This window comes from Delphinus delphis, chromosome 1 (assembly GCF_949987515.2).
Source record: "Delphinus delphis chromosome 1, mDelDel1.2, whole genome shotgun sequence".
NCBI classification, from domain to species: Eukaryota; Metazoa; Chordata; class Mammalia; order Artiodactyla; family Delphinidae; genus Delphinus; species Delphinus delphis.
Window position 1 is genome coordinate 24705564 of NC_082683.1, and position 112923 is coordinate 24818486.

At 54.9% G+C, this 112923-nt stretch overlaps 3 protein-coding genes and 1 long non-coding RNA gene across 5 annotated transcripts; 2 read left to right on the top strand and 2 right to left on the bottom strand.

Moving 5' to 3' along the window:
• Positions 1-7502: 7502 nt before the first annotated feature.
• Positions 7503-15641, top strand: HCRTR1 (hypocretin receptor 1). The gene is made up of 7 exons (XM_060003361.1): positions 7503-7701; positions 7891-8069; positions 9247-9490; positions 9864-9979; positions 11846-12072; positions 13225-13346; positions 15042-15641. Exons 1-7 carry the CDS (start codon positions 7503-7505, stop codon positions 15230-15232), a joined length of 1278 nt encoding a protein of 425 aa, XP_059859344.1. The 3' UTR covers positions 15233-15641.
• A 2450-nt stretch (positions 15642-18091) lies between these two features.
• On the bottom strand, positions 18092-35042 carry PEF1 (penta-EF-hand domain containing 1). Its single transcript, XM_060017994.1, has 5 exons — positions 34974-35042; positions 26065-26383; positions 21474-21629; positions 20850-20993; positions 18092-19137 (listed from the first exon to the last, which is right to left on the bottom strand). The coding sequence occupies exons 1-5, from the start codon at positions 34995-34997 to the stop codon at positions 18908-18910; spliced, it is 873 nt and encodes a 290-aa protein (XP_059873977.1). The 5' UTR covers positions 34998-35042; the 3' UTR covers positions 18092-18907.
• A 6777-nt stretch (positions 35043-41819) lies between these two features.
• Positions 41820-92670, bottom strand: COL16A1 (collagen type XVI alpha 1 chain). 2 transcript variants are annotated; one of them, XM_060018015.1, is made up of 72 exons: positions 92539-92670; positions 90856-90962; positions 88847-88921; positions 88622-88739; positions 87611-87734; positions 87034-87300; positions 86335-86415; positions 86029-86154; positions 85167-85220; positions 84840-84866; positions 84258-84293; positions 83238-83264; positions 82088-82150; positions 81777-81818; positions 81631-81675; positions 81499-81534; positions 81061-81123; positions 80642-80686; positions 80462-80557; positions 80245-80283; positions 79579-79623; positions 79398-79433; positions 78790-78900; positions 78348-78383; positions 78084-78119; positions 77894-78004; positions 77492-77536; positions 75639-75674; positions 75472-75516; positions 75041-75172; positions 74226-74261; positions 73893-74000; positions 73448-73570; positions 73287-73340; positions 73028-73069; positions 72686-72721; positions 72547-72600; positions 71932-72000; positions 69785-69838; positions 69667-69693; positions 68907-68966; positions 68677-68724; positions 68491-68544; positions 64818-64871; positions 64562-64594; positions 62332-62448; positions 62205-62246; positions 62037-62123; positions 61218-61262; positions 60318-60362; positions 58536-58589; positions 57853-57906; positions 57267-57320; positions 55701-55745; positions 55537-55590; positions 55209-55244; positions 54792-54854; positions 52337-52408; positions 52076-52129; positions 51369-51413; positions 51118-51162; positions 50747-50800; positions 50266-50319; positions 48176-48226; positions 47729-47818; positions 46190-46225; positions 45569-45613; positions 44502-44690; positions 44072-44138; positions 43144-43320; positions 42886-42963; positions 41820-42154 (listed from the first exon to the last, which is right to left on the bottom strand). In XM_060018015.1, exons 2-72 carry the CDS (start codon positions 90926-90928, stop codon positions 41952-41954), a joined length of 4878 nt encoding a protein of 1625 aa, XP_059873998.1. In that variant the 5' UTR covers positions 90929-90962; positions 92539-92670; the 3' UTR covers positions 41820-41951. The 2 variants fall into 2 exon arrangements, with proteins under 2 accessions (XP_059873998.1, XP_059873991.1); XM_060018008.1 differs by lacking the exon at positions 92539-92670 and adding an exon at positions 91824-91842 and having other exon boundaries at positions 78348-78380.
• Positions 92671-92882: 212 nt separating this feature from the next.
• LOC132429565 (uncharacterized) lies at positions 92883-110867 on the top strand. The gene is made up of 3 exons (XR_009520357.1): positions 92883-92954; positions 93650-93774; positions 110620-110867. It is a non-coding gene; the product is annotated as an uncharacterized lncRNA (long non-coding RNA).
• Positions 110868-112923: the final 2056 nt, after the last annotated feature.

Consider the following 112923-nt stretch of genomic DNA (forward strand, 5'->3'; position numbering starts at 1 on the left):
GACCCATGATTTAAACCCAGACAGTCTGGCACCAGAACCTGTGCTCAAAACTGGGATACTGGGCTTCCCTGGTGGCGCAGTGGTTGAGAGTCCGCCTGCCGATGCAGGGAACACGGGTTCGTGCCCCGGTCCGGGAGGATCACACATGCCGCGGAGCAGCTGGGCCCGTGAGCCATGGCCGCTGAGCCTGCGCGTCCGGAGCCTGTGCTCTGCAATGGGAGAGGCCACAACAGTGAGAGGCCCGCGTACCGCAAAAACAAACAAACAAAAAAACTGGGATACTTTTCTGTCCTGGCAGAATTCTGGGTTTCTGATGATTGTAGGGTCACCTTGCCGGCCCTGGAGAGCCTGCAGAGAAAAGTCAATGTCCATCTTTCTAAGGACTGTCATTTGGGGAATCTTTGTTATAGTAGCTATTTTCTTATACAGGAATCGATAGCTACTCTACATAATTAAAAATAATGATTTTATGTTATTCTGAGTGGTTTGAATCTTTTACAAGGAAAACGTACTCTTTATTCATTTCAATTGTGTTCCAGTTGGAGGGTATGGCTGCCAATCAGCCCACATCATACCCTCACTCACACCTTTCAGGGACTCCACTGCCTCTGGGATGGAGTCCGAGCTCCTCAGCCTAGACTGAAAGCGAGCCCTTCACCCATCTTTCTGTTTCTCGTTGGTTCTCTTCCTGGGATCACCCTCAGGCCAAACCAGCGTTTACTGTGACCCCAGAACAGACCTTTGGCCATGCCCACCCCTCATGCTGCCCCCTCTGCCTGGAATCCTGCCCTTTTTTCCTCTCTCACTCCTGCCCAGCATGTCTCACTCAAAACCCACCTGTGAACTCCTATTCATCCTTCAAGACCTAGCCCCTAGTTGCCTCTGAAACGTTTTTGCTTATCTTGGTTTTTCTGTGTCATGTTTAAGATTTTCCTCAAATGTCTGGTGATCCAGGTCATAGTTAATTTGCTCCCCACCCCCAGTCTGCACACACACACACACACACACACACACACACACTCACTCACTCACTCACACCCCTCCCAGGAAGATCAGGCATCTCCTTCTTTTGCTTCTCCTTGTATGTTCCTGTGTTGAAATAACCACACCAGCACACATTTCCTATGATCATTGTTTATTACTAATATTACTTATTATTTTAGGAATTGGATCTTTTAACAGCCTCCAGCAGCAATACATGACTCAAAATAAAAACAATACCAAATAATGGGATAAGCGTAAGGATATCTGGCGAAGTCCTGATTCTTCCCATGAAGACCCCTCTGATTTTTAAAAATACTAAATTATTTTAAAAATATCATATGAATGAACGTGTGGTTGTCTGTCTTGCTGGTGCCCAGCACTTGCTGCTCTGCCCACCTGCCTGTTTGCAGTGAATCCTTACACAACTCTATATGGTAAAGGTTCCTGTTGGTCTCATAACCAGTGAAATGAGGCACAGAGAGGTTGTATTATTTCCTATTGCTGCTGTAACAGATTACCACAAACTTAGTGGCCTAAAACAACACAAATTTTTTTCTCTTATGCTTCTGGAGCTCAGAAGTCCAAAATGAGTCTTACGAGGCTAACGTCAAGGAATTGGAAGGGCTACGTTCCTTCTGGAGGCTCTAGGAAAGACTCTGTTCCTTGCCTATTCCAGCTTCTAGAGGCTTGTGGACCCTTCCAGCATTGGCACCACTCTAACCTCTGCTTCTGTCATCACATCTTCTCTTCCTCGCCCTCTTGCCTCCTTCTTATAAGGACCTTGTGATTATATTGGGCCCACCTGCGTAACTCAGGATACTCTCTAACCAAAGATCTTTAACTTAGTCCCATCTGCAAAGCCTCTTTTGCCTTGTAACTTATCTATAGATTCTGGGGATTAGGACATGGATATCTTTGAGGGTCATGACCCAGCCCACCAGAGAAGTGAAGTGACTAGTCCAAGATGACACAGTAATAAGCGACAGAACCAGGACTCTAGCCCACGCTAACTCTTTCTGGCTCCAGAGCCCGTGCTCCAAACCTTCTTTCAACACTAGGCTTAACAGGCTGAGGGGTCTGTTTGTTTTTCCTTTGGGTCCACATGCACTATCTGTTTTTGGTCCCAGCCCCATCCTACCCCTGGCCCTGACTCTACAGGCTCCCACTCTAATGCATTTGATACCCACCCCTACCCAGGTTTACATGGGGTCTCCCCAGCCTAACCAGGAGGGACCCCAGCTCTGCAACCTACCTGCCACCAGTGCTTGTTGAGTGGGTGTATGAGTGAGTGAGCAGACAGAAGACTGCTGTCTCCAGCACCTTCCCTCCAGCTCCTGCCTCTGGCTTGAAGATGCTCCCTAGCTTGTGAAGCCACCGAGGATGCCTGACCTCGGGACCTGGGCCCCTCATTCTCCTGGTGGATGTTGATTCCCTTCCAGCCACTCAAACCCTGAAGGAGGGCCAGCCCTCCCCAAGACAAGGGGCACAAAAACTGAGTGCCTGGCCTGGAGATGGAGGACATGAGGTCCCTCAGTCCATCCCGTGGGCACGGCACTTTGTCAGGAACTTCCAGAGGCCAGTACTGTTGGGCCCAAGGACCAAAACATCCCAGTTGCCTCAGTGGCTTGCCTGGACTCAGCCCTCAGAATCCCCCTTTCTGGGCTCACAGCCCAGTCACTGCTGGCCCACACCTCGCCCCACCCCACACTTCTGCTTGTTTTCTGATCTCTGTTCTTCTAAGAAGCACCTCTCTCCTGCCTGGGGTGTTCCCATCCCCATCCTGGGCCTGTAGCAGCCGTTAGCAAGTTGAAAACGCAATTACATTTTGATTATTCTAGTGCTGGCCAGACAGAGGTTACTGTAAGTCACGATGGAATTGGGAGGGAGGGGGAGGCAGCACCTGGGGCCAGTGCCTGGGCTGACACTTGAAGATGGATGTGACAGGGACCTGTAGCTCAGAGGCTCAGGATTAGATCAACAAGGCTGGAGCTGGCTGGTTCCAGGAAAGAGGTCGTGTGGTCTCGGTTGACCCTCAGCTCAGGCAAAGCAAGGGCTTCAGGCTGGCCCTCCCTGGGAGAAGGAGATGCCAGGCTGAGGGCCCAGCCTGGAGATGGAGGATATGAGGTCACTGGGGTCCCTCTCCTGGGCACAGATGCTTTGCCAGAAGCTCCCAGAGTCCAGTGCTGTTGAGCTCCCAAACCAAACAACTGCAGCTTCTTGTGGATCTCCAGGAGTATCACTGGCCCCCTTGGGACCCCAGGATTTTCTCTGAGCAGGCATACCAGGGTCTCTACCCCATGCCCGCAGAGGACAAACAACTGGCTTCTCCTACTCTCAGGCCGTGGCTAAGAGAGCCAGACTCAGGACCTGGGGACCCAGAGCCTCCTCCCTGGCCAGGGTCTGATAGGGGAGGAAAAAATATCTGCTGCTTCAGGGTACAAGGAATCACTCAGGATCCTTTGTCCTGGGGAGCAGCCATCTCTGGGGTACCGAGGGATGAAAAGAGGGTTTGGTGAGTGGGAATCCTCTTAAGGAGAGACGGGACTGGCTCTGTGACATTGGGCTTTGCGGTGGTGGGGGCGGATTCTCCGCCTGACTCCGTCCCCACACAGACAGGTGCACCCCCATTATAATGACTTGGGGGCACCTGGGAAGCCGCTTGATCACTCCAACTCAGGGTGTCTGGGAGGCCTTGAATCATGGCACTCTGAGCTCTGGGCTGGGTTCTAAGCCTGGTCTGTGCTGAGCTCAGCTGGTGCCCACCACCCACACAGGCACAGAGGGGTCTGTACCTTTCACACCACTGGCTGCAGCTGTCATTTGACTGTCCGGCGCTATGTGCCTCCCCTCCCCGCGTGTGCCGCGGCCCCCTCCCAGCCCCTAGCAGACAGTCACAGCTCTAGATGGGGGGTGGTTCACGTGGGGGATTAGATGAGTCATCCCCGTGGGGGCAGACATACTGCGTTCCACGCACGCACGCTCGGTCGCAGAGCCATGGACGCAAAGGCACACCACACTCACATTCCCACACTCACAAGAGAACACACTGGGAGGCCAATGCTAGTCAAAGCCACAATCACACACCCAGACACACCGAGAGACAGACACCCCCCAACACACACACACACACACACACACACACACACATCCCTCATAGACACAAACACCAGTACACACAGAGACAAATCAAGACCCATACAGACATATCCCACCCAGGATGCCCCCCAGTCATCAGCCCAGAGCCTGTCCCTACCCACATGCAGGCTCAGGGACACAAACACACACACAGCAACACACTGGATTCCCCAGACACACAGTCACAGCCCTTACTTCTAAATACAGACACTAACTCCATCTCTCTCTCTCTCTCTCTCTCTCTCTCTCTCTCTCTCTCTCTCTTTCTCTCTCTCTCTCTCACACACACACACACACACACACACACACACACACACACGTCCCCTGATCCTTTCCCTTACCTCTGCCAGCACCTAGGGCAGGCAGGACAGAGTGTTGTTACTGCAAGGATGCTCTGACCCATCACTCACTGCGCGGATGCCACCCAGGGACAGGGTTCTGCCCTAGGGCCAGCCTCAGTCCTTCCTCCTGCCCTGGACAGGTGAAGGAGGTCCCTGACCCATCCCCTGGGCTGCCCCAACTTCCCTCCCACACACTCTGTGCCTAATGGTGCATCTCTAGCTCCTTTGAAAAAAGGCTTTTGCTGCAACAGGGAAGATGGAAGTTCCATCTCAGGAGTCACCTCCCAGGAGGGAAGGGGTGTGACTCTCCGAGGGTCAAAGGGGAGGGTGAATTTGATGTTTTAGGAAGGTCCCATCCTGAGACAGATAATAGCCAAGGTGATGGCTTGATGCTCAGAAGGTCACCCTTCACCGACTTGTGACTCCTGGAAGGGCCAACCTCCTCACCTTTGCCCCTGTTGTTTTCTTTGCCTTGAATCACTGGCTGCAGGCCTTCCTTCTCATTCTTTAGGTCTCTGGTGTGTTCCTGCTGTAGGAGGCCTGTCCTGACACCCTGGTTGGATCAATCTGTCCTGTGCCCCCCAGCTCCTGGGCCCCCTGGCAGCTCTCCTCGCTCTATAGAGGACTTGCCTGTTTGTGAGCCCACCTGGCTCCAGCCAGCCTCCGTCTGGCGTGGGAGGAAGGTGGACCTGGAGAAGAGTGCAGCTTTGAGTCCCATCTCGGCCTCTGCTGTGTGACCTTGGGCAAGTCACTGAACCATGTGAGTCCAGGGTCCTTATCTGTGAAATGGGGATGGTAACAGCTGCCTCACTGGGTTGATGTGAAGATTAAATGAGATCATGCTCATGGTGGGGACTGTACAAATGGCAGCTGTATTATTCTAGCTCACTGCCTGGCACACAGCTTGGAAAATGTTAGTTGAATTCATCAGCCCTTCTGGTGCCCCCCCTTCCTGCCCCCACCTACCGTCCCTGTCTTGGGAGGGGGGAAAGTAGGTATGAACAAAAAGGATTGGAGGGCAGATGGAATAGGAGGCTGGGAGAAGGGCGATCAGGGCCTTCTGGCATCGCTGGGAGCTAGCTGCTCCAGCAACAGCCGGAGCCTGGCTGGAGGCGGTGCAGTGACCCACCTGTGCCCTCATCCTCATCAGCTAGGTGAGGCAGCAGGAAGAGGTGGAGCTGGGATCCACCTCTACACTGTGGCTCTTCAAAGCTACCTGGGGCCCACCGGCACACAGTAGGTGCGTTCTGAAAGCAGAGTAGCCGGAGGCAGAAATGTTGAATGAATGCGAAAGGTATGAATGAACGGATGGAAACATGAATGGAGGTGGGATGGACGCTTGAAGTCTGGGGCGAGGAGGAACGAGCATCTCCCTCCCGATCTCTGGGTTGGGAGACCTGCAGCCAAGACCGGCCCGGGGCTCCCTCCCCTCCCTGCCCCTCCCGCCCCGGCCTCCCCCCTCTCCGCGGCGCGCAGCCTGGCGGAGCCCGCGCCCAGCCACAGCCCGCGTCGGAGCCAGCGCTCGCGCCCAGCCGAGAGAGCCCAGGCAGCGCATCCTTGGGAGGGGGTTGCCCCGGCCCCCTCCCCTCCAACCCCAGTCCCCGGAGATCGGCCTTCGGGGCGGGGAGGCAAAGTCCCGGTGCAAGATCGGGGGACCAGCAGCGAGGACGCCGGGGAACCGCAGCCAACAGGTGCGGGGCTTAGGGGACCCCCGGGCTCGGGGTGGGGGACTTCAGAGGACCCTCGGCGGGAGCCAAGAGTCTCGGGAGATAACCTGGGTGCTTGGAGGCTGGGTCCCCGGCATGCTCTGCCCTCCTCCCGGCAGGCAGGCTCCTAAAGAATGCTTCGCGCCCTCGCTCCCCGCACCGCAGCCCGCACAGCCCCAGAGATGCAGGGAGGTCCCGCTGAGGAAGCGGGTCCGCCGGCGCCCGCTGGGGGTGTGAAGGAGACCCCTCATGCTCCCCGGGGGGTCTCCAAGGATCGGCAACCCTCTTACATACGTCCGGGGTCCTCCCTTCTCAGCCGGGGAAAGGACGGGTCTGAGCGAGCGAGGAGGGGCGGGGTGCGAGGCCGGATTTATGAATGAAGAGGGCGGCCAGCACGCCGGTCCAGCGACCCCTGGCGGCCACCGGGGCGCATCGCGGCCACGGGATTCAAGGGGGGACTAGCGGGGGCTGGGGGCTGACGGGCCCAGCCCCTGTGCCTGGGGCTCTCCCTTCGCTTTCGGAGAGGTTGTCAGTTCCTCCCTGCACCTCTACCCACACTGTGTGTGTGTGTGTGTGTGTGCGCGCGCGCGCGTGCGTGCGTGTGTGCGTGCGTGTGTGCCCCACCAGGGAGGGTCTGGCAGGTCTTGTGGGCAGGGCGTGGGTCTTCAAAAGCCTCCCTTGACCAGTTTTTCAACCAAAAATTCAGGCCTGTGAACTGACTCAGGAGAGAACATTTAAATCAGGATGGCTTCCCCTCTCCAATCTGTGGTGTTTGGTGGACTCAGACAGACCTGGAATAACAGCTTTGTGACCTTGAGCAAGGGGCTCAACCTCTCTGAGCTTCTATCTCCCCCTCTGCAAAGCAGGGCTCTTAATAGTGGTAACCGGCAATGACCGTGAAGCCGGCTTCCGGTGCCAGTTTCTGGGTAAAGCACTCGGCATTCATTAGAGCTCATTATTCCTCAGCGAGGCCCTGTGAGGCCGGCTCAGTTATTACTCCACGGGGTAGATGGGGAAACCAAGGCTGAGAGGGGTGAGGTAAGTTACCCAACTGGTATGAAATTGGGAGGCAAGGCAGATCTGTCTTTCTCCATCGATTTCGGGCTCTCCATAACCCACGTGACTGTGAGAATTAAGAGGAAGCTCATCTGCAAGTTGCCTGGCACTCTCCCTAATGTTCCCTTTTCCTTCCTTCAGAAGGTTTCGGGCTGGGACCACAAACACCTGAGTGCAAGACTCTGGGTCCCCTGAGGGAAGTGGGCTAAGGCCTGGCCCAGGGGCGCCCCTCCCTTGGGGGAGCCTGGGATGTCCATCAGCTGTAGTGGCTCCTGAGCTCATGGAGCCCTCGGCCACCCCAGGGCCCCAGATGGGGGTCCCCACTGACAGCGGGGAACCGTCCCCGGTGCCTCCAGACTACGAAGACGAGTTTCTCCGCTATCTGTGGCGTGACTATCTGTACCCGAAGCAGTACGAGTGGGTCCTCATTGCCGCCTACGTGGCTGTGTTCCTCGTGGCCCTGGTGGGCAACACGCTGGGTAGGTCTCTAGGTCCCTGTGGTGCTTCAGGCTTCCCCTGGGGACTGGGAGGGGTCCTGGGCCTTGCTTCTCTCCCCCTCCCCCAAGTCCCTACTGGGTACTGTGGGGGAAGGGTCTCACTGATGGGACCCAGCTAGACTGGGCGTGGCTCTTCCACCGGCCTCATCTCATCCTGCTCCCACCCCGCAGTCTGCCTGGCCGTGTGGCGGAACCACCACATGAGGACGGTCACCAACTACTTCATCGTCAACCTGTCCCTGGCCGACGTTCTGGTGACGGCCATCTGCCTGCCGGCTAGCTTGCTGGTAGACATTACTGAATCCTGGCTCTTCGGCCATGCCCTCTGCAAGGTCATCCCCTATCTACAGGTGAGCTTTGCCTGGGTGCCCCTCATGACCCCCCTGTCATACCAAGTACAAAAACCATGGCCTTGTGTAGGTCTCAGTGACCCTCAAACTTGCCTTTTAGACAGGACATGGCTCAGTACCTCGGCAGTGTCATGCTCTATTGTTAGCAAGGGCAGGCCGTCAGGCACGACACTCAAGGACACAGACACAGACACAGCCCCATATACTCACACAGAGATACCCTCCAGGTCACACTCATAGACATTCACAGAGGCATGTTCGGACACATGTACAGTCACTTCCAGGTACACGGGCACACAGTGCAGGAGAGAGGCGCAAGCCCACCGTGACAGAGAATGGGCCTGTTCCCTGACCCCAAGGGGGCAGCTTTGAGGTGGCAGGCTGGCAAGAGTCTCCTCCCCGGCCCTTCCGCTCCTGGCTGGGGCCTTCCCTCTCCCAGCGGTGGGTGTCAGGCTGTCCTGTACGGTTGTTGGGCCAGAAGGAGAGCTGGCCAGAGGGTTGCATCCCTCGACCCTCTCCCTGTACCCCAGAGGGCAGGGGGCACTCCTGGAGCCAGTGCCCCTGCGTCTCTGGCCTAGGTTCATCTCTGCCTCCCAGAATGAGGACTCTTTCCTCACAGCCTGGGGAAGGGATGGGATCCCAGGGCAGAGAGAAATGCCTCTTGGATTTCCCATTATTTGGAGGTTTCCCACTCAACCCATTAACTTTGGCAACCCTGAGAATAAAGACAGGCAGGTGAGGAAATCCACCTTAGGCAAGTTATTTAATCTTTCTTGCTTCAGTTTCCTTACCTGTACCTTGGGGGTAAGAGGACACACCTCAAGGGTTGTTCTGAGGATAACGAGAACAGTGTCCGGCATGTAGTTATTTCCTAAAGTGTAAATTATTATCCATAGTAGGGGAGCACCTACTATGTGCCCGGTCTCAAGCTGGACATTCTCCATCCATAATTTCATTTATTCTCACAAGAATCCTGCCAGGTGGATGATACATTCCCATTCTGCATACGAGGCTCAGAGGGGGTGAGTGATTTGCCCAAATCTACACAGGCAGTAAGTGGTGGAGTCAGGATTTGCACTGCACCTGGCTGCCTGGTATTTCTGGGCTGTGAGCTCCATCACTCACCCCATGTCTCTGGGTGGCCCCCAAAAGGACTGACACTGTCCCCATGGGGCAGGCCGTGTCTGTGTCAGTGGCAGTGCTGACTCTCAGCTTCATCGCCCTGGACCGCTGGTATGCTATCTGCCACCCCCTGCTGTTCAAGAGCACTGCCCGGCGTGCCCGTGGCTCCATCCTGGGCATCTGGGCTGTGTCGCTGGCTGTCATGGTGCCCCAGGCTGCTGTCATGGAATGCAGCAGTGTGCTGCCCGAGCTAGCCAACCGCACCCGGCTCTTCTCTGTCTGCGATGAACGCTGGGCAGGTAACGGCGGGAGCCTTGGGCAGGTGTCCCTGAAGTGGGCACCTCCGGGGCACACACCCCCAGAGCAGACATCTATCAGGGCACTTTTGGGGTGGGCACCCAGGGGTGGGTATCTCTTGGGAGGATACCCTAGAGCAGGCATCTAGCAGGGATACCTCTGGTGTGGGTACCTTCTCTAGTGTAGACATCGGCCAGGGGTCCCTCCAGGATGGAGACCACTGGGCTGGGCAACTCCAGGGTCTCTCTGCCATGGCACCTGTATGGGGCCCAACTGCTTACTTTGGCCCTAGTCAGGGCAGGGTGGTATTGTTAAGCAGGGCAGGCTGGGGCTTCCCAGACTGAGCCCAACCCGTGCATCTCTTGGCCCCTGCAGATGACCTCTATCCCAAGATCTACCACAGTTGCTTCTTCATTGTCACCTACCTGGCCCCACTAGGCCTCATGGCAATGGCCTATTTCCAGATCTTCCGCAAGCTCTGGGGCCGCCAGGTGAGGCCCACTCTGGTGTCACTGTGTGGGCTGGGAGGGGACAGGGGTACTGGTCTGAGGGAGTAGACAGCCCTCTGCCTTCAGAACATGCCATCCTGGCTGCAACCAGAGAGGCAAGGCCTAGGCATGCGTCAAACTCAAGGCCGAAAGTGCTAGTGCCGGCCCTGGAACCGAATAGTAACTGGCATCCTCCTAATATCAGTAGCTGCCAGTTACTGCACCAGGCACTCCCAGCTAGTCTTGCATCCTCTTCACCACCATCCGTTATCCCCTTTTTTTTCTTTTTAATAAATTTATTTACTTTATTTTTTTTGGCTGCGTTGGGTCTTTGTTGGTGCACGCGGGCTTTCTCTAGTTGCGGCGAGAGGGGGCTAGTCTTTGTTGCGGTGCGCGGGCTTCTCATTGCGGTGGCTTCTCTTGCTGCAGAGCACGGGCTCTAGGCGCGCGGGCTTCAGTAGTTGCAGCACGGGGGCTCAGTAGTTGTGGCTTGAGGGCTCTAGAGCGCAGGCTCAGTAGTTGTGGCACACGGGCTTAGTTGCTCCGTGGCACGTGCGGTCTTCCCGGACCAGGGCTCGAACCCGTGTCTCCTGCATTGGCAGGCGGATTCTAAACCACTGCGCCACCAGGGAAGTCCCTATCCCCACCTTAATATATGGGAAAACTGAGACCCAGAGAGGCAAAGCAACTTCTCCCAAATCCCTCACCAGCGAGTGGACGATCAGGGACTAAAACCCAGGTCTGTGGGGTTCCAATGCTCGGTTCAGTGCCACAACAAGAATAACACCTCCGTGTTGCTGTCCAAATTAGGCACTTTGCTTGCAATGTCTTCACAACTATCTAATCAAAGAAGCAATATTACCCACTTTACAAATGCTGAGTAAGGGCAACCAATCTGCCACGGCTGATGAGTGGCAGAGCCTTTCTGGTTCCAGGGCCTTCCTTCTTTCCTCTATTACACACTGACCAACAGCAGGGGTTTTTTTTGGAGGGGGGCGGTTTGCCATGGGAGGGCATGCTCAGAGGCCCTTGGCACTAGCGGGGTGAGTCCTGGATCAGCGCCCGGGCCGGGAGAGGAGGCTGGCCGGAACACGAGCAGCCTCGCGCTCCACCAGCGCTCGCCATCTGCTCCTCACAATGCCCCGGTCCACAAGGCAGGAGTCGTTATCCTTATCCAACAGGAAAAGCAGGGCTCAGGAAAGAAAAGTGAGTTTACCAAGGTCACATAGCTCTTGAATGGCTGAGCTGGCCCTAGATCCCAAGTTTCCTGAACTCTAGCCCCATGCCCTTCTGTTGTGGGGTGATTCAGGTGTCCAGTGTGAGAGAGGCTTTGAGAATATCTGTGGCTGCTCCAGGTGCCTAGAACCACCATAGGCCTATCGGCACTGACCTAGGCTGGGACCTATGCTCTGAGGCCCAGGCCATTCCACGCTGTCCACCTGCACGCCCCTTGCTCAGGCCTCCCAGGGTCAGGCAAGGACCGGGGGAGGCACGAGTCATCCAACCACCCCCGTCGCCACAGATGCAGGTGGTGATTTAAGGAAGATGGGTGGGTAGCTGGAAGGATGTTCAGGCCCCAGGCTGTGACCTGGGGGCTTGTCAAGGGTCCCCTACTTCATCTACAACTAAGGGTGAATAATACCGTCCCAAGAGACATATTGTGGGTGGTCTCACGATGAGCTAATGGAACACGGAAGTCCACTCAAGTCCAGAGTGTTGGTCTTTATCATGAATATTAGGCTCCTTCCTGCTGCAAGGGTTTGTTCCCTTGCCCACCTCCCCCTGCCCCAGGGTCCAGCAGGCCCAGCGAAGCAGAACGACCCTCCCAAGGAGCTGTACCCACCGCTGCTGTCTGTGTGTGCTGGACAGATCCCCGGCACCACGTCGGCCCTGGTGAGGAACTGGAAGAGGCCCTCAGACCAGCTGGAGGACCAGGGGCAGGGCGTGGGCGCAGAGCCCCCGCCTCGGGCCCGTGCCTTCCTGGCCGAGGTAAAGCAAATGCGAGCTCGGAGGAAGACGGCCAAGATGCTGATGGTGGTGCTGCTGGTCTTTGCCCTCTGCTACCTGCCCATCAGTGTCCTCAATGTCCTCAAGAGGTGAGAGCGCGTGGGGAGTGGTTGGGGGTGGGGAGAGGTGGTGGGGTCAGAGGAAGGAGCTCTCTCTGCTTCAGAGAAAGATCTGGCTCCACCGCTCACCCACTGTGTGACCTTGTGGGAGTAATTCTCTTCTTTGAGCCTCAATCTCCTCATCTGTAGAATGGGAATAACCGGCCTGCCTCCTGGGGCTCTCGTGAAAATTCTCTCGTCTGGCCACTCAATCATCAGGTTGTTAGGGCTGGGAACGGAGTGAACGAGTGCACGGGACAATGTCCTGCATTCGTGGAGGCGACATCTGACGGGAGAGAGAATGGACATGTACTACAATGTCAGCCAGTGATAACTGCTTTGAAGAAAAAATAGGGAAAGGGGATAGAGAATGACAGTGACAGAGGTTGGTGGGGTTAAAAATAAATGTTTTTTAGATGTAATGGTTAAAAACAAAAAAGCCTCTCTGAGGAAGTGACATCTGGCAGAGACTTGAAGGAAGGGAGCAACCACACCCACAGGGGTCTGGAAGAATAGCAAGTGAGAGGCCATGGGGTGGGGGTGGGGAGGGGGGCAGGGCAAGACCCTGGGCTCTTTGCCATGAGACAATCTCAGTGTGTTTGCGCTTGGTCACTTCCTGGCTGTATGATCTTGGACATATCACTTTGCTTCTCTGAACCTCAGTTTCCCTATTTAAAAAATGGATGAGTCTATGACTCATCATGCTGCTACGGGGATGGATGATAAAGTGGAGGGGGAGCCCCAGGGGGTCACACGGCTGGTGACTGAGCAGAGGTACCCTGGTCCCTGTTCCTAGGCCCACTCTGGTCATACATTCTGCACCCAAGAACCCCAAACTGTGGTCAGGACCCCAGACTCAGAGGCCCAGGAAAGGGCTAGCTGGTGCACAGAAGGGGCAGTGGGACTCTTGTACTTTACAGCCATTCATGAGCTATGTGACCTTGGTCAACTCGCCTTCCTTTTCTGAGTTTTCCTGTCTGGGAGATGAGGACAGCAACTCCTGCCCAACACACACACACACACACACACACACACCCCCACACACACACACCCTCTCCCATTTCTGAGTGTACACACACACACACCCACACACACACACACACACCCTCTCCCATTTCTGAGTGTCCTGCCCCCTGGTCCTAGGGTGTTTGGGATGTTCCGCCAAGCCAGCGACCGAGAAGCCGTCTATGCCTGCTTCACCTTCTCCCACTGGCTGGTGTACGCCAACAGCGCCGCCAACCCCATCATCTACAACTTCCTCAGTGGTGAGTGGGCTGGGGACGCAGAGTAACTGAGGGTGGCAACAGTCCCCAGGACAATGGTCTCCCCATCTTCAACCCAGGCTGAATAAAGCATGCGGGGAAGAATACACCTGCTGCCTCCTGGGGATCAGGACCCTGCTCTGGGAACTCCCACTCAGGGGGAAGACTTGTCCCCGCCCAAGAGCCCTGGTCTGAGTGGGAGACAGGCCACACTCCCAATAGTGGCCAAAGAAGGTGACCAGCTCCAGGATCCAGTTTTGCAGATTATGCAGACCACTGAGTGGGGGGGAGCGCAGGGGCTGGGCCAGCTCACCTCCACCCCTGCGTGATACATGCACAGCAGGACTGCCAATCAGCCAGTCTGGTCAACACAGGCTCCAGATGGAGCCCCTGCCTGAGAAGATGACTGCATAATCGAGGCATCAGGGGGAAGGGCGGGCCACCAGCGAGGCAGCCCAGGGCCGGGAAGCAGCTTCCCCGTGCCCAGCTAGACACGTGCTGGCAGAGGGGCCCGAATTTGGGGGGGCTACCCCTGAATCCACCTGCCTCCAGCACCAGCCCTCCCACCTCCCCTCTGCAAGTCCAGGCATCCCTGGTCCCCTGCCCCCCCGCCCAGGCCTCCTCTGTCCACTGTCCCATAGCCCCCACCCCCTTCCACTACCTCCCGATCTCAGGGTGGAAAGGCCCCACCCCGGGCCCCCGCCTGGGCTCAGCAGAGTGTGACTCACCAGACCTGACTCAGACCAGGCCTAGAGAACTGACCAGATGACTGCTCAAGCCTGGACAATCTTTGAGAAAAGGCTGAAAGGTTAAAGAAGGGCCTGGGATCAATGCTGTAACCCTCACTGAAACTAAAGAATTACTCAACAGAGGCTAGCCGGGTGGTTTCCAGCTCAGAGGGGAGAACAGAAGAGACGAGCAACGGCAGAGGACACGTCAGGCAGACTTCCTGACGTGCATTTCTTCGTTTGGTCTACATTTACTGAGCGCCTGCTGTGTGCTCGGCCCTCTGCTGGGCACCGGCCAGGCTTGTGGGGCGATTGAAACATGGTTGTTCAGTTCCAGCACAATCTGTTGCCTGGTGTCCTCTGACTGTACAGATGGCTGTGGTGATCCCTCCTTCCCCACTGTTCCCTACCCTTTAAGCGAAGGCTTTGGAATTAGAACGCTGGTGACCTTGGGCAAGCCACTGCACCTCTGCGTGCCTCTGTGGAGTGAGGCTAGAGGACTCCAGGCCTTCAGGGTGCTGGGGTGAGCTGGGCGACAAACTCAGGTGCCCAGCACAGTGCCTTTGCAAGGGCTGCTGCCGCTGTATTTTCATCACCATGGGGCAGAGATGGGGAAAGCCTAGCCACAGATGGTGAGCCGTGAGCCCCTCCACCTACCCGCCAACGAGGGCAGAGGTGACCTAAGCTCCCTGAGCCAGACAAAACGTTTTCAGCCAGGCTCAGAGCCAGAGCGCAGTCAAGGAATCAGATGAAAATTGCATTTCTCCTTGGGAACCTGCTCCAGGGCCTCTGTCCTCACTCTCCCTGGCAGTGACGAGGTCGCCTTGGGGCTCTCTCCTGCCCAGCTCTACCCTTCCCTCCCACCCCCTCACAGGCAGCTTGGCTGGAGCTGCGTGGGTGTCCCTGGGCCCAAGGCCCCTTCCTGCTGCTTCTGTCTCCTTATGGCTGTGTCTTCTGTCTCTCAACCAAGGCAAATTCCGGGAGCAGTTTAAGGCCGCCTTCTCCTGCTGCCTGCCTGGCCTGGGTCCCTGCGGCTCTCTGAAGGCCCCCAGCCCTCGCTCCTCTGCCAGCCACAAGTCCTTGTCCTTGCAGAGCCGGTGCTCTGTCTCCAAAGTCTCGGAGCACGTGGTGCTCACCAGTGTCACCACGGTGCTGCCCTGAGCGAGGGCCATCCTGGTGGCAAAAGGGGGTGCAACCTATCCCCTGCCTGGGCTGCTCCTCTGGCTACTGGGGGAGCTGCCCCCACTCCTCATGGAAAGACTGCTGGTTGCAGTGCGAGGCCGGGGCTCCTCGCCTCGTTTTCTGCCTGTTTAACTCTGGGCAGTGTCACTTCCCTTCTCTGAGCTGCGTCCCCTAAGCGGATTCATGTGAGGATTAAGCACGCTCAAGAAAGTGGAAAGCTCTCTGTAAACTGTAAAGTGTTAAGGACAAGATTAACGTTGTGTTCCTCTCACTTGGCTATACCGCACAGTACCATCCATCACTATCATCCTTCCAGAGCTTGGCCCTCCTCCCAAAGACCCCTCTCCTACCCAATCATAGGTCTTCCCTGGAGGCTGCTATAAGGGTCCCAGCAGGCATTTCCATCTGGTCCAGGGGCTCTAAAGCCCAGGCTGCACTTGGCAGCGCTCCTTGAGGCCCATGTGAACTAATCTGAGCCCAGCCCCTCCCCAGTGGGAACAGAGCCCCACCCTCACCAGGTGCCAAGTGCACACACCACAGACTGGACCCCGTTGGTTGTGCAGTGGTAGAACACTCTCCACGAGGCCATTTGGTATGGAGGCCAGCAGCCTGAAGCAACTGTAATTAAAAGTCTGGCACTGAATGTTCCCTCTCCTTGTCATTGCACAAAATCTGTGCTTCTTAGGTTAGGAGTGAGAAGGTGGGGAGGCTGGGGGAGGAGAGAAGACAGTGCTGGAATGCAGCTATCTGCTGACCCCTCCCACCTCTCATCCCCTAACACACGGGATCCCAGATGGCTCCTGGGCAGGTCTCAGAGCACACGTGCTCCTGCCCCCTCACGTGGCTCCGATCCTCTGATGCCAGGACCTCGATCCTGGCCACATCTGTCTGCTCACGAGCCCAGCAGTCTATGGAAGGTAAGGGGGGTAGGGTGGGCAGACAGCAGGGTTAACAGACCAATTTACTGTTATCTTCACCTTCTTGGAAATCAGGGCTTGCATTTATTTTCTATGAACTCACAGATTAAAAAGAGAAAGCCAGAGACTGGGCTAGACGTGTTCCATCTGCCACCAAGATGATTAGAGGGCTGCCAGAGGCCCTGATCCTTGCTGCCAGAGCAGGAGGTGGGAAGCAGTCTGAAGGACTGTCTGCTGAGACGAGCGGGAGACATCTGGCAGAGGCCAGCTCGGCCATGCGCACCGCTGGGTCTGCTTAACCTGATTAATGACCTCACCCGTCAAGAAGTGGGGCAAACCGCAATCCGCGGCTCCTGCCAGGGGCCCAGCCCAGGAATGCTTTAGCTCCCCTCCTCGTAGGCAGAGCAGGTGGAGGGAGTGGTCTGAGCATGTCATCCTGCTCTCCAGATGACTCGCCAGCCCAGCTCACGTGAACACTGCCACAGATGTGCAGCTGTTGCCAGAGGGTACAGGGTGTCCCGCCCATTCTCCACTCCCTTCCCGCTAGCCTTAGGATCCAAAGCTGTTTGTCAAGTTTGTAGCCAGGCTTGGAGGGGCAGTGTGTGGAATGAGGTGTGAGGGCTGACGCCCAAGCCCAGAACCAACCATGTCCACAAGGAAGAACCCAGGTCCTGGGTTCCTCAGCCCCAGCTGATCACAAAGGTGACAGAGTATGATTGACACTGTTCCAGACACAGGTTTCAGTAAACACTTGGCTCAGTGGGAAGAAACCACAAAAGCTTCCCCTAATGGCTGCAGTTCTACTCTGTTCTCTGTGGGTTGAACCCAGCACCATGGTGGGCCTCAGGCCTCTATTTTGGGGGACTCAGATGAACTCACAGGTGACCAGGATGCCATGGAATGAAGCTCAGTGAACAGCTTCTGGAGAGCCTGGGACTATCTGGCCTAGGGAAGGGAGGACCTGGGGGAATGTGGTGGCAGGTTCCAGATATCTAGAGGACTGGCATGCAGGAAGGGGTGGAGTATGTTCTCGGTGGCCCAAGAGAGAAAACCATAGCCAATGGGTAGTGTTTTCAAGGTGGTGGGATTTGGAATCCACATCAGGAAGAAGTCCCTACTAGTCCAGGAGGAAATGGGCTGCCTGGAAAGGCACTGAGTTGTCATTGGAGGTTGGCAAGCAGAGGCCAGATTCAAAGTGGGGTAATGGAAGGGGTTCTAGCTCTGCATGGGGGCTGGCCTCTGGGAACTGGATTCCACCTAACTCTAGGATTCTAGCACGACAGCAGCCCAGAGGAGAACCGGGGCTGAACTGCCTAAGCCTGACATAACCTGCCAGGCCTCACTGAGCTGCTTCCCCAACCAAGCAGGGAGGAGAGCCTGTTTTCTTATCTTCATCCCCCAAAACAAAAGGATTAGCTCACCATTACCCATCATAAGGTCCCCCAATCAAACCAAAACGTCTGGTGTCTTGGCTTCGGATTGAAATTTTGTCACATCACTGTCGACGTTTGGTATAGGCTGATTATCAAGCTGATGTGAAGATCCAGCTGGCAGATGTCTGCACTTAATAAAAATGGGGAGAAAGTTATGACTGCGTAAATGCAGTTTGTCTGGAAGATTAAAACTAGGGTTTGAGATAATAAAAAGGCCAGGCTGTGGAAAGTCTGGGGTGGCTGCTTCTAGCCCAGAATGCCAGCCCTAAAGCTGTTATAAAACACACGGTCAGCTTCTTGGACTGAACCTGGCAAGGTTAGACTTAACCTGAAGTTAAGTTACACTTAACTTCAACCCAGTAAGTGAGAGCAGCCCTGTGGAGGCATGTCCCCCTGAGCTGTTTCTTTCTGCATGGCATGGTATATACTATGTACTTAAATATTCGTTGAACGAAAGAATAAATGAGTGACTGAATGGATAAGCATATGAACCTGTAACTGGGACGGTGTGGTGGAAATGTGGAACTCCAGAGTTTTATTCTTGTATTGAAGCTTACAGTTGCACCAAACTTTTGGCCCCAAATGAAAACAACCACAAATAAAAAAAAAAAGCATTGGCAGTGGGAGGTAGCAACTTGTCCCCTGGGGACTGAAGCCAAGCAGAGGATGGCAGGCAAGTATGAGGGGTCCAAGCTGCAGAGGGGTAGCCTGGCCAAAGATGCCCAGAGAGCAGACTGCCCAAGCTCCCTGAACAGGCAGCTAGAAGTCAACACACACGGACTTGTGGGGGGTGGAATCCAAGCCACTGGACCCATGGGCAAATCTCTCACCCTGGTCAGATTCCATTTTGGAGAAACTGGGTTCATCTGACAAGACAGCATGGGTGAGGGAACACAGGTGCTAATGGTTAAGAGGCTGATGAACACTTACCGCTGGCGTCAGGGCACAGAAGGAAAAGCTAGAGTCTGGAGTCAGCTGACTGGACACTAACTCCATTGCAATGACCAGCATCTCTGGCACCTGGCGCAAGGCTGTGCCATTTAAATACTCAGGGATGTAAAAGGACATTCAATTTCCGGTCCTCTCCTAGGTCAGGCCCCTACCTGTGTGGCCTCAGCCCAGGTCCCCACTACCTGGTGGCTATGACGCAGACTCCCAGCCCTCTCTGTGAACAATGCTGAATCAGGCAGGGGAGAATTCTTTTTCTAGGAAGGGCAGGAAATGAAGAGAGGCCCACATGCTTCTCCCACCCTAGGAGCCAGGAAAAGTCCCTTGGTGCACTCCCCACTTTACAGATGGGCTGGTCATAGCATCCGAGAAGCTGTCATGGTGACGAAGTCCTCGAAGCTGAGCCGAATGTTGCCCTGCACAGCTGTGTCCTTCTCCCGGAAGGCCTCGGTCAGCACCTGCAGCTGGGTGCACACCTGGATGAAGCGATCTAGCTGCATGGCAGGACTGGCAGAGCGCGGGCAGTAGCGGGAGATCAGGAGCTGGGTGAACTGGGGGCTCAGATTGTAGCCCATCTGGGACAGAGCTGGAGAGGAGGGGCACACAGAGCAGACACAAAAACCTGCCGTGAGCACCGCCATCAACCAGCTCCACGGAGTACAGGAGTTCAGGAACTTCAAGGGGACTGGCACCAAAGCAGAAACAGGACAGATGTCCCGAGGGGCTGTCCAAAACGGCAGGAGCACAACAGGGGCTCTGGATGCTCCCCTGGGCTGGAAGGCCCCCATCCCTCTTTCTCAAAGTCTCTGTTGTCTGTTCAATTAGGGGCCCGCAGGGTCCCAGAATGACACCAGTCTGTCCATGCTCATCTCTGACTCGTCTCTATTACAGACAGGAGCCTGAGCCCCCTCGGGTCACCCTGCCCCGAGCAGACACACATGAGAGGTGGCTCAGCGTGAGGCTATGAGGGCCTGCTCTGGAGTCGAGACTGCCCCTCTGCAAGTTGCTCATTAACCCTTGCTAATCCTCTGTCTTATCATCTCTAAAATTGGGATAATACTTACCTTGTAGGTTCTAGTAAGGATTACAGGAGGTGATCGTGCAATGGATTTGGTGTAGTGCCTGGCACATAATAAGCACCCAGTAAGTGTTATTTGCTAAAAGTTATAAAATCATCACCATCTCCCCAGGCGAGGCTGCTGGGCAGTTCCAAGCCCACAGCCTCCACGCTGCTCCTCCTGTCCCTCCACCTGGGATGCTTCCTTCTTCCTCTCTGTATAATCTACCAGCTCAGGCTAAAGTCTCAGCTCCCCTTTTGCTATGTGGCCCTTGGGCAAGTCACCTAGACTAAGCCTCAGTTTTCTCACCTGTAAAAGGGTAATAATAAGAGATCCTTCATCTAAGCGTGGGGAATAAGAAGCAGTACCAATCACATGCAGAGAAAGAATGATGTAATATATGAAAAAAGCTTATTACAGTACCTGGCCCATAGCAAGCATTCAATAAATATTAGCTTTCCTGTGATAATATCACCCTTACAAATATCCATCACCGGACCATTACCTGACAACAGAGTAGGTGCTCAGAACAGGTCACCTCCTTTCCCTTCCACCAGGGAGCTCCCCTTCCCCCTGCTCCCGCCCCCAGGCTCCTTAGTCGAATTGAAATCCATGGCCAGGGCGAGGGGCTGGGTTCTGTGGGGAGCCCTTTCTCCCTCTCAGGTGGGAAAGCTCCCCGTCCAGTTCTCATCCCCACACTAACCAACCATCCTCTGGAGTCAGAATTGGAACCAGACCTGGAGCTGTGGCCTCAGGTCATCTTACCCAACTGCAACTTTTAGAGTGGTCTGGGTCCCAAAGCTGGGAATGAAATTGCCTTCTAGTAGGGCTAGCAACAGAAGCCACCTTTCTGAGCCCCTCTACAGGGCTCTTTCCATTCTGCATGCTAGAAACTAGAGAGGAAAGAGCCACACGAGCCACATGGACCAGTCTCAAAGTGCCCTCGGCTGCTGAATTTCCATCCCCAAGCCTCCCTGACAGCTATGCCTGTCTCACCTAGTGCTGCCAGGAATCCCATCGCCAGAGAGTCCAGCCCCGATCGTTTCCCTGCCCTGGACTGGGCTCACGGCCCAGCCAGGTCACAGAAGGGGTGGGGAGAGGGCCTGTGCTGAGGGCAGCGTTTTGCAGTGCAGTTGGACACGTGGTAGCCAGAGGCTAGAGAGAACCCCTTGCTCTGTCTTAGGGGGTAAAGAGAAACATCCGGCTGTGCCTGTGCGCTGAGTCCCTGCCGGGCCCTCACCTTGCTGCAGCTCTGTGTAGCTAATGGAGCCCGAGCAGTCCCGGTCATACTGCTGGAAGAGGTTCTTCCACTGCTGGATGCACTTCCACAGGGCTGAGAAACCGTAGACATCAATGTGGCCTGACTTGGTCTTGTCAAACATGTCTTGGGTGGGGGAGGGAAAGAAGGCTTCAAGACTAAGGGCCAAGGGTCCTCAGATACCACTGAGGCTCCCTTCTCCCCAGGCTGGAGTAGGACACTCCACAGAACCACAGGCCTGAGGCCCAGATGCCGGTACCCAAGATGCACCCTCATCAAGTACGATACCAGCCTCCACCCCTGCCAGAACTGCATCTTCTCCGCAGGCTTGGCAGCCGACCCCCAACCTGCCATCTCCCACCAGGACAGGGAGTCCCATTCTGCAGAATGAGACACTGAGCTGGCCTATGATTCAGCAAGGTCTAGAACTTGAGCAAAGAGCTAAGGAAAAGAGCTCTCTAAGGGATCTCACCTTGAACCCAGTTTCCTGTGAGAAATCCTCCCTGGCCAAAAGATTTCTCCTCAGAATGGCCTCCCACCCACCTACCGTCAGACAGGAGGTGGCTCTGCCCCAGCCGGAGCCCATGAGGAAGGGCTAGGACTCACTTATCATCATGAGGCATGTCTCGTCATTGAACGAGGACCAGTTGGAGTTGACCAGGGCCTGCTTCAGCTCCTTGATGGAGATATAGCCACTGTGATCGGAGTCCACTGACTGGAACCAGGAGTAAGCCTCAGGATCCACATTGGGAGGGGTGCCACCTGCAGGAAGGGGTGCCAACCAGGGGAGTCAGACGCAGGCCTCAAGACCAATCCACAGAAATGCTGGGAAGGGTCAGCCTCAGTGCCCCCCAGCTACCTCAAAAGTCTCACAAATCTGCCTACCCACTCCCTGTCTTCCATCAAGACAACACCCTTACTCTAATGGAAGAGGACCTTTTGTGTAAACTCACGAGTATTTGTGGTTGATTTCTACTCCACAAATCCTTCAGGTTTTTCCTACAGTGCTCCAGCCACTTCTCTAGTTGATTTTAAGTTTCTAAGGAACAAGGACTTGTCCGGCAGATTAAGAATTCTCTGAAAAGGGGGATCATCTCTTCCCCAAAAATGTTTGCTGAGCACCTAACATGCACAGCCCAGAGACAAGCATTTTGAGAGTCAGGCAGCAGGGAGCTCTCTGGGGTGGGAACCGGGTCTGGTCCATCTCTGGCACCAGGAGAGCTGGTATATTCTATCAAGAGCTACCAGAATGTGGGTGGCCACAGAGCTCCACGTCTCTTCCCTCCCCATCACCTCCGATGCCTGTCCCCATCTCCAAACCTCCCTGCAGACATCTGTGACACGTCCTCACCCCACACACCCAAAGAGCTGCCTAGAGCTGCCAGTTCCATACACAGGTATCAACTCCTCCCTGTTCCTACTGCACCTGCCCTGATTCAGACACCTCTCACCTGACTGCGGAACAAACCCAAAATCCTAACCAAATCCTCATGACAGCGACTCTCCACCACTTAGCACTTGTTGCCGAGTAATCTTTGTAAAATTCCACTGTTCTCACCAATTTCCCCCCACCTCAACTCAAAACTCTTCAAAGGCTCCCCACTGTCTACAAAATAAAGTCCAGCATCCCTAAAACAGCATTCCAGTTTCCCCACAATGTGGTCTACCCCCATCTACCTGTCACTCTATCCCCACTCTGTCCCCCTCCGCCTCTGTTCCAGCCTAGGTGCAGTAAGTAAGACACTTGGTCCTACCCAGACCTTCACAGCTCCCTATGAAGTCTTTACTCACCTCACCAGGTTCTCTCTGTCTCATACCCTCTTCTCCCTCATCTCTTTGCATCCATTTCCCACCCACCCTTCAAAACCCAAATAAAATGCTGCTCCTTCTATAAAGCCTTTCCTCTTCTTCCATCCCTGGACAGGCCTCCTTCCTCTCTCCTTTGTACTCCTCTCTATGGCCCTGATCACTCCACTGTGTACATGTTTTTTCCTACTCTTTCCAGGTTACACTTGGAGCAACTTGAGGGCAAGATCCCAGCCTAACTCATCTCTGAATCCCCAGGGGCTAGCACAGAGCCGGACACAGAAAGGGGAGGTGCTCAATTCATGCTAGAATTGGCCTCCTGGTTCAAGTCGCAACTCTCCCATGTGCGGCCTTGGTTAAGTTATTGAAGTTCTCTGTGTTTCAGTTTTTTTTACCTGTGAAATGACAAGCACAACAGCATCTACTTCATAAGGTTATTATAAAGATATAATTAATAAATGAAAACCCTTAGATCAACACCTGGCACTGTCCAAGCACTTTATACCTGCTGATTATTAGCGTTGCTGTTGTGGTTCAAACGGCTTTGTGTGTCTGGGAGCTTTGTGTGTACGTCAGATGGAAGAAAGGATCATTCATTTGGAAAGACATGCAGGGTGGGCTGGGGGTGAGGGGAGAAGGTGAGAGATGAAAGCAGAGAAGCACAGAAGACCGTCTTGGGAAAAAGCCAGAGTTACACAGTATTGGTAAACCTGCTGGGTTGACTGAGGGCTCCTTCACACATGTAAGTATCAGAGACAGCACAGAAACCACTGTCCAGTCCCCAAAGTAAGGCCAGAAGGATAAAGGTTTGCCTGACTGAGGGACTAGTCTGACCTCCTCGGATGGGAAATCCAGACAGGCCCCACCCTCCCTCCTAAAACAGCTGCTGTGCCATGGCGGAGAGGAGGTCACAGCCACAGGCAGGAGAGTCTCTGTAATATGTGGTCTGCGCAGTCAGCATAGAACAGCTCAGGCTCTGGAAGCAAAGAGAGCAAAGATCCTTACTAGCCTGTGTGGTTTAGAGGAATTGTTTCATTCTCTGAGTACTGATTCCCCCATTTCTAAAATAGACCTACTTCCCAGGGTTGCTGTGATGATTAAATGAGATAACAGCAAAATAAAGTTTTCACAGAGGGCCTGGAATGTGTGCAGTCATTTTCGCGGAGGAAGGCCTATTTAAACTGGGTCTGAAAGGATGATTAAGAGTTACGATGGGGAAAAGAAAAAGCATGTGGCAAAGGCACAGAGTGTGTTCAGACTACTCCAAGGGGTCTGGGGTTGATGGGAGAGAGGGTCTGGAAAGGCCCGTTGGGAATCGAGTGCCCTTAGGATCTTCCCTGTGGGCAATGAGGCACCTTTAAGGGTCAAACCTCTCTTGCAGAGCATGGTGTTCAACATTTAGACCCTGTATTCAGCGGGGTTAAGTTAGTGGGGCCTCCAGGTGACTCCACTGCAGGCGATATACGGATCATACTTTAAGAAGCACTGCTCCAGGGACTTCCCTGGTGGCCCAGTGGCTAAGACTCCGCGCTCCCAACACAAGGGGCCCGGGTTTGATCCCTGGTCAGGGAACTAGATCCCGCACGCATGTCACAATTGAAAAAAAAGATCCTGCACGCTGCGACGAAGATACCCTGTGCCGCGACTTAAGACCTAGCACAGCCAAATAAATAAATATTTTTTAAAAAAAAGAAAAAAGAAGCACTGCTCCAGGGGCTCACGGGCGGCACTGGAGAGGAGAGAGGAAGCTGCAGAGGGTGAGCAGTTAAGAGACTGAAGCACATTTCTCCTCTCCACTGCAGCCCCATTATCTCTGGCCTCAGGCCCTGGAGGGATAAGCCTCACAGCCAGGGGTTTCTTTCCCTGCAGTGACCTCATGTAGGCTCCGAAACAAAATTTTAAGAGGAGGAGGAAATCCACCAGGAAGCTTCTGAGCTGAAAGCAAACAGCCAGCAGCCCCAGCTCTGATAAGATAAATGCCACTGGCTCACAGTGTTTAGAACTCCCAAGGTCTGAGCCTCTTCCTCGGCCACCTGCTGGGTATGTATGCTAAGATGCTACAGCTTCCCAGCAGTACCATTCCCTGGAGGCCCTTCAGGTGCACCAGAATGGTTCCAGGCTGCCTCGCTGCTGGTGTGGTCTCCTGGGAACAAGCATTGCGAAGAGGCTGATTGAATGAGCCTGGGAGGACACAGGGGTCTGGGATCTCACCTTCCCCAACCCCCTGTCTGAAATCATTCAGAAATCTTCACTGAGCTTGAAGCCCCACCTAAGACTCTCTGCCTCCACTGAGCTGCCAAGCCCCCTCCCCAGCCCCCATTTGTCCAGTACCTCAGCTTTACAGTCTCTGCTCTTCATCCTTCCCCTATCTCATCCCATCACTCTCCTGCCTGCCTCGGCATCTTTCAGTGGTACAGCCCTTGCCATATCTGCTATCACATTAAATGCCACATACCTCGTTGCTGAGAATGCTCCAGAATGAGTCCTCTCACAGAACTGTTTACTAAGCCCCTCCCATTTGCCATACCCTGTGCCCAGTGTTTACCTGCAACTTCTCATTTAATCTTTATTAACAAACTTGTGAGGTAGTGACATTTACACATTTTACAGATGTGGACACTGAGGCTTAACGAGATGATGTCACTTGGTCAGGTCAGTAAGTGATCTGATCTCAAGAGCCCAAGCTTTCAACAACTATGCTATCTTACCTTTCTACATATAGCAGTCAGTCTCTCTTACACAGAAATGGGGTTTCTCCCCACGGTAGACTGTAGTATTATCTCCAATCATTTGCTAATCCACTCCCTCCCCTGCTTCCCTGCAAGAGCATGGTACATCCTCTCCACTGCCTGGCGGCCTGCAGAGCCCCTCCAGTGAGAGGAGTATCCATTCCCATCCTATTGATGTCAGGCTTGACCAGAGGATGTGGTTTGGCCAATAAACGTGAGTGGAAGAGGTATAAACTACTTCAAAGCAGAAGCTTTAGGGGACATCGTGCATTCCTGCTAGCTCTCTTACTCTTTTTGTCTGCCACAAAAACAGTATATCCCAAATAGGGGCTGCTCCTCCAGCCTGGATCCTGGAAAGAAAAGACACGTGGAGCAGAACTTCAGCAGCCAAGCCTGCAGCTGCCGACATGTAACCAAGAGTAAATAAGTGTGAGTAAGGAACAGAAATAAACATTTGCCACTGTAAGCCAGAGATTTAGGAGTTGTTACCACAGCAAAGCTAACTAACAGACTTCTCATTCTACTAATGCAAGCTAAGCTAGAGACAAGATGCTATGGTGCCGGAGACCAGGCTGCCTACACATCCACAAGGAGGGCAAGGAAGGGCCCTGGATAACTCAGAACAAAGTCAGAGGCACTTGAAGTCCAAGGTCCCTACTTACCTGGAGGAGGTGTTCCCTGTCCATAAGGCCCGGGATGCTGGGCACCATAGGAATTTGGAGGTGGTGGTCCATAGGGGCCCCCTGGGGCCGCGCCACCATACGCTCCTCCTGGAGTTCCAGAAGGGAGCCCCCCAGGGTTGGGGTGTGCATAGGGCCCTCCACCAGCTGGTGGTCCGTAAGGCCCTCCAGGGGCAGGACCTCCTCCATATCCGCCACCAGGGGGTACCCCGCTAGCATACTGCCCTCCAGCATGGGGGAGTCCGGGGTAGTAGCTACCCGGAGGGGCTCCGGGTGCTTGTCCTCCAGCTCCTGGGCAGCCCTGCAAGAAGAGCAAGATATCAGTCAGAATGACAGGGCCAGAAACTAGCCACAGTATGGAACTTTACAGTTATAAGGCACTGCCACTGCCTTTCTTTCAACTGATCCTATGGGCTGAACTGGACTGGAATCATGACCCCATTGCTCAGATGGGGAACCTGAGGCTTCTGGAGGAGATACAACTTACCCAAGGTCACACTGCCACTGACCTGCAGAGGTAGGGCTGTAACCCTGCCCTCCTGGCTGCCCTTCCCTGCACACCAAGGGGCTCCACAAGGGCTGGTAGCATGTCTGGTTTGCCACTTTATCCCTTTATCCCCAGCCCCCAGTGAAGAACAGATGCTCAATAAATATTTATTGTATGAATGAGTGGGCAAATTAATCAAACTGAATTCCAAATCCACCCCTGTGGTACCCCCATCTCTATCCGCAGAATTCACAGTGCAAATGTGATCTCCAGCCCATGCCCCTGACCCTCTTCAGTCACAAATGATGTATCTAGAGCACGGATTCATCCACAGCATGTCTTCCTTACCCTACTCTAGCTCATGATGCAAAACCATTTCCCCAGCCTCATTCATGGCTCTGTGAGACAGGCAGGCAAGACCCTATTCCTAAGGCAATATAGCCCATGGTTAAGAGTGAAAAAGACCAGTTCAAGCTTGCGGTCTGCCACTTACTAACTGGTCTAATGACTTACCCTCTCTAAGCCTAAATATCCTTGGCTCTAAGAGTGCCTGCCTACCTCCAGGTTAGTATGTGAATGAAATGAGGCCGGTCACGTAAAGGGCTCTGACACAGGCCCTCGCACAAAGTAAGCACTCAATACCCAGTAACTATTAACAGTAGGACTCTTCTATGGAGGAGGAAACTCAAGTCCAGAAAAATCACACAACAACCGTGTGGAGGGGCTGGGGCCAGAATCCAGGTCTCCTGGCTGCTAAGCCCAGGCCATGTAAACAGTAGAGCATACATGGGAGCACTCCTCCCTCTCTTGTCCCTGTCCCCACGCCACTAGCCAGGGATCCCTGAGGCTCAGTGTTCGGCTCCATCTCCCTAAATGGCCTAGTGGACCACAGCCTCAACACATCTGCAGTGAGCTCAAGGGCAGAGAGAGCAACTGCGCCCGGCTCCGAGCATTGTGAGGATGGTACCATCTGGACACGTTTTAGATCAACCTGTAAGGCACACCAGTGGCCTAGCCAGTACGAGCCTGGATTTCCTCTTTTAATTGCGTTTGATAGCTTCCAGGACAGTTACCCTCAAGGCTAAGGCCAAAGTCACACTTCATCTCAAGACAGTCTGCTTGCTCGGGGAGGAGAGGCTTCTTGAGGGAGGGCAGGAAGCACGCCCTTCCACCTTCCCCACTCAGCATCCTGGACGCTCTTCTGCCCTGGAAGCTGCCACAGCTCGTAGCAAGACTCCTTCACAGATAATGAACTCACAGGCAAATCTCAATTCAAAACTCTGCTCTCATCAGCTGAGCTCATGACCATGGGTCAGTGGCCTGTTTCCTCACAAGTAAAATATAATAATCCCTTCCTCACTGAATTGTTCTGCAGACTACAAGAAATGTATACAGCAGAATTTTGTTAGTTAAATTTTTAGCTAAAGAACCCCATCCGCCCCCCTTTTTTTTTGGCCATGCGGCTTGCAGGATGTTAGTTCCCCAACCAGGGACTGAACCCGGGCTATGGCAGTGAAGGCGCCGAATCCTAACCACTGGATCACCAGGGAATTCCCTAAAGAACCTTTTGATGAATAAAAATATTTAAAAACTGGCAAGAGAAAGTTGCTCTGGTTGGAGGTGGGAGTCCCAGAGCCCTGACCACATAGGCCCCTCCCCTGCTAGGCTGTGAGTGAGCCCTGCAGAAACCCCCAGTGATTCAAAAGGCAGTTTGAAAACCATTAATACAAGAAACAGTTCTTACAACAGCGTCCAGCATAAATCGTAGCTCTACTGTTATATTAATTATTATTATTGCTATCAGCAAAGCCCTGGGCCAGGTAAACTCTTGGGGCGGGGGGTGTGTATAAAGGAGAGTGAAATGTTCAAAGGAGCTCAGTTAATAGGAGAGGCACTGAAACACACTCTGTAACATTTAACAAAACAGCATAAGGAAATAGGTGTTTAAAATGGACATATAAGCCATGTGGCATGGGACCACAAAGGAGAGTGAAACCGGGGAGGGTTTCCAGGAGAAAGCAGCATTTGGATTAGGACTTAAAGAATAAAGACTCCCAAGGGAGCTGGAGAGGTGTAATGGGAGAGGTGCCCAGAAGACCTCTTCAACCTAACCCCTTCAGTTTACAGACGGGAAACTAAGGCCAGGTGAGGGGAAGAGACTGGCTTAAGAAACACTGTGAGCTGAAGGCAGAGGCAGATCACTCCCTGTCCATATCCCAGTCCACTGACTCCCACCATCTCCTGCCAGGGTGCTCTTTCCTTAAGCGACAGGGCACAGGATTCCAGTGTAGGCTAGAAAAGGGGATGGGGACTCTGCAGAGTCTGGGCACACCCGAAGAACAGGCTGGACACCAAGCCAGGAAGTTGCTGCTCCACAAGAAGTCGTGTGAGCAAAGCCATCAACTGTTCCTGGCTTACGACACCTGAGCCACAGCCCTTCCCCCAGGAAACAACCCCATGACAACCAAGCTAGTGCTGCCGGCCGGTCTTCTGACCTTGGTCCTATCACAATCCAGGGGTCTGGTGCAGCCTGGCCGCAACTAAACCCTTTCCTTTCTGCCCTGCATTAAAGCCCTTACGTGTACAGTTTACAAAGCACTTTCACATACATACAAATGCTACTGGCAAAATTCTGCCAACAATCCTCCAACAGAAAAAAGGAAGGTATTAGTAGGCCTATTTTCAGATGAAGAAACTGAGGTGCACAACTGTAAAAAGACTTCATTCATTCAGCAAGCATTTACAGAGCAACAATGTTGTGTTAGGCTCTGTGCTAGGCCAGGGGACACGAAACTAAACAGGGCCTGGCCTTGAGGAGCCCCAGATAATTATGATACAATCTGATCAGTGTCATCAGAAAAATCTACTTAAATGCTATTAAGAAGGCATGGGCAGAGGAATTGTTTCTGTTTGTCAAATGATAAATGAGCAATCAAATTAACACATGTAGGCAGTGGGTCAAGGAAGGCTTCCTGGAAGAGGCAGGAGTAATACTGGAACTGGCACTGAAGGATACACAGGCATTCTCCAAAAGGAAGGCAGTAAAGGACATTCCAGATGGAAGAAGAAAGACAAACGCACAGACCTATGAGTGAGCATGGAGTAGTCAGGGAGTGGGCTAAAAAGCAGGGGGCTGGGGCAAGAACACAGAGTGAACTCAGAAAGGCAAGCTCTTTACATGCTCCTTGTCTTATCACCTGTCCTGCTGCATTTCAGTTAGCTGGTGCATCTTAGAGCAGTTTCTCTCTGTCACACAGCAGTGAGCTCCCCAGGGGCAGACAGTGGGCCTCATTCATCACGGTAGCCCAGGGTCCAGCACAGAGCCTGGCACCGGCAAGCCGCCATAAAAATGTGAACAAATGAATACCACTCAAAAGATTTGGAGCTTTATGCCGGAGGAAACAGAGCGCTACAGAAGGGTTTCCAACAGGGAAGAAACGTGATCGGGCGTTGTTTAGAGAACTAAGCAGCGTTGGGTGTGAAGGATGAACTAGTGGGGGAGACGGCAGCCCAGGTGCTGGACAGGCAGGGCTTGAACCAGACAGCAGACTCAGAGAGAATGGGATGGATTCTGAAGCTATTTCAGAGATAGACTAGACATGACTTGGCAACTAATTAGGTTAGAGAAGCGATGGAGGGGGCAGTGAAGAAAGGGAAGTGTTTAGAATGACTCAGGTTTCTAGCTTGCACCAGAGGGGGAAGAGAGTAAAACCACAAGAATCCAGGCTGGGGAAGAGGGTTCCCAGGGACACTGAGTTATTAGTAAATGTCTGAACCAGAAATGAAAACCAGAGTCCCTGATTCCATGTTCTTTTATACTACTCCATGCCATTTGCCAACCCTCTGAGGAGTTTTTCCAAGAGCATTTCATGCTGATAAACACAAGATTGTCAAAAAAAAAAAAAAAAAAAAAAAGACAGGAAGAGTTCAGCAATCATGGTTTCCAAAACATTACAGAAAACTAACCCTAGGTCTTTACTGATTGCAAATTACATTTGATAAATTTGGATGGGGGGAAGGGGCAATTAACATTTTATTAAGGCTCTCACTGATCCTCAGTCCTATGAGGTAAGTGCTATGATCCCCATTTTACAGATGAGAAAATTAAGGTGCAGAGTTTAATCATGTGCCTGTGATGACGCAGCTAGAACTGGTAAGCTTCAAAACAGGGTCTGCGTGACTCCACCACTCTACCCTCTTCTGGGTGTTCACCAATAAATGAGTGAGTGTCTACCACATGCTAGTGCCAGAGACTGTCCTAAATATATGTGTCAGATATGATGGATTTCTACAGTGGAAGGGGTTGAAGGGGAAAGGGGTGGATTAGGTAATCTTTCAGAGGCTTCAAGCCCAGAAATTAGGGAGACTCAGAAGAATCTTATTCTGTTTTCACCCCCGCACCTAGACCCAATTCGAGAGCCACAGTATTGTAAGAGACCCCAAAGACCTCCCAGTCCAACCTCTCAGTCGATGATGGAATCTCTGCAGCACCATCTGGAATCTCTGTTTACCTTCCCGCAAGTGGTGGGGAGTTCACCCCCTCCCAAATAACCCACTCAGAAAGTCTTACATTTTCTTTTGGCTCTGAGGGCTCATTCTTCTACCCCAAGACCCTTGTGAAGCCCAGAGGTGTCAAAGTTTGGTCCATGCTGAGTACTGAGGGGAAACACAAGCCTGTGTTTCAAACACAAGCCTGTGCTCTGGAGCTAGCCCCCAGCCCGCTGGAGGAGGTTAGAGCCCATTCTAAGGGGTTAAACAATCACAAGACTACAGAAGGAGTGGTCTGGGCATTCACCAGCAGAACCTCTTAAAATATTTCAAGGCCAGAAATCTGCAGCCAATAAACAGCGAGCCAAGAACTGTCCCAAGACTTCAATTACCACCTCTGTGCTGACACTCCAAAACCTTTCTCTCCAGCTTCATCTCTCATGAGCTGCAGACCTCATATCCAACAACCTCCTGGACCTTCCAAATCTATTCCTCCTTCTGTGTTCCCACTGCAGTGAAGGGAAACCCTGATGCCCTCCTGGACACCTCCTCTTTCCTTTCCTCCGTCACCTCAATTAGGCACCAAGTTTTCTCACTTCCACCTCCCAGCTCCATGTTCACCAGGTCACTGTTCTCTCACCTAGATTACTTCAACAGCTTTGAAACTGGTCTTCCTGCCTTGTCTCTCCTGCTTCAACACCCCGTGACAGTGCCCCACGGTCACAGCTCAAAGCACGAATGGGAGAAAACTCTTCAGGAGCTCCCCAACAACTCTCAGGATGAAGTCCACACTCCTCAAAAAGGCACATAATGCCCTTTAGGATCTGGTCCTTGCTTGCCTTTCTGGTCTTGTTACCCTTTCCCCCGCTCCTCTTCACTACAACTAGATTGATCTCCTTAAATTCTTCCAAAATACTGGGCTCTCTTACTTGCTTCCTGGCCTTTGTGAATACTATTCCCTCCACTGGAATACCATGCCTTTCTTCACCCAGATAACTCCTACTGGAGATTCGGGTTTTGGCTTAAATGTCACCTCCTTTAACAAGACTTCCTTCCCTCAAGACTAAGTTAGGGGTCCCTCCTGTGCTAGCCTGACACTTACTCCCATTTAATACTCATCGCACAGATTCTACAATGTACGTGTCTGTATCACTCTTCCCCTTGGAGTATTTACTATATGCCAAAACACCATATCAAGCACTTTATGTGGATTATCTCATTTAATCTTTGCAGTAACCCTTGAGGTAGGTACTCTTATCACCCCATTTTTAAAAAGGGGGAAACCGAGCCTCAGACTTCTGCAAGAAATTTCTGCAAGGAAATGGCAGAGCAAGGATTTGAAGCCAAATCTCGCTGGCCTCAGAGACCAAGCTCTTAAGCACTGAAATCCATCAGGCTGGCTCCCCCACAGGAACAAAGGGTACTTGAGTTTTACTCCTCCAACACCCAGTCCATGCTTGAGGACCCTGGGGCAGGATGCAGCAGAAAATTACAGGAGTTTTGACTCCTAACAAGAGGCTGGAATCCTCCAGGGCTATGTACTGGGTGGAGGGGAGGCAGCACTGACTAAGCCTTTGGATGCTTTCAGACAACCCACTTCCTTTCTTGGAACACTGTGGACCAGGAGCTGGATAGGAGGAACGAAGAAGGTATGATGGGAGACAAGCATTTCTTCCTCTACTAGAGACACATTCCTCTCTGTGCTCCTTTTCAATATTTCACTGAGCATAAGCCCAGGCAGCACGGCATGATAACAGTGACCCCAGCAGCAAGAGCTATGCCACCACGCTCTGGCACACACTAGGTATCAGCAATGCGCCAAGCTCCCTACAGGCTTTATCATATTTCATCCTCTTTTCAGCCCTATGAAGTACTATTCCTCCCTCTTTACAAGTGAAGAAACCGAGGCTCAGAGCCCTTAGATGATTTGTCCAAGGGTGTATAACTATTAAATAGAATTAGGATTCTAGCCCAGTTCTGTCTAACCTGGAAGTTCAGGCTCTTAATTTCCAAGTCACTGCTTCTAGGATGCATACAAATTGTCTCCAAAAGCTTATTAAAATGTAGATGCATGGGCCTTTCCTGGGTACAGAACAGGTCTGAGGTGGAACCCCAAAATGTACTTTTTTAACAAGCTCCTAGGTGATTCTGATGTAGACCATCCACTGAGAAACAATGTACTATGGCAATGTTTTCCCAAACTGTGTTCCTCAAGAATACCAGTGTCACCAACATATGACCAGACTTATGTCATATAAGTGGAGTGGGGGGTTCCACAGTTAAGTAAGTTTAAGAAACACTTCATATTCTATCCCTCTCTGGCAAATTTTGCCTCTCTGGCAAATTTACAATGTCTATTAACAAATTAAGAATTCTGAGATGGCCTGTGGTTAACAGGTTAACAAAACTCATTAAGCTGTATTTAACAGTGTATTTCCCAAACTTATTTAACCACAGAATACTCCTTTATTAGCAATACTTACTAACATTCACTAGCCTCAGCAAATGCAGCTGAGCTTGGGAAACACTGCTAGGTTATACTTCCTCCTAACCCCAGCCCAGGCGGGCCTCTCTCCTTCCTGCCTCTGCTAAGTCTGCAATGACAGAAACTCTAAGTTCTAGCATGGGCACTCCCTCACTTGCCATGTGTGACCCTGGGCAAGCCACTTAACCTCTTTGGGCTTATTCCTCAGCTATAAATTGGGGGAATAATCCCTGCTAGCCTGCTTACAGAGCCTTCATGATTGAGATAACGGATGTCCAAATACTGTGGACAGGGCTGCACTCCCTACGAGGGCTCTTGCCACATCTTCTGATATGTGATTACACTCAGCCCAGCGCTTAGCAATATCCCATGGGACCTTGTTTTCCAATTTTTCCTGCATGGGTTTTATCTCCTAAATTAGTGTGATCTTAGGCAACTCAGGAGCCCTCTCTGAGCTAAAACGAAGGGACTCTTCTGAGGGCCCTTCCAGCACTGGCCTTCAAGGAATCTAGTAAAAATCAAAGTACTAAAAGGTAACACCTGTCACACTCTTCATAGTACCAAACGCTTTACAAGCATCACTCCATTACTCTTCATAACAGCTCTATGAAGTAGATCCTATTATTTGGCCCTATTTCACAGAGGAGGAAACTTCAGCTCAGAAAGGGCTCAATGGCTCAAAACTATTTAAGTGATGGAGCGAAGGTGTGAACCTTCCTCTGACTCCAGACTGCACTTCACTACTCTAACGCTCATGTTAGCCAACAACGGATTCTGGCCACAGAATCGCCTTGCTGTGGTGTTCTTGCCTGGATCAAGATGGGCTGGCAAGTGGGGAAAAGGCATTTGCTGACAGCTCCGGGCTCTGCTGCCTAACTGCCTGGTGACTTCAAATAAATTCCATGTCTCCTTGGGTTTCGCTTTCCTGTGTGTGAAATGGAAGTGCTGGACTCAGTCAGTAGTCGAACAAGCTCGTTTGCGCAGCCTGCTAAACCCACAGGTTCTCCTGATTATTCAGATGCAGTACGTCAAGGGTGTACTTTTATCAACTCCCCAAAAGATACCGACAGAACCAGTGCTCTAAACGTTCTGTTGGCGTTGATGACCCCGCCTGTGGCCCCAGCGGGATCCTGGGAAAATATGGGGCCCAGGCCAAGCCCAGTCTGACTCTGTGGGGTCCAAGAACCCCAAATCTTCCCGTGCACGACGTCAAAGGGGGCGCGACACGACCTCCCAGACGTGCAGTCCTGCGTGACGTGAGCCAGGCGCGACCGACCATCCCTTTTCCCTTCTCTCCTGCGCGAAACCTCGTTGAAGCCAACCTCAGCGTGGGAAAGGCGCGGAGGAGGCGGGGAGAAAGAGAAGCAGGGGATCCCGGGCCTGGACTTGGCGAGGCACCCACTTGGATTCGCCCGCCCCTCACACACTCACCTGCCCGTAGGGGTAGCTGGCCATGGCGACTCTGACGTCTCACGTCGCCGTGGGGCGGGACTTTCCGTCTCAAACCCGCCTCCTCCTGGGCGTGGGGGCGGGGCCTATTCTGATTGGATGTCCGCAACTATCAATCCTAGGCGCATGGGTCGACGGAAGTGACGCTATAGGGCGGCGATTTGGTGCCTCCCAGAGACGCTAGAGAAGCTAAGGATCCGGAGACGTTCCCAGAAATCTTCTTCGCTGTACTGGCGCACCTGTTCCTCTCTTTCCTGCCCTAGAGTAGGCTCCAGGGCTGGTCGGGCCCGGGTATTTAGGGCGAAGCTTGGGTGGTATGTTGCAGCGGTGGCCATGTTTTAACCTGGCAAATGGGACGCATGATAGTGGCGTAGTTGCTGTCGTCACTCAAAGTTTCCAGCTGAGGAAGGCCCATGCGGTTACCGTGAGGACGGGGAACAGATGGAGGCCTCCGGGGAAGGCTAGAGGCAAGGGCGAGAAGTTACTGCGTTCTAATGTCAGGCACCACGTGTCAGATAGCAGCTTTGGAGTGGAATCTATGGTGTTTGGACAGGAAAATTCCAAACCGTCAGAATGGGAGGGAAATTAGATCATCTAGGGCCCCTTCTTTCATAAATGGGGAAACTGAGGTCCAGAGAAGCAGTGACTTGCCCTAGTTCAGTATGGGTTAGGGGCAGAGTGTAACCTAGAACTGGGGTCAGTGAATGTCCCAGTTCTCATCAGGGAAGTCTTGAGGACTGGTGCCAAAGTAAGTAAAATCCTGGTGACTAAGTGACCTCATAGTCATGTACTTGCCTGTTCATGGTTCAGGCTCTCCACTTGTTTGCATGCTCATTTAATTTGTTAGTTCTTACATGCGGGCACAGATTGTGTCAGGTTTTGCTTGTCATTATATCTCCAGGACCTGTATTTTTAAAAAATTAATTAATAGTATTATGAGGTGCTTTCCATTCTGGCCCATCTAACCATCTCGCCAGTGTCACCTACAGATTGGCACTTGCCAACTACCTCTACAAGGATCAGATTAAGAGCTGCTGTAGCTGCTGACCTTCAACACCCCCTGAAAGGAGTTCAGAGTGGAGATCAGGAATGAGTCACTCTGTGCTCTGGGAAAAACTGGCAGAACGGGTTTTCAGATAGAGGAGACGATTTTATGAGCCCAATTCTTCATCTCCTCGTATCTAGAAAAGCAGGAAAATCCTCCATGGTGACATCTTCCCCTCATGACTAGCAGTAACCTTCTGCAAAAAACATGTGCTTGACCGTGTGTACTCCCCCTTCACCAAAATCACATGTATACTGATCTTCCCCCCAATCTCTTTGGAGCAGTTTTTCAGATCTGTCTGAAATGCTGTCTCCTGGGCTGTAGTCCTCATTTTGCCCCGAATAAAACTTAACTCACAACTCTCAAGCTGTGCATTTTTTTCAGGCAACACCAGGCACTTTCCAGAATCACAGTGCTGATCATGCTGCTTGCCCACGGGAGAGCCTACAATGGCTCCTCTTCATCTCCACCTGCAAAATAAGGCCCAGCCTCTGCGTCGTCACCCCAGGCCCTTCACAATTTGGCCCAACCTTCACTTTTTCAATCCTGTCTTACAGTCCCTGTCTGTCTGCTGCTCTGTGCTCCTGTGTTCAGTTCCACCATTCAGCCCCCTTTCTTTGGAATGGGGATCTTGGTTTTACCACTTGCTAACTCTATGACCTTGGGCAAGTGATTTAACTTCTGAGTCTCAGTTTCCTCAGCTGTCAGAAACCAATATGTAAAGAGATCCGAAAAAATGAGCTTATGGCACCTGTTCATGCCCAGACTTATGCTCAAACCACTCCTTTCCCGGAACCAGCAGCCCTCCCAAGTCCAGTCCTTCAAAGGTCAGTTCCAATCCCATCCTGCATCTAGCCGTCCCACATTCCCCGCAGCTCCAGAGTTAGCCACGCTCTCGCCTGCCTCCCAGTGCCCTTGGTACTGTCACTGTGCTATATTCTAGCCTGCCTGTACACGAGTTCTCTTTGATATGTTTCCCAAAACCTGTTCCTCTCCTTCATCTCCAAAAATCCCCCCAGCCTCTCAGGCCAGAAACCTAGGATCATTCTTGTGTGGCCTCTGTTTCTCCACATACTCTCCCACTTCCCTGTGCTCTAGTTCAAAAATAGACCCATATCTGCTCTTTTCTCCAGGTTTGCACTGTCACCCTAGTCCAAGACACCGTCATCTGTGGCCTGGATCATGACCATAGCTTCCTGATCCACGTCCCTGCTTTCACTCTTTCCCCCACATTCTATTTTTCACAGGGCAGCCAGAACGATTGTCTTAAATATAAATCAGATAATGTCACTCCTGGACTTAAACTCCTTCAGAGGCTTCCAATAACTCATAAGAACATCTAAACTCATCCTTATGACCTTCATGGCCCTACATAACCAAGACCCTGCCTGCGTCTGCAGCCCCACTTCCTGCCACAGCAGTCCTCAGGTCACTCCAACCATGCTGGCCTGGTCTCCACCCCTGGAACGTACCAAGCTCATTCCCACCTCTAGATTTTGGATTAGCTCTTCCTTCTGTCTGGAATGCCCTTCCCTTGGCTCTTCACTGGCTAGCTTCTCCTTGCCATCCAGGTCTCAGTTCAAATATCCCCTCCTTGCGTGCGGGAGGGGGACATTCTTTGACACCACAAATACAGTAGCATTGCCCCTACACACATTTTAGTCATCTATGGTATCACTATGTCTCATTCTTCCATAACACTTGTCATTACTTGAATTGTTCTCTTTAAAGTTTACATGTATATCGTAGGATTGTCCTTTTCTTATTCACTCCTCTATCCTCCGTGCCTAGAATAGTGCCTGGCATGCGTTCAATGACTATTATAGTTATTATTAGTAGTAGTATCTTGTATTGAATGCTTACTAGGTGCCAGACATTGTGCTAAGTACAGTGTGTTGTTTCATTTTCACCACAGTCCTTTGACATAGATACTATTACCCATTTATAATGAGGAGCTGAGGTTGATAGAGGCTAAGTGACTTCCAACTATCAGAAGGAAATGGAGAAGGCAGCATTTGAAGGCAGGTCCACAACCTTTTAACTACTCAGTACTTAGTAGTTGGTAGGTCTTATCTTCTTTACCTTTGTAAACCAGCCTCCCCCCACCCCCGCCCACATAGTTCAAAAAACTGGTGGAATCGAACGGCAAAATCTCAGGAAGAAGCCCTGCGGTCTGGGTTGAAGGTCAAGGGAGAGAGAAGAGTGACACCTGGCTTGCAAACTGGAGCAGTGTGAGGCACGCTCATTTTACTCCACAAACATATTAACCTGTTGAGTTCCCACCATTTGCCAGGCTCTGTTCTAGGGGCTGAGGATTAAGCTATGAGAATTTCACGCCCCAGCCCGGGGCTCTGCCCATCACAGGGCCCATACGAGGACATTCTATTGGATGTCTGTGCTATTTGGGGGCAAGGGTATCCAAGTCGTCTCTCAGGCAGTCAGAGGCCAGCCAAAGCCAAGTCCAGCGCTGTGCCTCGGAAGACCTGCAGCAGGACCAGGTGTGTTTATTTTGGAGAGGGCCGGGTAAAACGGAGATCAGGATCTTCCAAAGACTGAAAAACAATTAACTAATTTCCAAAACCTCAGCTACCTGAGGCAGACAGAGGTGGGTGGAGAAGTTCCTGTTTTTGTTTCAGCTTTAGCCAAAGGGGGAAACTTGGATTCCAGCCCTTTTTAGAGCACAGAGTACTTTCCTGAGTTCATGGAAGCCCCATGGTTGACCCATTAGAGGTGAGGCATAGCTTGGTCATGGAAGGACCATCCACCGGAAACTATGGCCACCCCTGGAGACACATCATTCCCTCCAGGCCTCCTGTCTCAGCACCAAGCCCCAGTATTGCTTACTGAGAGGGAATACCAATACCCACTTAATTACTATGGGATTAATTCTCTTTGATTCCGACTAGATCCAGTTCCAAAATTTAAATTCCAGTTGCATGCCTTGGATCAGAGGGTGATTTGTAGCTTTCCACAGAACCAACAGAAAAATGAGAACAGCAGACAACTGGCCACACTCCCCTAACACAGGATCATATGGAGGCTGCACTGATACATTCTATTCCCCTAAACTATTCAGGACAACGACAAAATGATCTAGTCTTACAGAGGGCTTAACGGACCACATGTGAAGAGTCTAAATAGATTCTGTTGAGTTCTGGTGACAGGGAAAAAATATTCAGACAGAAAAGAAGACAAATTCCAGAAGGCATCAAAGTCAGGGATTTTTCTCTGCAGAATAAACACGCAGCAGCCTTTTCTCCATCTTACAGAGCAGAGGGTTTCTCAAATTAAGAATTCCCTGTTAGGCAAACCTGGCTCGACACAGCCTCACGTGAAACCCTTGCTTCCCACTGTCTCTCCCTCTCGCACTCCACATTCCAACCACATGCACTGTCTCTCATCACTCAGCGTGCTGTCCTCAGTCATCTCTGGACCTTGACATGTGCTGTTCCCTCTGCCTACATAGATCTCTGTCTAGACAAGATTAGGTCTCTCAGCTCTGTGCTCCCCTGGCGCCTGGTACTGCCCCATCATCCCACGTTGTTGTAACTGCTTGTTTAACTCTCTGCTCTCCACCTAGACACTGTGGAGGCGGGGATCCTGTCTGTCTAGTTTGCCTCTGAATCCCCAGAGCCTGGTACAGTTCCGAGCACAAAGTAGAAAGAGGTAATGGACTCATCAAGTTAGATATTGCCAATCTGAATGATCTGTGTGTTGCCTGCAAAGCCTGGAATAACTACACTAAGAAATGAAGACAGACGGGAAAGTGAGAGAGCTGCCTTTTGAAAGGAGGGGAAGGGGTGCACCCCTCCTTCCTTTCTCTAAAAGCTTACCCAGCTCCTGAACTTACCAGCAAAATCCATGGATTTTTTTTTTGCTGACCATGGTAACAGAGACTATAAAATTCAGGTTTCCATCTGGTTCTTCATGGTCCAAGAGGATACAGCAATTTCAAACTCCGGGGAGACAAACACTCAAATCATGAAAGCTTAAACCTAGCCTGTCACAGAGCCCCCTAAGAGTAGTATGAATTTGACTCAAGAAGAAAAGTGAAGAAAACATCATTTACTCTGTAAGGATCGGTTCCCTGGTGGTCCTGAGAGGGCTTGAGTTTGATGTTTCCTCATAGCGATTTTCCCCCTCTGGCCTTCAAAGCCAACCTGCTCAATTCAACAGCTGGTCCTTGCTTCCCTTTCTTTCTACTCACACCAACGTGCTTCTTATCACGAGGCCCATCATCGGTTAGTGCTTCACAGACTGGGTGGAAAGGAAGCTGGCCTTCCAATGGGAGCACTTTAACATCTGTCCTCATCCGCTGTCCAAAACTGGCTGCTACTTCAATGCAAAGAGGATGAGTTTGCTTTTTAATGTTTTATGTTAGACTCAGGGTTAACTGAGAATTGCTGGTGAGAGATAAAATAAGAATTGGCTCCTTTAGAAACATCATGTGAGGCACTTGGCATGCTCAGGAGTCTGCCTGATTTCATTTCCCTGGCCATCGGCACACCTCTGCCCCTGGCAGGAAAAAAAAATAGGGCAAAGGTTCTGAAAACCTCTCGGTATTGGGGGCTCAATGGGAGAAGGGAATTTTCAAAACTGTGCTGGACGTGCCAGCTCAGGAGAGATTTTACGGCCAGTTTGAAGGCTTCAGGCAGTTTGGATAAGCATCTGGACTCTGGGTACATTTCTCAGCCTGCTCTGTGATCCCTTTGAAGTTTATCCAACTTGAATAAACCTTCCAGAAAGCTGGGGCCAGTAAAAAACCTTTCTTTGGAAGTCCCTCTGGATGTGCCCTGTTGATTTCTCACAGAGCAACCAGCCCATCAGGACAAGAGATCTGAAAAGCAGAAAAGGAAGAAGCTTGAGATAGAATGCTTCTGTAATATTCAACTTGCTGTCTTTTTTTCTTTTTCTTCCTAGCCTTTTTACATATGGAGAAGGAGGCAGCAGATAGATCAGCAAAGTCCCAGTGGACTTTGAGGACAATGAATTCAGATCTGATTGTGGTTTGCCCATGACCCCTTTGCACTGATGCAATCTGTTTCTGAAGGCCTAGACTAAGAGGTACAGGAAAAGCACCACACGAGCTAGATTAACAAAGAATAACAAAAGATGTCATGCGCCGTCCAGGAGAGCTGGTGACAGGGCCATGCACTGGTACAGGCAGGAGTTTCCATGTCATTTCCTGGAGAAGCAGCAGTCCCTCGTTGCCTGGGCCAGGGGCTGCGACCTATCGTTCCTCCTGTTTGCACAGGCTTTCTAATCATGGAATTACTGGAGCAGCAAGAAGAGAACCATGTGTGCTTGGAGGTGCCGCCAGGCAGATGAATGCACCTCAGCAGCAAGTGGCAGTTCCCAAGGTGCACCTGGACTGGCTTTGGGTCACACCCAAGAAGAGGTGGGTGGGGTACCAAACACTGGTTTCTTAAAGGGAAGCAAATAGGGAGAGGCCCTTATGAGCTGCAAGCAGGGTCTTCAAACCCACCTTTGGCTCACCCATGGGAAGAGGCTGAGCGATGCCCCGTCTCTGACTTGGAGAAGTGTGCCACGAAGGATAGGACACAAGGTCCAGAGGCCCAAAGGTTGACTCAGAAGTATCTGGAGAGGAGAGCTGAGCTGGGGGCCACCTATACAGCAGCATCCCACAGCTTGACTGGTTGACCACAGACGATGAAGGAAATGCCCTCTTTTGACCCTGGGACCAAGTGACAAGAGGAGGATGACAGGGAGATGCAGCTGCAGCCCCAGAGAAACCCCACTGGAAGTGAGATTGCAGATAGTTTTGTTTCTTTGTTTATTGATAAAAAAATATTAATAGCAATTAAAAACCCAAAACATTCACAACCCATCCAGAATCCTATAAGTTTTAGCCATTTGTTCCCAATGGAGTCCTTCATCTGATGGAAATGGTGATTTCAGCCAAAAGGCCCCTTCATGTTTTTCATGGGTGGGTACTCTTGCTCCATTGGCATGGCCCCAAAGCAGTCAGAGGGGTTACAGTGGCCGGCCTTGCCCGGTGGGCCCATGGAGCCTGGGGCGCCAGGGATGCCAGGAATGCCTTGCTGGCCCATCGGCCCAGTTGCACCCATCTTGCCATATCCTGGAGGACCTTGAGGACCTAGGGAGGAAGGAGTCAGAGAAGGAAAATCAGGAAACCCAGATCACAAGAAAAGAAAACATAATAGTCATGGTAAATAATACCTTACATTTGATAAATATTTCTCCAGTTACACCATATTTTCATGAAGACCTGATCCGATCCTTACATTAGTTTAACGATAACAATAATACTACTGGCTAGTTTTATTCAGAGTTTCCACGTGCCAGGCACAAGGCAAGTGCTTCTTCTGCATTATTCATTGACTCTTCACAACAATTCCATGAGAAAGAAACTATTATCTCATTCTGGAGACGAGGATACAGGCTCAAAGACGTCGCCCACCTGGTAAGTGGTGAAGCTACACCTCAGAGCCAGGCTATGAAGCTTTAGCCATTTCCCTCTTAGGCTCGTCAAGGTCACAGAGCCAGTAAGAGGATGAGCAGGACCTGGACTTGCGTTCCCTGGCCCCACCACATCGAGCTCTCTTCCACTGTGTGGTGCGAGCCCAGGTTAGGACTTGCGGGCAGGCACTGGGTCTTCCACCGCATCCCCGACACCCGCCCCCCTCCCCACGCACACTCTCACACACGCCCTCGTAGAGTATCTTACACGCAGTGGCATTACTCTAAATGATGGTTGGTAGGCCTGTGGTTACTTCAGGTTCTACACAACTATGTTATAGAAGGAACATAAAGAAAGGCGATCTCAACTGCTCCAGATTCATGGTCTCAAAGGCTGGCTTTTCCTACCTGGGGGGCCGGGGAGACCAACTTCTCCTGCAATGCCAACACCAGTGTCTCCCTTTTCACCTTTGGTACCAGGCAATCCTGGAACAAAAGGAATAAAATAAGAGGCCCCACCCCTGAGTAGAACAAGGACACACCCAGCAGGATTATTCGAAACACACGCATACACACAAATGGCATATTCTCAACAGACCTCATGCAATGCTCGTGTTTGCCCCCAAGAGCTAGGTATGCACCTCAGTAACCGGACGGCAGACCTACCTCTCATCCCGGGCAAGCCCTGCCGACCTTCTCTGCCAATCTGACCAGGGAGCCCAGGTGATCCCGGGGCACCTGGCCGGCCCGGGGGACCATCCTTCCCTGGGGGCCCTGGTCGTCCCGGAGCTGCTGCCATCTCCATGGGAAACTGCATCCTGGAGGTGTAGTAAGCCATCCTCTCTGTAAGAAAGGTCAGGGACAGGTCACAGGGTGCCCCCCAGGGACTCAGAACGACTGCAGATGCTACAGACAGGCCCCCAGCATGGAATCCAAGACAGCCTTTCTTCAGAGGGATGTCAGAGCAAGGAACGTGTGGGTGGATCTCTTAAGTGGTCTCCTGTGCCCTAGCCCCACCTCGCTCCTCGCTCTCCACCGTGAGCTTCCTGAAGCACAGATCTGATTACAGCATCTCTCTTCTCCATTGGCCTTCCTGAGTTCACCACTGGCTTCAGAATAAAGTCCAGACTCCTTGCTTGGCATTCAAGGTCTGCTTCCCAAGCAAGATGTCTAGCCCCTTCCGGAAAGGTCCATGTTTTCCCCAGTCCCTAGCCTGTCAATGTTGGACAAACAAATGAACAGGAAAAAAAGCTTAAAATGAAACCACAGCAGCCTTCTTAGAGCTGCTGCTTGCCCCTTTATTTAGAGCTCACTCTATGCAGACTCATTTGATATCAATTTTCTCGTCTGTCTCCTCTGCTCCAGCGGGGGCTTGGGGAGGGCAGGAGGGAATCATTCTGTCTCTGAACAGAGCAGGTGGCAGGAAAGGCTGAAGCCTAATTGAACATATGCCTGTAAGTGGGAGAGCAAGGTAAGTAGGGGTGGAGGGGGGAGGTGGATATTGAGCTCTAAGGAAAAGGAGGCCGGGGCGGGGTGGAGAAGCAGCTGGGAAGGGTGAGCAGCACCCACTGCCACCCAGCCAGCTGCCAATTACCGTCAAACATTTTAATGATCTCTTGTCTGATGAACCTCTTGATTTCATCATAATTCACCATGTCTCCCTGAGGAGAGAGAAGAAACCTGCCTCAGTAATACTTCCAAGCCTGGGGCTCATCTCCCCTGGGGATGGACTTCGTGGAAGTAAAGGATGGGGAGGGAGGCAAGGGTCCCAGGAGCCTCCCACAGATACTTAACCCACTGTCCTAACCCCCTGAAGTGGTACAAAACATTTCGAGAGTCAGTGCATTTTTCTGGGGAAAGGGTCCCCAATCCCCTCAACTCGCCCACACAGTTAAGAACCACCCATAAGGGGGTCATGCTCCTTCCTGTAGAGTGTCAGCAAGAGCTTCTAAAATGGTCCACGCTCTACCCCGCAGGCCTGCTCTGTGGGCCAGTGCCCATGGCTGCCAGCCTCCCCGCCTTACCATGGAGCCAGGCACCCCGGGCAGACCAGGGCTCCCCGCAGGTCCCGGAGATCCAGGGTGGCCTCTCTCTCCTGCAGGACCCGGCGGCCCAGAAGGTCCCATGGAGCCACTCTTGCCAGGCCCACCAGGCATGCCAGCTCTTCCCTTCTCCCCTGCCTGGCCCTTCTGCCCTGACGGTCCCGGGTCACCCTGCAAGGACAGGAAGTCACAGTCCAGCATTGCCGAGTGCTGTCAAGTCTACCTCACGATGTCTCAGCAATCTGCTCCTGTCTTCAGCCCCCTACCTGGCCCCCGGCGTCTCCCTCTGGACTGTGCACAGGACCTTGACATGTTGCCCCATGTCGCTGCCCCCAAAGCAGTCCTTCTAAAGGACAGTTTTCATGTTGTTACTCCCTACTTAGAAATTCTGATGGCTCCCAGCTGCCCTCAGGATAAAGGTCTAATTCCTTGGCCAGGCATTCAAGGCCATTCATGATGCGGTCCTGACCACATCTTCTCCAGCCTCGTTGCACCTCCAGCCACACCTCACTGGTTGTAATTCTGACTCGGCCGTGTGTCTTAGTCCTCCCTGCCTGGACTGCCTTCCCCTCCTCTCTCCGCGGTGCACTCCTCCTACTCAGCTGAAATGTCCCTGTTCTCTGTGCAGCCTCCCTGACGCCCTAAGCTGAGCTGATTGCTCCCTCCCTCTGATCCCACGGTGCTACGTCTAATCTTCCTCAGTAAAACCTGCCACGCTCCAGTGTAAGTGTGACTGAACTAAGTGGGCACCTCTTGTTCAGGGACCTCTGTTTGCCCAAGGCTAGGACAGAGGGCCTGGCGGGTAAGCAAGGCCAAGCGGATGCTCGCAGAATGAATGAATCAATGAATCAATCAATCAGGAGTGAATGAACCTTGGAACAGCCCCTCGTGAGAAGTTGTCAGAGACGAGGTTGCTCCAAGTTCTGCCCACATTTTTCCCTGCCCACTGGCCTTCCTCTGTCTCCTCTCCATGGCTAAAGTCAGAGCTTAGAGTTGGGCTTAATCAACTCATGAGCTGCTCCTCTCAAACCCGGCCAGTGCCCACTCACCTTTGGACCAGGGGGTCCGTACATTCCCTGTTTTCCAGGGGGTCCCTAGAAGAAAGCAAAAGTCAGGGATCAAGTCTGGGCAGCGTCTCCAAGGTGTCCAGGAAAGACAGGTGCCGTGAAAGGACCTCCCACAGTGTTAGGTCCCCAGGCCGTGTCCACTGGGCTCTGTGTGAGAAAGGATGTCAACCTCCCTGCCAACAAGAGCGGGGACATCTGGAAGGGAGACTCATGTTCCTGGGGTGTGGCCGTGTATGATCGTGTTGGTTGGGTCTCTTGTCACGGACAAAAAGAGGTGAGAAGTCAGAATGAAAGGGAGGGCCTGGCTAGAGCTGGTGCCCAAGAAATGTTTATTTGGAGTATTATTATGATTATTGGCTCTTTTTGACCAAGTATACGGTTAAAAAAAAAAAAAGTGAAAAGCAAGGCTCACTCTCATCCTTTTCCCCTAGTCCCCAGTCCCTCTCCCCAGAAGAACAAGGGCACCGGTTTCCTGTATATCTGTCCAGAGACAGTCTGTGCAAACAGGGAGCATTCACTGAATGAATGAAGAGGGGTCAGGGCGAAGCTAGGAGCAAGAAGCAGCATCCCCAAGAGAAAAGGAGGAGCCCAGCACAACGGTACCTCTTTGCCAGCTTCACCATCTGCACCAGGTTCACCCTGGGGAGTAGAGAGCAATGGAGCTGTGGTGAGTGCCAAGCCAGCTGGGCATTTCATGCCTCACCTCGCCCACCAGGCATGGCCAGCCCCAGTTCCACCGAGAAGTCACGATCCTCCCCACTTCCCCCCGATGCTCCAGGCACAGGCTGTGGAAACTTAGACCCCACCCCACCCTCCAGCCTGCTCCCGGCCGCCCAACTGACTGAGCTGTATGGGGGAAGAGCAGACTGCACCTGCCCTGCTCTTTGCTTGAGATCCTGGCATCTCGCACATTCCCTGGCTCTGAGTGTATGTTCAGTGTTTGCTGAATGAAGGTGTGAACTCTGAATCTCTGGCCTTGATGAGGTCGCAGAGATCGGCCAGGGCAGCCTAGTGTCCGCTCCCTCCCCAAAACAGGGGAGGCTGCTTCCAGGGCCCTGCCATTTCTAGTGGGATGCTGGGGAAGAGGAATCTGTGATTGCAAGGCAACTGACACATTCATCCGGGGACCCTGGAGGCTCCTGAGCCTGTAGGCAGGAGGGATGGAGGGTTGGTGGGACCTGCCTGCCCAGGGTCTGCAGCAGGAATCAGATGAGTTGGAGGCAAGACTCGGCCCGTCCGATTACTCCTGCATAGGCTAGAGTCATCCACCCCATTCCAGGACACCAGCCCCAGGGGCATTGCTACTGCTCCCCAGAAGGAAGTCTGCTTGGGTGGAAAACACCCTGACCTGGGGACTAGGAGACATGGGTCCCTGCCTCAGTCCCCGGGGAGATTTTTCATCCCTGAGACTGGCAGTCAGTTCCACCTGATGTGGCCACCTGTCTGGAACCTTTGAAAGAGAAAGTATCGCAGAGTGGCTCCGGACGCAAGTTCTGGAGTCAGGCAGCCTCTTGCACTCACTAGCTGTGGGACTCTGGACAACCTACTTAACCTTGCTGAGCCCTGGTTTCCTCATCTGTAAAATGGGGACAATCCGACCTACTAAATAGGGTTGTGGTACAGATTAAATGACAAAATGTCAAGCACATTTGTAGGTCACCATTTGTAGGTCACCATTCAGCATTGTCACATTGTCAGTGACCAATATATCACAGCTCTTAGTATAAACTCTAGCTGAAACTAAGGAGTGGTTTCTGAGCTGTTGCAAGAGCTCCAGCAGTAGCGCAGCGTTTCTGGTGCCTGACATTTACAGGTTTTCTGTGGTTACCAACAGACTCCCCTGGGGAGGGGGCGGGGGTGGAACGGGGGCCAGTCTCCCCTGTCCGACACCTAGTGGGGGGATCTGTACAGCGGTGCACGGCTGGAGGCAGCGGTCTGCTGTGTGGTCGGCCCAGTGCTGGCTTGTACAGCTTGTCCTTCTTTCTAAATAGGACGTGATCCTCGGGCACAATCTCCGAGCTGCCATCGTCTGTGCTAAATGCCTCCCCTTCCCTGGAGGCCTCAGAAGTGCAGGGCTGCGTGCAACTGACAAAGCCCACTGGCCCTTTCCCCCGGGCTGTGCTGCAATATGTGGGGTCTTACCGGGGGGCCAGGGTGTCCAGGGGGACCAGGCTGGCCCGGAAGACCTGAAAGGCCCCTTTCTCCAGTGGATCCTCGGTCTCCTTTCGGGCCCTAGGGAAAAAGACGGGGATGGTGAGAGGGAAAAGTGAACCCCACGCAGCCAGAGGCAGACATTGCGCGCCAGGGGCCATGACCCCCACCCTAAGGCCGCACACGGGGAGGTGGCGCTGCCTGAACCTGGGGAAGGACCCTGGGATGGCCTCCAGGCTTCTCCAAAGGTCTTCACCACAGGCCAGTGAGGGAGATGTCTGGACGCAGGAGAGGCCGATGCCAGGGAAGGAGAGGGGCTGGGGACACGCTGCTCTCCAGCCCTCACCCCCCACCCCACCCGGCTCCCTCTGCAAGGAGCCTGCAGCAGAGCAGGGCTAAACTCCGGGGAGGGAGGGACAAGGGGAGCACGCCACTCACCACTGCAGAGATTCCAGCTGGGCCTGGCTGGCCTGGAGACCCCGGAGGCCCCTAAAGAGAGCCAGTCAGTGGGATGGAAAGACGCTCCAGTAATAAGGCCCCGGAGGCAGCGAAGGACCAACAGCAAGAACACGCCCTAACCTTGTCATGACTGCTCCATTCTCTTCCCCGAACCCTCCTTCCTTCTGCTCTTGCACTTGACCTACGCCAGAGCTGAGGCCTGGGGGGCCCTGAACACACAAGACCCTCATGCCTGCCGCAGGCCGAGTGGTACCTCTGGGGCCCGCACGGAGGGGATGATCTGGGAGTCAGAGCCAAGTGCAGAGGGAGTAAGGTACATGCTACGTGGGCCTGGGTGTCTTCTGAGTACCCCCCCACACCCCCTGCCGCCTTCCTTCTGTTCTCTGGGAAGAGCAGAGACCAGAAGCTTTCCTGTGCGCAGCCGGGGGGTGAGGGGCAAGGGCTCAGCACCGACTCCAACGTCCTCACAGAGAAGCCCCAAGCTCCCTGGTCTCCTGCCGCTCACGTGCTGCTGGAGGGCGATGAGCCTGAAACATGCAGGAGGGCTCCCGCCTGCCCTATCTCTCCACATCCTGCCCCTGAGGCTCAGCTCAAATGTCACCGCCCTGGTGGTCAGAGCTACACTTTCTCTAAACCCCAGGGCACACAGGTCTCTCTCAGAGCACTTCCCTCCATGCTCCCAGATGGAAAATTCCAAAGGCACAGGCTCTGTTCTACTCATCTCAAGCCTCCTAAGGCAGGAATGTCCAGCACTGAGACTGGCACACAGCAGGGCGCTGGGCTGGATGGACAGAGGTGGGAAGAGGAACGCTGCACACCCCCCAACCCCCCAGGGGGTCTCCGATGCGGACACAATTCAGAGTGTGTGACTCCTTCTTTCATCTGTAACGTGGAGGGGACCGGACTAGACCTGGGGTCCCCAGTCCAAGGTCTCTGGACACCTTGAGATCCATAAAAATAGTGATGAGGACCTGAGAATTCCTTTTTTGGGGGGTTCTGCACTATTCTTAACATTTCCAAGAGCCTTCTGGAAAGTGTACAGCCAGCCTCAACAGGGCTCTCTGGAACCCCACCAGCTCGGCATGGTCACGCTGATCAAAGACGCCCACTGGCAGTCATCTGTGTTACAGATGAGTAAAGTAGACGGGAAAGCCATTATTGCTTAATAAACATCCTCTCCAAGTCACCCTTTCTCAGTAAATACACCACCCACTCACCCAGCTGCCCGAGGCGAACCGAACAGGAGTCGTCCTCGATTCCTCTCCTTCTACCGCCTCCTGCCCCCTCCCCATCCAGGTCACGAGCAAGTCCTCTATCTACCTCCAGACACTTGCGGGATCTGTCCACTGCCACCAGCTCCACCGCCATCATCCCTCCGCTGATATCTCTGATGTCATTTGCGCACCCAACCCCCTCCTGCCCATGCCCCCGAGGTCCTCCACCATCTGCATCAGGTCCTCTCCCAGCTCAGCTTTCCCGTTCCCACTCACACCCTCCTCGGACTCCAGTCCCGCCACGCTGACTCTGAAGCTCCCCAAGCCCTCCCTGCCTCAGGCCCTTTGCAGCAGATGCACCCCTGCCAGGATGCTCTTCCACCAGACTGCTCGACAGCTGGCTCCTTCTTGTCATTCGGGCCCCTGCTCAAAGGCCACTTCTCCCGTAAAGTCGCCTCCCAGGCCCTCTATGACAGCACATCACTGCCTGATCCTTCCGCGTTAATCTGTCTGTTGTGCCTGTGTGGAAGCTCTGGGATCAGGGGACCTTGTCTATCTCACCGTAGCCCAGGGCTTGGAACAGTGCCTGGTGTGGAGCAGGTGCTCAATAATTACTTGTTGAATAACTGAATGATCTTTGTTTGATAAGCAAACTCGAATGTGCCCAGAATATCAGAAAATGGCGAAAAGCCGGGGAACCGCTGGATGGGTGAGCCCAGAGCCCCTTACTGCTCTACGTGGCTGGCACTGCTGCTGCGGTCAGTTCTTTCGGGTCATCACCAGCTTGCCCACCACCACCCAGCCCAACACAGTCTGAACTCTCACAGAGACAGAGACGAAAACAGAGTAACTCACAACGTGGCCAGGGGGGCCGGGTCTTCCCTGGGGTCCCATGGCACCAGGCTCACCCTGCAGGAGGGAGAAAGAGGAAGAAACAACACAGAAACAGACTTACACACACAGGCTGTGAGGTAGGAGAACGCTGAGCACAGCAGGTGGAACACCAATGGCCAGAAGAGCTGCGTTGAGTCCTGGCCTCTAGGCCTAAGCCTTCTGGGGACAGGGGACCAGCCCTGCCCATGAGTATGGTTGGAGGGGGAAGGTAGAGCCCAGGCCTCTATGGGTTAATAACCCAATAGCCCATAGGGAGAGGAAATCGGTTATAAACTTAAGAGGAGGAAGGTCAAGATGTGCAGTGTTGGGCAAAACCTCCCCCAGAAGGCAAGGAGAGGAGGCTGCCACTTTGCCAGCGAAGGGGGAGGGAGTGGCCGCGTCCTGGACTCAGCAGAACCCAAGGGCTGTCTAAAGGCAGCACGCACAGACCCCGGGCCCTTACCTCTGCTCCGGGGCGGCCACTGCTGCCCGGGGGACCAGGCTTTCCACAGTCACCCTGGAGGAGAGAGGGGCAACTGAGGCTCACCAGACCGCCATTTGGCTCCCACACCCCAAGCCGACCCCACATCAGAGGAGTCCTGCCACATGCCCCGGCTTCGGCCAGGGGCTCTCTGATGCCCTCGGGCTGGCAGATGGCAAAGCCCCAACCCAGTCTGCCAGGCACCGGTGGCCTCAGAAGGCCTGGATGCTGGGATGGCATCTTAGCCAAGGGTCAGGTGGCACTCCCCTCCGGCCAGACTGCCACATCTGCCCGGGGTCAGACCTTGAGAAAAGCTGAGAAAACCCGGTTGGCAGAAGTCACCAGGCCCTTACCTTCAGTCCTGGGAGGCCGGGATGGCCCGGTTTTCCCTTGAAGCCCTGGAAGAAAAAGCAGGAGCTGCCACGTCCCTCACCTCAAGCAGAGGCCACCTCCCACTCCTCTTTCCTCAGGTTAAACAAGTCAAATCCATCCAAAGTCATAACATGTCCACAGGGGATGTGGATTTGAGCTGCCCCACCCATCAGGGCACCCGTCCAGCTTTGCAACCTCCCAGCTCCCAGCTCCTTCCTGCAGCTCAACTTACCGGGGGTCCCATGAGTCCGGGGGGGCCAGCAGGACCAGGGTCCCCCTAGGGAAAGAGACCAGGGGCACTGAGACAAGAGCTTTGTCCAGCTTGTACCCACTCATTCACCAGTCTCCCCCTTTCTCCAGCCCCTCCCCCAGCTCTCCCAGGATGGAGGGATTGTCACGTGGGGCACAGGGACGATTCCAAGCCGGGCTCAGCCTCTGACTGGCTGTGCACGCTGAGTGAATCCCCGTCCCTTTCTGAACCTCAGTTTTCCTTCTTTTGCGTACAGAAGGGGGTTGACCTTGATGCTCTGCCCTTTGCCATGGCCCCATCCTTTTCAGATGCCCCAGCAAAATCGGATCCAAGGAGCCAGGGCCACTCAAGTCCTTCCCTGTCTGCAGCCTATTCTTTCTGACACCCAGCCTAGTTTCTTCAGCTGATTGAGTTTCTGGGTATAAATTTACTCCCTTCACTGCCTGCCTTTGGTGAGACCCAGCTCATCCAACCTGGTTAAGGCAACTGGGAGAACAGAGAAATCGGGGGGCTCTGGTGCCATTGGAGAAGTGGGGTGCAGTGAGAGGCAGACCGAGGGAAGGTGGGGCACCTCCTGCAAGAGGTGTGGGGCAGTGGAATTCAATTCCCTTCATCAGGGTTCCCTTGACTTTGGCTCTTGGAGAAGGAGGTAGAAGGAAGGGGGTGCCCTCCTGGGCCCACCATCTCACCCTCACGCCAGGCTTGCCGTCCTTCCCATCTAGACCATCCAGACCAGCAGGGCCCTGGAAATGGGAAAAAGGCATTCCTGCACGCCTGTGCTGGAGCCCTAGGAGGTGGGAGGCCCAACCCAGCCCCTCCACCCTCTTCACCCCCTCCACCCCTCACCCAACTCCTACCCCTAAAACACACACACAGACACACACACATGCGTGCATGAGCACACACACATACACACACACACCTGTCAGGCTAAGCGGGCACACGCTCACCTGAATCCCGGGAGATCCTGGTGGTCCAGGGGGACCAGGCAGGCCTGATGGACCTCGAATCCCTTCACTGCCCTGGAAATGAGCCCCCCAGCAAAGTCAGTGGGGCCTTGCCCCCCTCCCTCCCGCTGACACACACCAGCAGGACAAGAGGCCCCGGCCACAGGGGCTGGTGACTACTGGAAGTCAGGACAGCTGGCTTCGAACCCCAGTTCGGTTCTGGCCTAACTGGCTGTATCCCACACACCACTCCCCCGTGAAAGTCTGTCTTCATCTGCCAAGCATCCCCCTTTCTGCACTGCTCTACGAAGAGGAAACAGAGCCTTCTGGGTCCAGCGCCTTCCTCGGGGTTGACCAAGGACTGGCCTGGTGGGTGCTCAGTAATGTGGGCTGAAGTGAGAGCACACATTCAATTCACATTGATCCCAGCAAGGTGCCAACCACCATGTGGCCTCTGATTCCCCCAGATGGCAAAAGGGTGGGCCCTGCCCTCGAGGAGCTCACAGTCCAGCAAGAGTCACAGGCCCAGGACCATCAAGGGCATTGCAACAGTCGATTTGCCTTGTGTGAGTAAGGGGCCCTGGGAGCTGGGGAGAGAGAGCAGCTCACTCTGGTCGGGGGCAGGGAAAGTGTCACCGAAGAGTTAGCAGGTGCTGGGCTCTGAAGGACGGCTGGGATTCGGGTAGGTTTAGGAGAAAAGGGCATGCCACAGAGGACTTCAGAGAAGGATAAAGATTTGGCGGTGTTCACATGCCTGGTCTAGCTGGGGTGTCTGGGGAGCCTGTGTGATGGGGGTGGGGGGCGGAGAGGAGACTGGAGGAGGGCCCTGAAACCCTGTACTAGATTTTATCAAACAGACCGTTAGTTTTCAAACTGTACTTCCCAGGGCCTGAGGGTTCCTGGAGGAGCCTGGAGAGGCTGGGGGCACAAAGTGGAGGCCAAGGGGGTGGGACTCCAGGACCCCTACCCTCGCCTTAGCCAGAGCAGCTCCACTTGCATCTGTTTTATAGACTGAGCATTCATATGCGATTTTGTGTGACAAAAAGCCTTGGGGACTACAAAATAAAGCCTGAAAACACCACTACGGGCACTGGGGAGCCACTGATGGTTCAAAGCAGGGGAATGATGAGAGTGAACGTGTGAATTCGAATGTTTGTCAGACAAGAGAGGGGGAGGCAGGTAGCTAAGTGGGGAGGCGGCAGCATTTCCCCAGTGGGGAGAGGGTGGCTGACCTGGAGCAGTGGCTGTGGGGGTCACCAAGGGGAAGGGATCCAGCTAGAGACCCCACAGGGGGGTGGGGGGGGGGAAGGGCTCTGGGTGGCACTGCCATGCCACCAGCTACCAGGAGGGGTCAGCACAGCCCCAGGAAATGGCAGCCCCACAGGGAGTCAGGACGGAGAACCGCTGGCCAGAGGTTTGGGAGTCTCTGCAAAGACCGGCCTAAGGAGAGCAAGCTGCACTGGGGCACAGAGGCAGCGCGGAAGACTCTGGCGGGGGCCGCCACTCAGGCGCCCCACAGAGAAGTGAAGGGAGGTGGCACCCGCACTGCCTCAACCATAGCTGATAGGTGCTGGCTCTGGGGTGGGGGGCGCAGCCAGGGGCTTGAGGGTTCTCCTGAGCTGGGAGGGAAGTCTCAGCCCCGCCACTGTCTGGCTGTGCATACCTGGGATGCCCCTAGCCTCTCTAGGCTTCAGTGAGAACCTAGACCAAGGGGGCCCTTCTAGAAGTCCTTTCCAGCTTTCAGAGGAAAGAGGCTCCCCAAGAAGCTGCAGCTCTCCTGCCCCTCCCTGTACCCCAAGCTTAGAAGTCAGTTTGGGGCCTCATTACATTGCCCACCTGTCACATCTGGAGAGCCCAGAGGATGGGCTGAGACAAGGATGTCAGCCTCCAGAGCAAGGCAGAGCTAGTCCCAAAGTTTATCTATAGCCAAACCCAGGGGCGGCCAGTGCGGGGGCTCCCCAACTGCTGCTCCTTCCCACCCTTGTCACCAGGTCACAGGCCACGCCTGCCCTCTCTGGCCCTTGGGGACACCCTGAGCATGGCCTCCCAGGAGGCCCATCCTTCTTTCCTGTTGTCAGACCCAGAAGGCAAATGTCCAGACCACCTCCTGCTGAAGGGCCCAGGGCGCCCAGTCTTGGATGTGCTTCCCTCCTTCCCTCAACTCCTCGCCCTCCCCTGGAGGAGCTGCAGCTGGCCGGGGTTGGCCTGTCGCATCTAGTGGCCCACCTCTCACTACACCTCTCTGCCTCCTCCCCACCCACACTCTCCCATTGGGTGGGCATCCTGGGCCCAGCTGTCAGCCCTAGGGGCCCACTGGTCTGCCCCGGCCCTGTTGCCCTACAGCAGTTGCTGGGCTCATCCTGGAGGTCTCTTTGCCCCCACTTGATGTAACTGAATTAGTCCTTGAACTTCTGACGGCTCAGAGCTGTGACTGTGGCCAACTTGGGGTCCTGCTCACCTTCTCCGCTTGGGGGCCAGGTGGGCCAGGTGCTCCAGCTTTGCCTGGGAATCCAGGGGGACCCTAAATCAACAAAGAAGCAGGCAGGAATGAAGGCGGGGCTGGAAAGCAGCTCCCCTTCCTTCTTCCTGCTGGGTGTGCTTCACCACTGTTAATGTGATGCGTTTTGACTTCCCAGAAACACCACCCAGGAGCATTACATCTGGCTGGGCGGCTGGGCTGGGGCCCACCCAGGAGGCCCTGCTCTCCAGGTCCTGGCTCCTGGAATCAGGCCTGGCCCCCGAGGCCATTCCTCCGTTCTTCCCGCGCCTCTTTGCTCCCCTCCCTAGGCCCACCCTCAACCAGCCTGGCCTGGCCAGGCCTGCCCCTCGCAGATGGGATCACGTCGGACAGAGCTGGCTTTGTGTGTGCACTCACCGGTGGGCCTGGAAAGCCTGGCTGGCCTTGAAATCCCTAGGGGAAGAAAGCAAGGGACAGTTTGCTGTGCCACCCTCTCTCTCCTGCCTGGCTACCCAGGTGGAAAGAATGACAGCGTGAGGCTGCCTCAAGTCATGGGCCTTGTCCTCCGCCAGAGCGGCCCCCCCAAAGGGCCAGCAGGTGAGGCTCTGGGCACGAGGTGAGAGGTTACAACTCGAGGATGGTGGCGGGGTGGGAGGCTAGAGCTGGTCACTGTGCCCCCTCCCCCACTGTACATGAGGGTGACCATCGGGGGAGGACAGCTAGATAGGGCCCTGCCACCACTCACCTGGTCACCTTTCTCACCCAAGTTCCCTTGGGGTCCTCGCTCTCCTCGGGGACCCTGTCACCACAGAGAACAATGCATCTAGAACCCAACCTTCCTGTCCCCAGACCCCAGGGCAGGATCAGGGATCCCCATGTCCACATCTCCCTGTCCCCTTCCCCACTCACTGCTGGGCCTGGGGGACCTGGGAGGCCTTCAGATCCTGGCGGGCCCTGGTGATACAAAGGAGAGGAATCGGTCACTCTGACTGGGGGAGGTGGGAGATCAGGGGATGGGGCAGGGGACGGGGCACAGAGCAGAGGCAGGGATGTGGTGGGACGCCCCTCTAAGCGGCAGGATTCCTCCCCCTGCTCTGTTCAGGCTTCCCTTCCCTTGCCTGAGCTACTGAACCAGCCTCTTAACTAGTTCTGCCATCTCTTGGTTTGCTCTAATCCAGCCAGCAAGAGGCTGCCATCTCCTCTGCTTCAACGCAGCTCTGATTATAATTCTCTCTTGCTCCAACACCCTCCATGGGGCCCCTCTGCCAACTGAATGCTGGGTTTTGAGGCATCCTGTGATCTGATACCGACCACCCTTCCCTGCTTCACTTCCCTCCCCTTTCCTTATCTTCTGCCTGGCTTGGTCAGACTGCCGTTCCCTGAACACTATACAATCATACCACTGGGCATTTGCACAACTGTCCCCTCTACCTAGAATGCCCACCATCCCCCACCATTTCTAGGTCTCTTGAAACCTTACCAAATCATTCGATGGCTCGAATCTGTCCCTGAGGTACCCTCACACACGGCTTCTCCCTCTGCGATTCCCCAGCACAGACAACCGTGTGCTGGTCGTCTGTGCTCCCACACACCCCTGCAGCTCCATTCAGGGCTCAGCTCAAACGCCACCCGCTCAGAGAGGCCTCCCTGACCCTCTGTCTAATGCTTCCTGTTCATGGCTCCAGCTCCTTACCCGGCTTGATTTTCTCCACCGGTCCTACCTCTCATAATTTATATGTAGCTGTTTACTCATCTGTTATCTACCTGGCCCACTGGAACGTGAGCTCCCTGAGGACCAGGGGCTCAACTGCCTGTTTTATCCACCAAGGCATCCTCAGAACAGAGCCTGGCACCCAGAAGGCCCACGAGAAAGATTCGTTATTGAATAAATGCACAATGGGGTTTGCTGCATCCCACCGGGGCCTCACCGGCATGTGCGAGGGGGAAGGTAAGACAAAGACTTGGGAGGTTTGTCACAGACTTGGGTTCAAGTCCAGGCTCGGCCCTAGTTCACTAACTAGCTGCAGGACCCTGGGTGAGCCACGTCACTTCGTGAGCCTCCGTGTCCCCATCTGATGACCGCCCCAGCTCCAGTGCTCAGTGTGGGGCTGGGGACAGGCCGGGTGGCAGAGTGGGGTCCAGAGTCCGGGGCCTGGCTCTCCGACCTGTGGGCGTTGGGGGCGGGGGGAGGAGGTCCCCTGCCCGCTGACTCTGGCCCCCTCCCCCCAGGCAGCCCCTCCGCCAGTCTCCACGAAATCTGCCGGGATTCTCCTCCTCGCAGCTTCCGCCCACGCAGCAACCAGCCGGCAGCGCTGACTGCTTGAGACGCAGCTGGAGCGACTCAGGGGACCGGAGGGCCGGGGTCACGTCTCCCGTTCAGGGGCGGCTGGGAAGCTCTCCAGGCCGCAGAGAGACACTGGCCATTTGAAGCCCTTCCTCCCGCCCCCGCGGAGGGAGCTGCCTTCCCGCACTCACCGATTCTCCCTTCTCTCCCGGGGAACCCCCGTAGCCGCGCTCCCCCTTGATGCCCTGACAGGCAGCAAAGAGAGAGGGAATTAGCCCCGTGGTCCGCCCGCCAGGGGCGCCGATGCGAGGGGTGGAGACTGCAGCTGGCACACACACTTAGACGCAGAAGGCGCCCCGGGCGAGGCTGGGGGGCCCGAGGGGTGTGCTGCTCCCGGAGCAGAGCGGAGCGGGGGCGCCTCTGCGGCCTCCCACCGCCACTCAGTGGAACGGGGGTCACATCCTCCTAACAGGCGCCTCCGCTGGATCTCCCCAACTCTCCCCCGCCCCTGGGGAGGCAGACCTCTGTCCTCTCCTAGTCTGGGAGGCTCCGGGTGCTCTGAGAGTCTGGCCCTTGATGTGCAAAGCGGAGAGGGAGGCCAAGCTCCACTACCAAGGGGACTTATGGGGCGGGGGGTGCTCTGGACGGACAGCCTGGCAGAGACACCAGCTGAAATGCTGGGAAAGGAGGGAGCCCGCTGAGGATGCCCAAGCCTGGGCCGGTCCTGATCACCACCCCACGGCTCGGGTACCCCCAGACCCGGCTCCCCTTACTCACAGGCAGTCCTGGGGGGCCCATGGCACCTGGGTAGCCAGGTTGCCCTGGAGGACCCTGCAAAGAAAGGGAGACATGATGGACCAGCCCCCCAACATTTCTGTCCCCATCCCTGGCTATAAGGGCGGCCAAGGCCAGACAGTCTGGAGCTGCCCCTCAGCAGGTGCCCCGGTTACAGCCTCCACCTTGGGCCATTTCCCCCAGACCCGGCTCCCTTCGGCTGTGGTCACCACCACAGTCCTGGATGCTGACTGCTTGAGACTGCTCCCTCCAGAGCAGTGCCTGTCACTTTCTAGCGGAGCTGAGCCAGAGGAGAAGGCCCAGGACAGGGCCTTTGGCTTGGTCAGACTGCCGTTCCCTGAACACTATACAATCATACCACTGGGTATGACGAAGACCCGGGTGGGGGCAGTGGAAGGGACATGGTGAACGCTGCAGGAGAAGGGAGGGAGAAAGCCCCCAGGGATGGAGGTGTTTGCCCCTTACAGGGAGTCAGGGCACATGGAGATCAGCTTCCTTTGATCCTGAGGGATCCCCCAATACTGAGGGAATCAGGGCCGAGGGGCACAGAGTTTCAAGAGAAGGAGTCCACCTCCCACCTTCCACGCAGCAGCCATCCCAGGGGGCCCAACCTCCGTCTCCCCAAGGCTCTTCATCTACCTCCATCCCCTGCTGCCTCCGCTTACCGGTTCCCCCTTCTCTCCCGTCAGGCCCCTGAGGCCTCGCTCTCCTTGAAGACCCTTGGAGAGAAAAATCATGAGAAACTGCAGGAGAGGGCAGTCTCCACCCAGCCCCTGACTCCTCCCTGCAGCCCCCCAGCCCTCTGTCCCCATTCTAGGCAAAGGTGGGGGGCTACTGGTGGCCCCCCTAGTGTCCCCAGCAAAGTGACCATAGGGGGTGTGCCCAGAAGGGTAACTATCAGAGGTGTAAATCCCCACGTAAGGGTGCCCCAGAAGCATGCCCCCCAAGACAGGTCACCACAGAGATATGCCCCCAGTCGGGTGACTCCCAGGTGGGACTTCTCAGGTGGCTGCCATTGGTGTGCCCTACTGTGACCACTGTCTGGGGTGCACCTTTAGGAGGGTGACACATGTGCTCCCCCTGAGGGGCAACTGTCCAGAGAGGTGTCCCTAGAGTGATGCTCCCCACCAAAATGTATCACCAGACTCGCAACACTTACCTCTCCAAGCCCCCCGCCCCAGCCAAAAATCACATGCTTTTAGGGATGCTGGGGAGGGACATGGGAAGGCTCCCTCCAGAGCAGTCCCTGTCACTTTCTAGGTGGAAAGGGATATCCATCTCAATCAAAGCCAGAGCCCCCATCCCTCCTCACTCCTCGCCCTGGCCTTCGCGGATGCACCGCACCGTTAAGGGGCCGTGTCTGCCCCTTCTCCCTCGTGCCCTCAAGAAACGGCACCCAAACCTTTCCACAACACAAGACAGATGGCTAGACGGACAGATGGCCCCTTCACCCAAGCAAGCAGAAACAGACAAGGTCCGGCCAGGATGAGGACGTGGGGACAGATGGAGCTGTGACAAGGAGAGGCCTTGCTCCCTGAGCCTCCTTCACCAGGCCTGGGAGGAGAGGAGCCAGGCCCCAGGAACACGAACTCTGACAAACAGGAGGTTAGTTTCCATGACCCAGGAGGGAGCAACAGTGAGGAAGAGGACGACTCAAACATACTTGTGACGATGACGAAGGCAGAGCAATTAACGACACCCGGCAGAAGGAGGTGGCCAAGACACTGGGCACAGAGGGGCAGGGCCCCACGACACCCAGAAGCCCTACTGCTGGCATCACGTGCCCAGCCTCGGAGCAGACTGGGACCAGAGCCAAAGAAGAGGAAAGGAAGAGGAGGAAGTTTCCTCTAGGATGATGGGAAAAGTTGCAAGCGTGGCCGCCTTGAAATCCCTGGGGTGCCTCTGGACAGCCCTGCCAAGCAGCAGGGCAGCAAACCTGTGCCAGCCTGCAGTGTGAAGCCCTAAAGCTTTGGCATCTCTGCCGGGCTCTGGGCCAGGTGGCTGGCAGGGCCTCAAGAACTACTTTCAGCAAATCTTCAGTCAACACCAAAGGTGGGAGAAGCAGGAGGCAGAGTGAGAAGGCAGGGATAAAGAGGCCCCTAGAGGCACCAGCTTAAAATAAGAAGGTAAAATAGCTCTGGAGGATTTAGGGGGAGTGATGTGTGACTGTGTGAGAGAAAAAGGGAAACGGAAGGGGGGAGAAGAGAGAAGATGAGAGAGAGAAAGCAGAAGAGGGAGAAGGGAGAAACGAAAAGAAGTCAGAGACTGGGAGGCCGTCCAAGCTGCTGGGACCTCAGGGAACCTGTGTCGTTAGCTACCGAGCCTGAAGGGGGACAACGACAAACATGGAGGGGGGAGGCCAGGGCACGACAGGAAGGGAGACAAGCAAAAGCCACAGAGACCTGGCTGGCAGGGGAAGGGGAGGTCGAGCAGCGCTAGGTTCTTACAGGCAATCCGGGGGAGCCAACAGCACCAGGAAAACCTGGGGGGCCCTGGTGGGAGAAACAGGCAGGTCACAACTCACAAGCACAGTAACCCTGGGCCACAGTCTGGGGCTGAGAGGTCACGGGGAGAGGAAGTCATGGGAATATTTTCAAGGCAGCTGGAAAAGAGACTCATCCCAAGTCTTGGCCCAGAAGACATCTGCTCCTCGCCTCGGCTCCAGGAAGAACGGCTCTGCCATCCGTAGAGATGCGCAACAGCCCCCAGAGTCAAACCACCTGCCCAAGTCTGCCCGAGTCCGAGTGACTCCTGGTGCCAGAGTGGAAGCCCATCATGCCTGTCACCTGACCTCCATGAGCCCCCAGGTGGGGGCTCCCTGGTTCTAAGAGGCTCCCACCAGCTATTTTTGTTTCCTCCAAAGAAAGCATTTTCAGTTCTTCCAGGCTTTCCTGCCATATCAACACCACAGAGGACTCCAGGGTAGATGCCCCTGGTCTAGCCTTTGTAGGCTTGTCTTAGAGATGGCCCTACGGAGCGATAGAGGGCCGCTCCATCTCAGCCCCTGGCCCCTGTCTGAAGGTTGCCACACGCTTTCCTGGCTGCCCAGACCATGAGCCATGAATGCAAAACACAGCAGGGACGGGGCTGCAGAAACAAGGATGCGCCCTGAGGGCCTCCTCTAAGCAGGACCACAGGCAGAGCGGGGCGGAGCAGGTCGGTTCTGGGGATTCGGAGGTGGGAGGCCACAGTCCCCGCAGATGCTCTGACGAGGGAAAGGGGAGGGAAAGGAAGTTCCCTCTTTCTGTCCTGCCCAGCTTCCCGGAGCCAAGGCAGCAGAACGGTGTCTGGCTTTACAACCCCTCTGAGAGCCTCTCAAGCAGGCCAGGAAACCCACAGATACTTACAATAGGGCCTGGAGGACCCGGGGAGCCCCTCATGCCGGGCGGACCCTGCAAAGGAAGCCAGGGAATATGGATGAAGAGGCTCAGGCCCACAGCGCCCTGAGGTCTCCGCAGCCCTCCTCCCAGCCTGCCACAGACCAAGTCAACAGGCAGTGCTGTCAGAGCAGGATGTTAAAGCTGACGTTAAACCTTTCATTCGGTTCATTCAATCATCCAACAAATATTTATCGTGCAGCTATTACGTACTGGGCACTGGTCCAGGGGCTGAGGACACAATGACAAATGGAACATTGAAATCCCCACCTTGTGGCGCTTACATTCTAGGGAGAGGTGGACAGTAATGCATAGAACAGAGGCTGGCACACAGGCGGTGCTCAGTAGACACCTGCGGCGTGCTCCCAAATGAAGGGAATACACAGGATGCCAGACAGTGCGGAGCGTGGGGCAGAGAGAGGGACCGGGCTTTGAGCACGGCTGTGGGAGTTCTATTTTAGAGAGGGTGGTCAGGGAGTGTCTCACTGAGAAGGTGATATGTGAGCAAAGGGCTGAAGGGGTGAAGGAGCAGGCCTTGGAGGAGAGCTGCAGGCTGAGGAAGCAGCAAGGCCAGGGGAGGAAGAGTGGCCCAGGGCCCAGAGCCGCGAGGAGGCCCGGTGCCAGGAGAGCAGGTGAGGCCAGAGCAGCGAGGGGCGCCGGTGACCTCAGGCCTCGGAGGGCCCGAGAAGGCTTTCGGCAGGAAGGAAACTGCCCTCGGGAACTGAGAGCCATTTAAGTGGAGACTCCAGCTGCCTCGGGGTCCAGCCCAGGCAAGGGCCCTGCTCTTACCTCTTCTCCTCTCTGGCCGGGCAGTCCTGGAGCACCGGGCAGGCCGGGGCTCCCTGCACAGCCCGCATCTCCCTCGCCGTTGTCTCCCTGGAGTGGGATGGACGGTGAGTGTGAGAAGCCCCATGGGGCTCGGGGCGGGGGGTGAAGAGAAGACGGAGCCCCACTCACCCGGGCCTCCTCAGCCCTCGGCCGCTCCCGCTCCGTGAAGCACTGCGGACGACAGCCAGAGGCCCGGTCAGCAGGGGCAGCCGGGAGCTCGCCCTGCACCAAGGCCACCCCGAGCCCAGCCTCCTACCCGGGCGCAGCTGTCAAGGCCTGGCACGCCGGGGTTGCCCTGGTCTCCCTTCTCTCCACTTTCCAGGAGGGCCGCCGGGTGGGCCGTCTGCCCCTGGACACAGTCCCCGCAGATGCTCTGATGAGAAAAAGGGGGCGGTGGCGTGGGGCCCGGGTCGTAGAAGGCCAGGGTGGGCCGCATGGGGGATACCCACTCCGAACTCAGCCAGTGGCATCCTGCTGCCCGGCACCCACCCACTCTCTTCCTCCCCAGCCACATGTCTGCGGCAGCTCTGCTGTATCCTCAAGGGACCCGATCCCAACACTGGCTTTGAGTTTCCTCCAGGAAGAAGCTCCGGTAGGGCCAAGCCAACGCCACTTTCTAGACAGGCGTGTGGGAGGAGGCGGAGGGGCCCGCGGAGGGACCATCTGTCCCGGCTGTTCCTGCAACCTGCACCCAGTGTGAGGACACGCCACGAGGATTTAGACTGAAAAGGGCAGCTCCAAACACCAGCTTCTCTGCCCAAGGAAGCAAAGCAAACAGCTGCAGGAGGAGCCAGGCCCTTCGCAGACAGCCTCTGGGATGGGGCCTGCCCTGCACTTCCCAGGGGACCCCGGCTGTTACAGGCTCCCCAGTGGGCCGGGCCTGAAGTCTTCCTGACAAGAAAGTCCTCCTCTTACCTGGAGGCTTTAACCTCTTTGGGTCACAGACCTCTCTGAGAGTTTGATGGAAGCTGTGAGTCCGCTTCCCCTCAAAACGAAACCTACTAGTGAAAGCTAGACTACAATTTCAGAGGACTCGGGAGCCTGGCATCTATCCACGGCCTGGCGGGACGTCCATGGGCCCCTAGAGGAGATGCTGCTCCACCTGCACTGTTCGCTGCAAAGCTCAATGATGATGGTTGTCATTTACTCAGCACCCACGGTGCCAGCGATGGTGGCAGGCCTTGCACATTATCACATTCAACCCTGGCAGTGCAACGAGGCAGGCCGTCTTACAAGCACTCTGGAGATGAGAAAGCCGAGGCTCAAAGAGACAGCATGACTTGTCTAAGGTAAGTGGGGCCCTGGATTGGACCTTGGCCTGTCTGAGGGCCAAGGAAGCGCTCTGTCCACAGGCCCAGGCTTCCTCTGGACTGTCGGTGCCCATCTGACCCCTTCTCCAGACCACACTCAGTTCCTGTGGGGGGCCCTCCATGGAGCACTCGATCAAGAAGCCATCAGACGACATGTTACACAGAGAAATGTCGAATCCTGCATTTGGAGTCGCATAATCACTTGCCCAGGGGCAGGACTTGGGGAACCCTGGCTCGCCAGAGGCCTAGGGCAGAAGAGCTGGGGTTCACTGCCACAACCCTGCCGTGATCCAACGCGTAACTGCTGCCGGAAGGATAACCCGACCTCAGGCTGCTTCTGGAGATGACTGCTGTGCAGAGCAGGGGCAGGGCAGGCGGTCCCCATGCTCTGCCCTGACCAGGACCACTGGGGTCGTGGGAACTCCAGGGCACTGACCAGCCAGTGCTAGAAGCGGGTGACCAGGACAGGGGCTCTGGAGGCCAAGGTGTGGGAGGGACCCCAAAGGATGCTGAGCTGGAGGAGGGAAGAGTCCTGATCTGGTCTCTAGAGGTAACTGGGCAAGGAAGGGCTGTGTCACCTGTGGTACCCAGCGTGGGAGATCAGACCAGGCCACAGCCCTCGAGCGTGGTCTTAACGCTACTGATAGATCCCGGCACAGGCCGACTCTCCCTTCAGGCCCCAAGTCCCCTTTCTTGCCCCACTAGAATCACCTCTCAAATCCCTTCTCCTCCCTGGATTCTTTCTGGATTGAGCAGAGGACAGCCGGAGCCTTCTTCCAGGCCCCTACCCAGTCCTATCATAGAACATAACCTTCGCAAATCCCTGCCTGACTGCCCTCCAGGTGCACGTTCACTTTCCCTGCCCTGCCCCCACGTGACCTCACTGGCAACTGCTGAGGGCAGGTCTCTGAGTTCCCACTGCCCAGAGCACCCCTGGCCACCTGGGTGCCTTCACAGGATCCCTTCAAACACTCGCTCAGCAAACACTGACTGGGGGTCTCTTCCGAGCCGGCCCCTGACTAGGTCCCCTCAGCCAGGTGCCTGGCATGCACGGTCCCCACAAACAGCCCCATCTGCAGTTCTCTGTGTGTGGTGTGACGCAGCTGAGCGCTTACTGCGACGATCCCCTTAGGGGAACCCCTGCCGGTTCCTACGCCCTCCCTCTGACTCTCTTACCTTAAGGACGTGCTGTTCAATGGGCAAGGATCCCTGCAAGAGACAGACACGAGGGCTCAGAGGGCGAGTGGAAGGGGGACGGAGACTTACGGCACCTGGTGGAGCCTCAGGAAGCCACATGGCATCCAGGTTTCTCCCAGCCTCGGAAGACGGAGGGAAGAGGGACCCCCACAGCAGCTAAGGGCGCTAGCATGGCAAGCGCAGGCCTGGGAAGAGCAGGGGAGGCACTGGACAGTGAGGCCAGGCCGGTACCTACCAGCTCTGCAGTCAGCCCAGGCTGTCCTGGCAAACCGTTGTTCCCAGGCACTCCCTGCAGCCAAGGAGAGACGCGGGTGAGTGGACACCTCTCTCTAGCCCGCAGGCCACCCAGATTCTTTCTCACAATCGCCACTGCCCCTCCCCCTCATCCTGAAGAGCTGAGAGCCCTGGCTGACATCTATTCTCAGCTCAAAAGTCTCCAGGGGCTTCCCTGGTGGCGCAGTGGTTGAGAGTCCGCCTGCCAATGCAGGGGACACGGGTTCGTGCCCTAGTCCGGGAAGATCCCGCGTGCCGCGGAGCGGCTGGGCCCGTAAGCCATGGCCGCTGAGCCTGCACGTCTGGAGCCTGTGCTCCGCAACGGGAGAGGCCACAACAGTGAGAGGCCCGCGTACCGCAGAAAAAAAAAAAAAAAAAGTCTCCAGACTGTTTGTAGGGGGAGCTGAGGAGGCCCAGAGGTGTGACTCACCCCCCCAAAACCAGTCCAAATGATTTCTTCCCCTACATGTTAGGGCAGTAGGTCCTCTATATAGTAAATAACTATTATTTCTTTCTGTGCTAAGTACTTTTCCTATATTTTCTCACTATATTTTCTCATGTAATCACCACAGTCGTTTTGGTGAGGTGTTTATCTCCATCTTAAAAACAAGACGAAGAACTCAGAGAGGCGAGCAACTTGCTCAAGGTCACAGGACGAGCAGGGTACAGAGGTCACATTCAGATTGAGGAGCACTGGCTTCAACCCCTCTCTTAACCACTATTTCTGCATCATTCCTCAAAAGACATTCCCCAGAATACTCATGCACACACAGGGTAGAGGCCTGGGAGTCATACCCATCTAGGTGCAAATTCTAACTAACTACCTGTACAACTTTTGTCAGGTTACTTGCGGGGAGGTGGGGGGCGGGGAATCTCTGTGCCTCAGTTTCCTTTTCTGTAAAACAGTGGTAGTTTGTGCTGAGGCTTAAAGGAGATCACGGCTCTAAGGAGCTTAGTACAGAGCATGGCACGAGGGATGCTCACGTTAAGTGTTTACCACCCAGACTCTGTTCCCCGTACAGACTCACAATGCACATTTGCATGTTAAATGCTCCGTGGAGGCAGGGAGTACGTTCAGTTTTAAATCCCCAGTGCCCGACCTGGAGGAGGCTTGCATCCCATACATGCTGAGGGAACGCACTGCTGCTCACTCCGCACACGGGATTTCCCTGGCCCGCTCTGAGAGCTGGCCTCCCTTCAAGTCCCAGCTCCCAGCAATAGAACATGTTACCCTCCCTGGCAGCCCACCCGATTTCAGGCCAGGCTCCACCAGGCCTGAGTCAGACCTGGAGTCCATCTCCCCCGGCCCCTCCTGCACCTCCACGTGCCGTCACCCAGCCCTGGTCATTCCGAGTCCTCAATGAGTTAAGAAGGCAAAGTGCTTAGAACAGCCCCTGGCACAGGGGAAACACCGTGATCGTGTTAATTCTAATTACGCCCCTAAATTATCATTCACCCCCTGCCCCACTCTCCGTTGTCTGTGTTAGTTCAAGCCGGATACTTTGTGATTTTCTTTTCCTGCGCGCCCAGAACTATACCTCCCACTTGTTCTACTGTAGAAGTGAAGAGCTACCCGTGCACTGCCTACTAGCTATAGAGCCGCACACTTCTTAACGTCTGTAGGAGTGGATGGGGATTACTGGAGCTCTGGTTGCTGTCTATCTCTGAGCCCGTTCCTGCACCTGAAGAGAGGAGCTGCTGGGCCCTCCCTTCCTTGAAACACCCTGCCTGGCACGGGGCAGGTGTCTGCAAACAGCAGCCTCGGCTTGGTCTCCAGCACTGGTGCCAGAAGAGGACTCTGGTGCCTGGGACCAAACTCAGTGGCGGTCACCCTTTTCTGCCTCGTTCCCCCAACATGTCTTGGCAGGGTTCACGTGACATCTGCGTGCGCTTGTTAATGGGTCACTTTGAAATGACTCTCACGCTTCTCCAGGCAAACCGCAAGCCCCCTGCAGCCTAATGCCTGTTTCCTGGCAGTGCAGCAGAAAGCCTGGACACTTGGTAAAGGTGTGGCTGGCCTGTGGGGGACACAGAGTTGGCTCTAATTCTGAGCTCTCAATGAGACAGAGAATTGGAATACTGACAGAGGCTCCCATCAGCAAAGGGGGCCCACCAGAGCAGATTCTCAGCCCAGGGTGAAAGGGGGTATATATAAAATCATCAGGGCAGGGGGGAGTAGTTTGTTAAAAGCTTCCATGCAGTTCTGCTCTGCCTTTTCGGGTGAGACTCACTCTTCCAGGAGCTGGGAGCCAGACACACAGAAGCTACTGTCTATGCCTCCTAGGGCCTCTGGGAAGTGTGGCCTGGCGTGCAAACCTTGGGGAGCCACCCTGCCAGGCAGTGGAGGGCAGAAGAAAGTGCCCTGCATGGGAAAGCCCCAGCCCAGCACTGCCAATTCATAGCTGATGACTTCAGACAAGATATTTCACCTCCCAGAAACTCAGTGTGCCCAGCTGTGACTTAGGGATCCACCGCCTTCCTATTGGAGTTGATGTAAGGCTCAAACAAATGCGGGAGAATGGGTGTAAAATCGTAACAGTGGTTGTTGTCATAATGATGGGTAACGCCTTCCGAGCATTCACTATACGCCAGGCAAGGTTCTACACATGTAGCATGCATTCACTTGTTTAATACTCACAAAAGCCCCATGAGGTAGGTCCTGTAATTACAATATCTCCACTTAACAGACGAAGGAACTGAGACACAGAGAGGGTAAGTAACTTACCCAGCATCACAAAGCTAACACGTAACAGAGCTGTGATTCAAAGTCAGGCTGCCTGGTCCTGGAACACACACTCTAATCATGATGCCACAAGGACCTCAACTCCTACTGCTCTCCCCTCGCTCCCTGGCCTCCTTCCTGTTCTCCAAACACGGCAGGCATGTTCCCACCCCTGGGGCCTTCGTACCTGCTCCCTTGTCTATCTGTCGGGAATACTCTCCTTTGCAGGCTCTCCCCTCATTTCCTTCAAGTCTTTTGATTTTTTCTTTTTCCCTTTTTTTCCTTTAAGTCTTGATTTAAACATCCCCTTCTTTTCAACACTTTTCTCAGATATCTTCCCTGGGCTCTCCCCATTTTCTATCCTCACTCCCTGCTTTAACCTTCTTATCAGGACATATCATTTTCTAACATACTATATTTTATTTATTTCTCTTGCTTATCGCCTGTCTCTCTTACTAGAATGCAAGCTCCCAGAGGGCAGAGATTTCATTCTGTCCACTGCTGTATTGCCAGCACCTAACACAGTGCCTGGAAAATGCTAGGTGTGCCAAAATTTCGTTGCATGAATGAATGTTGAACGCTGCTCCAAAATGGTGAGCTCTGCACCAGTGTCCAGGATTGTTAGCTGACCCAGGTTCTGGGTTCCTGACAGCTGACCAAGGCCCGAGCTTGACACAGGTGTCTGTGGGGTACCTGGGCTACAACAACAGGGCATTCCTCAAAAAAGGTCTGGGAGTACACACAGCCTGCCCTCGGGGACCAGTGCGTCCTCCGTACCACTCTGGGAAGCGGGAGCACAAGGAGTGAGAAATGACACATACAAGCGTTGGGGCAGGGGAGCGGCACACTTTGGGTCCAGCACAGAGCATGCGCCCTGTTGCCTTGACCCCCCTCTTCTCTTCTCCCTCTTTACCTGAAGCCCAGGCGTTCCAGGGGGGCCTGGTGGTCCGGGAATACCCGGAGGACCCTGAAGGAGAGAAGAAACCATCAGACCCAGAAGAAAGTTCTGCCCCATCGCTGGGGGTGCCGGCGTTAGGATGCGCAAGCCTCGAGGCGCGGGCGGACAAGAGGAGAGACGGAGGAGACAAGCGACACACACCTGCGGGCCCGGCTGCCAGGAGCTGCCCATCCAAAGTCCCGGAGCACCCTGGGTGGGAGTGGGGATCACAAAAGAAGGGGAGAGGCTATAGGCAACGTCCACACCAAGCACAGGGCTGCGTGGGGACGCAGTTGGCTGGGGTGCAGGGGCCTATGCGTCTTGGGCACAAGGCCGGAAGCCAGGCCTCACCCCCAGGCCGGGGGCAGGGGAAGGCTCTCGGCACCACTTACCGGCATGCCAGAGAAGATGGGGTCCCCTCGGGAGGGGCAGGAGCACTCCCCTGGCTCACCCTGGAAAGAAAAGAGCCTTTGTCAGCAGGGGGTGAGGATGGAGGACCCTCTGGAAATCAACAGCTGGGAGGCAGGGCAGGCTCTAGAGATGGAGAGGGCAGGGTTTAAATCCAGGATCGGCCTCTTTTGACGGTACCCTTGGGCAACCTGTTCAACCTCTCTGAACCTCAGTCTCCTCATCTATAAAATGGGGATAATAATACCAAATGCATAGGCTGTCATGAGGATGGAACGGATGAATGTCTATAGGGTTCCTGCCACGTGCCAAGCACTCAGCCATCAACAGCTCTTGGTGTTACTGCATTTTTAGCTCATCATTGTCTGCTGCTGCGTAAGTCTTCAGCCCCATTCCCCTTGGCCCAGCCTGGCTTCCATGCCCTTCTCTCCTGGTCCCTCATATCCCTGTCCTCTCACTAGTCCTTCTGAACTCAGTTCCTTCCCCTGTCCTCTAACTCAGCGTCCATCTGAACATGTAGCTTCCCCCCATGGGGGCCTTGGAGCTCTCTAGGTCTCCTGGGATCCTGACTGAGCCCTGGGCCAGCAACGAGGGAGCCAGTGGGTGGCAAGGAGACCAGGATGACTCCTCAGCACCCATCCTTCAGTCCAGGGCTACAGCCAAGTGCAGAGGGTCCCCTGGGTGGCAGAGCTCCAGGGGCTGCAAATTTCCCCAGAGTATTGGTCACAGGTCCCTGGGACTTACCTTTTCTCCCTGCGCTCCCTTTTCACCCTGCGGGGAAGAAACACAGGGGGATGAGTAGATAGGGGTGTGGAGAAAGAGCCAGCTGTGGCTTCCTGCTGCCCCTCGACACGGTACTCACCAGCATCCCTCTGGCTCCTGGAAGTCCAGTCTGTCCCTGCTGCCCAGCAGGCCCCTGAAGGGAGAGAGCCCAGGGTCAGTGGACGAGGCTGGACAGCAGCCAGCCATCTGGCCTGCCAGCAGGGGAGGGTGATAGGACAAACAGAAGCAGCGCCAGGCTTCCCTGGAACCCACATCCCAGTGCCCATGTCCTAGAGTAGGAGACTGAGGCCCAAGAGACAAGGCGAGGAGGAAGGAGGAAGAACACTGGCATTTCCCCAGCACTTTCTGGGTGTCAGGCACTGGGCCAAGCACCTGTCAGGGCACACTGGATGGAATCCCTACTCCCAGCCCTGCAGGATGGTATTGTTCCATTATACACGTGAGGAAACAGAGGCTTAAAGACATTTTGTAATAGACCCAACAGCACGGCTGCACCCAGGTCTGTGCGGCCCAAAGTCCCTGCTCTGTCCTCTTACCCTTTAGTGTTTGACACAATTCTCTCCATCATAAAAGTTCTCTCAGTTGATTTAAGGAGGAGACAGGAATTTCAGCCCCGATTTGTCAACAAGGAATTGAAGGCCCTGAGAGGCTGTCACTGGCCTAAGGTCACACAACGAGTGAGTGTGGTGCCAGAACTGGGGAACCTCCCGGATGGGATTCAACTTGAGGGAAGACGGTCTGGAGAAGTCAGCAGGGCTTTCTGATGGCTGCTGTCCTGCGGGACAGGCCACCTTCGCACGTGGGACTCAAAGCTCCCTGAGGATCAGGGCTGCCTTCACCTTCACCTCTGCCTTTACCGGGAGCTCCCTGGGACAGGCGGGGACACTGACTACCCAGCTGTGCTAGGCAACCACACGGACGGTGGGGACTTGGGCAAGGCTGCGGCCCCTCTGGGCTTCAGCGCACCCTCAGGAGGAATCCATCTGTGATTCCCAAACTGGGCCTGGAATTTCTCTAGGGATCCATAAAGACAGAAAAGATACAGTTCATGGGCTATTTTCAACATTACCAAAAGCCTAGGAAAAATTATACATTTGCCCACAACCTGGCATGGCACAGGCTGGCTGAAAGGTAGCATTTCTTTGATTTAGGCTAGAATTATGTCATATTAAAAATTCTAGTGTGTTCATGTGGAGTCGAAGCTAGCTATTATACAGGTCTTTGATGAATAAAAATGAGGAAGTGCGTATATTATTACCTAATCTATGCAATTTGTTCAACAGACACATCTTTCAGAGCATGGGAATCACTGGTGGAACAGCAATAAAGGGAGGTCCTTGAGGGTAACACGGTTGAAAGTGTTGCTGGTCTAGATAGATCTGTGCGGGCTAGTACGGTAGCCAATAGCCACATGCGGCTACTTAAATTTAAAATAGTTAAAATTAAATCTAGGGCTTCCCTGGTGGCGCAGTGGTTGAGAGTCTGCCTGCCGATGCAGGGGACATGGGTTCGTGCCCCGGTTTAGGAAGATCCCACATGCCGCAGAGCGGCTGAGCCCATGAGCCGTGGCCGCTGAGCCTGCGTGTCCGGAGCCTGTGCTCCGCAACGGGAGAGGCCACAACAGTGAGAGGCCCCTGTACCGCAAAAAAATAAAAAATAAATCTAAAGTTTAGCTCTTCAGTCACACTAGCTACATTCTGAGCGCTCAACAGCCATGTGGGGCTGGCGGCCACATCTCAGGCAGGGCAGAGAGTTCTATTGGGCAGCACTGTTTTAGATGATCCCAAATGACTCCAAGGTTTGAAGTGGAGGGTGGCGGGCAGAACATATGGGCTTTGAGTCAGACAGACCTGGGTTCAAGTCCCGGCTCTGTCTCCTCACCCTCTGGCCTTCAGTTTCCTCATCTGTGAAATGGGGATAATCATAGCCATTCCCTTACGGGGCTGTTGTGAGGATTAAGTGAATCTCTGTTTGTTTAGAGCTTAGCACAGGGCCTCAGCACCATCACTGCTCAAAAACTGGTGGTGTTCAATACTATCATTCTTCAGGGGCTCCCCCCATACAGGGCGGTCTTCCTTCTCCCAGGCCGGGCCAGGCTGAGGCCTCTCTCCTCCCGTCCCCCATGTTGCTGGGATGGGCAGGGTCAGCCCCATGCCCTCTTCCTGGCGGCAACGCCCTTGGTCCAAGCAACATCCCCAGTGTGGAGCGCAGGGGGTGGGCCCTTACCGGAGGCCCAGAGACACTGGCACCAGCAGGTCCCACAGGCCCAGTGGCTCCTTTCACCCCTGGAGATCCCTGTGGAAGAGAGGGTAGAAAGGTTGCAGGGCCAGAGTTTAAAGCTAGCTACAATCCAGCAGGTGAGACCAGGCCTTGGGCGGCCCTCTGACGAACATCCCTCAGCTCCCATGTCCCCTGTGCCCACTGCCAGGACATTCCGAAGTGTTATAAGTCTAGAGCCCAGGGCTTCCCTGGTGGCACAATGGTTAAGAATCCGCCTGCCAATGCAGGGGACACAGGTTCGAACCCTGGTCTGGGGAGATCCCACATGCTGCGGAGCAACTAAGCCCGTACGCCACAACTACTGAGCCTGTGCTCTAGAGCCCGTGTGCCACAGCTACTGAAGCCCATGTGCCTAGAGCCCGTGCTCCGCAACAAGAGAAGCCATCGCAATGAGAAGCCCGTGCACCGCAATGAAGAGTAGCCCCCGCTCACCGCAACTAGAGAAAGCCCATGTGCAGCAACAAAAGACCCAACACAGCCTAAATAAATAAATAAATACATAATAAAATAAATAAATTAAAAAAAAAAAAAAGTCTAGAGCCCAAGCAGGCAGAGGCTCACCTTGGCACCCTTCTCTCCAGCAGGGCCAGGTGGCCCCCGAGGTCCCAGAAGCCCCTGCAGATGGAAACACACTTAGTTACCTCTATCCTAGAGTGGCCCCTTCACCTGCCCATTTCCTCCAGGCCCGAGGCAGACGTACCTGAATGCCAGGCAAACCCTGGGCTCCAGGCTCCCCCTGCAAGTCAGAAAAGGCAGACTGGGCCACAGCTGCCCAAGCCAACCTGCCCTGCCGGCAGACCTGGTCTGGGGTGGGGTGTCGGCCAGCCCAAACTCAGGAGAGCTCCCCAAGGAGACTCTGAGGGTCAGAGAGGAGCAGGGGGTCAAAACCAAAGTCCCAACAGAAACAACCGCAGGCCAGGGCTGTGCCCTTGAGCGTCTGGAGGCAGGCAGAGCTCTGGGGTTTGGGGCGCAGGTGGGAGTGAGCAGCTGGCTAAGGGAAGTGCTGGGAGGCAAGCAAGCAAACGTAAGGCTGGAGACTCACCTGGGGCCCCTGGACTCCCACTCCTGGAGGCCCTGGCTCTCCCTGAAGAGGCAGAAGGACAAGCCTGCGCTTGAGATTCCCCACTCACCCTTCTCCCCTGTCCCAGCCCCTCCTCCTGGACCTCCTCCACCTCCGCCCCCTCCCTGCTCTGCAGCTGATCTCCATTCCCCTCACCAGGCCCTCCATCCCTAGGCGCATCTCCGCATCCACGCCCTCACCCACACAGAGCTGCAGCCCAGGCCCTCACACTCACACACACCTGTATGCCCTTCAGTCCTGGGGGTCCTTGAACTCCTGGTAGACCAGGCTGGCCCTAAAAGACACAGGTGAGCCATGGGTCCCCTCAGGGGAAAGGGGGCAGGAGGGAGAGAAGGAAAGCCCAGGGAGGAAAGGACAAGAGGGCAGGTAGCCAGAACTCACCGGTTTACCAGGCCGGCCCACGCCTTCCGGCCCCGGATCTCCCTTCAGGCCTGGCTTCCCAGGTGGTCCTGCCCTGTCGGTCAACGCCCCCTGCAGGCTGGGGCAGGCAGTGCAGCCATCACCCTGGTCAGAGAGGGGCACAGCCAGGAGCTCGTGAGCCAGGCCTGGCGGCCAAGCCGGGAGGAGACATCGGAAAGGGGATCCTTGTGCCCTTCTGAAAGCTCTGCCCCTCCACTGACCCCTCCTCAGCCTGGGATATCAAAATCGGCCCCTGACACGCCTAGCTCTCCTCCCTGCCTCGGAGAATAGCCGCGGCGCCTCCACCCAGTGATTCTGGCATCCCCTGAGGCTCACAGCCTGACCCCGAGTCCGAGTCCTTCCCCTCACTAGCTCTCAGCCTAATCTCTTTCTGCTCATGCAAAAAACTGCGCCCTGCCTGACTGACCTTTTCTCCTTTTGGCCCTGAAGGGCCCCGAACCCCAGGCTCTCCCGACAGTCCCGGCCGCCCCATGGTGCCCGGTGTTCCAGGATCTCCGGGATTCCCAGCATCGCCCTGTAAGGAGTAGGGTTCAAAGAGGGCAGGGGTGATCCAGCTGGAGTAGGGTTCAAGGAGGGCAGGGCACGGTGCCCTCTTGGGACCTGCAGGCACTCAGAGCCCTTCACTGGGGCTGGGGGCTGGGCAGGGAGTGGAGAGTGGGCACAGGGCAATCAGGAATAGGAGGTAGGGAGGGCATCTGAGAGGAGGTGGTACCCACCCGTGCCCACCAAATTATCTTACCTTCTGTCCCTTCAATCCATGCTCTCCAGCTTTGCCCTGAGGAGAAAGCACTTCCAGCACCCATTCACTCATACTAGACACCCTTAAGTGTCTGGCACTGTGTTAGACTCCAGGAATATACAATATACAAGACAGATCAAAATCTCTGCTCTCATTCTAGTGAAGCGATATTCAAGAGAAGAGACTTGAGCCAGGATCCCTGCTTGGGTGATCCTGGGCAAGTTACTTAACCTCTTTGTGCCTCGGTTTCTTTATCTGTCAAATGGGGACAATAAAAAGAGCACAGGCTTCTCCCTCGTAGGGTTCTTGTGAGGTTAGACAAGCTGATACAGCTGATATGCGTGAAACAGTGCATGGCTCATGAAGTACACTATGTCAGCATTCACTGCTACTAGTAAAGCAGTAACAATAATAATCGCCACAGTGGTAATTATCATTTCTTGAATGCCTGTTGTGTGCTGCTAAGTTCTTCACACACATCGTTCCTAGGCTTTACAACAACACCGTGCATAGGAAACAGAGGCACAGAGGGGGAAGTAACTGGCTCAAGCCAAAGGGCTAGTAAAAGGGGGATCTGGACTTCGAACCCAGGTCCACCTGGTTCCAGGTTGGTGGTCTTTCTGCACAGCCGGCCATGCTGTGTCCCAGGACGAAGGGCAGAGGCCTGTCAGGCCAGCTCCCTCTGGGGACAGAGGCACTGACCCCTCCACACACTCTCACCTACTCCCCACTGCACAGGGAGCCTAGAGACCCAGGCAGCCCCTGTCCCCCTTAAGCCCTGCCTGTATCCCCCCTCCACAGGCCCCAGAACTCACCTGTTTTCCTGGCAGGCCAAAGCCTGGATGCCCAGGCTCCCCCTTCTTTCCGGGAGGCCCAGGCAAGGCCAGCACGTGGCTGTCCCCTTCCTGGTGCTTGGACAGGGCGCTGCATGACTCACAGGGCTCCCCCTGCCAAGCAAGGACACGGAGCTGGGGGACCCCAGGCAGGTTTGGAATCTGGGGCTGGGGAATGTAGCCCGGCCTGACGTAGCACCTGTGCTTGCCAAGGGATATCTCAGGAGACATTGTGGGAAAACAGGTAAGAAACGAAGGTGGGGGCCAAGGCCTCAGGGGTCCTGACATCATGCTAAGGAACCAGATGTTACCCTCAGGCAGTGGGGAGCCTCGGAGGGTTTGAAGTAGAGTGGGATAGGCGTGCATTTGGGAAGCTGGCACTGGCCACGGCGCGGGGAACGTCTTCAACTTACCTTCTCCCCCTTGACGCCTGTGGGTCCCACTGGCCCTGGAGGCCCCTGTGTGATAAGAAGCCGTGTGTGATGGCCAGCATCTGCCCGGGCCGTGCTGGGGCCTCTCATCTCCCCACGTCCCACCTTGTCCTTCTCCCCAGGGCTGTTGGCATCCAAAGCTCACTTACCAGACCGCCAGCTGGCCCTGCCTCCCCGAAATTACCCTGAGAGCAAAGCAGAGAACACAGGGTCAAAGTGAGGAGGCCACTCTAGGTCATTCCCAAACCCCAAACTACACAAATAACCCCTTGGGACCCCCAGCTACCCCCCTCATTTCCTGGCTAGGGAAACTGAGACCCAGAGAGGGAAAGGGATTTCCCCAAGGTTCCCAGGGGAGTCTGTGGCCAGCCTGTTTCTGTCCCCAGCCTCACTCTGCAGAATCCCAGCCCCACCCTCAGCTCCGGCCCAGCACGCAAAGATCACGAATTCATTTATCCAACAGTCACTCGCTGGATGCCTGTACCCACTGTGCACTCAGCGAGGTGCCAGTAGGTAGCAGTGAACAGCACAGACAAACACACTTGTGGAGCTTACACCCTGGTAGGGACACCAAGAACTTTTAAATAATTGTAACTGAATAGCGATGAGTGCCGTGAAGGAAATAAACAGGGTGATGAGACAAAGGAGGCAGGGGAAGCCGTTTTAGACAGGATGGTCTGGGAAGTGTTAACCACAATTATTATCAGAAAGACGAGACAAAGGCCAACCAATGAAACAATAGGGGGAGGTAGAGAGGAAAAACGTTCTAGACAGTGGGAGGCACAAGTACAAAATCTAAGAGGTGGGAACATTCTTGACATATTCCAGAAAGTAAGGAGGGCAGCACATCTAAGGCACAGGAAGTGGGGAGAGGAAAACCAGATGAACCTTCAAGGCAGGCAGGGCCAGGTGTCCAGGGTCTTGTTAGGCATAGAAGGCCTTCAGTACAAAGTCGAGTCATAGAAGTATTTTAAGCAAGGAAATAATGTAACCTGAGGGTTTGTTTTGTTTTGTTCTGTTCTTTTCTTTTTTAACAAAGCCCCATTAGCTACTGGATGAAAAAGTTTAAGAGCTGCAGTGGCCACAGGCAGGCCAGCTGAGGGACTGCTGCCACCATCCCAGTGAGAGATGACGGGACCCAGACGAAGTGGCAGTCGTGGAGGTGAGCAAAGCAGGTGGAGTTGAGAGAGGTGCTGCGGCAGAACTGTCAAGTGGAGGAGATGATGTGGAGATGGGAGGAATCAAGGATGCTGCACCGTTTGGGGTTTGAGGAACTCGGGATATGCCATTTACAGAGATGGGGGGAGCGGAAGAGGAAACAAGTGTGGGGCGGGGGTACAAAGCTCCTCTGAGAAATGACAGGCGCGATTTGCCTGGCAGAGCGGAGTCTGAACGTCCTGCACTATTAGTTCAACGCTGTCATTTGTCTCCAATGCAACCACAAGTACAAACGTTCACATGGCACTGAAATCGAGTAACCCAGTCGAGCAGGGAAGATGACCAACCCTGGAGCCACGTTCCCTGGACTCAAGTCCCAGGTCTGCACCCAAACACCCATGGGACTTTGAGCAATTTACTTGGCCTTTCTGGACCTCTGTTTCCTCATCCATAAAATGGGAATAATGGAGTACCTACCCCATGAGGTTTTGGGAGGAGGAAACAAGTCAATACACCTACAAGCCCTTGGAATGCTGCTCGGCACAAAGTAAGTGGTAAAGAAGGGTTATTATTATTTTATTATAAGGTAGTCTTAAATGTACTTAATTGTTTTGGATTATCAGTAAATTAAAAATACAACACTAAGGAACTTTCTTGGAGAACATGCGGGCTCTCAGAAATCAATTCTTTGACTCCAGTCTGCAAAACACTGATGAATTTCTTTCTCTGTGGATTTACAGTTTGATCTCTTGTCTATGTTGTCCCTATTCCCCGTCCAGGGACCCCCTCCCCTGCCTCCCGGCCAAGAAGACCCCGGTGTTCCTGACGTCTAACCAGGTCTCACCTTCTCTCCTTTCAGCCCTGTTGGCCCTGGAGCCCCAACTTTCCCCTGAAAAACAATCAAGTCACAGTCACTGCATCCCCCCCACTCCCATCCCTCCAAGACTCCATGGGTCCCAGTGTCCACCCAGAAAGAGAAAGGCCAGCTCAGAATTACAAATCCCACAACCCTGCAGGTAGCTGGACAACTACCTCTGTTATACAGATGGGCACTCAGAGGTTCTAAGAGGGAGTCCCGGGGCAGTGCAAGGGTGGAGGGAGACACCGGGCTACAGGCCTGGAGAACCTGCCTCAGGGCCTCCCTCCTGGTCTCTGCCTTGAGACCCAGAGCCTAAGGAGCCAGGGAGGCCACCAGTGTGGCAAAGATGGGCTGGCCTGGCCTGGCTAGGAGGCAGCAGTCACTCACCGGAAGGCCAGGCAGACCGAGGCCAGGAGGGCCCACATCTCCTTTGGGCCCTATAGAGGGCCCAAGATGTTGGGCTGCTACGGGTGAGCTGCAGGACAAGCAGGACTCCCCCTGCGGAAGGAAGAAAAGGGATCAGAAAGGCTCCCAGTAGTCAGAAGGCGCCAGCCAGAGAACAGGGTCCCTCCCTCACCTTTTCTCCTTTGAGGCCTTGGATGCCAGGGTCACCCTGCAGGGAGAAAAGGTTTATGGGCTGAGAGACTGGGTATGTTGGGGCACCCCAAATTTCCTAGCCATATATGAGGACAGCAATGTCACACACCACAAACGCTTCAAACACCCAGGGGTCCCAGGGGATTCAAGGTCAGCACCCCAGAGCCAGGGTTCATCAACCCATGTGACAGATGCAGGAAATAAGGCCAGGCTAAGCTACCCCGCCAGAAGTGCCGGTACATACCCGATCACCCTTTTGTCCACCAGCTCCCAGGCCCTGCTGAAAAAAAGGGTCAGTGAGGGAGTGGGGTACAGAGTCCAGCCCAGGACCATAACCCAGCCCTGCCCCCTCCTTTCCTCCACCTCCAGCCAATACCCAATCCCAGGAGGAGGGCACAATCTCACTCACTACAAGGGTTGGCTCCACCCCAGCTTGCCCAAAAGGCATCTTAAGCTTTGGCTGGGAGAACCCTGGTTGGTTGCCATGGAGACCTGGGGTGGCCTTCTAGCCCAGCCCTAAACTCTATGGTTCAGCCCCCACCCCCATGGAGCTAAGAGCCTAGACTCTCTGCCCACACTGTCTCTATGGCCATGAGAAGTTTCCAGCCCCTCTGCCCAACACCTTTCCATGATTATGCCCCCTGGTTTTTTGGTGGAGTCCCACAAGGGTCACCCTGGGCACTCACCCTGGCTGGTGCAGGAACACCCGGTTCTCCCTTGGGCCCTGGCTTTCCAGGGAGCCCCACAAAGTTCTGGAACCCTTCAGGCAGCGCTGGGCACACTTCGCAGGGGTCACCCTAGCAGAAGGGAGAGAGCATGAATGGACAAGTTGGGGCTAAGACCCTGGGAAAGACAAGGAGCTCTAGGCATGGGGTGGGCCAGGGCCAAGTGGACAGCTGGAACACTGAGGGGGCTTTCCACTCAACCGACTCATTCATTCAGCTTACGATTCCTGGACATCAAAAACTACATCCTCAAAAGAAAAAAAAAAACTACATCCTCACAACAAGCCATAAGAAATCACTGTGTCCCATTTAGAAGTATGGCAACTTGGGCAAAGGGAAAAGCTCATTGACTTGCTGTGTTCGTGTGCGTGGTCGAGGTGGGACTTGAACCTGTCTGTGTAACTCCAAAGCCAGGCCCTTTAGTAATCACACGCACATCATAGCAACAAAGAAGGGGTGGGGGTTCCCCCAGGAGGGTCCCAGGCCCAGCGCCCTTGATGCTCAGTGTCACCTTCAGAGAGAGGCTTGCCCTCCCATCCCAACCTGGGGAAACCAAGCCTGGGACTCACCTTCTCTCCCTTCAGCCCTGGAACCCCTGGCTTCCCCTGTTGGAGAAGCAGTGAGCGTTAGTTAGTGCCACAGCAGAGAGGGCCCGAGGACCTAGCCCCTCTCTCTCTGGAGGACTTGGTAGACGAGGCCTGGGCATGGTGGGCAGCAGCTCCCCTCCCCCACCAGATTGGGGTCACTCACAGGTTTCCCACCAGGACCTTCCTTTCCCGGCACTCCGGAGCTGCCCTGTGGTCAGAAGAAGGGTTAAGGGGGAGGCTTCTGGCCGTGACCTCAGCCCATGCACCCCTTTGCCATCCAGTTCCCTCTCTGGACAGCAGGACAATCTTGCCAAATCTCCCATCTCCTCTCAGTCGGTTTTGTCAACAAACACTCCCTTCCTGTTGCCTGTCCTTCTCCATGTCTAACCCAAGTCCTTCTGGTTGCAAAGGAAGGGAGAACATGAGGCCTCTATATGCCCCTTCCCCAGTGCAGCACGTTTGGAGGTGACACGGGTGACCCCAGAGGAACCACAGCAGAAAGACATTTCCAGGGCTTTCTGCTTGTCAAGGCATAAGGCCCTAACATGAGCTTGGGCCCTCCAATTAGGCCACTCCGGTCATTACCAGACTTAGGCCTGCCTGTCCCTGTGCCTGCAACCCAGGCCAAGGCTCCCACGTCAGCAAGCACTGGGATAGGGACACTGCCCACTGCGGGGCCCAGCCCCCCAGCCCCTTCCCCAACATGCCGGCCACCTCCCTCCTCCCCGCTGCTGTCCCTGCTGCCCCGGCCACCCCGGCCGCATTCTCCTCTCTCCTCCCGCTAAGCAGGGAGCCTCCCGCATGTGCCCCTGCTCCTGCTTGCACTTACCTTGTCTCCCTTGGGGCCTGGAGGGCCACCTGGGTCCCCCTGAGGGCAGAAACAGGGTCAGGCAGGGGCTTCCCAGGGCCCTCACATTACAGTGAGATCCACTCTGGCCCTTTCCCCCAACCAGGCCCCCTGGGACCAAGCCTTACCTCCCCACCCCTGGCCAGGAGGGAGAAGGGTCTCTGAGGAAAGGAGGGCAGAAGGGGCAAGGGGTACTCACCGGGGTCCCAGGAAGTCCTATCCCAGCGGGCCCAGGGAGGCCAGGGGGCCCAGGCTCTCCCGCCAGCCCCTCAGGCCCAACAAAGCCAGGGTCTCCCTGGCACAGAAAGAAGGTGGGTATGAGAGAGCTACCGCCTCAGCCCCATCACCCACTCTTCACCCCTCAGACACCCACACTCACCTTCTGCCCTTTGGGCCCCATGACACAGATCTCTCCTGGCCGGCCCTGTGGGCAGGGGGAGGGTCTAAGAATGGCTGAGGCCTGGCACCTCCCAGGGACAGCAGCCCCACTGGGACGTGTAAATACCCAGCTGCCCACCCTCCCTGCCCTGTCCCAAAGGCTGACTTCACCCAGGGCCCCGAGGTCATTAGATGTTAACGTCAGGACATTGGAGGTCAGGGGCTCCTAGGCTGGGAGTCAGGATGCCCAGGGTCAGGCCCTTTTCTGCCCCCTCCCGGGGCACAGTTCTCCCCTCCCTGGGTCTCTGTTCTGTCTGAGCAGAGTAGTGGGTTAGATTCCGAAGCTTATAGTCCAGCATTTCAGGACCATGTGCTGAGGGACGTGGGGATCGTGCTGAGGAAGGGTTCCAAGCAGCGTACATCTCGGCCTGGCTTTCCTGGCGAGCCCTTGATGCCTCCGTCTCCCTTGTCGCCTTTCTGGCCCTGAAGAAGGAAGAGGCAAAGTGACCGGTGCTGAGAGAAGGGGCTAGAAGAGCCAGGACTGCTGCATCTGGGGAGGGACAACTGCTCTCTAGATCCGTGGTCTCAGCCTCCCCAGAGATGAAATGGCTTCACAGGAGGGGAGACAACAGGAAGAACTGCCACCAGCCACGCCACTTGCTCAGGGAGTCTGTGGATTTTCTCTCCAGGTCTGGCAGGAATTTGGACAAGGCAGGAGGACTGGGAGGCTTCGGGAGTACTACCAGCTCTGGGCCCAATGACACCATCCCCTAGGATGACTTTGGACACCTCCCTCCTCCTGTCTGTAGGGTTCGCAGACCTCCCTGGCACCCACCCCTCAAAATCCTGGCCCATTACCTTCTGGCCTGTGGAGCCGGGGAGTCCTGAGGGTCCCTGAGATAAGGAGGGGACACAAAAGAGAGGTGAGGGAAGGAGGGGGAGGCTGGCCAGGACCCCGCTGCCCTGCCCTGTCTCTGGTCCCATACTCACCAAGGCTCCCGACTCCCCCTTCTCTCCCTTTCGGCCTTCTGCACACTGAACAGGGAGATGAGGTGTTGAGAGGGGCCCAGGGTCACCCCTTCCTCAGGGGCTGACCCCATATTGGCCCTAAAGCAGGTCTCTCCTCCAGGCCTTACCTGAAGCGGGGCGTCCGGGGAGATTCGAACACAGTCATTGCCCTAGAGGTAGGGAGCAAGGGATCAGCCTCCTAGGGGAGCCATCCTAGACCTGTTTTGAGGAGGATGGGCCCAAGAATCCCATAGTCACAAGTGCCCCTAGAAGATACAGGTTTCCGCACACTAACCCCTAGAGAGACCCTGTCCCTCATCCCCTGTTTGGACCAGGCTGCAGGTTTCCATCTGAGATGATGGGATGATGGCTCACATTCCGGCCCAACCCCAGGGCACAGGTGGGAACGTTCTGCCGTGGACGTGGCCGGGGCACTTACCCGGGCTCCCTTCTCTCCCTTGGGTCCTGATGGACCAGGCAGGCCCTGCTCACCTTTCTCTCTCTGTGGATGAGACCAAAGCAAGGGCTGGGACCAGAGGAGCACATGAGAGCCTTGAAGAAGCTCTCCCCATCCTGGTCTTCTCCACGCATCCACCACACACGGGTGTGTAAGTGAGCACAGCCCTGCCCCAACCCCCCGCCCCCACACACACAGCATATGGATTCCATATGCACTCATCCGCCTGTGCCTCCCACCCCAAAAGACCATATTTGGCAAATCCGTAGTTTCAGGCAGAAGGTATCTCTTCTCCCACACTCCAACCCAAGCACGCTAGCTCACACACAGCACACCCAGGGGCACAGGGACACATGTGCGTGGACACACACATGTGCAGTGGAAGACACCCATGATGGTGAGTGTCAGGCTGCCCGAGTTCAAATCCTACCTCCACCGCTTACAAGCATGTGTCTCAGGGCAAGTTATGTGAACTGTCTGAACCTCAGTTTCTTCATCAATAAAATGGGATTCATGTCAGCACCTACCTCAAGGGGCTGCGGTGAGGAAGAAATGTGACACTGCAGGTGAAGTGTGCACCACTTACACGCACGCGGAGGGGCTCCAAGAATGACATTATATACTCACAGGCACACAGGCGTGTGCAGTCTCACACTTGCACATCACCCACAGGCTCTGTGATCCTGTCAGGCCCACAGGTATATGGGTTCACCCCCCTGCACATGTGCAAACATGTATCCAGAAATGCACGTAGTCACACACATAGACACACACACACAAAATCACACCAGTCACCCACGTGGGCACAGCTGGGCCTCGGTTTTCCCTGAAATAAAATGATAGTACCCACCCTGCAAGATGCCTGAGGGGGTTCAGGAAGGTCATGGTGCCAATGGGTGGCCCAGTGTCTGATGCACAGTAGGCCCTCAGAAAAGGGCAGTTCTTAACATCCTCTCATCCACACAACCCCCTACTCTCTCCAACACACACACACACACACATCTAATCACCCCACATATACGCAGGCTTGGGTAGCCCTGATATATACACACAGCCAAGGGGCCACATGCCGTGAGATGGACTAGCATCACTGAAGAGGGCAGAGGTGGCCTGTTCTCCATCTGGGACTCACCTGGGGGCCAGAGGGACCAATTGTGACCTGAGGGGACAGATGAGAGAGGATGCAATCATCTCAGGGAGGGAGAGGAAAACAGAGGCCCAGAGAGGGCAAGCAGTTTAGCCAGGGTCACACAGGGGTGGCTGAACCAACAGCCCGAACCCCAGCCCCTGCTCTGTCTCCCAGGCCAACCAGCATGCTGATTTTATTTCCCAAAGCTGTCAAACTTACGGAGGGGTTTGACCTACCTTCTCTAACCTGCCTGGCTTTGGCTAGCTCCATCCCGCAGTTGCTAGGATAACATGGCTGCTTGGTTGCCATGGTAACCCCTGCATATCTGGGAACCATCAGCTTTACTGGATTTGGTGGAGGGCAGGACGGAAACAGGGGAGGTCAGCAGAGGGGGCACTTCCTGATGTCCCCCAAGGCCAGGGGCTTAGAGCCGAGGGGAGCGGGGGCTGTGCCCTTTGTGGATCAATGCAGAATGTCAACTCAGAATGTCAGGCTGTGGGAAAGTGGTGACTCATACTGCCCACGGAAGAGACGCAGTTGGGTACCAGCTGGGCTCGCACTGAGCCCCTTTCCCTTGTCCTTCTGGACCCCAGAGGGAGGATGGGCCAGGACCAGCTAGAGAGGGATAGGAGGGGAGGCCCTGAGCCAACACGTGGTTTGGGGGGCAATGCTGGGCTGTGCCACCCTGAGCCAGCCGTTCCCCTTCTCTGCCTCTAAGATGACATGGGAAGCCTTCCAAGGAGAGCAGGCCTGAGTCCTTGAGGGGAGGGCCAAGCTGGGGTCAGCACCCAAGGCTCTGATTCTGCCAGCCGCCACCCCGGCCCCATTCCACCCTGGAGGGGCCCTGGCTCGGTGGGACTGCGGGTGTGGGTCAAGCCCAGCTCTGGGGGGCGGGCAGGCAGAGAGTGCGAAAGTGCACAAAGACCCCCTTGTCCTGAACCAGGAAGCCGCCAAGCCAACCTCTAGGCCACGCCCACTCCCAGGCCCCGTCCACCCCACCCAGCACACTCTCTCTTCACTCACGTTGCTCTCCCGGGCACCATGGACACAGGGCGGGCACTGAAAGGGAAGAATGGGCCTGGAGGTCAGGTCTGCGAGCCCAGGACCAGCCCCCTCCACCCCACTGGCCCCCTTACACACACCAAGAGCATCACAGGTGTCTGGGTGGAGCTGAGGAGCATAAAGATGGAAACCCTGCCAAACAGGCCTCGCCCCTCAACTGCCACCGACCCAGAGCCAAGCCATTTCTCAGATGAGGAAACTGAAGCCCAGAGAGGAATAGCAGTGGGCCCTGGGTCACACAGCATGCTGGAGCAGAGTGAGGCCCAGAATCCAGGGTCCCATGGCCAAGGCCTGGGCCCTCTCCAGGATACCCGTGGCCATTTGCTGCCAACTCAGCAGGAGTGCCCAGGGCTGAACACCCCGCTCCTAAGGAGACGCACAGGCAGACAGGGTCCAGCATCAGGTCCCCAAGGAATGCTGGGAGCTGTGTGGTCATCCCACACCCCCATGCCCAGGCTCCAGGGCACCAAAGCCTTGTCCGAAGGGCTCATGCTGGCACCTTTCCAACCAAACTCTTTTTGCCAGTCTAGATGGGAGGCTTACCTCATCTACTGCTGTCTCCTGGTGGACCTGGGAAGAGGGAGGGCATGAGAATGGGTGGGGAATGGAGGGGACAAAGCACTGCTTCCAACACCCCTACCCAAGAACCACCAGAAGCGGGTGCCCTAGATAGTGCCAGGTACTGTCTGTCTCACTCCCGTTCATCCTTCCTTCTCAGAGCTGGCACCTACAAATCCTAAGCTCTGTCCAGGAGAGTGGGGGCAGGTGGGAAGAGCATGGGCGGAGAGTCTCTTTCTCAAGGGGTTTACGGAGGGCAGGGAGGGCAGCCTGAGGCCACTGTTGGCTCCTCCGCCCACTCACTGTCTCTACCTTTGTTTCTCTCTCTGCCTCCTGGCTGATTCTTCCCGTCAGCTGGGCGTCCACCTGAGCAGACAGAATAAGGAGGGAATCTTGAGGAGGGGGCAGTTCTGGGGCCCACACTAGACAGGGGCCCCCAGGCAGGGGCATGGACCCCTGGGATGCTTCAGCCTGACATCCGGCAGTTCCCAGGTCATCAAGAGCCTACTCAGGCCCCTGGCACCCCAACAGGCCCCCCGCCTTCCTTTTCACCCCACCCACGTGATGTCGGAGAAAACAAGACCACGAATCAATGGGATCCTGTGTTCCTGCAGCCAAAAGCTGGGCAAGATGCCCGGCGGGCAGGGAGGCTGCCCTGCCACGGTGTGGGGCTACGGGAGGCACTGGGCTTCCCTGCCGCCCCCGAAGAACCTAAAGCGGGCAGGGCAGCTGGCCATGGTGCTGGGCATGGGACCAGCCTGGCACTTGCCCGGGCTGAGCCCAGGACAATGAGTGAGCCCCAAGGCAAGCAGTGTGGCACCCGGCCTCTGACCCCAGATATCCCTGTCCTGGAGAAACTGCCTTTGGGTGCCAGCCTGGTCCTTCCCTCACTAGGGTCTGGGACGGTAGCAGTGAGGGTGTGGGTAGTACCAGAGCTAGATGGGCACAACTCTCAATGCCAGCAGGCAGGCGGGCACAGGGTATTACAGTGGGCTGTCTCTCTGCCTACCAGAATCCAATAGGGGTGGGAAGCAAAGAAGCAGGGCTTCCAGTGCCCTCCCTGCCCTGGGGCACATGGTCAACTGACCCTGGGGGCAAGCCCCAGTCAGGTCAGGGGAGGGGCAGGCCCACTTGTGCCTGTCTATGCCCATGTCTGCCTGCCCTGCCTACACACCTTGCTGTTTTGCGGCTCCTCCAGGCAGAAGCAGCGGGTGTAGACCTTGCCCTCAGTCTGTGGATTGATCTCGATGAGCTCATTGCTCTGGGTGTCCCGGCGGGCCTTGGAGGTCTCTGGGGGACACTGCCCAGTGTGGGGGAAGGGTTGGGGTCAGTACAGAAGGCAGACTCCCCCCACCCCACTTCACCCACTCATCATCCTAAGATCTCTAGGCATCGCCTTCCTGGTCCTCCATCTCCAGCACACTGTGTCCCTGGACAGTGCCCCAACCCCTCCCAGCTGTGCTGGGGCCAGGCCACTCACCCCTCCCGGCAAAATCTCACAGCAGCCCTCCTCCAGCACAAGATCCGAGTCACAGTAGATGTGTGCCTGCTGAAGGTCAAACTGCAAGGGACACACAAGTGTCACTTCATTCTAGCAAATAGCTCTGAGTCCTGGACCCTAATGAGGCACAGAGATGGCTCCATCCCAGAGTTTGCCCTCAGAAGGTTTCCAGTCTGGCCTGGGAGACCATCAAGAATACAGCTGTCACAAAAAGCAAAACAAAACTATACACGAAAGAAAGAGGGAGAGGGGGGAGAAATGTTCGCTTTGGCCCAGAGGAAAAGGGGAAGAGGAGATTTCATTCAAGCTGGGCCTTGAGGACCAGTAGATATTCAGCAGGTAGGTATACAAGGAAAAGCATTCCAGGCAGAGGTAACAGCATAGGCAAAGGCTGGTGGTGTGAAAGTATTAGGTGAGATGGATGTCTGGGATGGAATCAACCAGAGCAAAAGCTGCATGGAAAGATGGAACAGAAGATGCTGCTGCAGTCATTTATAGGGACCAGATCATGAAAGACCTTGAATGCCAGGTTAATACGTTCAGGCTGCATCTGGAGGTCAATGGGGAACCATGAGAGGATTCTGAGCAAGGGAAAGTCCTGGTCAGATATAGGTTCCCGGGAGCTCACTCAGGCTCCCAGAAAGTAGGAGCAGAGTCCAAGTCTGACCTAGCACTCACCGAGACAGGTTTGCCCTGCTCAGCATCTAAGCCCAGAAAAACATGGCCCACAGGCTGCATGGGCCGCCAGGGCCCCAGAGGCCGGGAGGAGACTGATGTGCAGTCCACATGCACAGAGGCTACGCGTTCAGCCACGCTCAGCACCAGCTTGTGCCAACGCAGGTCAAAGAGCTGGGGCACTGAGAAGATGCAGGACACGAAGTCGCCATCTTGGCCCCGGGCCCGGAACTCCAGGCTCCGCTCTTGGCTGTTGACTTCCAGGGAAATCTGTGTGGAATTGCGAAAGGCAAGGACAGAGAATCAGAGCCCCCCAAGCCACAGCATGACAAAGGTAAGGGCTCTCAAGCTCATTTCACAGGAGGGGAAACTGAGGCCCAGAAAGGGACGAAAGCTGGCTGGGGTCACAGAGCAATACCTCCTAAGAGGTTGGGATAGGTGGGGTGGGGGTGACCTTGAGGGTGGGCACTGGGATGGAGCAGGGAGGCCCCAGAAATCACAAGCTGGGACAGAAGCTGGTATGGACTGGTACTGCTCGATGGCCAAGAGCAATGGGGGTGGAGCGGTGGGGCGGGCTCACCTGCGGGTACCCATTTCCATCGGTCACTTGAAACAAATACCACGTATTCTGGTGGGTGTGTTTCTTCAGCAGTAGTGTCAGCACCAGGGCAAACTCACTGGGGAGGCCCCGAGGGAATACACGTCTGGGGGTAGAGCAGGGAGGGTGCCTTGAGGCTCAGGTAAGAGACCACCTGCTGCCCACCCTGGGCCCTCAGGACTGTTGAACCTACACGAGACACGCACAGGCACACACCTCCAAACTGCCACACACATACATATACACATCCATTCATTCTACAGATGTTTCTTGAGGGCCTACTATGTGCCAGTGGTGGGTCCGGCTGCGGGGGGTAACAGGGGTGAAAACACAGAGAAGAGGCCTGTCCTCAGGGAGCCTTCAAGTCTGACGGGGTGATGCGGGAGGTAAGGCCATAAACAAAGGATCCTCAGAATGACTATTGCACTATTTCATTAGGATTGTGGTAAGTGCTTCCAAGGAATCCAGGATGCCTTGGGGAGAATAACCGGGCCTGGGGCAGGGAAAGAAATACTGAAAAACGATGAACAGGTTCAGCACGACTGGAGCAGCAAGAAAGAAAGGGAACATTTTGGAAGATGAGGCTGGAGAGGTAAACAGGGGCCAGACCACCCAGGGATTGTGGGAGTTCGGACTTCACACGTGTGGGTGCGCGCGCACACACACACACACACACACACACACACACACACACACACACACAATTCTTGAAGGTTCCCTCCTCCATCCTGGAGTCCTCATGGTGCCCACAGGATGCAGACTTGTCCTCACCCACTGCTAGCCAGAGTTGGGGAAAGGACACAGGGTGGGCCTGCCAGTCCCCTTCTCTCTGCACGCCCTGCAAGGCCCAGGAGTGGAGACCAGGCTGACTCCTGACAGGAAGCAGGATACAATGACCCACGGGTGCCCCTGAGCTTAGGCCCCACATGCAGAGTTGCTGGGAGTGTGGCTGAGGTCAGTACTGATTCCCAGCGGTCACACTGGGGCCTTTACCGCACGGGCTGGGTGACTGAGACCGCTCCCAGTCGCAGGATGAGAGGTCCCTTGGGGTTTCGGATCTTCTTAACGGCAGATATCTTCATGAGGCGGAGTCGGCGGATGAGATTGAAGCCTTTAGGGGAGACAGTGGATGAAAAGCTCAGCTGGGCAGGTGAGTGGGATACTGGCCACTCCAGGAAGATGGTGGAGGGGAGACGACAGGATGAGATGAGCACTCACCAGTCACGTTGGTCGATAAGTCGCTTCTGGGTTCCAACTTGAGTCCTTCTTGCTGTGAAGGTGGGCACCGCTCCCCTGGAAAAGAATTGGCAGTGGGGCATCTGGTGGGCTCAGGCTGAGGTGACTGCACAGCCGGGCTCTTGGGGAGCCTGGGGCGGAGCAAGTTCATGTTCCCCACACTGCATCTCTACCCAGGCTCTGCCTTGGGGCTGTTTCACCTTTCGCCTTCTGACCCTGGCTACCCTGGGAGCCAATGCACAGATGGGAAGACTGAGGCCTGGCCCAAGGCTACTAAGTAAGTTCATAGCAGAGCAAGATCAGAATTCCTAGAACCCAAATCTCCCTAGGACCCCCAAGTCAGGGGCCAGGCCAGCAAGAGAATGAAAGAAACTCTGGGCAGGCCTACAGCTCAGATGGGGGTGGGGAGCTGTGTATATACACAAGCCCCCTCCACAACATACACCCAAGTGGGAGACAGAGGAGCACTTCAGGGGCAAGGAAACGTCAGGTCCATGCACACTGTGTTATATACCAGTGCATGCACATGTCTGCACATGTGTGAGCTGTAGATGCCTGTGCCACCAGGGGTGCCGTGTGCTGCTGGTACACATGTTCTCAGCAATGGGTGGGGTTCCACTTTCCACAGCCAAAACAGACAAGGAGGCCAGACACAAGTCTGAGTCAACAGATTGACTTTTCACCTGGATAACTACATTATGAAACTGTGAGAAAAGACTGAGGGCCTGAGTGGACCACAAGCTCAAGGAACCCACCAGAACCTTGGGGCTCCAGACAGGGTATATTAAGGGGGTAAAGGCTCATGCAGAAGGGGATAGCTTAGTCAGGTCTCCAAAACCCTTAAGGGACAGGTAGGCAGCCATGCGCCTGCCTCTTCTCTAGGGCTGATTGAGCAGAAGTAATGAGAGAGTGCTACAACAGGAGAGATGGAGGCTAGAATCAGAAAAAACCTTTTAATCAATGCAGATGGGGTAGCTGGGACAAGCCGGTGGATACAGCTCCTAGAAGCTGGGCATTGGGATGCCTGGTGGGAAGAAGGAATCCTGGATTCCTAGGCCCAGTGACCCCCCTGGAATCTTTCTGCCCCAGGTTTGTCCAGAAAAACTATCACTGTCTTTAGCATCAGCAGCAGCAAAGGGTGACTCACCCCTTGGCAATGGGCCCAAATTCCTTACAGATGTTGAAATTATCTGCCCCAAACCCCAGGGGACCCGGTGAGGGAGAAGACAGTAAGGCATATATGCAAACATGCAAAAACACATATGTACACACACAACCCACAGACAGTCACATGTACCCCACTCACATCTGCATCTTGGTTGTTCTGCCTCTTTTGGCTGGATTTGGGGTTCTAGGAGTTCTATTTCTGCTCAGACACACAGCCAGAGGGCACCTAGCAGGGCAGGGCAAGTTGCCTGGTCAACTTCCTCTGGCTTTGGGCCCTGGAAAGCTGCACCCTTTGTCCCATCCGGCGTCTGGGCCTTGAGGCGGCCCCTTTATCCAAGATCGCCGTGGAGGAGGAGGAGCACGTGGGCTGGAAGATGGATTCTCCACCAGGGCAAGGACTGGAGAGGCCTGGCCCGTTTGGGGATATGCAGCCTCCCTCTGCAGGGAGAGCTTGCTGCCGGCTCCTGCCCACCACACCGGCCCCACCAGCAGCTGGGGCACAGGTTGGGTTTATGTATTAGGGTGGGTGGTTCTTCCCACACACAGAGACACAGGAGTAGGTACTGATGCACACAGCAACTCTGAGATGTAAACGCAGAGAGGCCCAGAGACACACAAATATGTAGACAGAAACACACATCCTCTCTAGCTCACCTCACACTGGCTCATGCGTGCAAACACCTCAGGCCACTCTGAACCCAGCCTCTGGACTCTCCTATAAATGCCCACGTGACCCAGGCCCGTGGTCACATATGTGCACAGGACCCCACACCTCAGAGAGGCAGTGGCAGGCCTATGGCACTCTGATCCTCACGTCATCTCACCTGTATCTGCCTCGTGGCTGCAGATAACACAGAGACTGAGCAGCCACAAGCCAGGAGCCCAAGATGCCCACATCCTGGTCCAGAGAAGTCGGCCGCAGCCACAGCACCTGAAAACCACAGAGAGCAGGAAGGTGGATTCCTGAGCTCCCAGAGCAGAATTCCACACGTGGGCAAGCAGCGACCGGCCCATGGGGCCCAGGCGCTGGTACTGGGGTTGCAGGAGGTCTAGCCAGGCGTCAGTCCCCCTCAGAGGCCCAACCACAGGCCTCGGGCTAGGATTTGGGCCGAGGTGATATTCAAAATATTTAACCACCGGTATGGCACGGACACCGACCAGCCAGAGCAGAAGGCTGGCTGGAGAGCTGAAAGCAGGTCCAGGCGGCATCTGGCTGCGTCAGTGGACAGTTGCTGGATTGAGGAGAGATCTAGAGGGTCCTAGAAGCCCAGGTCACTCGGGAGAGCGAGGACGCTTGAGGCGGAGGCTATTTGCCAAGGCATTTGGAAGTATTTCAATATTTTATCAACCTGTGCACTGTACTGGTATATGCTAGCCTGGCACCTGGCTAGCCGCACCCAGCTCAGCCAGGCGGCCCTGTCTGGCACCCACAAGGTCAGGGGCTGACAGCCGGGCTGAGTCTCCTGGAAGGCATCACGGGGTTGATGAGCCAAGGAGCCTCCCCCATGGGTGCAGCGGGCGGGAGGACAGGTCAACGGGCTCAGGACCTTGTTGCCAACCTCCCCTGCTGGTGGATGCTCGTCTTTTAGTTTTATTAAACCCCGATGGATGGGCCCAGATAAACCCATGCGGGCTCAGCAAGCGGCCAGCAGAGCCATACATCATCCAGCCTCCCCCGAGACAGGCAGCTCGCTCACGCACACAGTCATGCATGTGTCAGCATGACACACACAGATACACGGGCACATATACACAGAGACATAGTTGTGCCCGTGTGTGCATACAGTCCTACCTGCACACAGGCATGGTCACAGAGACACATGTTCACGGTACACCTAGACACACCAGCTAGTACATATACACGTGCACACGGCGAGCCTATGACTACCCCTCCATAGGCCCTCCTGTCGGGAAGTTCTTATGCAAGTCTGACCTCATTCCCTCCAGCTGTAAAGGAATTGTGTTTCCCCTCCCTCTGCTCTGGACAGGGAATGAGAGCAGGAAGGACCCCTAGCCTCAATATATTTGGAGATAGGACCCCAATCTCCTTCCTCCCGGGGCAGAACTGCTCCCCCACCTTATTCATCCCCCATTCTGGTGGCATGCACATCCTATCTCTCAAACCCTATCCTGACCTCCCCCTCCTGCCAGTCAGTGGAAGGACTGGCAACTGTGAGAGGCATGTGAATGCACGTGAACTTCAATGTGTTCCCTGTCCCCTTCCTGCTCCTGACCTCTCGACTTCACTTCTCTAGCCCCATCCAGAGCAGGGGGCTCCAGGGATAAAAGAGAAGCTTCCAAGGAGATGACCCCATCCATATATGAAGGCACAGATCTGGGGGCAGGGAGAGTCAGAACTGCAATGGAGGTAGAGCTCATCCTGCTTTAAAGAAGGGGACTGAGGTCCAGAGAGGGGATGCCTCTTGCCCCAGGTCACACAGCAAGTCAGGGGCAGAAGGGGCCCTTCAGTCCAGAGGCCCGGGGCAGCCCGCTCCGCCCCCACTTACCGTGGCTGGGGATCCCCGCCACCTCACTGTGTAATCCAGGCAGCCCAACGCAGCCAACCGCGGGAAGCAGGGCCTGGGTTCTTCAGACCCGCTGGAAGCTCCTCGATTACTTCTGGCCGGCCTCGGGTCCCCAGTTTCCCCTGTCCTGAGCTTTTGGGGCTGAATGCTGCCCCGCTCGCATGCCCGCTCGCCTGCCGGGGACTGCCGGCCACTCCGGGTGGGGGAAGAGGGGGAGGCACCAGGGGGCTGGGGACTTGCCAGGGCCGCTAATGGAACACAGCTGGACCCGCCCGCCAGGCAGGAGGAGGGAGGGAGGACCGGGAGGGGTCTCCAGCGGTGGCAGAGGCGGCAGGACGCAAGGCCCACTCCTGGCCTGGCGGCGCTCCCAAGCCCATCCCTCCCACTTGCCCCGCCAGGTAAGCGAGCGAGCAAGGCGGGACCCTGCGTGCCCGGAGTTGCCCTGCAAGGGGCTCTGGCGGCAGGCGGGTGGGCGGGGAGTCCGGCCCTTTAAGAGCCAGGCCTGGAGCTTGAAGAGCCTCCCCTGTGCCACCCCCTTCCCCTTCCCTCGCTGGGCCTCCAGAAGGGTGGCGGGGCTGGGGGGAGGGGAGGATGGAGACCCTCCTCCCCAGCTCCGCAGCACCCGTGACGTGGCTGCTACCCAAGCCTCCTTGGTCAGCTTTTTCCAGTTTCTGAGCCTAACGTTCCCAGTTAGTCTGTTCTCTGACCGTCTGAACTGGGGGGAGGGGGCCCCCTCCAGGAGTTGGGGTGTGTGTGCGCGCCTGGGTGGGTGCTCGCTCGCGAGCTAAATTAACCCCTTCTGCTCTGGACTCAATTCCAGACAAGTGGAACCCAGTGGGTCCCCTTATTCCTACTGACTCCGTGAACTTAGAAGGGCTCAAATCCCTGTCCTCCGCTCTAGCTTTGTGGTTTTGAACTTACTATTTAACTATGACTCCACTTTCTCATCTGTAAGATGGGATAATGACTGCATATACCTCACATGATTGTGAGCAGGAAACAAGTTAGTCTGTAAAAGTGCTTACTAAGGGCACAAAAGAGGAGCTCAATAAATATTCACTGTTATTATCATTATTATTGTGAACGCTGGCAGCGGGCGAGGGGGTGAGACTGGACCGGCCCAGCGATGGAGAGGGTGTTGCTTTATACTCAGGAGCCAAGGAACCGAGAGGAATTGAGGTTGGATGAGAGATTGGACTTCTGAGGAGAAGGAAGCAGGTAATGTGTCCAGTTCTGTCCTGAGGCAGGGGGATGATCAAGGTGACCCTCCCAAGGGTCTCCCCTGGAGGCAGCAAACAAATTTCTGGGCCCCAAGGATGAGGAACTATGGAGAAGTAGGTTCAAGAGGCCCTTGAGTGGTAGGAATGCGTGTGGTGGGAGCACCTGGAGTGCCCTGATGGGGGGGGTGGGGGCTTCCTGGAGAAGCAACATGGTGGAGTCATAGCCCTGTGGCCCCATCTAACCAGAGGGGCGGCAGGCCTGGGGTTTCCCGCCTCTGGAGCCCGAGGCGCTGAGTCAGCGGAAACCCGCAACCACGGCCACGGGGACGCTGGCCACTGTGGTCCCTGCGCAGAACTGGCTCAGATGTGGCTATGACAGTGGTGGGGCCTGGGAAGCGCTGAGCTCAGCAGGCGGGAAGTGGAGGGGTGGGGCTTTCTGGGAGCTTTGGCCTGAGGAGTGGGCAGGCACCGGCTCCGCCTGCCCATACGTGCTGCGCCAGTGGCGGGCACTTGGGAATGAATAGACAACACCCATAGGTCAGGCTCTGTGCTAAGAACTTCACATAGGCTAGCTCATTTCATCCTCGCAACAGCCCCAGAAGGAGAATTCTATGCTTACCCCCATTTTACAGATGGGGAAACCTGGAGCCCAGGAACAACTCAACTTGCCCAAGATCGCATGGTTAGTGGATGGTGGGGCAGGGGCCCATGCCAGCTAGGCTGGACCCACAGCACACGCTCTTAACCACTGTGCCATCCTGGGCAACTCCTATATTCTTCCTCCATTCATATCCCAGACCCTCCCGGGCAGGAGGGGACAGATGGATGCAGTCTAGAAATGGGCCTATGCCCCTTCCTGCCCCTGACACATACGTGCACCCATCCAGAAGCGTGCAGTTAGATAGGTTCTCTCACGACACGTGTATAGACTCCACGTGCATATGTAGACCCTTAGGTTCACACAGACACATGCACACACTTGATACTCCTCCACGTAAACAGACACACAGACACACATGTGTGAGCACAGATGAAGCCACAGAAATATATCCCTGGACGTACTCAAACACAGGTGCATAATTTTCAGAATGCATGTACCTCGCACTGCTTTTACTTGGATATGCACGCATGAGACATATGCACGCACACACACACGTGTGTGCACATACACATAGAAACACACACCTGTGCCCACAGGCATAATTCTTCATATATGCAAACAGAAACCTGCAGACCCACAGCACGTACACATGTGTGCACACAGACACAGGTGGCCACACAGACTCGGCTCCCGCAGAAACCCCGACTCAGACACATACACACCAAGGCACATCCACACACACGCAGGCAGAGATGCTGACACACTTACACGCATTCAGCCCCAGAAAGCCCTGCATGCCAGCAAGCAGGGTATCCCGTGGGGCTGGGCTCAGTGCCCTCACCCCAGATGGCATCGCCACGAGGTAATCAATGCTGCTAATTGCCACCAGCTGCCCCGGAGCCTGCCTGCCGCTGCCGGGCGGGGCTCCCAGGCCTCCTGGGCCTGGGGTTGTGTGCCCAGATGTCGGTAGTGCCAAGGGTCCACCCACCCCATTGTTCCTGCTGGCCACTGGGGAATCCCCAGCTGGCAGGGGCAGCACCTGGCACTGGCTAGAGTGAAGAGCCAAGACAGGGCCTGGTCCCAGGTCAAGCCCAGGAGCTCCCACCGGGCCAAGCAGAGGTGAGCTGAACCGCCACAGGCACACGTGCACACCTGGGCCCCGGCCTGTGGGCACACAGGTGCAAACACATACACACACGGGCGTATCACACTTAGCCGAAACAGACCTCCTGACTGTTGCCCACAGAGCTGCATCTCCCTGTCTTCCTCATTCTGATAAACCCCACCATAGTTCATTCAGACGCTCAGGCAAACAACCTAGGAGTCACCCTTGGCCCCTTCCTTTCCCCTGCCATCCCTGCTCTCCTGTGGATTCTACACCCAAAACGCAGCCCATATCCACCTACTTCTCCCCGGTCTCACCCAAGCCACCATCCTCTTCTGCCTGGACTATTGCAGGAGCCTCCCAACGCCCTACTTCCCACCCAGCAGCCAGCAAGACCTTTCCAAACCTGGATCCGCTGGCTTCACTCTCCTGCTTCAATCTTCCAGTTTTCATTTCACCTAGAAGAAACCCCCAAATCCTTCCCTTGACCTTACCAAGTCCTTCAGGATCTGGCCTCTGCCTTCCTGTCCAGCCACCTCACCCCCAGAAGCTGTGGTCCCACGGGCCTCCTTTCTCAGTCCTGAATTCACCAAGTTGGTTTTCTCCTCCGGGCTTTTGTACCAAGTCATCCCTCTGGAAGGATTTGTCCCTGATCTTTGCGAGGCTGGCTCTTTGACACAGGTCTCACCTCATAAGTCACCTCCTCAGAGTGGCCTTCCCTGACCACCAGGTCTAGAGGAGCCCTGAGTCAGTCTCTAGCACGTGACTCTGTTCGAAATCTCTGCATAGCTCCGGCATTTGTTTGTGCACCGTCTTTCTTTACTAATAAGCAAGAGTCTCCAGGAAGGGCCTCGTCTGCTGGTACCCACTGCCCTGCAGAGGATGAACGCAGAGGGTGAATTAGCAGATGAACACACACAAGCACTGTCTGGACACTCGGACACGGACAGCCCCCACAGGGGCACAGACATGAATGTTCCTGTGGGCAGAGATACACACACATGCCCAGCTTCTGGGTCCCAGAGGAGAGACTGAGATCAGAGGACCAAGGTCTCCTCTGCCTCCTTGGGTTCCTCTGAGTGTCTCTGTCCCGTCTCTTTGTGACTCCGGCTTGTCTCTTGGGGTGTGCTCCAAGACAGAGAACACGATACACTCAAAGGGCAAATGTTGCCAGAACAAAGAGCTACAGCACTCCTATCACTGTCACAGTGCGACCATTGCAATGTCCCAGAGCCCTCCCAAGCAGCGTGCCCTGTCCCTGTCCCATCCCATATAAGGAAAGACATTTGCCCCGTTTTTCTCCGCTCAGCACATTGAAAGTATACATACTCTGCCCAGTCAGCAGATGACTTAACGGGTTCCCTGGCTATAAAAACAGACAAGCAACCCATGCTCAGGGTCGACTTTCCCTGGCTACCAGGAAGTCGGCCCGTTGTTCTTGCAGCAACCCTTCTCTTTAATAAACTCTATCTTCCTTACATTCTGCCTTGTGTCTGGAAATTCTTTTCCAGCCCGCGCTCAGACCACGACATCTCTCTCACTGAATCTGGCCTGCTTTCTCTGCATCCGGTTCTCTAGCTCTCTTTCCTTCCTCTCTGTGACTCCGGCCCCCTCTCCAGCTCTCTCTCTTCTTTGTCTCTGTTTCTGTCTCTTCTGTTGCCCTCTGTTTTTGGATCTGCGTCTCTAACTCTGCATCTCCCTCTGTGTCTCGGGTCTGTTTCTCGCACTTTCTGCGTCTTTATGTCCTTATCTCCTATCTCTCTTTGTCTTGGAGCTTCCGTGTTCTCTGCTTCTCTTCACCCTGTCTCTTTCTCTCTGTCTCTCTCTGGTTGTGTCTCTGTTTCTGGCTCTGTATGTCTAACTCTCTGACTGTGTCTCTCGTTCTCCCTCCTTCCCTCTCCTCGCTCTAAATCAGCCCTGCCACCATGTCTCCACGGCTCTCTGCATCCCCGGGGCAGGGGGACCCATGTTTCACCTCTGGTGGCAGCTTTATGGTCCCAGCAGGTGGGGCAGTGCTCCACTTTGCTGATGCCCTCCTCCCCCCGCAGGGCCATGGCGAGCTCCACACTGACACCCCCAGCCCTGGCAACTTTGGCCCTGGCAACAGCATTCTTAGATACCCAACAAGGGTGTCTTACTTCAGTAGCACATGACACCAGGCACCTGTTTGGAGCTTCTGGAGAGGTAAGCCCAGACTCTGATGGGCTTTGCAGTAGATGTGGCAATGGTCAGGCAGGTAGACACTGGGGGGAGGAGGCGGGAACGCTCCAGGCATCCTGGACCCCAGCTTGGTTGTCCCCAGCTCTGCCCACCTGTTCTGAGGGACCTGTGGAGAGGTGACAGGCACAAGAGCCCTGGATTCCAGACCTACCTCTACCCACTGTGTGCCCCTGGGCCCCAGCCTCCCCACCATACGAAGAGGTAAACCGTAGGATCCCGTGTTAACCCACCTGGTGTGTTAAAGCACCTCAAACCACCTTGACTGATTACCTCGGTAACTCTCAGCCAGGGCAATTTTGCTCCTCAGGAAACATTTGGCAATGTCTGGAGACATTCTGGGTCATCACAGCTTGGTGGGGGGACACCTCCTAGCACCCAGAGGGTAGAGGCCAGGGGTGCTGCTAGACATCCTGCAATGTACAGAAGAGTCTCGCACAATACAGAATTATCTGGTCCGAAATGCTCTCCCCTGAGGGGAAGATTCCGCTCCTCAGAATTCCCACGCTCTCTGACCTGCACTAAACTCTTAATCATCCTCTGACCAGGGGTGGGGGGGGCTGTTAGAAGACAGTAGGGATTGATCCTGCCTCTGCCTTTAATAACAGCAGCTAACATTTACTGAGCCCTTTTGAAGTGCTGGCCGGCAGCATACACAGAGAAACTCATTTTAGTCTCACAACAACGGCAGGAGGCCCAGGCACTGTTACAATCCCCATTCTAAGCCCGAGGAGACAGGCAGAGAGAACACGAGGAGTCAGCTCAAGGTTACACAGCTGGCAAGGATGGAGCTAGATATGAACTGATCACTTTGGGACAGACCCACAGGGCAGAGTCCTCTCTGGAAAGGAGCCCACACAGCAGGGGCCTGGGCAAGTCCTTTTCCCTCTCTAGGCCGCCATTTTTTCATCTGTCAAATGAGATCTACTCTCTCATTTAACCCGGCAACAATTCTAGGAGGTGAGACACTGTTACCACCACTTCACAGGCTAGAAAGGCAAAGATTCATGATTTAAGTCTCACGGTCATAGGGCTGGGAAGTGGTGGGACAGAGATTTGAACTCAGCTCTGCCTGACTCCAGGGCCCATGACCTTGGTCAGGACACCTGCCCCCTGCCCCTGCCCCCCCAATCAAGGTGCTATAAAGCAAGAGAGCAGAAGCTCTGGAGCTTAGAGGACTTGGTAAACACAGACTGTCGGGCCCCACCCCCAGAATTTCTGATTCAGCAGAGTTTGCTTTTCAAATAAGTCCCCAGGCAACGCTGGTGCTACCAGCCCAGGGATCACATTTGAGAACCCCTGCAACAGAGCATGGTGTTAGATCGCCTGTACCTGGGTTCAAATCCTGGCTCTGTAACTTGGTGGTATCACTTAACCTCTTCCTCGGAAAATCAGAACTACAGCAACATCTGTCACTTAGGGTTTGCTGAAAGGATTAAAGGAGAGAATGGCTAAGAGAAAGGCTCACTCATGCTGCTGGCACCTAGCAAACATGCTCATAAATGCTCGCCAGCGTAACAATCCCCAACACAGGCAAGTCCCTCCTCCCCAGACAGACTGGAAGCTCCCAGGGGTGAAGGACTAAGCAAAGGCCTAAAACTTCCTTTTCTCCTGTCCACCAGCCACCTCCCCAAGTCTGCACAGAGCGGGACACAGAGATGACATCTCAGAACAAACACAGCAGGGACAGTGGGATGTAGCCCACATCTACCAAGGCATCCCAAGTGTCCTATGCCCTGTGGCACAAGGCCTGTGGAGAGGGGTGAGGGTGGAGCACAGGCAGCACTGAAGACCCCCAGATGGACCTGGCCCCTAGCCTTCCTCCAGGCCCTGCCCCATCCCCAATAATCCCTTTTGGGGCAAGAGTTGGCCACGCAAGGCCCTGGTAGGATAGTTTGTATACCCTTACGCAAGCAACCCTTTGGGTACCAACCAACTCAACTCACAGTCCTGTTATGCTGTGCGACCTTTAGCCAATCGCTAGGCCTCTCTAGGTCTTAGTTTCTTTACCTAAAAGTCAAACAAGAACTCAGCATAGTGGTTAACAGTGGCGGCTCCAGCCCCAGAAAAACTGGGTTCAAACCCCACTCCTGCCACTTACTAGCTGTGTGACTTTTGGCAAATCCCTTCATCTCTTAGAGGCAGCTTCAGTTTCCTTGTTGGTAAAATGGAATTGTCCACGGCTCACAGGGATGCTGTGAGCGTTACCTGAGATGATCAATTTCAAGCGCTGAGCACAGTTGCTGGAGCTCAGTAGATGCCAGGTATTCCATACATGCGACGAGAGAGTGTAACCTTACCACCACTACAAACACAATCTGTTGGCTGCCTTCCCTTCCCACCTGTCCCTCACATGTTTAGCTTTGAGACTATCTTCACCTTCCTTCCCAATAGGGGCTGAGGAAGGCAGCTGGGAACAGTCTCCCAGAAGGGGTAGATCTGAGCAGAAGCTTGGAAGAGGGAGGGTACACCCCTCCCTGTAATCAATTATCAGCCTGCTAGACTGCAAGCCATAGAAAGCGCTGTTTTTGCTACCATTTTATCCCCAGAGCCTATGACAGAGACTAGGCACTTTATAAATACTGGCTGCAGGAATGAAAGAGGGCCCAGGACAAACTCCCTTCCGTGGAGAGCGGGCCAAGGAGTCCCCTGGGTGAGGCGTGGTGGGGAGAGGAGTCCCGGATTCTCTTTTTGCATGCTCCTCAGACAGTTGGACTCATAAATTCTTTGAAACCTGGAATCTCTGGTAGAGAGAAACTCTGGCTGCTGCCCAGCCCCACCTCCTCCCAGCAGTGCCCGGGGCTGGGCTTGGGAGGCCTGACAACCTAGCTGGAAAGGGAGGCTGAGGGGGTGGGCAGGGCAAGGGAAAATTCAGAGTGAAAACCAAACTTTTTCATCAAGGCAAAAAATAAAATCTAAGCTCAGAGAGGGTTTAATCCTGGCTCTGCTGCTTCCTGGTTTTGTTCTCTTCCTTCATCTCTCTGAACCCTTCGTTTCCATATCTGTAAAATGGGGTGATAATGATAACACCCACCCACATGGAATTGTTTGGAGGATTAAATGCGATAATGTATGAAACTAAGCTAAGTCCATAGTAAATGCTCAAAAATGTGCGTTATTAATATTATTATTATTGGGGAGGGCGATATAATTCACCAGGGACTCTTGCCCTGCACCTCACACCCATGCTCATCCCCTTCCTATTTACAAAGCTGATTTCATGTAGCTTTGAAAGGTCAATGACATTTCCAACAGATATCAGACTTTTTTTTTTCCCCATTAAGTGGCCTAAATAACAAATGATATGTAAAGAAATAAAACCAACTTGAGTATTGTCAGCCTTGACCATTCAGAAAAGGCTAGATACTGGTGGTTGGAAGACAAAGGACAGGTGGTTGAAAGGTGGGGAGAAAAAGCCTGGGACTGGGGAGCTGGCTTCAGGGCCAGGGTCAACCTTGATGCACTGTTTGGCTTTAGGAGGGCCCCTGCCCTTTGCCAGCAAGGAAAAGTTGATCTTAGGGACGCTTGAGTCCCTTCCATTCCCCAAGTCTGAGGCTCTTAACCCTGTAATGACCCAAACATGCCTCCTCCTCAGAAAGGGGAACAGGGTGAGGTGAGCCAGACCCATGCAAAGCCAGGATGCTGCCCCTCCTCTCCCCCGCTCTGGCCCATGTGTTCCACATTCACCTAAGTGCCCCTGTGACCAGGCCCCAACCACCTTAGCTGAGCCCCAGGGGTAGGGTGGGCAAGGCGAGTTCACCACACCCATTAATCCTCCTCTGTACATGCAGAAGGGGAAAAAGATAGGTGCCAGAGATGATAACTAACTTCCTAAGCTGGGACTGAACCCACGTGTAACACCCAACACGTCACTGCCGCTTGTTAAAAACTAACTTTTTGGCAAGGGCGCACCACCCAGCTTGCGGGATCTTAGTTCCCCGACCAGGAATGGAACGCGGCCGGGCGGTGAGAGCACCGAGTCCTAACCACTGGACCACCAGGTAATTCCCGTAAAAAAGTAATTTTAATCACCAGGACGATCCTAAGTATTTATCATTATTCGCATTTCACAGGTGAACGGGTGTCATCCTCAACTTGAGCGCTTTGCAGTAAGGAAAAGAGCCCTAAGAAGTGGCTAGCTAAGAGTCGGAGCTGGGATTTGAATCCAGGGCTACCAACAGCACAATCTGCTGTGTGATAGGCCCCTTCCTGTCCCCTGGGCTCAGCTTTCTCATCTGTTGAATGGGGATGCTAACTCCGGAACCTCTAAGATCCACGTTGGGACTTTTTGCTGCTCCGAGCCCAGGTCCCCACCCAGAAGCCTAGAACATCTCCGTGGGCCTGGGCGGGAGAGAAGGGCAGGTGTAGACGTGACTGTCCCGCGGGCGGGTGGGGGATGGGGGGCTGCCGCCAGACACACAAAAACAACTAAATAAATCAGGCCCGGGAACTCCTAATCCTTCCCGGCTGTGTTTGCTGCCGCTCACCCAGCCTGGGCCGCCATCGCCTGGCCAGCTCCCGGGCCTGGGAGGGGGACGTGGCACAGCCAAGAGCGCAGAGTCGGGCCAACAGGATCAGAGCGATGCCAGGCCGTCAAGGCGGCCTAGGTTCCCGAGATGGGGGGAAGGCCCTGCCGGCAGGGTGACTCAGGACTCCCAGACCCCCTCCCGCGTAGGCACGTTCCCGCGCCTCAGTCTATTTTTAGAGCCGCCTCCAGGCCTGAGCGTTGAGGGGCAGGGAAGGGGTTGCTGGTGGGGATCAGGCGCCTGACCAGCTCCTCCAGCTCGGGACTTAAGCCCCAGGACCTCCAGCTATTCTATCTAGAAAAGAACGGAAACACTTGGGGTGTGGGGAGAGGTGCAGGCCCAGAAAATGCATCCTCCTTTCCCCCGCCTGCTCCACAAGGCCTGGCAGTTCCAGGGAGCTGGGCGCGGCCTCTCAAGAAACGACCTCTGTTAAGTGGGGCCAGCAGCTTCCCGACGGCTGGTCTGTCTGGCTATTGGACTGAGGGCCAGAGCGGGCTGGGCTCCCGAGCGACCGCAGTGAATGGGGCGGGGCAGGGCGGGGCGCGGCGGGGCGCGGCGGGGGTGGGGAGTGCTGGGGTGAGGGGAGGATGCTTCCAGGTTCGGGAGATCCCCACCCCGCCATAGGCCACGCTCCTATCCCTCCTTGGGCCGCACCCACGGCCCCGGTGGCTTCCCTGACTCCACCCTAGGCCCCGCCTCCTATCTGGCTCCGCCGGGAGCCAACCTGTATACGGTCCCAAAGGTCCAGGGAGGTCTAGATGCCGGGCGTCTAACAGCCTGGGACTGGAGCTGAGCCTGCCTTTGGGGGCCGGGTTAGAAGTGAAAGGAATGGGGGCCTCTCCCTCCCCCAGCGTGGGGTCGGGGAGAAGGAGAGCGTTGGGGGGGCAACAATGGCGCCATTGACGGGGAGGTCTCTAGGCTGGGGACGTATCTATCTGTGGGAGCCAGGCGGTTTTGGAGGCTGAAGTGGTGGAGGCAGCCCGGAGCACGGAAACACCCCTGTAATACGCGGGCACAGAGCTGCGCGCGGAGGGACCTGGACAGAGGTCTCTGGCCTGATGCCCCTACTACTGGGCCCTAGAGGATGAGGCCACAGTCCTGGGGAGTGGGGGCAGCTGATGGCCCCAAATACAGCCGCTCTCCTATCGAGTTCAGGCACACGGGGTTTGGAAAGGCCCAAGTGGAGGCCCATCCCACTGGGGGTGAGGGGCAGAGGATGAGAGGCGGAGCCTGTCTCCCAGCACCAGCCCTCCATCTAGTGGGAAGTTTGGGAATCGCGCGATGCAGAGAAGGGGTGGGGGGAGGGGTCCATTGCACCCCGAATCCTTCCTTCTTCTCCCTCGATGTTCTGCTGACACCTTCCCACCACCATCCTGCTCTGCCCCATCTCAGGGATTTGCCCCAGATAGTCATTGGAAGATCTGCCCTCCGCCCTGCCCCCCAAGTCCTGTCCCTTCTTCCTCATAATTATCTAGGGATAACGCTTCTGTCCATTACTGCCACCACCAGGGGTCCAGGCAGCCACCATCCTTTGCCTGGATCCCTGCAGCTCCTACCAACTGCTTTCCCCTGCCTCAAATTTTACCCTCTGCCTATTCATTTTCTACTAATAGCCAATTAAATGTTTCTAGACCAGAAATCTGCTCGGGTCTCTTCTTCGATTAAAATTTTTCAGTGGCTTCTTATGGTCAGATTAACTCCAAACCTTCGCTTGGGATTTAGGAGGCTGTTCATCACCCAGCCCCACCTCCTTCAGTCCCAGCTATTCTCACAGGGCAGTTGTCAGTTCCTCACACACCCCTGTTGGCTCTTACCTTGAGTCCTTCATACCTGCTGTTCCCTCTTCCTGGAACACTTTTCCTTGCTGTCTTCAGGACTCATATGGCAAAAACTTCCCTCCTTGAGAGGCTTTTCCCGACCTTCTGGCATGAGCTAGGTGCCCCTTATCTGAGCTCCCACAGGACCCGGTGCCCGGGTCTCTCATCACCTATCCACTTTTTGTGGCAGGATCATTTATTGAAATGTTAATTATTTTGCTCCCTTCCCAGTTCCAAGCTGGTATCCGAACCCTCTGATTTTTCTAGCCTCTGGAAACTTGTGCGGGGTTGAACATAAAAGCTGCTTGAAGTCTGACGGCGCATCCTGATTTTGAAAAAGCTAACCTTCTGGAAGTGACTGTGCTAGGTGTTCCCAAGGGGATGGGGAGAAGAGGGCAGCCAATGTGGGCAGAGAAAGGAGAGAGCGCAGCTAGCTGCAGAGGAGCCAGAAGTGGGGGGCATCTGAATGGTGGGGATCTGTGGCCGGCAGTCCCTCCCCTGACAGATGATGGGAGCTGGGGGGCAGGTGGAGCACCTGGGGAGGCTGGAGCCCAAGCACTGAGGTACTAGCCTCAACGCTTCCGGGTGGCAGAGGAACAGCTGAGCTGCCGAACCTCGAGGGACCACGTGGACTAGTACAATGGGCATCTATCTCTGTGTAACTAGTGCACCCGGAATCAGGACTCCATACTTAGACCCTGGTGGGACAGCAGGTCCTTGCATGAGCCTACAGAGAAAGTGGCAGACGGCTCCGGGGATGGTTGAGATTGAATCTTCTGCCAACTTCTAGGCAAGGGCTAGAGTGAGAGTCAGATTGGAGCTGATTTAATGAGAATACAGAAATAGTGTGTTTCTTGAGTCTGTGTGCCAACAGTCCCACCTGCTCCACCTGTCTGTGTATCTCACTGCAGGACTGAGACTAGGTGTGCCTCATTCAGAATTGAATCCTTAGGACCCAGCATGGTGCCTGGCACATAGTAAGTATGCATTCAAAATGTATTTGCGGGACTTCCCTGGCGGTCCAGTGGTTAAGACTTCGCCTTCCAATGCAGGGGGTGCAGGTTCGATCCCTGGTTGGGGAGCTAAGATCCCGCATGCCTCAGGGCCAATAAACCAAAACATAAAACAGAAGTCGTATTATAACAAATTCAATAAAGACTTCAAAAATGGTCCACATTAAAAAGAAATCTTTTTAAAAAGAATGTATTTGTTGAATTCATTTATCCTCGGTTGCTACAGAAATCTTTCTAAAACCCAAGTCTGTTCCAGTGATTTGCCGGCAGCCCTCAGGATAAAATCCAAACATCTACCGCAGCCCACAAGGCCCACTGTGATCAGAACCTGCCTCCCTCGCCGCCTCATCTCTGCAGCCCATCCTCCTCGCACTCCCCGCCCCACCCAAGCCATATGATTTGCAATTTTCCAAACTTGCCAGGTTGTTTCATGCCTCCGCGCCTTTGCTTACATGGCACCCTCTGCTAGGAGTGCCCTTTCCCCTTTCTCTGCCTGCTGAGCTTTCAGTCTTTAAAGCTCAGGGCAAGTGTTGCCTCCTTTAAGTGGCCTTCCCAGACACCCTCCCCACAAAGACAGAGGAGACCCCTCCTGCTCTGGAGCCTATTGCTCACGTCCAGGTCTGGCTCCCTCTTCCCCAAGCCCCGTTTCCTGGACTGTGGGCTGCTCTAGTGTGATGAGTCCCCAGTGCCCAGTGCAGGGCCAGGTACACCATAGGTTCTCCATAAATCCTCCCTGTCCACTGAGCATTACACCTGACCCCGCATGGTCTCCTGATGTAACTTTGCAACCTCTCCCCTCTATGGGCCTCGGTTTTTCTCTCTGCACAATGTGGGGAGTGGAACTCAATGGTCTCTAATGGCCCTTCCTTCCCTCAGTTGGGCTTGGAAGTGATGGTGTGTAAAACATAAATCGCCTGTGTGCACTGCGTGCCAGCTAAGGGCAGAGCCTGCTCAGACACGCAGCTGCACATGGTAGTGCCCAGGGGCCACATGGAAGCCAACCCCTGCCTAGCTGTACGTGACACTCTCACACTCAAGTAAACGCGGCCTTCATCTCCAATCAACCACTGGCCCTGACAGTGAAAAACTCAGCAGCAGCTGGAGCTGCCAGTCTAGCAGCAAGCTGATATGCAAGGAAGGAGTCTCCTGCAATATGCATGCCCTGAGGCTGGACACCACTGGGGCTCTCCCCTTCCCAGGCCTGCGTATGCAACACCCTCCCTCCACCCCCAGGCCTAGACGTAGATATGGTCAGTCTGTGGTGGGGCACCAAGGGCCAGAGCTTTAGCTCTACCTGCTTCCTGGATACCTGGGAACCTTAAATTCCACATTCATTCATTCATCCATTCAACATTAGCTATGAAGTTCATATCATATGTCAGGCAATGGTATGAATGTCAGTGACTATCACCCTTTTTCACCCTCAGAGGCTTACAGTCTAGTGGGGGAAACAGACAATAGATAGGAAATAGGTGCTATAATTCCACATTGGGAGAAGTGGCACTATGGAAGGATTAGGGTGATGTGATAGAAAATGGCCCAGAAGGGCAAGGGGTATGCAGGAGGTGGCATCAGAGCTTCAATCAAAAGATGAGCCAGCAAAGCAGATAACCAGGGAAGAGCCTTTCAAGGGGTAGATATAGCATATGCAAAGGCCCTGGGGTGGGAGAAACCACGAAATGTGTTCGAGGAGCACAAAGGAGGCCATGTGGCTGGAGCTCTGTCGGAGTGATAGGCAGGGACATCAGGCCCTGCCTCTTGGGCCACTGTGAGGAAACTTAACTTTTATTCTAAGAGCAACGAGAGGTCCCTGGAAGGTTTTGGGCAGAAAAAACAAAATCCATCCCTTCCCCCTGCTTCCTTCCTCCTTGGTATCCTTCTTAGAAAGTATGTCTTCCTCATCTTTACCTTGTCAGTGCCCAGCTCAGGGCCTGGCACAATTTGGCATTGGACAATGTTTACTGAATAAATGAATGACCAAACCAGCCTCTTCTGGCTCAAGGCTTGACTGAGTGGCTCCGAGTGGGTCAGCTGGGCTGCTGAGGAATCTCTGGGCAGCTCAGGATGGGAGTCACCTGGGCCAGACTAAGACTTAGATGTCCTAGTACTCCCCATACATAGTAAGCCATGAAGCATAATACTTACGTGTATGCTGAAATGAAAACAACTTCTTTTGGGATTTTTCAATTGCAAAACTGTGGATAAGTTCACTGAAGCAGCATTTCTTCCCACTTGTGTGTGTGTGTGTGTGTGTGTGTGTGTGTGTGTGTGTGTGTGCGCGCGTGTGTTGCTGCCACCTTGCTGGTGCCCCAAGCTGGACTGCCTGTTGGGTCACCCAGGTGCTAGATGGCAGGCCTGGCCTGACTGTCCCCTTGGTGACATGGTCTTGGCTCTTCAGCTCAGGATGACGAGGAGCACCAAGGGTGCCACGGTGGCCCAGGCCTGATAGCGAGCAGCCTCAGCAGCGTTGCTGGCAGCTCCTCAAGGCTGTACCAGTGTGCAGCTGCTCAGTGTGAGAACTCTGGTAATACCCCCTTGGGCCACCAAGGCTTGCCCCTGCCCATCCCTGACCCTCTGAAACTGTAAAAAGTGATCCAAGCCCTAAGAAACTTCTCAGAAGAGGAATCTAAGGCTCAGAGAGGTTATTTAACTTTCCCAAGGCCTCTCAGCAAGTTGGGGATGGAGTTGTGGTTTGAGCACAAGCCTGGCCCCCAAAGCAGACTCCATTCCCTTCCTGGGGGTGGGTGGGCTGGACTGGGGAAGAACACCAAAGGGCACAGCCTACCTGCCCATATCTGGACCCACAGAGCTGACAAGAACAAACAGTGGAGCTGGACCCTGCCCTCCCCTCGGCCTCTTTCGCTGCCCAGCTGAGCTCTAGGCCTCTAAGCTCAACTCTCCCCCAAGCCCCTCTCTGAGGTCTAGAGATGGACCTTCATCTAAGGTTCTTGTGTGGGTTCCACAGCATCACACGGGTACAGCAGTGGGCACCCAGGAGGGGCTCTAGAAGCCTGAGCCGGCACAGCCCTCGGGTTCTGGGTCTTAGGATTTGCCCTCACTTTTCTCCCACGTTGGTATACTTCACGGTTTCTATCCTTCCCTCCATGGCAACCACACCTGCTCTGTGTATGGACCCTGCAAGGAGTTAGGCTCAGTCCCCGCCTGGGAGGAATGTGGACCTCCTGGCCTCCTACTCACTGGAGAGAGGGCTCAGGAAACTCAAACAAAGCAGGTCGGTGATTCTCAGGGAGAATGGGAACCTGGGTGGCTAAGGGCAGCATCCCTACATGCAGGCCAGTTTTCCCAATCCGACCCAGGCTGAGCTCTGCCTCCACTGGGTTCCAGTACTGCCCCCCTCCACTCCATGGGTGGGAAGAGACAAATGAGCCTGAGGAAGTGGAGGAGGGGAGGTGGCAATCGATGGCATTAACATGGTGCCCAAATTAAATATTGACTTTTTTGGTTGACTCTGGGGATGACCAGATGGATGGCTGGGGCTGTGCCGTGCCACAGCAGGGGATGGGGACATACCAGCCCGAAGCAGGCCCCGTGGGGAGCTGAGACTGTGGGGATGGCTCACCCCTGCTCCTGCCTGGTCAGAAGGAGCAGGGACAAGGGCTGCAGAGAGCCCAGGGCACTGGATCTATACCTCCACCTTGTGCCTGGGAGCTCCCTATGGAGTATAAAGTTCCCCCCTCCCAGAAGACCTTGGAGCCACGGTTTTGCTGAATGCCCACCCCTATCCTCCCCGACCCTCCTTCAAGGACCGTGGCTGGCCTGCAGCCCAACAAACGAGCAGAATCAATCTCTGTGATGATATCCGTCATCAGGTCTCAGGATCCTGCCTCCCAGGGTGGTAGGGCTGGTTATTTTTGGTCTGTCATTACGTAGGATCTTGGGGAGGGGGTAAGGATGGCCTCTCCATTCTTGGAAACCTTCCATCATCCTCTCCAGCTAATTCACCTTCAGAGCCAACAGTGGCCCCTGACCTTTCTCTCCCTCTTTTCATAACTCCACTTCAAGAATTGTCTATCCTGTCTTAATTTCTTCACCTCCCACTCACTCTACAGCCTGCTCCAATACGGCTTCCTGCCATGCCAGTAACGCTCGTCCCGCCCTTCTCCCGAAATCTAGTCCTGTATGTCTAACCATCTACTTCCTACTTGAAATTCCCCCACGACTATCTCCGAGGTATTGCAAGGTTAACATGTTCCAGGTGAAAGTCATGACTGTCCCCCGCCAAAGCTGGTCCTCTTCCTGGCCTCCAAATTCAATGGCCTGGTCATCCATCCAGGTGTGTAAGACAGAAGCCCACAAGCCACCCTTGGCTTCTTCTGATACCGTCCATACCAGGGGCTGACAATTCCACCACTGCATACATAGAGATTCCATCTCCCTCCGTAGCATCCCCCTAAGTTAAAGTTTCCTTTGTATGGATGGTCTCTTCACCGGTCTCTCTGCATCCATCTCACTCTTCAGTAACTGGCCCCCATCCACTGCCCATCCACCCAGAGCAATCCTATTAAATCTGATCGTGCCACCCGCTGCCCCACACCCTTCTTGACTTCCCACTAGTCTGAAATGCCAAAACCCTTACTGGAGTCTCCTCTGACCTGGACACTTAACATGTGTTTTGAGGGCCTGAGAGGGCAGGGGTGTTCCTGGGGTGGGTGTTCTTGGAGGAGTGCAGGGAGGAATAATGGGGGGTACTGGGGACTGGCTCTAAAAAGCCTCAACTCCTGGACCCAGGGCTGCCCGGGGGGTGGGCAAGAGGAATCCTCAAGGGAAATAAGTCCAGAGAGACGGAAGTTGGCAGCAGCCTGCACACAGGTTCTCCCTCAGGCCACCTGGGTCACCTAGTTTCCTTTTAATTGGTGCAGAGTGGAAGTGAATTAAACCCAGGTGAGTTTAACGTGTCTGTCCAAGTGCCATTCCTAACCTGTCTCCCTTCTCCCAGGGGCGGGGCTGCAGTTGGGAAAAAGGAAGACAGGCTGTGGGGGTGAGGTAGGGGTGTGTGTGGGGGGGTGCGCCCTTCCCCCAGCCCTGCTGAGGTCGACCTGACACCAGTGCACAGGTCTTCTTAGGACTTCCTCCTACTTCCCCAACACCCCCTCCCCGCCCGCTTGTGTCCCCTGAATACCCAGATTCCAGGAACACGGACTTAGGGCCTCCTTGGTGCTGGCGCTGTGCTGGGAACCTGCTTTACATCACCTCCATGAACGCTCCCATGACCCAGTGAAGCAGGTAGTACTCCTACCTCCTTTTCAGAGGTCATTGAATTGATTTGCCCAAGGTCACTGCGTTTGTTGTGTCTAGAGCTATGCTGTCCAATTTGATAGCCACTAGCCACGTGGTTACCGAGTCCTCAGCACGTGGCTCTTCTGAATTGAGATGTGCTGTACATGTAATGCACACACTGGATTTCAGAGACAGTACGGAACAAGAATGCTAAGCACCTCATCCATGATCATCTATATTCACTATGTGTTAAAATGATAGTATTTTTGATATGGTGGGTTAAATATGTTATTAAAATGACTTTCATCTTTTCCTTTTAAAAATAGCTACTAGACTTCCCTGGTGGTGCAGTGGTTAAGAATCCGCCTACCAATGCAGGGGACACAGGTTTGATCCCTCATCTGGGAAGATCCCACATGTCGTGGGGCAACTAAGCCTGTGTGCCACAACTACTGAGCCTGCGCTCTGGAGCCCGGGAGCCACAACTACTGAGCCCACGTGCCACAACTACTGAAGCCCACGCGCCTAGAGCCTGGGCTCCGCAACAAGAGAAGCCACCACAATGAGAAGCCTGTGCACCTCAACGAAGAGTAGCCCCTGCTCTCTGCAACTAGAGAAAGCCCGCGTGCAGCAACGAAGACCCAAAGCAGCCAGAAATAAATGGATAATTTTTAAAAATAGCTACTGGAAAGTTTTAAATTACATATGTAATTTGCATTATATTTTTGTTGGACATTCCCCAGGGTATGGTCTTATGAAAGTAGGGGTGGTCTGCTCACCCGTGACCTTGCCACAGCCTGCAAGGCACGGAAAGGCTGCAGGTGAGCTTGGGTGAGCTTCTAGGTCTGTCTCCTTCTTGCTTCGGAGGGCAGCGTCCCATTCAGCACCCTGGACAGCACCCAGGGCTGCCTTCCCACCCGGGGTCCTAATATACATAGCACAGAGGCCCAGGAAGGAAAAACTGTGGGAGGGGTGGATACCACCTGCAAAACCCTCCCCAGGAATAATCTCATGTCATGTTCTGGATACCCAGTGAGGAAGGCTGGGTAAGGATTATCGGCATCCCCATTTTGCAGATGGGAAAACCAATGTTCCGAGAGATGTGTGCATTCCATCTGTTCACTCAGTAAAGAGCCCCTGAGGCCTGCTCCACATGGAGCCCTCGGCTGAGGGCACAAACGCAAACCAGGCCGACACAGATGATAGCCATTCTGTGCGAGCAGTGTGAGAGTGGAAGTGTGTGCCGGGGCCGTGGAAGCCCAGCGAGTGCTGACTGCTGAGGCGGGGAGCTCAGGGGCAGCTTCACAGAGGGGGGCCACTGGGGCTAGATCTGGAAGGCTGAAGGGGAAGTTGCCAGTGTGAGGAAGTAGGAGGAAGGCGAAAGTTCCAGGCAGAAAGAATGGCATGTGCAAAAGCATGGAGGTGAGAGAGATGGGCCAGGAGAGGTAGGCAAGGGCCACATCACTAAGGGTCTTGCATTCTAGGCAATTTCTAGGGTCCTTGGAAGCCTTCTGAGCAGGGAGGGCAGTGACCTGGCCAGATGTGCATTTTGGAAAGATCAGCCCAGAGCTAGGTAGCGACTGGAGGCAGAGAGAATAAGGAGGACAATGAGATGAGAAATTCAAGTCTAGGAAAGACATGACAGGTTGTTAGATATTAGCCCAAAGGACAATCAGGACTACAGATAAGGAAACCCAAGTCAGACAGGGCCCAGTGACCTGTCCAAAGAGACGCAGCAAGTCAGTGCCTAGGGAGTGGGGACTGACGGGCAGAGAGGAGCACAGCCCTCGACACAGGAAAGCTCTGCCCCTGACCATGGACGTGGTGAGTCTCAAAGCCCTCAGGAGCCTCTGCTGCAGCTGTGGTTGCTCACCCTCCTCCTCAAACCAGACGCAAAGCAAGAAACTACAAGCAGGGAGGGGAAGGCAACATTGCAGCTCATCCCGAGAGATCCTTGTGGTGGCCAGTGGAGCCCAGGGCTGGGAAGTGGGGAGGCAGAAGCACAGGAGAGGCACCCAGAAGGCTTTAGGTGATGCCTCTTAGAAAAAGGCCTGGCCCAGGATGTGGCGTGGGATCTGCTGGCAAAAGGTCAGGGACCGGGGCTTTGTTTGTGTGAGCCTACTGCCCCCTTCTGGGAACAGGACCTCCCCTTTTGGAGACCTACTCCCCCTCCCCCTCCCCTGAGGTTCCCAAGGGGGCTGCCAATCACAGCGCCCTACCCCCTGGCTGGGGCCAATCAGAGCCCTTCCTTGGGGGTTTTCTGATTGGAATTCAAGAGAAAGTTTTTTTCCCTCTGGGGGCAGAGTTGAGTGATAGGGGCTGCAAGAAGGAAGCCTGGGGGGCCCAGGGGGATGAGGAAGCTTGCCTGAAAGAATGGAGCTGACGTAGAGAGCAGCTGGAAGGGACGAGATCTGGCCACACCCTGACCCTGGCCTTCATCTCCCAAGGCTAGCCACCCACCCACCACCTACCACTCCCTTCCTGCAGCTTGCAACTCCTAAGCGAACCAAGTCCCCTTTTGCCTAAGCTGGCTGGTACTGGGGATTCTGACGCCTCCGGCCTCAAGTTGCAATATAGCCACTAACAAGCCGTGGGAGTTTGGGAAAGTCATGCCCCTCTCTGAGCCTTGA

Bases quoted from the DNA above. Each gene is read 5' to 3' on its own strand.
- HCRTR1 (XM_060003361.1), top strand. From the start codon at position 7,503: ATGGAGCCCTCGGCCACCCCAGGGCCCCAGATGGGGGTCCCCACTGAC. The intron at 9,980-11,845 runs GTGAGGCCCACT...TGTGCTGGACAG, and splicing joins GCAAGCTCTGGGGCCGCCAG to ATCCCCGGCACCACGTCGGC. The intron at 12,073-13,224 runs GTGAGAGCGCGT...CCCTGGTCCTAG, and splicing joins GTCCTCAATGTCCTCAAGAG to GGTGTTTGGGATGTTCCGCC.
- PEF1 (XM_060017994.1), bottom strand. From the start codon at position 34,997: ATGGCCAGCTACCCCTACGGGCAG. The intron at 20,994-21,473 runs GTGAGTCCTAGC...CCCCCACCCAAG, and splicing joins GACATGCCTCATGATGATAA to ACATGTTTGACAAGACCAAG. The intron at 19,138-20,849 runs GTGAGGGCCCGG...CCTCCTCTCCAG, and splicing joins CTACACAGAGCTGCAGCAAG to CTCTGTCCCAGATGGGCTAC.
- COL16A1 (XM_060018008.1), bottom strand. The intron at 69,839-71,931 runs GTAAGGGCCCAC...CTCTCCCTTCAG, and splicing joins CCAGTGTCTCTGGGCCTCCG to GGGCCTGCTGGGCAGCAGGG. The intron at 44,139-44,501 runs GTAAGGCGGGGA...CTCTCTCCTCAG, and splicing joins CCGGGGTGCCTGGCTCCATG to GGAGACATGGTGAATTATGA.